Below are 125884 nucleotides of genomic sequence, written 5' to 3'. Positions count from 1 at the left end.
TTTTTATAACTAAGTATTGAAAAAAAAAGGAAAGGCAAAAAGAAGCAGGGTTAATTTGATAAATGCAATTAGGAATAATTTGAAATGCATGGCATTCCAATATATGAGAGCTATCAACATGCAATCTAATGGTTTAGATTTTTTCTAGCTATAATTAGAGAAAAGCATGTACATAATCCCATAGTCAGTAGACAGCTCTTGATCCAAAAGGGGCAGGAGGCAAGTAAGCATCCCCACATCTGCCACCAGGCCCGGATTTGTGATGAGGCCACAAAGGCCCGGGCCTAGGGCGGCACAAACTTAGGGGTGGCATGCCGTCCCCCGCCGCAGTGAAATTTAGAAATTTTGCTCCCATGTGGAGCAATGGGGACCTTTCCCCACTACTCCATATGGGAGTTTAAAAGTTTGCGCATGCGCACTCGCTGGGGGGTGGGTGGTTGTGTTCAGGGGGCGCAGAAAGGGGGCGGCCTTGGGACGCCCCAATTTGAAATCCGGCGCTGTCTGCCACCTATATGCTTCATAACTTGCATGTCATTCTTAGTTGGGATCAAGTACAAGGTACTGTTTTATAATTACAGAGAAAAGGGAAATCATTTTTAAAAATTAGAATTATTTTTTTATAATAGAGTCTATGGGAGATGGGCTTTCCGTAATTCGGAACTTTCTGGGTAACGGGTAAGGGATCCCATACCTGTACAATGTTTTCTGGTGTTGTTTTTTTCTGCCTTTATTTACAGTAGCCAAATCATGTTTCCATTATTTCATCAACATACCAATTTCTTTCATAATCAAGAGTAATTATTTATTAGGTTCTTTATTCTCATTTCTTGTATTTCCCAATTTGCAGTAATCTGCATGATGCAAATATTTAAACATTCATCTTCATAATTTACTATCTGTATAACTATACTATATGGTATGTTACAACCAAACAAGTTCAGCCAGCTCTGTATTGATTTTCTTAGTAAAACTTTAATATACTCATCCCATGGTGTCCAAAGGTTATTGTGTGTTCAGATTAACAAGTATTTTACAAAGGGTAATTTATAAGCACACGTGCATTGTGCAAAGGGCAATTTTGGACACAGTTTGAGAAGGTTTTTCCCCCCACAATGCATTGTCTACTTGTTCACTGTAGTAACCATCAATTAATAATTTCCAAGGTCTTGCATCAGATATTGCATGATAGAAAACAATAAACTATCTTTTTGTGCCTATAACTTGCATTGCTTAGACTAAAAAATATTGAGATTAATAACCATTTTTTTTGCTCCATCTATTGCTCAATAAAGGGAGTAAAGTGTAAACTAGGCACCAGTGACTTGCAAGAAGTTACATGAGATTTCTGTAGATGAAATCATTTTAATAGATGTTGCAATTCACATTGCAGCACAAGCAGTGCCTGTATTAATGCTTCAGCTTAAAGGAGAAGGAAAGGTAAAAACTAAGTAAGCTCTATGTAAAAAGGTCTATGTAAATACAGCCATAAGCACTCACAGAAATGCTGCACTGACTTCCCTATAAAAAGATTAGTTGTGTCTGTAATTCCTGTGCCAGAGACACGCAGCTTTCTGTTCTCTGCTCTCTCCTGCTCCCCCCTCCTTCAAGAATGCTAAGAACTCACTCCCCCTCCCCCAGGAATGTGGATCTGAGCCAATCAGCAGGAAGCTGACTCATAGTCACAGCTCAGCATTTTTCTTCTTCCTGTTTGGTTTCTGATCATCTGAGCAGGTGAAATATGGGGAGACTTAACTCTTTTACTGCCAACGACGTATGGGATACGTTGTGGCAGTAAAAGGGCTTAAACGCCAACAACGTGTCCCATACGTCGTTGGCATTTAAGTGCTGCTCTCTGCAGCGGCGGCATGTGCCGCCGCTGCAGAGAGCTTCTATCCATGACAGCCCCCCTGGGCAATGTGCCAGGGTGGCTGTCATGAGGGTCCTGCGAGACGATCGCTCGCAGGACCCTCCAGGAAGCAGCAGACGCGATCGCATCGCGTCTGCTGCTTCCTACTACCCCCCTGCAGGCCGGCCCATTGAGGAGGAGGCGATCAGGTCTTCAGGACAGGTAAGGAGTCTTTTTATTTTTTTCATTTACACACTTACACACACACTTACATACATTTATACACACTTACATACATTTACACACACTTACAGCACACATTTATTTATTTTTTTCACACTTTTATACACTTATTTACACTCATATACACACTTACACACTATCACACAACTTTTACACATGTACACACATGTATACACAAACACTTTGGGGTTTTTTTTGTTTTGTTTTGTTTTTCATTTTACCACTTTGTTTTTAGTTTATTTTACCTAAAAACTGTTTATTTTGACAGCGTGACTATTGGATCAGATATTCTGACCACTAATTACACTGTCATGTGACTTATTTTGTTGTTTCACTGATTTGCACAATTTTTGTGGTTTTATCGCATTTTATCCCTGTATAAGTGTTCCTGATCTGTTTTTAGCGTAGCTTTGCCAGGTGTAACTTTGGTGTACAAAAATAACTTTACCTATTTTGAATTCATCAGAATGTGTACTTTCCAAAAATATATGGTTTTCTGGGGGTCTCGGTATAGTTAGGGGGGTTACTGTGCATAATATACTGACAGGGGTCTCTGTGTGCAAAAGCTGAGTTGGCAGGCGAGAAATCCATATGCGCTATTTTTGTTTTGGGGTCAGTACATACCGCAGACTTTGGTATTCATCAGAATGTGTACTTTCCAAAAATATATGGTTTTCTGGGGGTCACTGTATAGTTAGGGGAAGTTTTGGCACATAATACACTGACAGGGGGCTCTGTGTGCAAAAGCTGAGCTGGCAGGCGAGAAATCCTTATGCGCTATTTTCATTTTGGGTTCATTACATACCGCAGACTTTGGTATATCTATGCATATTGGGCATCAAACTGTTCAGTAGACCTCTGGTGTTCCTATTTGGGGTGACTTGCCTTTGTACGCAAGAAATTGTGTGAGATAAATGCGGCAAATTGCAACATTTTTAGGCGATTTTCTGAAATGTCATAAAAACCAATAACTTTAGGAAACCTCTGCAGATTGGTACTTTGGTGTAGAAAGGACTCTTTACCCTTGTTGGATTTGTCAGAATGTGTACTTTCCAAAAATATATGGTTTTGTGGGGGTCACTGTATAGTTAGGGGAAGTTTCGGCACATAATACACTGACAGGGGGCTCTGTGTGCAAAAGCTGAGCTGGCAGGCGAGAAATCCTTATGCGCTATTTTCATTTTGGGTTCAGTACACACCACAGACTTTGGTATATCTATGCATATTGGGCATCAAACTGTTCAGTAGACTATAGGTGTTCCTATTTGGGATGACTTGCCTTTGTACGTGTAGGGATCTCCAAGATTGGGCCCCTAGGATGGGTTCTCCTTTGACAGGCACTAGAGGGTGGCCTTAGGGAATTGGACACCTAAAGGTGGTCCTAGTTGTTTTTGTGTTAAGAAAGGGAGTATCCCTGCAGTTCAGGGTTATGGCCACAGGGTGGTGCACACAGTATATAAGGCTGTGCAGCCTTGTGCAGCCAGGTCTTCCTGCCTGGGACCCTCTGGCAAGAGGCCAGCTACAGGCCAGGAGTAGTTAGTAAGCTAAAGGTTATAGACCGCTCTAGGAGTGGTAGATAGGCTATTTAGCTGGGCAGCTTGGCCCCTACAGGAGATTTAATGAGATTAAGATCTCCCAGCACTGATTGCTGGAGTCAGGGAACTAAGTGGTAGTAATAGGTGATTTGCCTAATCCGGGGGATAGCCGGGTGATATTTCCGGGGTGAGGTCTCAAGGGGGTGTCCGCTTGGCGGGAGTACCGGGAAGTGCCCTAGAGAGGGGCTTCTGGCGTGAAGTACCGGAGGGAATCCCAAAAGAGGGTCATCTGGCTGGAGTATTGATGGTATCCCAGGAGAGAGGGTCTCCTAAGGAAAAGTGTGTTCCCTGACGTGTTCTGTAACTCCTGCAAAGCATATCTGTCATTCATTCTGCAAATAAAGAAATCACCAGAATGCATTGTCTTACTATCTGGAGGATCCACACTGCCGGGTAAGCAACTACCCCAGGGAGGGGGCAAGGTGCCAGGAGTGCTGGGAGTCCCCAAAGCAGAAGTACAATATCAAGTCTCAGGAGGGGAGTTATAGTTCAGTCTATCCCTATCCTGGGTGGAGGCACGCCAAAGTACAAAGTAATAGCTGTTCCCCCAAAGTAAGCGGGGCTCAGGACTCCTGGAAGCGCCAAGTATAGTGACATATCAGCAGGTAGTGCCACATCTATTTATAAAGTGGGCTACATACGCAAGAAATTGTGTGAGATAAATGCGGCAAATTGCAACATTTTTAGGCAATTTTCGAAATGTCATATAAATCTGCAAACTTAGGAAAGCTTTACAGCTTGGTACTTTGAAGCAAGAAGAAATGTTTACCCATTATAGATTCGGGGGGATGTGTACTTTCCAAAAATATATGGCTTTCTGGGGTGAGCATACTTTTTTTGTACCATTATCCCACATAAAGTTGATTTTGCAGGAGCTGAAATGATAGATCATATGGGGGTATGTTCCCATTGGGGCCCCTACATGCCACATACTTAGGTAAAGCTATACATGTTGGGCATCAAGCTGTTCAATGGGCCCCTGGCGTTCATATTTAGGGTGTTTTATCTTGGTACCTAATGCTATGTGGGAGATAAGATGCTGCAAACTGGAAGCTTTGAGGGGATTTTTGGAAATGTCATCAAAATTGCTAACTTTACAAAAATGGTGCGGCTTGGTACTTTGGAGTAGAAAGACACGGGTACCCATTTTAGATTCGGGGGAATGTGTACTTTCCAAAAATATATGACTTTCTGGGGTGAGTGTACTTTTTACTAGCTTTATCCCACATATAATGATGTAAATGTGTTGATTTTGCAGGAGCTGAAATGACAGAAATTACAGTACATATGGGGTATGTTCACATTGGGGCCACTAGATGCCAAATACTTAGGTAAACCTATACATATTGGGCATCAAACTGTTCAGTGGACCACTGGTGTTCAAATTCAGGGTGTTTTATCTTGGTACCTAATGCTATGTGGGATATAAGATGCTGCAAAGTGGAAGCTTTGAGGAGATTTTTGGAAATGTCATCAAAATTGCTAACTTTAGAAAAGCTGTGCGGCTTGGTACTTTGGAGTAGAAAGTCATGGGTACCCATTTTAGATTCGGGGGAATGTGTACTTTCCAAAAATATATGACTTTCTGAGGTGAGTGTACTTTTTACTAGCTTCATCCCACATATAATGATGTAAATGTGTTGATTTTGCAGGAGCTGAAATGACAGAAATGACAGTACATATGGGGGTATGTTCACATTGGGGCCCCTACATGCCACATACTTAGGTAAACCTATACATATTGGGCATCAAACTATTCAGTGGACCCCTGGTGTTCAAATTCAGGGTGTTTTATCTTGGTACCTAATGCTATGTGGGAGATAAAATGCTGCAAAGTGGAAGCTTTGAGGGGATTTTTGGAAATGTCATCAAAATTGCTAACTTTAGAAAAGCTGTGCGGCTTGGTACTTTGGAGTAGAAAGACATGGGTACCCATTTTAGATTCGGGGGAATGTGTACTTTCCAAAAATATATGACTTTCTGGGGTGAGTGTACTTTTTACTAGCTTTATCCCCCATATAATGATGTAAATGTGTTGATTTTGTAGGAGCTGAAATGACAGAAATGACAGTACATATGGGGGTATGTTCACATTGGGGCCCCTACATGCCACATACTTAAGTAAACTTATACATATTGAGCATCAAACTGTTCAGTGGACCCCTGGCATTCATATTTAGGGTGTTTTATTTGGTTACTTTATGACCTGTAGGAGATAAGATACTATAGACTGGAAGCTTTGAAGTGATTTTTAAAAAAAATCACAAATTTTGTTAAAAACCAATAACTTTAGGAAAGCATTGCGACTTGATAGTTTGGAGTAGACAGACAGTTGTGCCTATTCCAAAAATGTACAATTTTCTGGGATAAACCTTCTGTTAGTGGAATTTTTGGCCTTAAAAGCTTAGGTTGTTCTGAAAAAAACGATATATTGTTTTCCTGGGTAAACTAAAAGTCCCCCCGAGGAAAAGCCCCTAAAGTGAAACAGTGCAAAATGTTCAAAAACTGTCTGGCAATACAAGTTCCGCTTTGACCAAAACAGCTGGCAGTAAAAGGGTTAAGGGCACTATTGAGACAACTGAAGGTATGCCTGCAGCTTGAGATTAACTCTTTATTAGCCTTTCCTTCTCCTTTAACTTAAAGCTAATGCTGCATGCGGATAAACACAGGCCAAGAATCAGCCCCTACTCTGGCATCGCTTTTCCCTGTTCCTGCACCCAGAGCTATTGCCTCGGCCCAGGTTCACTGTAGAATACTTGAGCATTTCAGCAAAAATCCACTACTTGTGCCTGAAATCCACTACTTGTGCTGTACTCACACAGGCACGCTCAAGTGGCAAACGCAGGTAGAAAACAGCACGTTGTGATCCACCTGCATTTGGTGCTTAATAAATAGTACTGTATATAATATATAATAAAGAGTCTTCATTTTCCATTATAGGTAACTATGTTTTTCCTGTGCCAAAATTATTGGCATGAAAACATTGGCTAAGGCAAGACTAACTACAACTCTGCAACCAAATGGATACTCCAATTTTGCTTATTGGCGCCATCAATTAAAGTTAATTTAGTACAGCTGCACAAAGAGCCATTGCGTACCACTAAGCTGCTCTGATGAAGTATTAGTAAGTGTGCCTACTGACACTGGTAAACACTAGAGCTACTGCCACCTGCACATGGCAATTATTCCAGGGTTCCCACACCTTTTGTGTCAATAGCTAAAACAGACTTGCGGCAAAAGAATTACACACTAACGACATTTTAATGCTGCACTGGAAATTACACAATCCCCACTGCAAATTTTAGATGTAACTTACATCCAATTCAAAAAATGTGGGCAAATTTACTTTGAGGCACTGGGTAGCACATTGTGGATAAGGCTGATGCCACACATGGAGTACGCCTGCTACTTGTGCCTGCACCCGAATGAATGGAATACGCTCGGGTGCAGGCACATGTAGCCGATATACGCATGAAAACGCGAGACTTTGCATTCTCTTCACTATTGTCTACATGTGCCTGCACTAGAGCGCATTCCATTCATTCGGGTGCAGGCACAGGTAGGTGGCGTAGGGCAGTATTTTCGGCAAGTGTTTTTCAACTTGTGAGCTTTATGCTCACTGCTTCCATGCAGCCATGCATCATGCCCTTTAATTAATTAGCAGTTCACAATGCAAATTTGTTAAGGTGAGGTGTCAGTTCCACATAGAAGTGTATTTGTTGGGTAAATATTTAAAAACATTTTTAAGCATGTATTTTCTGATGGAAGACATAGCATTCAAGTCTTTCAATTGACATGGCAGTTTCTCACAGAAGGAATTCAATTGTATCTGAATTTCCTGCTGTATAGTTACTGTGAGTCCAAAGGCAAAGTATTCAGGCTGGGACATCACGGGGCCGGGGGGTTGGAGGCAGGGAAAGATTAGACAAGATTCACAGGATCATTGTGGGCAGTTTGTAAGTTTGTCTAAGGGCTCTGGCACACGGGGAGATTAGTCGCCCGCGTCAAATCTCCCTGTTCGGGGGCAACTAATCTCCCCGAAATGCCATCCCACCGGTGAAAATGTATTATTGCCGGTGGGATATGCCGCCACGTATGCCATCCCACCCGTGATTTACATTTTCGCCGGCGGGATGGCATTTCGGGGAGATTAGTCACCCGCAAACAGGGAGATTTATCGCGGGCGACTAATCTCCCTGTGTGCCAGAGCCCTAAATGCTACAGATTGGATCTAAGCACAGATATGTGAGAGAGCCCACACATGCCAGGTCCCAAGTTCATTTAACCAGCAGTTTTAGGGTGAAGACACACGGAGCTACTGTACTTAGTAGCAACTACTTGTCACGGCTACTAAATTGACAGAAAATCCCCTGCCATAGACAGTACTGAGAATAGCCTCTGCTAATACACATGTGGAGACAGTTAATCAGCATTGTCTATTCATTTTTGTTGTGTATGCCAGCCATCAATAAGCTGAAGAAATCTGTTGAGTAAATCCGTCTGTTGAGTAACAATCAGTGCCAGAGGGAGGCTGAATCACAAGTTTCTTCCCTATTCCCCACCCATTTTTCTTTAAATAACGTGAGAGTGTGAAAAGGAAAGAAGCACAGAGAGGACAAGCAGAATTGCTGCTAATTTTCTTGCCGAAAATGTCAGCCAAGGAGCAGCTCACGAAAGAGGTGAAGAAATTGTTGGATGATTCTGATATGGTACCACAGGACAAGAAGCTGATACAATTAAATGGAGTGTTATATCCAGCTGCTTTATGCAGTGAGGAGAACTTTAAGGCTTTGGAATCCTTTGAGGCAAGGGAGGATGATCTGATGCTGGTTTCTTACCCTAAATGCGGTAAGTGTTTCAAATACATTTATTTTTATTTACTTAGCTGCTGGTAATGCACTCTGCAATGTTCCCCTTCAAATAAGAATACTTGTGATATTTACTGGTGCTAAGATCTCTACAGCTCTGTGGCAAATATCTAAAGCAACAATGTAGAATGATAAAAAAAATGGAGCGAAGGTGGTATAGATTCTATGGTGCCACATGCAAAGCAATAAAGGAAATAGGTGGGATAAAAACAAAGAAATACCATTGTATTGGTGGGGGGGGGAAGCAGAAGAGGTACCCCCCTTGGAGCACAACAACGGGGGGGGGGGGGGGGGGTAACCAGGCAGGTACCTCTCTCTCTATTCCTAGTCCATGCTCCCTTGCCCCTGCAGCTTGTCATTGTGCGGCATCCTGTGCCTTGTACCTTGCCCAACCCTGCAGAAAAAATCTTCAGGGGCAATGTTGCACACACAGTCCCACCTGACAGCCTGCTCACAGCTGCTGAGTTTGCTAGTTTGCAGCTAGCAGCAAAGTTCAATATAGGAGAGGAGCTGGGAAGGGGGATCTAATCTGATGGGCCCCTCCCCACATCACCAACTCTGCCCCCCTTTTTTAAAATAACAAACTAAACCACATGTGATATCTTGGGTGAAGAGGCCACAGCTTGTTTATTAAACATGTAAATAACGACCAACATAACCAACAACAGTTAAGAGTAGGGCAATGTACAATCCCATTTATATAACTTTAACTGTTAACTCTCGTAACATCTAATAGCCTGCACTGAAGGCTGCACACAATTGTCACCAAAAGCGAGGGGCCCTCCTGCTGTCCTTCCTGGGCACAGCTTTCCTCCATAACTCACGCCCCTTCCATCATTTGGGTCCCAGGCCTAACCCGTTATGCCCTACACTTGATACAATTATCACAGGCTCCCCCCCTCAGGGGAGCCCCATCTGCTGTGATGCCACTCTAATACCCCCCTTACACCAGTACCCCACTTGTTCTAGGGATGGCAGGCATGAGCTGTTCATGGTAAAGGAGAACACTCCTGTTTACTTCCTTTCCATTTTAACACCTCATGTGTACTCCTATACCCACAGCAACCCAGGAAACTACAACTCCCATAATCCCTAATACCCTCTTCTGGTTCCTCCACTGTAAGCCCTGTCATGGCCCTGTCATTCCCAGTTCCTGGCTTACTCTCCACAGGCATTCTTTATGTGCAGGGCATAAATAGAGAATACTAAAAGTTAGGGAGATTTAGGTCTCTTATACATGGGCATTTGGACATTCAAGGGTGGAGCAGGGGGAACCCAGGTCCAAACACCTGTCTATACGGACCCTTATTCTTTCTTCTCAACTCAACTCTAATATATTAATATTTCTTGAGCTAAAAAAAGGGCAAGCAGGGAGAACTACACTATGTTTGGTCCTTGTGAGTTAGATTTTATGTTCCTACCTCTCAAGGACCAAACATAGAGTAGATTTAACAACCCCGTTTTCCCTGTTTAACAAATATCATAGATCTTTAATGATAAAAGCAATAGGCAAAAAGTATGTTCAGATCAAGCCCTATTCATTAAACTCATTCTGAACACGGGGAAATATTGTCCGGTTGAAAGCCCTCATACTACCCCTTCACTTGGATCTTCCAGCAGGTGCCGTAACCAAGGCCCAACTGTAAGGGCTGCTTCTACTGACCCAACTGGAAACTACACTTAGCTATTTACCCTGCATACATTTCACATGATTACATGTTGATACAATACAGTTATATCTATTAAGCTGAATTTATTTCCTCCACTTTTTTAGGAACTACTTGGTCTTTAAATTTACTAAATGACATGGTGCAAACAGTATACAATAAAGATCCTCCAAACATGATTCAAATCTTGGAATTTGGAGCACCTAACAAATATGAGGTTTGTATCTTGCTGTTGCCTTATACAGGTATGGGATTCAGAATCTCAGATTTACTAGAAAACCATCTTGCATAGTGCCAATCTTTAGCAAATAGTGTTTTACATTTTTGAAATTGATTTCCTTTGTACTTGATGCAAACAGGCCCGGATTTGTGGAGAGGCCACAAAGGCCCGGGCCTAGGGTGGCAGAAGTTTAGGGGCGGCATGAAGCCCCACCGCAAGAAAATTTTTACATTTGGCTCCCATACGGAGAAGTCAGGACCTCTTCCCACTGCTCCGTATGGGAGTTTAAAGGAGCACATGCGCACTCGCGGCTGCGGGGGGAGGGGGCCGTCCGCACGCGCTCCTTTAAACTGTTGTGATGTCATTTCTAGCTCGTTTCAATGAGGATAGCTGCTTCCTTTCCCTGTTTATGTCCTTATATTGCCTGTGTTGCCATGGTTACTATTCATATACTATTCCATTCTTTTATTATTAACATTTATTTGGAGGAAGCACTAGAGCTCTTTGAAAAAAATCACTACGACACTTTAGAAAATTGTATATAGACTTTCTATAGAGCTGGACTCACATTGAATGGTGCTGTGACACCCTGGTGTTTGCACCGAATGTTAACAATATTGCGCTAGGTTCTGTTATAATTTTTTTCCCCATAGCCTGTTGCACTGATTTATCTTGATTTGGTAAACTGTAAAACGGTATTGTTCAAGGAAAACTTCTGAAGGTTTACTTTCCCTTTAATCTGAAAAAATGTTCTTTTGTTTTGCAATTTCAACTTTCAAATTTGTTTAAATTTTAAGGGGGCAGTTGTTTTACCTAAGTTCAGTAAGTACTGCTTGTGCTGAACATGCTGTTAGTTTATTGTTTTAATTATGAACAATCTATGGTTTTGTTATTTCTTGCTAAAGAGAGCACATTAGGAAGAATAGGATGCATTTGTTTCTGCACTTTCCTGCCGTGGAATGCAGAGGAACACAAAGCCAGGAAGTGCAGAAGCAAACACTCCTGAGTATGAGCACTAACTGCTTCTGAGGATTCAGCTCACACTTCAATGTATTTTATTGGCAGGAGCAAGTTAAAGGAGCAGTAAAACTAAAAAATGAATGTGTATCAACGTAAGTAATATATAATGTACTGTTGCCCTGCACTGGTAAAAGTGTGTTTGCTTTGAAAAGCCTGCTATAGTTTATATCAGGGGCGGGCCAAGCCGCACGGGCGCCCTAGGCAACCCGGTCGGCCACCTGGCCCGCCCCTCCGTTGGCGCACATGCGCAGTTCGGGGGTGGGTGCGATGCCGTGGGTCATTGCCCCCGCCGCTTGTCATTAGCGGCGGGGGCAATGGCAAAGTAGGGGAACTAGTGGTAGGCAGCAGAGGCTTCTGCCTGGCGCCCCCAAATCATTGCGCCCTAGGCAGCTGCCTCTTCTGCCTACCCCTAGTTCCGGCCCTGGTTTATATAAATAAGCTGCTGTGTAGCCATGGGGGCAGCCATTTAAGCTGAAAAAGGGAGAAAAGGCACGGGTTACATAAGCAGATACAGATAAGCTCTGTAGAATACAATGGGGATCTATGCAACTAATGTTTTGTAACTTTTTGCCTTTTCCCCTTTTGCAATTTCAATGGCTACCCACACAGCTATACAGCTTTTTTATATAAACCATAGTAGTGTTTCTGAAGCAAACACACAACTTTTACCAGTGAGGGCAATAGTACATAACATATTAATTACTGATACACTTTAATTTTTTGGTGTTACTGTTCCTTTAAGATCCCTGTTTAATGGTCATAATCATCTTTGGAGGGGCAATGGGCAGCGCTTAGAGAACTACAACAGATCATATACAGGTCCTTTTCAAAAAATTAGCATATTGAGATAAAGTTCATTATTTTCTGTAATGTACTGATAAACATTAGACTTTCATATATTTTAGATTCATTACACACAACTGAAGTAGTTCAAGCCTTTTCTTGTTTTAATATTGATGATTGTGGCATACAGCTCATGAAAACCCAAAATTCCTATCTCAAAAAATTAGCATATCATGAAAAGGTTCTCTAAATGAGCTATTAACCTAATCATCTGAATCAACAAATTAACTCTAAAAACCTGCAAAAGATTCCTGAGGCTTTTAAAAACTCCCAGCCTGGTTCATTACTCAAAACCGCAATCATGGGTAAGACTGCCGACCTGACTGCTGTCCAGAAGGCCATCATTGACACCCTCAAGCAAGAGGGTAAGACACAGAAAGAAATTTCTGAACGAATAGGCTGTTCCCAGAGTGCTGTATCAAGGCACCTCAGTGGGAAGTCTGTGGGAAGGAAAAAGTGTGGCAGAAAATGCTGCACAACGAGAAGAGGTGACTGGGCCCTGAGGAAGATTGTGGAGAAGGACCGATTCCTGACCTTGGGGGACCTGCGGAAGCAGTGGACTGAGTCTGGAGTAGAAACATCCAGAGCCACCGTGTAAAGGCGTGTGCAGGAAATGGGCTACAGGTGCTGCATTCCCCAGGTCAAGCCACTTTTGAACCAGAAACAGCGGCAGAAGCGCCTGACCTGGGCTACAGAGAAGCAGCACTGGACTGTTGCTCAGTGGTCCAAAGTATGTCATTCGGAAATCAAGGTGCCAGAGTCTGGAGGAAGACTGGGGAGAGGGAAATACCAAAATGCCTGAAGTCCAGTGTCAAGTACCCACAGTCAGTGATGGTCTGGGGTGCCATGTCAGCTGCTGGTGTTGGTCCACTGTGTTTTATCAAGGGCAGGGTCAATGCAGCTAGCTATCAGGAGATTTTGGAGCACTTCATGCTTCCATCTGCTGAAAAGCTTTATGGAGATGAAGATTTCATTTTTCAGCACGACCTGGCACCTGCTCACAGTGCCAAAACCACTGGTAAATGGTTTACTGACCATGGTATTACTGTGCTCAATTGGCCTGCCAACTCTCCTGACCTGGACCCCATAGAGAATCTGTGGGATATTGTGAAGAGAAAGTTGAGAGACACAAGACCCAACACTCTGGATGAGCTTAAGGCCGCTATTGAAGCATCCTGGGCCTCCATAACACCTGAGCAGTGCCACAGGCTGATTGCCTCCATGCCACGCCACATTGAAGCAGTCATTTCTGCAAAAGGATTCCCGACCAAGTATTGAGTGCATAACTGAACATAATTATTTGAAGGTTGACTTTTTTTTGTATTAAAAACACTTTTTTTTATTGGGCGGATGAAATATGCTAATTTTTTGAGATAGGAATTTTGGGTTTTCATGAGCTGTATGCCACAATCATCAATATTAAAACAAGAAAAGGCTTGAACTACTTCAGTTGTGTGTAATGAATCTAAAATATATGAAAGTCTAATGTTTATCAGTACATTACAGAAAATAATGAACTTTATCACAATATGCTAATTTTTTGAAAAGGACCTGTATGTATAAACTCATTGACTATTGATGTTAATAGGAAAATAAAATCGATTTTAAAGTGGTTGTTCACATTAAAGGTAACTTTTAGTATGTTATAGAGTGTCCTATTCCTAGCAACTTTGCCATTGATCTTCATTATTTATTATGTACTGTTTTGAGTCATTTGCCTTCCTCTTCTACCTCTGTGAGGCAACAATTTTATTGTTATTGTTACTTTTTATTACTTATCTCCCTGTTCAGTCTCCCCATATACGTATTCAAGTTCCTGATTCAAACCACTGCCTGGTTGCTAGGGTAAATAAGTCCCTGGTAACAGCTACTGAAATTCCAAACTGAAGAGCTGTTGAACAAAAAGCCAAATAACTAAAAAACCCTAAAGAGTAAATAATGAAGACCAAGTGAAAAATGCCTCATAATATCACTGCCGGCATCATATTAAAAATGAAATTAAAGGTGCTGTAAAAATTCCAGTTCAAATGTTCATACATTTTGCAAATTTTCTTTTTATGGTTTCAGAAACTAAATGAAGAACCGTCTCCAAGAGTTTTAGGAACACACTTGCATTATGATAACATTCCCCAGTCATTTTTTAATAAGAAAATAAAGGTGAGCCATGTTTCTTTCATGTGTGGGCAATACAGAGCGGGGTGATCTCCATCCATAGACTGTCAGTCAGGTTATACTGCTTATTAGTTTGGATACAATTCATAGTTATTGTTTCACTGTTGCTGCAGATTAACACTTTACATACCTGCTTCAAAAAGTGGCCAGCAAGCCAAGTTTCAAGTTTCAAGTTTCAAGTTTATTGTCATATACAAATAACAATGAAGCATCATTACTGTAATGAAATTTTTTTGACCCGTGTTCCTCCCAACTTTACATAGACAAACAAAACAAAAAACAAAAAACAAAAAAATACAAATATTAAATATAATAAAAGTGCAATAAAGGTACAAGTATTTACAATAATAAAATGCAATGCAATATTTGAAATTGTGCAGTGAGGATTTAAAGTGGCTTTGCTTAAAGTGACACTGTGAAGAGTCCAGTAGTTATGGGGAGTGTGTGTTGGTTTGGGTAGAATGTCAGCAGTTCAGAAGCCTGATGGCTTGTGGGTAGAAACTGTCTCTGTATCTGCTGGTGCAGGTCTGGATGCTCCTGTACCGCCTACCTGATGGTAGGAGCGTGAAAAGTCTGTGGCTGGGGTGGCTGGGGTCAGAGAGGATCCGCTGCATCTTCCTCCTACAGCGCTGTCTGTACAGGTCCTGCATGGCCGGCAGTTCAATCCTGGTGATGCGCTGTGCTGATCTCACCACCCTCTGCAGAGCTTTGCGGTCCAAAGCATTACAACTGCCATACCAGGTGGTGATACAGCCGGACAGAATACTCTCAATGGTGCATCGATAGAAGTTTGTGAGTATTCTGGAGTCCATGCCGAACCTTCGCAGGCGCCGCAGAAAGAAGAGCCGCTGTCTTGCAGCTTTTGTGATCACACCAACATGGTGAGACCAACTCAGATCCTCACTGATATTGATGCCAAGGAATCTGAAGCAGCTGACTCTCTCCCCCTCTGCTCCCTCAATGTGAATGGGGGTATGGCCTCCTCCCTGCAGTCTCCTGTAATCCACAATGAGCTCCTTAGTTTTGCTGACGTTGAGCAGCAGGTTGTTGTCCCGGCACCATGATGTCAGGGCTCTCACCTCTGCCCTGTAAGCCGACTCATCTCCATCAGAAATGCAGCCGATGATGGTGGTGTCGTCTGCAAATTTGATGAAGCCTGTGTTACTCTTGTGTTACTCTTGTGTTACCCTCATGTGGACCATTCCAGTAGGGCCAGATTAAGCTGTAGGGAGCATACTTACATTTATTTTTATATTGTTTTTGAATCATTTGCCTTTCTCTCGACAAATTGGAAGCGACAAATTGGAGAGCTGCTAAACATTTTTATGTGTTTTTTTAGCTTTTTTTTATTAGCTTAATAATTCAAAAAACACAAAAAAATCCATATAATCCTCACAATAACACGGTCTACATAACACTAAAAGTTAATTCAATATCTTTAATATCTCAGGGTTAAGGAGGATTTGGCCTACCGTCTGTTTCAAATGGGATGGTCCATTTCCTTTCTCTAGAGTCAAGTGGTACAGTCCATCTCTTTGCCCACCTCCCCGGTATCAAGTGATACGGTCCACCTTACCACTTTACACCTTGGGGGTGGACCATACCATTTGACACCAGGTGTCAAATGTGTACCACTTGACACTGAGTGGGCACGGGAAGTGTACCACTTCACTAAGTGGGGGGATGGACTGTACCATTTAACACTGGGGGTGGAGGTGGACTGTACTACTCGACACCATGTAGGGCATGGCCTATACCATTTGACAAAGGATGTGGGGTGTGGACCATACCACTTTAAACTGAGTGTAGGGCGGACTGTGCCATTTAACAGCAGGTGTGAGGGTGGACTGTACCACTTGACACCAAGTAGGGGGGAATAGGGATCATACCAGCTGCCACAGATAGGGTATGGTGGACCATACATCTTGAAAACAAATGGGGAGATGGACTATACCACTTAAAACTGATTGGGGAAGAATTTTACCACTAATTAGGGGAGATAAACCATATCACTTGACACCAGGTGGGGAGTGGACTGTACTACAAGACACCGAACCACTTAAAAAAGGATAGGGGGAAATGGACCATACCACTTAACACTGATTGGGAAGAATTTTACCACTGACACCAAGAGGGGGTGGTCCACTGGGTGGGGTGGTGGATGATACCACTTGACGCTAAGCAGGGGGATGGACTGTACCAACTGACACCAAATGGGGGGAGATGGACTGTACCAATTGACAATGGGTGTGGGGAGTGGACTGTACTACTAGACACCGAACCACTTAAAAAAGGATAGGGGAGATGGACCATAACACTTTAAATGGATGGGCTGTACTATTTGAAAACAGATGGGGAAGATGGACTGTACCCCTTCACATCTAGTGGGTGGGATGTACAACTTCACACAGAGTGATGGAGAAATGGATTGACATTTGGGGTGTGGACTGTACCACTGACACTGGTTAAGGGAAGATGGACCATATCACTTGACACTGCTGGGTGGGAGTTGGACTCTATCACTTGACACTGAAAGGGTAGTATGGACCATACTATTTGACACTGGGAGGGGGGAATGAACCTTACTACTTGACACTGAGTGGGAGCAGATGGACTGTACCATTTGAAAATGGATGGGGGGAGATTGACCATACCACTTGACCAGGGGCATTTCTGGACCCTAGGCTGCCCTGAGGTGGCCTTCCAGAAGTCGCTTCCCCTCAGTGGGAAGTTCAGCATTGGAGTGGGTTAAGGTGGGGCTGCAACACTTGACACTGTGGGTAAAATGGACTTTAAAACTTTACATGGGATACACTGTGTCATTCAACTGGGGGAGGAGATAGACTGTGCAGCTTAATGTTGTGGGTATGAACTGTTCTATGTGATACTGTGAGTGACATACATTGTGCATCTTAACAATAGGGGGATAGGTTGTGCCACTTGATGCTGGGGATGTTAGACTGTAGGACAGTGAAGAGGTAGTTAAAATATACCACTTGTACAGAAATACACAAAAAAGCTCCAAACTGTGCTAGTCAATATAAAAACAATTAAATGTTTAACCAAGAAGGAGTTGATATTGCAAGGGAAATTACATTTGCTATATTTGTCTGTTACACCAGATAGCAAAAGATCCACTCCAACCACAGACGCAGAATGGGTACTAGAAATGCACATGGACTGTCCCCTCACTTTAGAGTGGGATGGAGGGGGATGGAACATACCACTGGGGTAGCACTGGGGTCCAAGGTTCTATTCCAGCCAGGACATTATCTGCAAGCAGATTGTATGTTCTTTTATACACAGCACTAGAACAGGCTACAACAAATAGGCACAACCACATTATGTATGGCATTTTAACAGCCGTAGTTCTGTTCCCTAGTGTACTGGTGATATGAAGAAAATCAAACTCCAAACGTAACTGTTTAAATAGATCTATTCTGTTGCTTTCTTATTTTCTAACAGTTGCTGGTTGTATTTCGTAATCCAAAAGACACGGCAGTATCGTTTTTTCATTTTTATAACAAAAATCCAATGCTTCCCAACTACAGCTCCTGGGATACATTTTTTGAAGACTTCATTGGTGGAAAAGGTAATATAATCTGATCTTTAAGGATTCCTTCTGTATCGCTTCCTCCTATGCAGAATTAATTTTTTGTTTTGTTGCCCGCACTTAATCTCCTTTCTATTGGTGTGAATCACCACTAGTAAAACATTTGAACAAAGTAATCATGGGAATATTCAGGACAAGGCAATTTGTGGCAGTTATGCTGTTTAAATGTTTTACTGGCGGGGATTCACCAACAGAAAGGTATTTTCCAAAGTGTTTTTGTCCACATTGGAGTAAATTTAGTTCAGGCGACAAAATATATGGTGTGCTATTGCTTTAACACACTCACACACACACATATATATATACAGTGCTGTAATTATTAGTACTAGATCTCTATTACTATAGAGACCAAAGTCCATCAAGTTCAACCCTTCCAAGTAAACCCAGCACACAACCTATACTGACCTATCTATACACTCACATTCATAAACTATATATACCAACATCAATACTAACTGTAGATATTAGTATCACAATAGCCTTGGATACTATGCTTGTTCAAGAACTCATCCAAGCCCCTCTTAAAGGCATAAACAGAATCTGCCATTACACCATCACTAGGAAGGGCATTCCACAGCCTCACTGCCCTCACTGTAAAAACCACCTATGCTTCTATAAACGAAAGTTCCATTCCTCTAATCTAAAGTGGTGGTCTCTGGTGCGCAGGTCGTTTTATGGGAAAAAAGAACACCCCCTATCTGCTTATAATCCCCTCTAATGTACTTGTACAGAGTAATCATGTCCCCTCGCAAGCGCCTCTTTTCCAGAGAAAACAATCCCAACCTCGACAGTCTCACCTCATAGCTTAAATCTTCCATCCCCTTTACCAGTTGCACGTCTCTGCACTCTCTCCAGCTCATTAATATCCTTCTTAAGGACTGCAGCCCAAAACTGCACTGCATACTCAAGGTGAGGCCTTACCAGGGACCTATAAAGAGGCAAAATTATGTTTTCCTCCCTTGAGTCAATGGCCTTTTTTATACAAGACAGCACTTTATTTGCTGTAGTAGCCACAGAATGACACTGCCTGGAATTAGACAACTTGTTATCTACAAAACCCCCCAGATCCTTCTCCATTAAGGATACCCCCAACACACTACAATTTAGTGTACAACTTGTAAATTATTTATACCAAAGTGCATAACTTTGCACTTTTCAACATTGAACCTTATTTTCCTTTTTGCTGCCCAGTTTCCAATTTTGTAAAATTGCTCTGCAAAATAGCAGCATCCTGCACAATTTAGACCATCAGCAAAAATAGAAACCGGCCCAACTCCAGGTCATTAAAAAACAATTACATTGCTAATCATCTGCTTTATCCCCAGTTCACATAACTGCAACATACAGGTGACTAGAAAACCAAAGCACATCGCTCTTCAGCACTAAAACCTGTGGCCTTGTATGTTCTTAGTTGTAAAAAAGTAATTCAACCCAGTGGTATAACTAGGGCATGGGCCCAGGTGCATGTTTAGTTGCAGGTTGGAAAGAAGTAGAATGAAAACAATAATATGTAAAATCAAATGTACAAAATAAAAGATCAAAATACACTACAGTTCCTATAATGCTATCAAAATGGGCACACAACCACCAACGTATGTAACTATTAGTCAACAAATGAAAAATTATTATATGAAGTGAATCTGATAATGTAACAACTACTTTTTCAGTTTGCTGGGGGTCATATTTTGATCATGCACTTGCGTGGAACAAACACATTGACGATGAAGATGTTTTGCTAATGACTTTTGAGGAAATGAAAGAGGTAGGTTTTATGTATATGAACTAAATGTTTGTAAAGAGCGGTGTAAGTAGAGATGTAGGTTATTGCTTAACTACAGGACTGTATTCAAATACAAATGTTCGCAATAAATTAGAATAGTGGCAAACTGCAGATTGGAGGCTTCCTGAGTCTCTGTGTTGAGCACAAAAACCACAAAAGGGGTAATGTATTAATGACAGCGCAGGGTGCAAAGTCCAAAAACAGGAGCATGTCGCTGTATTTTTCACACTTTGCGCCCTCCCTGTGTTATGCAGCACAGTATTCATGAGGGGCAGGCTGCAGGAGACATTGGCATAGTATTCATGAGGGGCAGGCTGCAGGAGACATGTAGGTATTGGCATAGTATTCATGAGGGGCAGGCTGCAGGAGACATGTAGGTATGGGAGTAGTATTCATGAGGGGCAGGCTGCAGGAGACATGTAGGTATTGGCATAGTATTCATGAGGGGCAGGCTGCAGGAGACATGTAGGTATTGGCATAGTATTCATGAGGGGCAGGCTGCAGGAGACATGTAGGTATGGGAGTAGTATTCATGAGGGGCAGGCTGCAGGAGACATGTAGGTATGGGAGTAGTATTCATGAGGGGCAGGCTGCAGGAGACATGTAGGTATTGGCATAGTATTCATGAGGGGCAGGCTGCAGGAGACATGTAGGTATGGGCATAGTATTCATGAGGGGCAGGCTGCAGGAGACATGTAGGTATTGGCATAAGTATTCATGAGGGGCAGGCTGCAGGAGACATGTAGGTATGGGCATAGTATTCATGAGGGGCAGGCTGCAGGAGACATGTAGGTATGGGCATAGTATTCATGAGGGGCAGGCTGCAGGAGACATGTAGGTATGGGCATAGTATTCATGAGGGGCAGGCTGCAGGAGACATGTAGGTATGGGCATAGTATTCATGAGGGGCAGGCTGCAGGAGACATGTAGGTATGGGAGTAGTATTCATGAGGGGCAGGCTGCAGGAGACATGTAGGTATGGGCATAGTATTCATGAGGGGTAGGCTGCAGGAGACATGTAGGTATGGGCATAGTATTCATGAGGGGCAGGCTGCAGGAGACATGTAGGTATGGGAGTAGTATTCATGAGGGGCAGGCTGCAGGAGACATGTAGGTATGGGAGTAGTATTCATGAGGGGCAGGCTGCAGGAGACATGTAGGTATGGGAGTAGTATTCATGAGGGGCAGGCTGCAGGAGACATGTAGGTATGGGCATAGTATTCATGAGGGGCAGGCTGCAGGAGACATGTAGGTATGGGAGTAGTATTCATGAGGGGCAGGCTGCAGGAGACATGTAGGTATTGGCATAGTATTCATGAGGAGCAGGCTGCAGGAGACATGTAGGTATTGTCATAGTATTCATGAGGGGCAGGCTGCAGGAGACATGTAGGTATGGGAGTAGTATTCATGAGGGGCAGGCTGCAGGAGACATGTACTTATCCCCTCCTCTTGCAGATCAGTCAGGCATGCAAGTTAACAACTGCCAATGGGCACATAGTGTTGCACTCTGCATCTTGTACTGTACTTTTAATCAGACTTGAGATTCAGAGCACAGCAATGCTCCAGACATTGGGGTAAATGAGCACCTAGGAGCACAATCTTGTTTTATAGCTTTTGCATGTTGGACATCTGTAAATGAGCCCTAATGATTTTGCCTGCAGGCCTTCATCAAGTGCAAAATACACAAAGAAAGTGTATTTTTAAGCTTAAGGTTGCAGTGTGTTTTATGTATAATTCAGGGCTGTGGAGTCGGTAGATAAATTCTCCGACTCCTCAGTTTCTGATACTTCCGACTCCGACTCCTCTGTTTTTAATATGCTAATGTATATACATTCATACAGTCAATGAAAAGCATGCTTCATGGTCACTCAACGTGTTCGTTTATGCACTGCGTGCATTGGGCTTTATTCTTATAGCAGAGAAGTAATTAATTATGACTGTTTGTGAATTGGGACATTTAAACTTGCATTATTTTTTTTTTTTATTCCCATTTAAATTTAGTAGGAGTCAGAGTCGGTTCATTTTTTGCCGACTCCGACTCCAGGTACCCAAAATTGCCTCCGACTCCGACTCCTAGACTCCGACTCCACAGCCCTGGTATAATTTGTAATTCACTTTATCACTGATCTGTTTACCTATTGGGCAATGGCATACTGTAGGTATACTTGATTGCCAAACTGAACTGTAAACTGGAATTGGCTAAGTTCACAAAGCGTTCATACTAAAACAAAGTGTCCATTTGTTAATTTTGGAGAGGGGAATCTGTCTTCCTGTATACTTGTATTGTATTTATTTTCTAGAACCACAAATTAGACATTGAGCATATACACATAAGTGCTAGGAGTTTTAATACACAGTTGTGATAAGGTCCCTGTGTCATATATTGTAACCAGTAAATGAACATTCTGTAATGCCAGGAAAAATTTTGCCTTGATATTTTTTGCACATTTAGAATTGGCACCATACATAAAAACAAATGTTCATTATCATGCTGCGTTTGCTTTATACAGCAATATCCCAATATCTGCCAATTCTAAGGGCAATGACACTCAGTACTCTTTGTAGCTCACATTTTGTTGCGGCAATAAAATGCCAGAAAAAGCCCTGCTATAGACAATACTGAGAATTGTCTCTACTAAAACACTTAAAATGTGTAGTCACTCAAAATTCCTTTATGTGCATTTTGAGCGATGGGGAGATTAGTGGCCTGTGATAAATCTTCACTTCCATGGTCAACTAATCTTCCCGAAATGACTCCCTAGTGGCAAAAATGTGAATAGCCAGTGAGATGGTATATGCTTTGCTTCAGTGTGTTGTGGTGCAAATGCCATCGCACCAGTAAATCCCGTTCAAACAGACATTGGCCTCCAATGATAAACTGTAGGCATATCAAACCACACTGGTGGCTGTGGGTTATGTACTTATGCAATTTACAAGCTACCTGTATGTTAACAAGTTCCAGTTTTAAAAACATTATCCACAAGCAGGTAACCCCCTGCCCATTTATTAGCAGGAACTCATGTCAATGGATAATCTTATTCCCCGGAGGCACAATTTATGTTTCCTCTCTCCAAGACAGTGACATACTCTCCAGTAGTCAGAACTCTCTAGTGCCATAAATCCTTGGTGTCCACCCTATGATTGGATGGTGCCCTAATGCTATGTAACAATAGAGATTAGATCAACCATGAAATTTAAAGTACAGATGATTGGAGCTGCAGTGGATAGCCATTATCAACTGATGAGAGATAAATATTATGGCATCATAAAATATTCCTCCAAAAATGTATAGTGGGGCTCATTTAGAACACTAAGCAGTAATCTATAGCAACCAGTGATTAGTTTTTTTCAGCCAGCTGAAGGTAGAACAGTGAAGGCAAACAAGCAAATTTGCCCAATGTTGTATGAAGCCAAAAATGAATTTATAAAAAAAAGCAGAAATAATAATGGTGACTACTGTGTTGAATACTGTTTCCCATTACCGTTTGTGTAGGACCTGGAGGCAGCAGTAAAGAAATTATCGAAGTTCTGTGGGTTTTCTATGACTGATGAGCAAGTTCAGGAAGTGGCTAAGAAAGGCACATTCACAGCCATGAAAGAGAAAATATCTAATATTCAAAAGGAATTTGCAGATATTTTTTTAAGAAAAGGTAAATGTTGTTATCCAAGTTGAAAATGACCAGCATTGCAATCTATACTGGTATATTAAACATATAAATTTACTGTACAAGGCTGTTATATAATAATGCAAATTATTAAAATGCATAAAATGCACACATATATATATATACCTATACAGACATAACAACCTGTATTATGTCTGTATAGGTATACTAAACTGTCATATCTTATTTTCACTGCTATAACTGTCAACTTACATTAACTATGCATATAAATCATTCAGAATGTATATGATTTTGTTTATGTTTCAGGTGAAGTTGGAGACTGGAAAAACCATTTCTCAGAAGCTCAGAGCCAAGAAATAGATGCCAAGTTTGAAGCGTGTTTAGCAGGAACCAAACTAGGAGAAATGCTGAAGTATAATGTGTATTGCAAATAGTCCATTCTTGTGTGTGTATGGGGGGTAGAATGCATTAATCTAAATTGTAATAAACTTTTTTTTGAAAATACTTTTCAGTTGGCATTTATATATTTTTAAAATCCTAACTGTGTTTTTATGGTTATTGATACATGTGACTTTGTACATTGCCTAGTCCATCCCAACCAGAAACAAAAAGTTAGTCTTATTTAGATATTTCCGGACAGGCACCGATGCTTGATCTCACCCTAGAAACTGCCTTCTGCTGCACATGCTCCATGTCAGTGATCACTTAGAAGAGAAGAGTAAGAGTCACTAAATGGTTCCTGCCAACCCCAGTTCACTACTTTGCTTTTTTGGAACAGGTAAGGCAAATGAGGCAGTACTGGGGGGCACAGAGGTACGATTCAGAGGAAGGCCTTTCCTGGGGTATTAACTAATAACAAATCCTTTAGTTCTTTGTTAGTGCTGCTTGAATCTGTACTGCAGCTTTAGACCAGGATGGCAGCACAGACTTCTCCAGCTCTGTCGCACTTCCCAAGCCCTGGGCATGTGGTGTACCCATTCCTCTATGCTACAGGACTGTGCATGATCTTTATAGCATTTCATTTTCCACCCACCCCTTTGACTATTTTTCCTAAAACTACTTTTTATATAACTTTAAATTATTTAACCCCCCAAAATTCAAAAACATACAACTTTCTTCCATTTTACAGACTGTGGCCATTACCATTTGGGCTTGACTTATAAACAGCCAGAATAAAACCAAATTATATTTCAACTAAATTCAATAATTTTTGGAAAATAGCATTGTACTTTGATTAATATTTTGACATAGGTCATGTTGATCATTTTTTGTTGATAGGGCTGCTTTTGTAAGTAATTGTTACTTGAAGTTCCTAAACCTGACTGTTTTGCCAACCTGACTTTCCCTTCTCAGCCTGTCAGTTATAGCCTCTAATGCTAATAGACTACTGCTGCACAAATATGGCCGCCCCCTCAGAGGAACATGGGGGATCAGATAAGTAATGTAAAAGCACCGGGCAAATACTTTTAAGGCAAAATTATAAATAGCAAAGACAGTGTTATGATAGATGTAAAAACAGAGTTAAATTTCTGGTGTAAGTATCTGTGTCAGAACACTGTTTCCCATGCTTTATAATACAATAGTTCAATCCTACTAAAACATCTTAAAATTGTGTTGAAATAACAAATTGATGGTCTACCTTTAAGATGGAGCTTTTTGGAAATTAGGTTTCCATTTTACAATAGGTCTTGGACATTATGGGCATCTTGAATGTATACTGACTTCAATAGCAAGTGACATTTCTTATTTAATTCAAGAGACAAGCACAAGAAAAATACCACAACATATAATGTAAAAATATGTATTTATTATTTAAAAGAGCAAATTATTATTATACAGGTTATTTTTCAATTAGAGTCTTAGTATATGTTATAGTATATACATTAATATAACAGTGGGGAAACATTTTAAGTATTATAAACAACTTACTATTATTATGCTTATGTTGTAACTCTTGCTACACAGGGATGATAGGGTACAAATGGAACTCTGTAGCACAAGTAACAGGAGCTGAAACACTCACTGAATAATTCTCAGTTTAGATCCAGACTGAAATCATTACACATTATAATTATTTAGAATGATAAACATTTTGAATGCTGGTTGCTGTGCGCTGAAGCAATTAAGCAGTTCACCATAAAGTTAATTTTACTTTCACAGAATCACAGAGTTTCTCATTTCTTTTAACACCATTGGTCTGTAAATTTGTTCTAAGCTTTCCATGTATTCCAGGTAATTGCCAACTTGAAATCCATTAATAGCTTCTTCCTAGATTAAACATGGACAATACAAAGAAAATTAAGATGGAAATTACCAATAAATATACAATTACCAACAGGAAGACTGGCCACAGTCCCTTTAGATGGCCACTGTTTTCCTCTCATAATCCTCCTTATTTCCCCTGGAATTCCTAGATAATAAGAAATTCCTGATTTGATTGTTTTAAACAATCAAAATTTAATTCAGAGTAAATAAGACATTTCCCAGAGATAAAGTATCAGGTAGGTTTGTATAACAGTTATTGTTTAATTTCTTGTTAGACAAACAATAAAAATCAGATGTGATTTCCAGATATCAGAAAACTGATTTAACATAATAAGATACTTATTACATCCATTTAGACATTTAAAGCAATGCAATTCTACTGGAAATCTTTGAATTGGCAAAAATAATTTTCTATGCTACTATAAATTGTCAGTTATATGGAAAATGATTTGTACATGTAAAACTCATGTTCTTGTATGAGGTTAATGATCAGTGCATTTTTGCCATAATACCATGTGCACTTTTTTGTTGATTTGCATTTTTTTTTTATTTAGCATTATCATTGGATACAATACAAAAATGACATATTAGTAAAGAAGTTCAATAAAATACTCCAAAGTGCCCTCTTCTGCTTTAGACTTAGCAATAAGGTCTTATGAGGAAAAGAAAAGAAAAAACAAGTTTGACCTGGGACACGAGGTATCTGAAGTGAGGAGCATACACTGAAAATTGCACATATTTATATGACATTTTTTAAGAAGATTTACCTTCAGAAAAACTTGCAGGTCTTGGGTTTGTGTGTGTTGCAGGATTTCTTGCTGTAAGTGCTTAAATATAGCAATGCACATGTACACTTGGTAATCTGGTCCGAGGATGATGCATATAGAAAGGTAATGGCAGATCTGGAGCCAGTCTAGGTAATTCCAAAAACACTGACTTAACCAGTGCTGGCAAATCTGAGAATAGAAAACAGAGACAAATAAAACAATAGCACAATGGGTGAATCCTGCATGAATAACTACATTTCAAACTATAAAAAGGAAAAATGAAAAATCTGATTAGTTTCTTACCAAGCCAAAGCAGAAGCAAAATAAAGGCACCAGCAATAAAAGATACCACCCTAAAGGTACCCATACACGGGCCGATAGTAGCTGCTGATATCGGTCCCTTGGACCGATTCGGCAGCTAATCGGCCCGTGTATGGGTATTCCCAACGCACCTGCCTGACAGATATCTGGCTTGAAATCGGCCAGATCTTGATCGGGCAGGTTAGAAAATCTAGTCGGATATTATAATAACGGGCACAGACAAAGTCGGTCCAAGGACAGCATCAACGAGCCGATGCGGTCCCCGGACCAACTTTGTCTATTCCCGTCATTATAATTCGATCGTTTGGCCCCAGGGCGAGCGGATCTGCCAGTGTATGGGGACCTTAAGCTAAAGTGTTTCTGCTTAATTACTGCACAGATCATTGCAAATAGGTGCACTCCTGCTCATTCTTTTGGCACTGGCTATTTATTAGCATGTGACCTACCCTTAAATAGCATACAATTGTCTAGCACTGTTAACAACCTTTGGAGTTTATAGGTGATCATTTATTTTACTTCAGCATAACTAAAACTCGAGAAATCTAAATCTGTAGATACATAGGATCCATTCACAATAGAGAAGCAGGGCCAAGGTGCAAAGTGTGAAAAAAAGCAGAATGTTTTGGTGCTCTGTGCCTTCACTTCCTCTGACTCTCTTCACTGGAAAGCGTTGGAGGAAAATGGAAAGAAAAGATTTTTGCTTGTTCATGTATATAGTATTGCATATTACAGAGGTAGGACATGGGCAGATTAAGCAAAGAGCAGGCATTTCATGAAGGACCCCCTTGTTTCTCTGTGAAAAGGATATGGGTTGCTTTGGATTAAAACAATAGGAATTTATTTATTATACACAGTTAGACACTGGCTTCATTTTTAAAATGAACTCTTTTCATGTTGGCAGGGAGGGGTTGCAGGCATGCTTTCAGTGCTTAGAAGGGAGGCAGGAAGACCTCTACTTGCAGGAATGATCCTATCAAGTTATTTTATTTTACACTTACAATGTATTGGTTACATTTCTCTAGGGGTACCTTACACTTTACACCTTTATAGAATCCTGACAGTAATCATGCCTTAAACTAAGCTGCTGAGCACTGACAATGCTCATTGCTTTAACAGAGTTAAGGTGGCCATACACGCACCGATATTATCGTACGAAACCTCGTTTCGTACGATAATCGGTGCGTGTATGGTATGTCAGCGAGCCGACCGATGTCGCAGGAAGCTGCTGAAATCGGTCGGCTCGTCGATCGGCCAGGTTAGAAAATTTTGATCGGGCGCCATAGAAGGCGCCTGACCAAAATTCTCCCTTCAGAGCTGAATCGGCAGAAGGAGGTAGAAATCCTATTGTTTCTACCTCCTTACCTGCCGATTCAGCCCTGAATGGTGTGTGGCGGATCTGACGATGTTTCGTGCGACCGATGGTCGTACGAAACATCGTCGGATCGCCACGTGTATGGCCAGCTTTACTGTGGACTAATGTGCTGAGACTTATTGTCTGGTTTACTATAGAGTATCAAGTATTATTGTGCCACGTTGTACACCCATGTGAACAATGGAACAAAGTGGCTCCAAAATGCTGATCTATGCTGATTGCTGATTTACAAAGTAGATTTTCTGTCAAATATATACATATACATATACATATAGCTAACAACGTTAACAACAAACATTACCTGGGAAGGAGTAAAACCAGACATACGGAAGGCTGAAAAGACAAGTGGCACCTCTGATTTCAACAACATTTCAATGTAATGCGCAGTACAGTAATATATGGGATGAACTCCAGATTGTGCAATATCATCCGGCAAGTGCTTCTGGGATGAAAAAAAAAATACTTTTAGGGGGGCATTTACTATGTTTACATGTTCTTTTTTTTGTTTTTTGTTTTGTTCTAAAACTAATTTTTTTTTGTGTAAACAAAACAAAATTTTCGGAAAAACCACAAAAATCACTAATACAAAACTTTGCCATCCAAAAGCTGTTAAGGTCATGTAGAAGTCAATAGGAATTGTCCTAGGCACATAACAATCTTTATTTAATTTGTGGCTTTAGAGGTTTTCAGGTTCATTTTTTTATTTGTAAGTGCATGAAGATTCACGGAAAAACAAAAACAAATTAAAAAAAAACATGAAAATGTAGTGGTTTTCGCTTCTTATCATTCCACATTTTTCAATTCAAAAGCTGCCACATCATATCATATAAATACAGTAATCTTGTTAAACTTTTTTGGTTTTGCATTAGTGCAATGTATCTACAGCATCACAGGGATTTTTAGGTTTCACAAAAACTGCACATATTTTGAGAAAGACATACAGCAGTACATTAAACATATTTGTAATACAGGTATAAAAGCTATTATGCGGAATGCTTGGTCACTGGGGTTTTCTGGGCAATGGATCTTTCTGTAATCTGGATCTCCATACCTTTAGTCTGCTAAAAATCTGTACAAGGTGCAGTACAGTTCTATTATTACAGAGAAAAGGAAAATCAATAAAAAAATTGAATTATTTGCTTAAAATGGAGTCTGGGAGATGGCCTTCCTGTAATCTGAAGCTTTCTGGATAATAAGTTTCCACGTAAGGGATCCTTTACCTGTAGACACTCTTGTAATGTTTGGCAAACCGAATGGTGATATATAAGAAAAACATTTGATTCTGTACTGTTCACAACTCAGATCTGTTACTTGGTGTAGTCATGATGGGTTTTACGGTCTCCTTCCCTACTCTACCCTGCCTGTGTTTGCCCTACTCATCCTGCTCTATGCTGCTTGTGTGTGCCATACTCTGTCTTCTCTATGCTGCCAGTGTGAACCATATTCTGCCTGCCCTACCCTGCCTGTGTGTGCCATACTCTGCCTGCCCTACCCTGCCTGTAGGAGGTGAACCTGGTGGGGGTTTGTTCTGGGAGCATTTGGAAATAGTTGTTAGTGAGTCCCTAAGGTGTGTAATTATGTGCTGGGGGTTGCTGTGCAATCCACAGGGGAGGAGGAGCACATGGATATAAAGATATGGCTGAATAAGACTTTTCGACATATGGAGTGATGGATGATATTCCTGCAGTGAGCACTAACTGTTTGTCTTTTTGGTGTGCTACCACCATTAATGTGGACATTAATGCGGGTTTTAAAAATCTTTGCTTTAACTTTGGTGTGGTTTAAACAGGGAGCAGTCAAAACTGACTTCGATTATCAGCCCTTCACCATGTAGGCCAGAAAAATTCCAGCCCTCGGTACCACAGTTGGACAGCACTGCTGTAGACTATAAGCGGTTGCAGGCCTCAAAATGTTGGCTATCTCTGGGGTTTACTACATCCGTAATAGTGTGTCTGAAGGTTGATTCATAATCTTGAAGGTGTTTATACACTGAAATGATCACACTGATGTGTTATAAAAGTTATTTTTGGATATTTTGTTACTAGAAAGCGTTCAAATATATTTTTAAGCAAACTTAAGAGTTTGCTGGAGTAGACCTAGCATTTAAACATATTTATATATCCAGTGCTGAAAGGCTTACTTACAGAAATGTGAAGTCGTGGCAGCCAGAGATAAGCAGAGGCAAGAAGTCTAGAGAAGGTCAGAAGAAATTCAGAAGTTTTTTTCCCATTTCCCGACATTATCAGGAAAACAGAAGATGCAAACCAGTCGTGACCTGGATAACTTCCCTGCAAATAACCTGGTTGTGATTGCAACAGTCAAGGATATGTGGTTTAATAGTTGGTATAAAAGGGAACAATCAAACTATTTTGTCAAAAACCTAAAGCATATACCTGTAAGATCTGCTTTTGTAAAATACAAAACAAGATTGAAAACTGTACACAAATGCTAAACTTATGACTAAAATGTAAAATAAATGGATACGTAATGGAGAGTTTGGGACATTTTGTTGCAGTTTCAGAGATTTTTCACACTGTTTCATAACTTGGATGAATTCTTGCTCGCTGCTGCTTGCATCTGTCAGGATGTTCAGATGCCTGCCATACCTTTAAAATAAATGAACAAAAGTGTGTTGTTTATTTAACAAACACACACCCAAAAAAAATCCAGTATCAAGTAGACTCCCAAGGCTTACGCTTATTGTATTGTATGTGTGGAGCCCCCCCTTGACAGTGGATTGTGTGTATGAAATTGGACTGCACCTAGCCTGAGATGACTTTACTAAACAAGAATGCCTGCATATGCAGATGTTTGTTTATACATGTACACTGGCACTCCTGTGTAGCAGAACAAACAGAGCCAGGGTGCAGTCCATAAGCATACATATTCCCCTGGCGCAAAGGAGGTCTGCACTACCAGGGGTTATCAACATTTACAGTAAATGTTCATTTATCTGGCAGACTTTTTGACTGTCCCTCTGGCCCGACCCACTGTTACTTCAATTGTGAAAGAATGCTTATGGTATTTTACCTGATAACCATTTTCACACCAAGCTGTTGGACCACAGAGAGAGTCTGGTTTTGAGTATCCATATCTAAACAAAAGAGAACATATCTTTCATTAATTTTGCAATGTAAATATATGAAATGTAAATGTGCATAATATCTGCACAACTGCACCTAAAATAGAAAGCAAAATATATTATAATAAAATCAAGGCAACTTGAAAAATAACTATTCAGAAAAATTGATGTAAGTCATTTACAGCTACAAAAACTAAATTTTGCACATTTCTGGTTAAAAAAAAAAAGTAAAAAATGTTATGAAATAATTCATTTTATGTGAATACATTAATAATAACATTACATGAAAATAAAATCCCTAAGTAAAATTGCTATGGGTTCCTAGTGATGCACTTGAGTTTATGGCCCTTTGCACTGCTTTATTGCGGCTAGAAAACATTCTTTGTTAAAACTGGAGAATACTGAAAATTTTAGAAGCCCAGCAACATCACCGTCCATCTCATCATCTGGCTATATCCCCTCTGTTTATGGCCTGGTGTCTGATAAGAATGTACAGCAGTGGAAGTCCCACTGTCCATACACAGGTGCCAAAATGGGGTCAAAGTGGTTGATGATAGGCACTGAACTTCTAGTTAAGTTAGGGTGATCTCAGTCAGGTGATCCCAGTGGAGTCAATAAAAGGGCTTTAAACTCAGTCTCTTTGTAAAATGCATAATTAAGCAGTAGAATTCTTAATGAGATATAAGTGGGTGGCTTTGACATAGTTGGCCAGCTTGAAGTATACTGCAATATATGGACAAACAATCCAATGTTTTGCTTAAACGGGAGGGCATTTCTTGGTAGCTTAATGCACAGAATGTCTTAATGGCCTATATATATTGATAATGGGTGAGTGCAGAGGATCTCGTCTTGTTGTCTGTATGAATTTTGTGGTCACAGCCTCATTGCACCCCCGCCTAATGGCTTAAAATTTAGTGGTTGAGCACAACTTTTCCTTTTTTATACTGAACTGAACTAGCGCACTGGGCTATTGTTACTAAGTAAGCATAATTTGCAGTGAATTGCAAGCTCACTTGCAACACAAGGCTTGAGGTAGATAGGCTGATGGAGTGGACTAGTAGGAACCATACAACAAACCCCAAAACCTGCTCCAGGCCCTTTTATATAAACATGCAGTTTTAATTAACATTTGACATTGTATTACCCGGTTGAATACAAGATATATAAATTATACTTACCTTTGTATTCCAAGTGGCTGAAACAACAGTTGGAAGGACTCTCACAGAGATACAGTACATATTTTTCGAGCAATTCTCCACAAACTGTAAAAAAAAAAAAAAAAAACACAAAATCATGCCTTTTATTCAACCCTATAAAAATTCAGCTGATGAAATGACCTAGGCATCAGGTATGATAAATATGTCACTGCTTTAAATACTTTCCTCACAGAGCTTCTTATGTCAGATTAAGAATAGATATCAGCAGTGGTTGCCCATTTTAGGAGACATGCTGTCCAGAAACTCAATAACCCTAATCACTAAGTGCTAAACGAATATACATTTAAGGCACATAGTCAAGGGGTAGTCCACCTTAAAGTTAACTTTTAGTATCGTATTTTCTTTTCAAATGGTTATATTTTATAGTTTCTGAATTATTTCACTTATACTTCTTCCTTTTTCCACCTTGCAAATGGGGGTCACTGACCCTGCTCTGTGATGTTACTGTGATTTAACTCTTTGATGCTACAATTTTACTGTTATTGTAACTTTGTAATACTTATCTTTCTTCTAATCATAATCCAATCTCTCAGTCAAACCATTGCCTGGTTAAATTGGACTCTAGCAACTAGATGCAACAAACCCTATTTTTTGGGAGTTGGCCAAATCCTGAATCCTTGGTTTCTAGATTCGGCTGAATCTTGAACTGAATCTGAACCCTTGCGGCAAGCATAATTTTGCCACTGAATGGGTGAAAATTGACGAGACGCATGTGAAGAGTGCAGACTAGTTTTTTGGGTTTTGTAGGTTTTGGATTCGGTTCAGTCAGGCTCTTGGATTTGCCCGAATCCTGCTGAAAAAGGCTCGTATTCAACCGAAACCTGGATCCAGTACATCCCTACTAGCAACAAAATAGCTGCTGAAGATCAAAAACACAAAAAATAAAAGCGAAGGCCAATTGCAAATTGTCTCGGAATATCATACCAACACTGAATTTAAAGATCAACTACCACCGTTAACAAGTATAGAAGGTTGCAGGGATAATGATAAAACCTGTATTAATGATCAAAACATATTGTACTAAATTATGTAGAGATGCTTTGACGTAGATGTAATACTTACACATTCCACTTAGCACATCAGGTTTTGTTTTGATAGTTTTGCAAAACAGTTTTCTGCAATTCTCCAACCAGTTTGGTTTTGTATCAACATTTTTACAAAACAGGTTCTTGTAGATTTCACTATCTGAACACAATTAAAACAAAAGGAGCTAATTGAGAAATCAATATATCCGTGTAATACTTGTGACATAAACAATAGAGAATCTTTGCAGAAATATTCTGCTAATTATAAGCTAAGTTGCTTCAGTAAAAGAATGCTTGGGCCCTGGGATATTTACTTTGTGCACTGCCCTTGCTCAGCACAAGAATATGTATATATATATATATATTTAATTTATATAGTGCTACTACACAGCACTGTACATCAGTCTATGAGGGCAGCGCAGATGATTAAATAATAGTAGTATATCACCCAAAGGGAAGCTTGGGCTTGCACCAAAAGAGGTACAAGTACTCCAGTTCCTTAATCACAGTGGTTTAATTTTACATTTTAAGTGCCTCCTAGATTTCCAGCTTGGCAGGTAAGAAAATGCTCACAGATTTTTATGATAATTGCCTGGTCCCTGCCGGTAACTATTCAGATCAGGAAATTAACCTGATCCAACTGCACCAGCAGTGTTCTGGCAATTACCATGGAAGGAAACTGTGAGGGTTTCGCCATCCACTAGAAATGCAAAAATGCTTGGAACATTCCCTTGAGCAATTACCATGACAAGTTAGCCACTTAACTTTCCAGGTTAATAGTGACTATATGGAGTCTCTCCTATCCAAACGACCTTTGGTTTTCTGTCAGAATAAAATAATGGGACTGCTAAGGATGAGTTTTGGGATAAGGGATTTTTATGGAAATCAGTAGTTTGGGCCACTGAACCAGTAACCACAAAGGTTGTTCCAGAAGCTATCCTAGAAAACTACAGCAGTAATGAATTAAAAGGTAATTGGAAAATAACATCTGCTTAGCTTTTTCGCACCGTTAAACATTGATGGGAAGCTATACTATCTTTCTAAAAACAAGAACAATCAATTATTTACCTTTTACAGGATCATGTATGACTAATGCAGTGTTCTAAGATAATTGATAAGCCATGAACTGCTTGTTAAAATATCAAACATACAAATATAAAATCATACCAAAAACTTGGCAGATTTTTGAAGTATATACAGTACATTTATTTGCAGTGAAAGTTTCTTACCTTGTTTGAGGTCATTCTTCAGATGAATTTCTGTCATATAACACTTTGGCAAAGGATGAGATGGAGATGAAAACATAGGCCATGGATATGGATCAGAATTCTAGGCAAGGAAATACCAATTATTAGCATTGTTCCTAGGATGTTTAGAAGACCATAAAATTTTAAGCTAAAATGCCGGTTCCTAACTAATTTGTCTCAGCTGGCTGAGAGTGGGAGGACTAAAGCTACCACCCAGCCAGCTGCTCCACTGATATTTTTTTTCATCCTCTATTTTCCAGATAAATGCTCTCAGAAGCAATTACCAGATAAATGGTTAACTTAACAGATAGTTTTGTGTGCACTGTTAAATGCTGCATAGTTATTTCAGGTGTCAGAATAATTTTAACACAGTCTAATGAAGAGAAGAACATAAGAATACAAAGGCTCATTACAGAAAGAGGTGCAATATGGAAAGTGCAATTTTTGGATGCAAAGTGCTAAGCAGGCTTTTCCTCCTGCATTTGTGCTGAAAGGGCATCACTTGTGCTGTGCAGCAGTATTAGGGTCCCATTCACATGTGGCAGGTCATTTCCTGTTGATGCAACCTGCAAAGTTCCCCTTGTGCAAATGTGCACACTTGCACATAATTCATCAGTGCAGTCCAAAGGGGGCATATTGGCACTTGCCAGAATTTACAAAGAAGCATATATGGAAACAAGTGCCTCGCTAATCAGATCAACAAACGCTCAGTATGGGGTCAAAACTAGCACAAATTTATTCTTGCATTAGCAAAAAAAAAAAAAGCCTTACAAAGTATATGTTCAGGTAACAAATTATAAAATAGATTAAACAAAACCTTTTTCTGAATAGTAAAATGAATTTGATGATATTACAGGGCTTCCAGGGATACTGGAAGCGTAATACAGGTATAGGACCCGTTATCCAGAATGCTCGGGACCAAGGGTATTCCGGATAAGGGGTCTTTCCGTAATTTTGATCTCCATACCTTAAGTCTACTAAAAATCAATAAAACGTTAATTAAACCCAAAGAATTGTTTTGCATCCAATAAGGATTATTTATATCTTAGTTGGGATCGATTACAAGGTACTGTTTTATTACTACAGAGATAAAGGAAATCGGTTTTAAAATTCTGAATTATTTGATTAAAATGGAGTCTATGGGAGATGGGCATTCCGTAGTTTGGAGCTTTCTGGATAACAGGTTTCCGGATAAGGGATCCCATACCTGTATAGGCAAAATCTACAGACCATCTGCAATAATCAAACTACAAAATAATGCTTTTTCTTTTTTCATGCTGCTTGAATATTCTGCTATCCGAATGAAAGTGTCACACTGGGCAACACAATGTGCCATATGACTAAAACAAGAGACATAACTTCAGTTGAAAAGCAATAGGTGTATATTTTGGAAAGCATGGAAACAATAAAAAAAAACAAAAAAAAAACGATTGCCAGTGAACAGAAAACCATGTTCATTTACCCTTTACTCAAACTTTACTAAGCTCACACATTAGTGCATATTGTTGAAAGGGGATTTACTGCAATTATGGATCTCTGAAGGATGGGTCATAGATAAGTAAGCACCGATAGAAAGGTAAGGCATCAGAAACATTATAATACCATTTTGTATATTCTCAAGATGAATCCCTAAATGCAATGTCTTTATAGCTGTCACCTACCAAAGGAATAGAGAACCAGAGTGATATTTGCATAAAGATTAATATATTGTAACATTCTTATTCTTATATAAAATACTGTTTTCTGTGTTTATGTCTGTGTAATAAATGTTGTTCATTTTAACAAATTCAAATATGTCACCTCAATCAAGGATCTTGGGGGTAAAACACGTTCACTTGATCCACCAATGACATTCACGCGAATCAGTATGTGGTTTCTTTCCACAGACAAGGCATCAATTATAATGTTTCTGTAAATATATTAATACAAGCATGATAAGCATTTTTTTCACATTATGGATTAACCCCTCAGTTAGTGATATTTTTCCCAATTTAATGCTAAAAAATAAGAAATAAATAGTTGTTTTGTTCATTGTAAAGCAGCAAGCATACATGATTTGTTCAGCTACATCTATGATTCTCTTGGCAGTAAGAAACTATGGAAATATATTTTAAAAAATGCTGTAACGCACACTAAGAGCAGATGTACCAAAATGTGAATTTAAAGTTCCAGAAAAATTCACCTCACCTATAAGATAGTGAACTCTAACTTTCACCAATTGATAAATACGCGTCTTAAAATCTGTGGTTAGCTCTAATTTCACACTTTAATAAACTTAGTTTGACTTAAGGTCAGCTGATATACTCATCTGACACTTAACAGGAGCTGCTACTTAATAAACAGTTATCTGTTTAAAAGCAATTAATATAATAAGGATAAAAAAATACACAACTATTGTTTGCATCTAGTGCAGAAAACTCATGCAGCCCTGTCTTGTCCTGGCAAACAGCAAAACTGAATGAATGAACTCGATGATCCCCCTCTCCTCAGGTGGGATAACTGAAGGCCCGATCTGGTCAAGTTCAAAACAAGGCTATAATGACTGATCAGACTGCTGAGAATATCAGAAAACTTTTAGTTTGTGTTTTGGTCCATAGCTGTGCGTATATACATAAACACAGCAAACTGAGCTGTTTTAAAATTTTGCAGGAGGAGGGTGCATATAGAATAAACCAAGGCGGAAAAGGGAAAAATTTTAAAGTGTGAACAGGGAGAGCAAACTGGTGAAAAAAAATCAGAAGAGGGAGCAGAGCGTAAAGAAGAAAAGCAAAAAAGAAGAAAAGGAATCAGAGATGAGTGGAGAATCTATGAAGTGAGTGAAACAAATAATGAGAAGAGAAAAGCACAAAAGAGAAGATAATATCCAACAACAACAACAAACATTTGTAAAGCGCTTTTCTCCCGTGGGACCCAAAGCGCAGGAGGAAGGGGGACCAAAAGGAAGAGAGAAGAGGTAAAAATAATATAATTTTGCTTAAAGCAAATGGACCTCCACAGTAAATTAGGAACGGAGAAATACAAATATCAGAATAAAGACAATACTGTTTGAAAGAAGGAAATGATTTAAATAAGGAGTTAGAAGAGGGAAACGTAAAAGAATAGAGCTGAAGGGGAAGGTAAAATACATAGGAAAGAAAAAAGCACAAGGAAAATGTCAGCAGCAAGAAGAACAAAATGAGGAAAATAGAAGGTGAGAAAAGAGAGAGAAAATAACAGAATGGTGTAGGAAGAAGAGAACAGGGTAAAGGATGGATGGGAGGTAATTCAAGAGGTGCAAGAATTTGCACACACATCTGGTAATTAAGCAAGTTAGTTACATACCTCCCAACATTTGTAAAATGGAAAGAGGGGCAAAAAGATTTTTTAACCACACCCATTTTTGTAACCACGCCCCCTAAATACCACTCCCATTTTACAAAATTTGACAGGTTATTTAAGTTTGAACACATTTCTGGGGGTATGGGATCTTGTTTTATGTGTTATTACAGTTTTTTTGCTAATGCAGGTAAAATCGAACTCGTGTTTTCATGAATGTGCCCCTTAGTGTAGTTACAGCTTATTAAGATTTCTGGGCTCTCTGCCAAAAGCTATTTTGTAATTAAATTTGTATCTTTTTTAGCATTCAGCATAGGAGATCAAAGGGAAATAAGGGCCTTTTCAGTAAGAATCCGGGACAGCGGGATGCGCTGTTAAAAGAGGGACTGTCCTGCGAAAATTAGGACAGTTGGGAGATATGTTAAAACATTGTGCACCGAACAGCCACGTGGCTTTCATTTGCACAGTGACTTACCCCAGTCCTGTAGAGCTCTCAATAACATTCTCTCTCTGAGCATTCAATAGCACCTCAGATACTTTATACTGAGATTCTAAAAGCAGCAATGTGTCAAGATTACAGCACAAAACATTCAGTAACCTGCGAGAGAAATATTACACGTCACACAAATATTTCAATCAAATACAAGAAAAAAAACAGCAAGGTTATTTCTGGTATGCTTTTCTTTGGAAAACATATATTTAATTTAGAACAATATATACGATATACCTGTATTTACTAATGTTCATATTTTATTCTGTTTCAAGAATCGTAATTTGTAGAGCTACAAATAATGAATTATACTAATTACACACAAAAAAGGACAAAACTAGGTCATCTAAAAGCTGTTGAGGTCATGTGGAAGTTAATGGGAGTCCTAGGCAAATGAACAATCTTTATTTAATTCATGATTTTAGAGGTTTTCAAGATTTTGTCATTTGAAAGTGCTTGAACATTTTTAAAAAGTTTGAGATTTTTGTTCTGCATTTTGATTTGTTAGTGACTTTTATATTCTGATCTTTTAATTAATGACTAGCGATGTTATGTAGTTATGTATTTGTATAACACAATAAGATGAGTGCATTATTCAAGATTGACATCTGAAAAACAGATTTTACAATTTGAAAGGAATGTAAATATGGTACAATCAGGGCAGTTATAACAGTGTATATACTTTTATTGAGCATCAAGAGCCTTACCGCAATCCAAACATATGTGACTGTTCGTAATTAAACAATGAGCTCATTTTAGCATCAGAATTCATAACAACAATGCGGTCAAAAACATCCTGTAATAAGAAACATATACAAATCAAAAAATGCAAACTAAGGGGCTGATTTACTAACCCACGAATCCGACCCGAATTGGAAAAGTTCCGACTTGAAAACGAACATTTTGCGACTTTTTAGTATGTTTTGCGATTTTTTCGGATTCTGTACGAATTTTTCGTTACCAATACGATTTTTGCGTAAAAACGCGAGTTTTTCGTATCCATTACGAAAGTTGCGTAAAAAGTTGCGCATTTTGCGTAGCGTTAAAACTTACGCGAAAAATGCGCAACTTTTCGCGTAAGTTTTAACGCTACGCAAAATGCGCAACTTTTTACGCAACTTTCGTAATGGATAGGAAAGCTCGCGTTTTTACGCAAAAATCGTATTGGATCCGAAAAATTCGTAAAGAATCCGAAAAAATCGCAAAACATACGAAAAAATCGCAAAGTACCGATCATTACGAAAAAAACGCAATCGGACTCCATTCGACCCGTTCGTGGGTAAGTAAATCAGCCCCTTAGTGTAATATGAAATATAAAAAACGTAATCATTAGGATAATTAATAAAAATACCCATATTAGAATACACTGGGTCAGCTTTACTTAGATTACAAAAACGTCTCTCCTTACATTACAGATTTCCCCACAAACATCATTGAAGTTTTTAGACTAAAAAAAACACTATAAGAGTTTTTCAAATTGAATCACATTGAATTACTGTACTTTGGACCTAAGCAACAAGATAGCTGTTGTAATTCCAAATAAAGAACTTCTGCACAAAGCTAAATAATTAAAAAAAACTTGTTAGACACCCCAAGTGATTAATTGCTTTCCTCAGAACCTGGGATGTTGCTTCTCTTTATTAAAAAAAAAATAAATGTGCTGGTTAGTTTTTTAGTGTACAGTTAGAAAAAAATGAAATATTTTATGCATCAAATATAAACAAGCATGTCAGGATTACGCCACTTGCTGACACACGTGACCTTAAGGTGCACTATACCATCACAATGCATAACAATGAACTCTAGTCAGACCCACTTTAACTTTTAAGCCAGCGCTGTCCAACTTCTGTGGTACCGAGGGCCAGAATTTTCTGGCCAACGCGGTGGAGGGCCAATAATGGAAGCCAGTTTGACCACTCCCCTTTTTTAAACCACACCCACTTAAAACCACACCCACGTTATCAACCAGAGCTTTTAAGACTATACCTACATTAATGGTGGTAGCGCAGCAAAACCCCAAATGGTTGGTGCTCACTGTGAGGATATCACTCTTCATTCATATGTAAAAGAATTATATTATGTCATATTAAGACACAACCTTAAATCCCTATGCCTCCTCCTCCCCTGTGGATAGCACAGCAACCCCCAGCACATAATTACACATCTTAGGGACCATATAAAGACTATTTTCAAATGCTAACAAACTCCCAGAACAAACCCCTGCCAGGTTCACCTCCCATAAACAGCATGGGGCAGGCAGAGTATGGCACACACACAGGCAGCATAGAGAAGGCAAAGTATGGCACACACAGGCAGCATAGGGCAGGTAGAGTATGGCACACATAGGCAGGGTAGGGCAGACAAAGTATGGCACACACAGGCAGCATAGGGCAAGTAGAGTATGGCACACATAGGCAGGGTAGGGCAGACAAAGTATGGCACACACAGTCAGCATAGGGCAGGCAGAGTATGGCACACACAGGCAGCATAGGGCAGGCAGAGTATGGCACACACAGGCAGCATAGGGCAGTGAGAGTATGGCACACATACTCCCTGAGGTGTGAACAGGGGAACAATGTGGGTGATTAGGGCCTGAGTCTGAGGTGTGAACAATGCAGGGGGTGAACAATGCAGGGATTAAAAGGTGTGAACAGTACAGGAGATTACATATTTAAACAATACAGGGGGATTACAGTCTGAATATGAGGTGAGAACCATGCAGGGGGGCATTTAATCTCAGTACTGACACCATTTAAAGCTTCCACAAAGGTAAACCATCAAAACAGCCAGACAGGTGGGGGGCTGCCAGTTGGACAGCCCTGTTTTAAGCTATTATATCTCTGACTTAAACTATAAATTTTCATAAAAAGCAATTAATATAATAATAAATAAGTATTTTTTGTTTGTGTGCACATTTTCTAGTGGGACTACTACACCAGGACCAGATATTTTATATTTATACTGAGACCCTTCATCTCACCAAGAAAATGTGTAAATATCTGAATTAACAGATTGTTTAAAGATGAATTAATTATATGGAAAGTACTTACAGCAAAACAGGTAGGCATTTCACGTAGGGAGTATTCATCTTTTGAAGGCAAATCTTGCTTTCCTAGCAGTTCATACACAGGTGGGTAGGAGGAAAGCAAGTTCACTATTGCTATAAAAGACTGATTTAAAGAAAAAGAACAGTAAATAAAAACAGAAAATGTCTCCAAGACAACACCAACTTAACATACCTCTTGTAAGGGAACCCTCTAAACAAACTATATCCACAGGAGATAAGGATGAGCCAAATCCAAGCAGTTCCTAAGATCACCAGCTCAGGGGTGTTTCTGGACCCAATGTTGTCTTAAAGGAACAGTAACACCAAAAGAATAAAGTGTTTTAAAGTAATTAAATATAATGTACTGTAGCCCTGCACTGGTAAATACCATTTGTTAGCTTCAGAAACATTGCTATAGTTTATTTAAATCAGCTGCTGTGTAGTCAAGGGGGCAGCCATTCAAGCTGGAAAAAAAAGGAGAGAAAGTATAGATTACATAGTAGATAACAAATAAACTCTACAGAATATAATGGGGCTTTATCTGTTATATGCTAAGTAACCTGTGCCTTTTCTCCTGTTTTCCAGCTTGAATTGCTGTCCCATGGCTACACAGCAGGATATTTATATTAACTATTGTAGGGTTCCTGAAGCAAACACAACTTTTACCAGTGAAGTGCAACAGTGCATTATATTTTAATTACTTTATGACACTTTCATTTTTTGGTGTAACTGTCCCTGAGGCTGACCTGATGTTGCAACACCCCACTAGTGCAAAAATTGCCTGGGGCCGCATCACTAGTAATGCCAGATGCATTATGGTTGTGGGTCCCATATAGGATTTTACTTTAATTATTTACCTTTTGACAGCTTCTGTCAATGGGATCCATTGGAGTAGTCTTAGGATGTATAAGTCTGACATCATCTCTTCCACATTCCAGAGCAGACCATAAATCAGTAACAAGGGCCTGAACATATCCTAGAAATATAATGCAAAACAATATGGTACAAGGCGTATTCGCACACCCAGCACACTGAGCTCCATTCCTTAAACTCAATGAACCTAAACTTTGCTAACATTTGACAAAACACTTGATTTGGTCACGCTTATTCGGCTTTGTCACCAAGGAGTTCTATCACGAGATAAAAGCATCAGGCAGAAGAACAGGTTACAAAAAAAATGTTAACTAAAATGAAGACTTACCTGATTTTTGAAGGGCTAAAGCTCCAGAAGCTGTTGCTGCGACCTGTGTAACCATAACACCATAACCAAATTTCTCACATCTGTTTACCTGCATGACAAACAGTATAGGTATAAACTATAAAGTCACCTCAAAACACACAGATAAAGCGAACTTTGAAACTATGGTGTACAGTGGGAACAGATTGTATTGCAAAGCAGTATAATAAAGGTCTATTTAAAATGTAGCCACATGGGAGATATGGTGACCCTATTCAGATAAAACAAACTCTATCTAAAATGTTACATTCTGCCTTCTTCTGATAAAAATCATTAGTAGAAAAAGATGAATGATTTTCACTCTCATATTTGATATAATGTATTTCGGATTTTGCACAATGACAAAGCATTTCTTTTTTTTTATTTTAACTTTTTACTGGTATTTTGATCCTGTATATACAGTACATAAAAAATACAGATACCAAGTATTCAATTAGTAAACAAAAAAGTTATGGTAAGCATACAGTACATAGGATATTGTGATGATGTATAAAAGAATTTCCATATTTAAAAAAGCTAACTATGTGGCTCTTTTTGCCACAAAAAAAGTAAGGAGTATTTGTATGTAAGGCCACGGTAATACCCCCATTGATCAAGAATGAAGAAAACAGCAGCACTCCAGTTGTTTTGAAAAATGTGAATCTTTACTAAGTGCCAAAGGCAACGTTTCGGGCTTCACTCCAGCCCTTTATCAAGCCCCCATTGATCAAAAGATCTTGGGAAAAAAAAAAAGATGGCAACTAATTATAGAAATCCTCAGCTTACATATTGCAGTGCATACCAAAGCTGTACTGAAGGAAGGGACATTTATATATCCAATGTAGTAACTAGTGGAGATTATTTTAAACGGTGCTGACTTGGTAACATGGTTGTACATTACCTATTATGTTACACAAATCAATGTGGCCACAGCCTCATTGTACCCCTACCTAATGGTTTAAAATACAGTGGTGAGCGCAACTTCCCCTTTTTTGCTATATTGTTTTTATTTCAGTTTTCGTAGGATTCTGGGACCCATCTTATTTTTATATTGTCACTGCAGGGTCTATTTTAAAGATCATCTAATTTTAGCTGGAGGTCCAGAACCTGTTGTTGAAGCTGAAATAAGTACGTTTCCTGGGCTTACAATACAGTTGTCATATCATCCATCTGTGATTCAAGCAATTCAGTGTGCCTTGCCAATTCTTTCGGAAGGTAACGCAGTAATTTTATTGTCTAATTGATAACAGCACATAGTGAAACCGTGAATGCCACAGTTGAATGCTGGAGTAGTTAATTTGCACATTTTCAAATTATAATGGTAGGTAAAATGAAGTTACTTAAGCACAGGAAAAATAACTGAGTAGCTAGATATCCAAAGTGAAAGATGTAATAAATTATAAGGCACTTCCCAGCTTAGGCACAATTTTTCAGGAGCTCTAAAATGAAAGTGTCACAGAGCAGTCCGTTAAGATCATAAACAGGTGAAATTTACACTAAAAGGTCTTAACTGCATCACACTAAAAAGTTCATTATAGGACTGGTCAAAGAGTGGCTACAAGAATGTCTGCTTCTAGTTCTAGGTACCAAATAGAAGGCAGGTAGGCGTGATACATTCCAGGCTACTGGAGCACTGCCGAACAGGCCCCAGATTGAGTGGACCATGGTGGCAGTGCCTCATCCGATTCCAGTCCAAATACAGTAATGCCGAAATCAGATGCAAATGGTGGTGGGGTAAATTACCCTCCTCTTTCGGCATCCGTCTCATTGGTGGCTGGCCATGTCCACAATAAAGCTTATTTTTGTGATTACCAGGTTGATAAAAGGAGAGAAAAAAACACCACTTCTAAATTAGGTATTTTTATTTTTATATAACTTACAAGAGTATATGTGACCAAAAGCATGGAAAATTTGGGGCCCCATTTATGGGCCCACCCAGAACCACCCAGAAGTGTGCAGTACTAAAATTGTCCACATTGTGTGTGCAATATAAACAGCTGATGTTACTCTATAATAAGGTGTTCATATAAAGAGTTCTATTAATATTCTAATTAAGTCAGTTTATTTGGGGGTTAGAGGAATTTGCCCTAAGTTTAAACCCTACACTCCTTCCTGCCCCTGCTTTTGCTTTATATGGAAGCATGAGTTATGCGAGTTTTGCACAAGTTACGTAAACTATGTAAATTTAGGAGCCCAATAACTAGTCAGTATTAGTTCACAAAAATGCAAGAAGATCTGTTCTCAGACAGGAATTAGGAGAAATAGAAATAGAATCTTATGATTATCCCTAGCTTTGGCATCATATAAAGAAAGGAAAAAATAAACTCAGAACTACATATTGCAAATTAATAAATAATAATAAATTTGTAAAATATGGCTCATACAGCATGTTATATATAACCACCTACCTGAAGCTTTTTGGCAAATCTACTGAACATGTAATTCACACATTCATTGATAGTGCCAGTTTGTTGAAGAAGCAGAAGTCCCTTTGGAGTAGCAGCAAAATTTAATAGGTTGTCTAACAGAGATTCTTCCCATGCCTCACTGTATAAAACATATGATTGAATGAATTTCATTTGAATTAATTTTCATTCATTTGTACATTGTACAAAAACAAATAAAATAAATATTTTTAGTTATTTTAAACTAATACTAAATATCATATCAACTGCTGTAAAATGTCTCCTGCATTCATGTCAAATAAATAAAGATACATAAAATAGGGAAACGGTTATATATTTAGTCATTGAGCTACAGTGACCATCATGTTTTGTGTGGAGAACAGGCCCTTGCCAAGGATTCTGGCATTTCTAAACGATAAAGTTACATTATAATTTCAGGCTCCTACAATGTCTACAATCTATGTCTACTTAGTTGGTAAGTTCTAGGACCCAGGGACCTCCTTCTTACTCTGTCTCTAACCACATAGTACGTAATTTCTCTATATTTATATTTACTTTTAAAGCGTTTGACCTTACTACTTGTACTTTTCTGTATTGTAAAATTATACAGCACTGCATATTCTTGTAGCAATACAGGAATAAAGTTATATACACACATAGTACATTACAGTACAATTAAGTACTTACGTCCCCAGGGATTCCTGGCTTTCAGATGAAACAGAAGTAGCTCCAGCCACAGGTGTTGGGGTTCTCTCTGACAAAAAAGCAGTCTGTAAAGAAAATGAATATATATGTAGAATGAATCTATTTAAAGTAAGTCAGTTTAAGAACCAATTTGACTTTATTTATATGAACAGACATACACATTTATAGGAATGTCTAAACACCAACGAGTGAGGGCCTTCACCACCCAAGCCAATTACAACCAAAGGGTTGTTTAGTGCATAAAATGATACATGTGTAGGTCTTTGCACTTCAGAATAAATGGCAAGGACCTGCATGTCCCCAATAAATATAACACTACCTATGTTTGGGCACATAGGCACTTAGGAACCACATACTTCCTGAGCTCCAAAATTGGAAGTACTATAAAATAAATGTCATGAAAATATGGTCACCTTTCTCCATGCATTAGCAATGCATTCATGCAGTCGATAAGGAATGAACACATGAAGTCCTTCACATGTGTGATACATCTGGCGGCATACAAATATGAAAGTACTTTTCAAAAGAGGCAGCATCTCTGATTGAGCTAATGCAGGAATGTCTTCATCCAGAAGCTTCTTAGAGAAATGGGCTATGGTATGGGCACCTACAAAGCTTAAAACACACAGCAGGTGTAATACATTAAAAAATATATATTCAAAATTCTGCAGCATAAATAATATATGTGATTGTGGTATACCCCCATAAAAATATATTGCATAAACAAACTCATATGTAAAACCCTGCTTCATCTAAATAAACCATTTTCACAAAAATATACTTTTTTAGTAGTATGTGCTATTGGGTAACCCTAAATAGAAAATTGCCATTTTAAAGGGCATGTCAACCCCAAAAAAATTTTTTTGCATAAAGAAAGAAAACATAATTCTAAGCAACTAGAGCTTTAAAAGTTATTTGTAAATGTAATTGCTATTGAAAGCAGCAATTGAATGTTGCAAAGGTCTTGCTGCAATGTAGCCCCGGGGGCAGCCATTCAAGCTGGAAAAAAGGAGAAAAGGCACAGGTTACATAGCAGATAACGGATAAGCTCTGTAGAATACAATAGTGTTTTATCTGTTATCTGCTAAGTGCCTGTGCCTTTTCTCCTTTGAATGGCTGCCCCCATGACTACACAGCTGCATTTTTATATAAACCATATTAGTGTTTCTGAGGCAAACTCACCAGTTGTACCAGTGCAGGGCAGCAGTACATTATATTGGAATTTCTTTTATACACTTGAATTTTTTGGTGTTACTGTTCCTTTAAGGTGGCCATACAAGGGCTGACAAAAGCTGCTGCCGGACCAAGCTGGCAGCTTATAGGCCCATGGATATTGATCCAGCAGGTTTGATTTTCCCAATGGCTTGAGGACTGGATCTGAGTGGCCCTTGATCTGACTGACCAAAATGCAAATGAACACTTGTATTATTGGGGGATTTATGGTTATTATGGTATTTTGCACTCAAATGCTGACATGGTAAAATAAAAGTTAAACTTTTATTTTAGAACCTTTCTTATTCCTTCTTTCACAGTAATCCATTTAAATGCCCTATAATATAGGCTTAGACTAAGGGGCACATTTACTAATCCACGAACGTCCGAAAAGCGCCCGAATGCGTTTTTTTCGTAATGATCGGTATTTTGCGATTTTTTCGTAGCCATTACAACTTGCTCGTAAATTGTCGCAACTTTTTTGTAGCCATTACTACTTGCTCGTAAATTGTAGCGACTTTTTCGTAGCCGTTGTGTCGAGTACGAAAGTTTCGGATTCATTCAAGCTTCAGTATCGTGACTTTCCTTGGGCCAGGTTGGAGCTGCAGAGTGCCATTGAGCCCTATGGGAGACTTTCCTTGGACCGGGTTGGAGCTGCAGAGTGCCATTGAGCCCTATGGGAGACTTTCCTTGGGCCAGGTTGGAGCTGCAGAGTGCCATTGAGCCCTATGGGAGACTTTCCTTGGGCCGGGTTGGAGCTGCAGAGTGCCATTGAGCCCTATGGGAGGCTTTCCTTGGGCCAGGTTGGAGCTGCAGAGTGCCATTGAGCCCTATGGGAGACTTTCCTTGGGCCGGGTTGGAGCTGCAGAGTGCCATTGAGCCCTATGGGAGACTTTCCTTGGACCGGGTTGGAGCTGCAGAGTGCCATTGAGCCCTATGGGAGACTTTCCTTGGGCCAGGTTGGAGCTGCAGAGTGCCATTGAGCCCTATGGGAGACTTTCCTTGGGCCGGGTTGGAGCTGCAGAGTGCCATTGAGCCCTATGGGAGGCTTTCCTTGGGCCAGGTTGGAGCTGCAGAGTGCCATTGAGCCCTATGGGAGACTTTCCTTGGGCCGGGTTGGAGCTGCAGAGTGCCATTGAGCCCTATGGGAGACTTTCCTTGGGCCAGGTTAGAGCTGCAGAGTGCCATTGAGCCCTATGGGAGACTTTCCTTGGGCCGGGTTGGAGCTGCAGAGTGCCATTGAGCCCTATGGGAGACTTTCCTTGGGCCGGGTTGGAGCTGCAGAGTGCCATTGAGTCCTATGGGAGGCTTCCAAAATCATGCAAAGTTGCAAAGGTTTGCCCGCCGTTTACGAGCGCTCAATACGAAAAAGACAATTTACGAGCAAGTCGTAATGGCTACGAAAAAGTCGTGACAATTTACGAGCAAGTTGTAATGGCTACGAAAAAGTCGCGACAATTTACGAGCAAGTCGTAATGGCTAAGAAAAAGTCGCGACAATTTACGAGCAAGTCGTACTGGCTACGAAAAAGTCGTGACAATTTACAAAATGTTCATTTCCAATCTGATTTTTTCCCATTCGGGATTCGGATTCGTGGATTAGTAAATCAGCCCCTAAAAGTTATATGATAACAATACCTGTCTTTTGCACAATCCACTTTTTCACCATAAAGAAGAAGAGAACGGCCTCCTTCAGTTGAGGCAATCCTTGCTAAAATATCAGCAATATAGGTCAGGGTGTTTTCATTACAATTGACATGAACCTAATATTCAAAGGAATCGTGCGTTAGAAATACAAAAAGTACTATGAAATCTCTAAACATGTTTATTATGTCCATGTGTATTATCTTATACCCTTAAACTATTAAAGTATGCTGTATTTGGTAGCATTCTAAGTTAATCTGAAATTGTTTTTCATTGTTTATGGTTTTTGAGTATAGTCATTTACATTTATGTTGTGCAGGTAAGAATGCTGTACCAATGACAAAGGGTTAGAATAGAAAGAAGTAAATATAAGAATTAACCTAGACTTTACCTCTCAGTAAATGTTTTTTGGTTGCCAGGGTCAGTGTTCCTGACTACTAAACAGTAGTGATGAGCGAATCGCGAAACACGGTTGTCATCTGCATCTTTTTATACGTGACTGAACCCACTTCTATGCGACATGCCCAATTTGATGCATGACAAATTTTTCACTGCAAATTTTCAGGAAAGTCTCGCAAAACAAATTACCAATGTGGAAATTTGGTGCAAATCTATGCATGGCAAAAAAATTCGCTCATCACTACTAAATATTATTTTCAGCTGCAAGTTAAAATGAAGCAGGAAAGCAAGTCTAAGAATTTAAAACTAGAATGTTAATATTCATTAGACTATTAATTATTATTGTCCTTAAATTATATAGCTCTGGCATGTTATGCAGCACCTTTTTTCAAAATTGTTTCTCAACCCCAGTGGAACCTACAATGTAATGTTCAAACAACACAAATGCCCAGGGGTCAATTTATCAGAAACTGGTTAACCTACTTGTATGTTTTTAGAGTGCTAGAGGACCCCCCCCCCACCAGATACAATAAACACATTTCTTTAAAACAGAGCTCAGTGTTTACTGAGCCACCATACAGCATATAACTAAATATTAAATACTATCTCTATTATCTCCCACCTAGAAAAAACATATATGGATAGTTCCACTTACAAGAAAACACAGATTAAGGAATATCATAACATGAACAATGGTGAAAGAACTATTGAGGGGTTTAGGACCCCCCCCCCCCCCCCCCTTTTTAGTCAACTGATTGGAAACCTTGATCTTGCTTATACCAAGGTTATAGATATTAAAATAAGGATGTAGCTTGCATTTATTTTCCAAGAATTATAATAATTTTTAAAACATATCTGTGTCCTGTGCTAAAAAGTCTATACTATGTTTAGTTGCTCATTAAAGACTATTCAGTGTATTCAAATCTAAATTTCTTACTTTCTAGATAATAAACTTATTTTCTTATTTATTTCTTATCAAAACAAAATATCATAAATACAAATTAGAAATGGTACCATATTACTTACCCTTTTTCCTTTTAGGAGCTTTTGAATTGGGTCCAGGAGTGTATCTATGACTACAGCAGTATACAGGCATTCACCAGCACATTCTTTGCAGTCACAAAGCATCCTGAGAACCTCCATTGCCAAAGTTGATGGTGCGTAACACCCTATACAAATAAGACACAATATTGCATCATTTAAATGTCACAAGCAAAGAGTGGGATATCTAATCAGCAATATTTATTGCTTCCTGTAATTGTAATTGAGCCAATGACTGGAAAACAGCATTTGGCAGATTTTGAAGTTCTAAGGCCATGGGCACACAGTGTTTTTGTTCTGTTTCCCAGCCTGTGTTATTACTGCAGGCTGAGAGAGCTGGATCCGCTCCCTTCCAAATCCCTGTGTGCACTGAATGTACAGCTTCCACTTGGATGCAAGTACATGGGGCGGAGCAGAGGTCAGATTAAACACGTGGAAGAAGGCATTTTTGAGCTGACCTCCCCTCCATGTACCTACACTTAAGTGGAAGCTGTTCTATTCAGTGCAGATGCATAGGGTGCAGAAGGAAGTGGATCCAAATGACGCAGCTTTGCTAAAAATATTTTTTCAATAAATTTATAAAAATTGACACCACATATCTGTAGGTGATAAAACATGACAAATAAAATGCCTGCAGTCTTCTGAACAGTTCTAAGTATACATAGGATTACCAAAAGAAGTGTCATGTAGATACCCCACAATTTTACTGGTGCACATGAACTTTTTATGTGCAAAAAGAAGTAATCAAGAACAACACGGAAAAAGGAAAATAAAGTCACTAGAAATCCAAAGAAATTATTTAAAGCAATAAAAACACATACAAAGTGAGATTCAACTAATCTCACTGTGCAGTAAAAAAAAAACTATTAGGCAGACCATTTCCAATAACAATTAAGTTCAATATGATTGCATATACACAGTCCACCCTGAATGCAAAAAAAACAAAGCATAATAATTATTTAAAAACAAGAAAACTTCTTTTACAGTACAATGAAACTTTCCCTCTTAGTAAGGAACCATACTATCCATTGAAGCTGAAAAACAATATAAAGCGCCAGATTTTAAAAAAATCATATGAATATATTTATATTAGCCCCCATGCTCCCATAAACCGTAAAAAAATACAGATACAGCATGTTATCGGTGTAGATCTTAGACTTTAATCTGAAAAGGATTAACGTAACACAGCCATATGGAAAGCGTGGAGATGGGCCCAACTACTTGAACTCAGTCGTACAGAGCTAAAAATGCCTGGAACATCTACTGACTGACTACTAGAGCAAAATAATCTCTCATGCCTACAGTGATCTTCTCTGTTGCCGAGGTGCTACCCCCTCCACACCCTTATCTTCTCCAGTACAAACATATCCCAACATCCCTCCAACCACCCCCAATGGAGAACCCACTGATAATGATACAATGTGCATATATGTGTGATGATATGGTTCCGTTTAATTTGGAAAACTCAATTAAAGTCTATTAAAAAAACAAACAAACACAAAAAATACAAATATATATATATATATATCATATGTAAAAATGTATTACATTTACCTGTATAGGTTCCAAGAGTGCTCTTTTGACCATTAGGACAATATATCATGATATTGACAAATAGCACCACCATGTCAGACAGAGAAATTACCTCTGAAGAATAAAAAACATATCTATATAGTTAAACAAGATTATCGTATATGGTGCAGAGCTCTGTTAGGGACCTTTAGTTATATCTGGAAAAAAGAAGTGGCTTTTATTAAAAGCACACAAAACTGCCCAAATTTTAAACCTGCAGGTCCCCAATATGGGTGAACTGACTGCTTTGAATGGGATGGAGATACAACGGCTCAAGCATTTATATGTAAAAGGATATACATTTTTTGCAGTACAAAACTATGAACATTAATTCAGTTAGTATGGGTAAATGTTTTTTGAAGAGTAAATCCCTTTATAAATCATAATGTGATTTAAGAGCAAATCATTTTAAACGTACTCATAAAGAAATGCCATTTAAATAAATATATATATAATTTATAACAATACCAATATCTTAAAGAAATGAAAGCCAGTTATGCTTTTAGAATGCTAACTTAAACACATAAGGCACTGGTGTGAGAAGTCATGTTACCTTTCCTGTTTTTCAGCTTAAGAGGGAATAATTTTCTGCCATGTTTATAGATCAACAATTTTCCTAAAAGACTGAGGGAATGGACAAAGTATAAATAATGTAATTCTCTTTTGGTGTAAAATGTCTTCTGTTTAGTGCCTAGAAAGAAACAGAAGATAAAAAACAAATTCAAATTCTGTAAATGGAATACTGTGGCAATGTTGCATTTTTCTTGACTGACAGCAACAGCACAAACATTAATAGAATTCACTCGCCAGCAAATAAGGTGCAAGTCTAGGACCATTAATTGTAAATTAAAGCATGGGAACACTGTGAACTAATAAGTATACAATGTTTACTGATGTATACTCTCTGTAAATGGGCAATGTCACAATCATCCACAGATCCTCTTATCGTCTTTGCTGTAGATACTGGGCCTGCCCACGACTCCAAAAGTTCTACTTCTACATATATCAAATATTACATCTCAGTAGGCACTCCCACTATATTGCACATTGCATCATCTGTCTCTGTCCCAGCAGAACATAGTCATATCACATAGTGCCCTGGCAGTACAAATGTAAGGCTCATCAGGGCCCCCATCAATTCAACAGGGGAGAACAAGAATATTCTTGTGCAGATATAAATAAGCATACTTAATATATTAAAAAAACAGCAAAAGAAATATACTATTTATACATCTATAAGTAACCCTGTACATAAACACTATATATACCATACTAAGGGCATGTCTATGCCAGTATTAATAAATATGATTCCTGTGCAAGGACTTAAAGGACATAATTCCAAGCAACTTTCTAATGTGTTTTTATTAAAATTTTTTAGTGCTTTAAAAGTTATGTGTAAATGTAATTGCTATAGAAAGCAGCATTTGCTGAACTCCTGGTTGTTATTTTTCAAACAATGATGCAAAGGTCAATCTCCTCCAGCAAGGCGGGTCTGTGAGTCTGCTGGTTTGTGTTACATTGTTTCAAATGCCAGAGGCACCAGGGCAGAGAATAGAAAAAGACAGACACTGCTTCTAATAGCAGTTATATATACAAATAAGTCAAAAACCATTGCAAATTTGTAAGGAATGTATATTGCAAAGTTGCTTAAAATTAGGTTTTCTTTTATTAGACAGAAAATTTTATTTTGGGTTGACTATCACGTAATACCATTCAATAAATACTGCTAATATACATGGCATTGATAAATACGTACCAGTATGATGTGGGGCCACTGTGGTTTTGGAATTTTCCTGATATCCTGCTTTTGATGATTCAAAGTAATAAAAGCACTGCTCGATAGCTGCGACAATCTATGAGACAACAAATTACCTTAAAGCATTGTAATATTTAAATTTTAGGTAGAATAATCTACACCAGGTTCGCCTTTTTTTTTTTTTAATAAAAGTTTGGGATTTGTGACATGACACTCAGTAGCCTAAAACCAAAAGGTCACTATAACGTATAGGATGTACATGCTTTAAAAGACCCAACAGTGTAAAAAGGATGTTGGGACTGCTTAACAATAAGTGCAGTAGTTATCCTTTAATATATCAACCAAAAACAATGAAAAATGTAGTGTAGAACATGCATAATAGGAGATAGATAAATTTATAGCAAGAGGAAGGCATTAGTGGGTGTATTGTAGTGTCCTACCTTTCCATCTTTGTTTAGAAGGGTTTAAGGATGAGCCCTGGTTATTATCAAACATTTTTCAAAACCATAAATGTCAAACTATCTATTCATAAAATACATACAGATATGAACGGAGAGCCTCTCATGTGAAAATATAAGGCAAACCTTTTAAAGTCTGTCTTAAACATTAAGTTTCCCTAAGGATAAAGATACATGAAGCTACCTGTCACAGCTACAAAAACAGACAATGCTGATCATTTACTAATAACAGTCTCTACAAGAGTTTTAGCAGAGGCAATTGTCAGTAGTCAGTAAATGATCAGCATTGTCTATTTTTGTAGCCGTTACAAGTATCTGCTACTAGTAGCTTCCATGTGTCTTAACCCTTAAGCCACATACAATATACAGACATTTACTCACCAAAGATTTATATTTTTTTTCCAGCAGCCGTAACACTACCGTTCTGCTATAGTAGGCATGCTTCAATATAAAAAGAGGAGAAAATATAATGAGTGAAAAGGTCACATGTTGAAAAGTAATTCAATCAATACACAAAATATTTCCTCCTTTGAAAGGAACAAATAACATATTCTGAGAGCATGAAGTATATATAAAGTTTATTAATTTATTTCTTTGAGTACAGGTGGAATAATCAAAGGAATAATAATCACTAAAATGTTCTCAGGTCGCTGATGAAAATTTGCCCCAGGGACTGCAGTTACGCCACTGTATATAAAAAATGCTTTAACTATATACAATTAAATTACACGTACTGTACCTATTGATGTAAATGATCCTTGGTATGTTAGAAGCTATAAAAAAGAATCTAGAGCTCATGCCAATCATGCTTTTGGACCAGCATTTCTCTGATGAATTAAATATTTCCTGTGACTACACTAAAACCATGAAACATGTTCATGCATACTGTAGTGAAAAGGAGCTTAAAACGCCGCAGTAAAGGAACCTGAGTTTTATTTAACCTATGGATCTTTCTAATGGAAATATTAAGGATTGTATATTCATTTACATTTGTTTTTATCCCCAGGCTCCTGTAAAGGAATAACTTGCTCACAGCTAGTAATAATAGAGCTTTGGATAAGCAGCCACTTGATTGCTATATATTATATGTTATACTGGCTTACTCTATATCTACTACTCTATTTCCAAGCACCCAGTAGTGTGGAATGCTGATGAGTGTCAAAGGAAAAACCCATAAATAAACTACTTATAAAGACGATATCCAACTAACACAAACTAACAAACGTCACCATTCCCACCACAAAAATATAATACTCCCCTCAGCAGTCTTTATCGATGCCCACCTATCCCATGCTTATAGCTTAAGAAATGATTGCAGGCAATTATTAGCATAGATGAATTAAAATGTTACTTCTCTCTATTCTACAGTTTTATTTGGAGTTTTATTTATTACCATCCATTTTTTAAACCACAATGCTTTGGGATCAATCAGGGCCATGAAGAAGGCTGGATCCAGAAAGATTTGCGAAGAATGTGAACTTGAGTCGTGAACAACTGATAAAAGAGACAGTGTGCTTTCCACAATTTCTTCCATATACCTTATAGAACAGAAAAGTAAAACATTTAGTTTTTGTGGCAATCCTTTTTGACACCCAAGACACCTTCTTAGTAACCTAAATAATTATTAACAAACATTAACAACATATACATCAAAAGTTAGATCTGAAAGATATTTCTACTTGGAAAGAGAACAGGCTGAGGGATAGATTACAAACAGTGGTGGTAAATGGAACATTTTCTAATTGGATCAGTGTTGTTAGTGGAGTACTGCAGGGGTCTGTGATTAATCCTTTGCTTTTTAACTTGTTTATTAATGACCTTAAGGTTGGCATTGTAAGTGCTGTCTCTTTTAATGTAAAATTGTAAAAAACAAGTTCCACAGAGGTTGTTGATGCTTTGCAGAGAGATTTTAGTGAATTGGAAACCTGGGCAGCTAACTGGCAAATGAGGCTCAATGGTGATAAATGAAAGGTTATGTATTTGATTAAAAAATTACATACATTTTATTCTGCAGGCAAAGAATCCACCATGTGTGGCACTAGCCTCAGCACAACACGCTAAATCAAAAGGCAAGGGGCTAAAATGCCTATCTGCCACATCCCATCTGTTAAAATACACAGGGCTGCAGCGGCCACATACAATACTTGACTGAACCTTCAGACCACACGGATATTCCCAGTACCTCTGTTCTGGCCTAAGTGGGAGATAATAAGGATCAAGTGCAATTTTTCCAATAAGGATTAATTATATCTTAGTTGGGATCAAGTACAAGGTCCTGTTTTATTATTAGAGAGAAATCATTTTTAAAAATGTGAATTATTTGATTAAAATGGCATCTATGGGAGATGGCCTTTCTGTAATTCCGAACTTTCTGTATAATGGGTTCCAGATAAGGGGTCCGATATCTGTATATGAAGGTAAAATTTGCTTAAATAATTAAAATTATATATCTTACTTTTCTGGATGTCTTATCCAGAATGATGGGGCTTCCTTCTGATAGTCATTCAAAAGCCGAATCTTATATGCAAAAAAAAAAAAATGAATATGAAAGTTAGACAGGCCATCTGAGTAGGACGGTAAAGTTAAGTTTTACTGTACCTTTTTCAAAAGACGAACAATTTCTGGGTTGGTGATCTCTATACCATTTGATAATGAAAATTTGGAATTTTCTCTTGAAATAAATGACACTTCTAGATGTTTGGCTAAAAAATAATAGTATACATTAGTTTATATAAAACCAGTTGATTATAGGTATAACATAATTGCGAAAAGGTAAAAGCATTGATTATACAGCAGTCTGTTTAAGTACAACATACCTAAACTAGTATAAACTTCTCTTGCCATGCTGAGTGGCGAAGAAGAAAATGTCTTTGCATAAAACCGCAAAATCCGCTCCTAAGAGGAAACAAACAACTCATTTAAGAATACAATTAGTAATGGAGTTACTATCTCATTTCTGCCTCCATGTGGATCTACCTGAAGAGGCCAAAAAGCCTTGACCTGAAGTTAGAGTAGATCTGGTACATGGCTGTGAGGATTAAACAAGATGGAAGCACTACTTCCGATACAGGTCACTTCCACCCCGTCCTTTTTAACTGGTGATTACCAATAAATTTGAACAGCTGTGCTGTCTTTTCATTTTATGTGAACAGAGCCCCTGTTATTCTATACATCTGCTCTCACAGATCGATAGAGCACAAACATTTATATATATACAGGTATGGGATCCCTTATCCAGAATGTTCCGAATTACGGAATAGCCATCTCCCATTAAAAGCAAATAATTCAAATTTTTTAAAATTATTTCCTTTTTCTCTGTAATAATAAAACAGTACCTTTTACTTGATCCCAACTAAGATATAATTAATCCTTATTGGAGGCAAAACAAGCCTATTGGGTTTATTCAATATGTAAGTAATTTTTAGCAGACTTAAGTTATGGAGATCCAAATTCCAGAAAGATCCCTTATCTGGAAAACACCAGGTCCTGAGCATAAGAGGTCCCATACATATAATTTTTTTTTATTTATTTATACGTGTATATAATACGAGTCTAATGCGTTTCTTACTGTAAATGTGGAGTCTGGGTCTGCAAGGGAGAGCATGAGGTTTTTTTGAAGAATATTCCAGCTTTCACATTTGAGAACATCAGATGGCGGTGCAGAGCAGAGTGTTTGCATTGCTTCCCTTCTTACCTTTACAGCCAAAATAAAGAAAAAAAGCTAGTCATGTAACCAGTACATCCAAGAAGTATGCCATCTAGCTATACCATATAATTTAATTGTATACTGTGGGAACAGTCAAACATGGTTAATTCTGTTAATGATACATGAATCCTACTTTTAACATTATTAAAGTGCTATTCATCTGAAAAACTGGTATTATAACAGTAGAATATACAATAAAAAAAAGCAATTTTGCATTTCCTACATTCAGCATGACTGTTTAGGGCATTAATGCTTGTAGACTAAATTATTAATGTAGTTCAAAATATCACTACCATACTGTACTTCCGTCCAAATTATTATTTTTATTCCTTAAAGCTAAAGGTAAGTAATAGGCAATCATAGTGATCATTGTAAAAATGAATTAGATTTTAATTATTAGCTTTTATTATTCTACCTGCAGCAGATTGAGTTTATTGCTAAATGTTTGCCATTGGTTATGGCACTGGTCAGGAATGTTTTGGGCCCTAGCACCGCCCTGAGGTGGCCTAGGGAATGCTGTCCCTTCTTGCCCCTCTGCACGTTTTGTGCGTTGGGAGGGAGCAAAGGGGGGCCATACTGCTATTTCAGAGAACACAACAGTGCTCCAAAATTTCAATTTAAAAATCGGACTTTTGACTACTGAATTTACCAGGAGCGGCTTTTTGCCATATCTGGTAACATCAGGGGTGCTGCCGTCTGAGGCAAGTTCTCAACTCGCCTCATGGCAGCAGCGCCCCTGGCACAAATGTATTCTAAATGTCAAAGCTTAATGTAGCATGCTTAATTATTATTATATATTGAAGTATGATTTAATGCAGTTAACCAAATCTTGGGAACAAAGGATTTGACACTGGCATCCGGTTACATCAAGCCAAGAAATGCTTGCACTCTAGTGCTTCCATGTCAATGATGATTCTAAAAGTTACAACACTTAAAGGATTAATTAAGCGGTAATGAGAAACCTGTCCTGTGTTACAAATACTTTATTGGCACTTCTTTTTTCCAAATACAGCAATAGTGCAGTAATTTGGAAGTGCTGGAAATAGATGTCCCAGAAAAATGTCAAGAGTGTGCATACATGCAAAGTCAAAAATGGCATCAGCTTGAATGATTGCCTCTATTCCTGAGCCTTATAATTGTCCTTGCCAGTTACACATCACTTTGGTCCCCTGGCTCTGTTACCTAGAGCTGTTGCTCACAATCACAACATGGTAGGTGCCTGCAGATCCTTCTGTCAAGGCACTGACAGAGCCAGCAAGCTATCTTAAGCACTCTATGCCTGCTGTGGCCATTCCTGTGCAGGGTTCCAACAAGACCTTAGTAATTAGGTTCTCACCAATAGACAAAAGACTGAGAACACCTTTCTATCTACCTTGCTGCTATTTCAACCTCCTAAAATATACAAGCAGTGCACAAAAGGATTGTGCACTATTTGCTGCTTTTTACAAAGGTACTTGTGTCTATACATGCTCCTCTGCATCTTGTGGCAAGCACAAATATTCCCATGAAGCATACTGTGATCCATTTTTTATGCAAGTACACAGTGGAATTAATAACAGCCTTGAGCAGCTAAAAATTCCAGGGTTCCTTAGCAGGTTGCATCTACACAAACAACTGATTTGTATCCAGTGAATCTCTAATGTCATAAATGATGCTGTGCAACACAAGCTACACCATTCTAACAAAAATACAGGTAATTTATGTCCGCAGTGGTGAATAATTTGCAAGTTGAAGATTTAGTTATAACCTGCCAAAAGTTACAGAATACGCATATCTTGAAAGTTTACCACTGGAAACTCATGGTTGTTAGTTTTATATACTGTGTACCTCCACAGGCTGGCTAGGATCCAGTTGTTCTGCGATAAGTTGCAATTGCTCTGTGTTCATAAAAGTGTAACTCTGTAACAAAAAATAAATAAAAATACAGATAAAACAAAATAATGGGGATAATTACAATTCCAATAACTTTATGGTACATTAAAATAAAAAAAAAAGATAATTTATATTGTATAAACATATAATAAATGAAATAGAGAATGCAGAAGAATAGTTGTCAAATAGTTTTTACAATGTTTTTTCGAAAGATTTATTACTTTTACTTTTACTTTATTACTGTTTGAGCAGTCCAATCCAGCACTTTTTTGCCAAGACCTATTCATTTTTTGATGAGTAGTAATTTGCTGACAAAAGAGCCTTATATTTTTTTTAGTAATACTGAGGCACATGTTTGGAGGGATCTTAAACCATTGCTCAATGCAGAAATGTTTCAAAACCCTTCTTATACTTTGATGCACACTTGTTGATCTCCGTTTACTATTTGAACTTGTGGATCTCTATTTTCTATTTCTTTGATCATTTTGCCAATGTATGTCCCAGTCTATTTAAATACAATTTTTTTCTACCTGCTAATAAACCATAACTATTTAGCCAGACATTCTACTCTCATATATATAGAACTAGCAATCAAACATTCTACCACAATATCATTATTTTTTTTTAGTGTTCATGATGACATAGAACTAGAGACCCTGGGTCAGAAAAATCCTTGCACAATAAACACCTAACATATTTAAAAGTAAAATATGCCATACATTTACGTACTGATGTCAAATGAACTAAAGATTTGAGTTTAGAGAGTGACAGAGTTTATATAACTGGACTCATGCGGGAATAAAGCATAATTCTAATATCAGAAAGGAATCTTATAGTAACTCACATGTTAGTATGCTAGAAACATGATGGAAATGTGAAGTTTAGTTTGCCTCCTTTATAACTGTCTTTTTTAGCTTCTTGTACTACTGTGCGTATGTCAGCACTGGGCAATATATCCTTTTTCTTTTTTTTTTTTTTACATATTTCATACTTCGCTCTCTGTCTAAAAGTACATGTATTTTCATGTAGCAATGCTCATCTCTCTACTTCTTATATCACTTATCATATCTGTTGCCTTTTGTCATCCGCACTAACTAACGCCCTCCTGTGAAAACGTTTAATAATTGTTTTTTCTGCATATTACCCCTGTTCTATATGCTGTGCACCATAACTGTGGCCACCAGTAGCCCTCACTTGCTGCATATGCTTTCTTCCTGTACTCTGTGGCCTCTGTATCTGAGTTTTCACTGGGCTTTCCACAACTCTAGAAGGAAAAGATACTTAAAGGAGAAGGAAAGGTAAAAACTAAGAAAGCTTTATCAGAAAGGTCTATGAAAATACAGCCATAAGCACTCACAGAAAAACTGTCCTCTATGAAAAGAAACACAGAATTTTTTGTCTCCTTTTTTGTAAACATGTTCTTGGGTATCTGACTTCCTCTCTCAATAAAACTCCTTTATTCCAGGGACCAGAGTCTGTGCATCTCTCTCCAGCTCCCCCTCTCATAAGAATTCATAAAACTCTACTGTACAGCGCTGCGTACATAAGTAGCGCTTTAAAAATAAAGTTATACATACAAAACTCACTCCCCCACCCTTAGGAATGTGTAATCTGAGCTACCACAGATAGAGCTGCAAGCAGGAAGCTACTTAAAATGGCAGCTGCTGTCTTAAACAAACAGAGAAAGCTTCTAGGGCTCTTTACTCAGGTATGGTAAAGCTTTCTGCAGAATAAATATAGTGTTCTAGGCGGCACTAATGTGTAATGTGCGAATCTATTGGCAGTAAAATGCCAAAATGACTTTCCTTCTCCTTTAATTGTCCCTCCCTGCTGTAGAGTAGCTTGCTTTATCTTCATATGAGTCTGATTTTCACTGTGCTTAAAATCAAAACACTGCATTACAAAAGGCCGCTAGCTGTAAAAGTGATTATATACACACTTTATTATTCTTGGTAAACTCAGAGTCGATCCCTGCTAGCGCTCCCCTAATTACACTGAAGATAAGTATAATGTACACATGCTCGGGGGGAAGTGGTAGGGCGGGTGGTAGGCGCCCCTAAGAGGGGATGTGGGGGCCCCTGGGGTGGCAGCCTTGGTGCGCTGTGCACACCCCAGTACAGCCCTGCCTGAAAACCACCAAAGGATGGCAGTATTGTTGGCTATGGATAACTTCCCTAATGCTGTACTCTATATATAAAGTTCTAATGTTTTGAGCAAACAGTAACACATGGTTTCATATTTAACATACATCTAGATCAGTGTTTTTCAACCTTTTTTGGGCAAAGGCACACTTGTTTCATGAAAAAAATCACGAGGAACACCACCATTAGAAAATGTTAAAAAATTTAACTCTGTGCCTATATTGACTATATATAAAGTAATTATCTTGAATAGGAATCAAATAAACACAAAGAAAGTATTTTATAATTACTTTATTATGAAATATTAAGTAAACAAAATAGTGAAAAATTATAAAATTCAGTGCGCAACCTGGGCGTGTTTGGCTGAACACAAAGCTGATATTCTGGCTGGAATCGAAGAAAGACACACACGTAGCTCTTCGTCAACAGATCTCAGTCTCTCTCTGTATTTGGTTTTTATAGCAATCATGCTTGAAAAGCTAATCTCACACAGATATGTAGTGGAAAATGGGAGCAATGTCAAAATAGCTTTATTAGCCAGAAGGGGGAACTCCTTGGCGGCATCCAACCAAAAACTGTCCAAAGGTAGATCAGCAAATCTTAGCTTGAAACCACGATTTTGTCTCAGTTCAGTTAGCATTAACAACCATTTAATGTTAAAAAAAAAAAAAAGGCTTTTCCAAATCTTACCACTAGATGGCGATGTGGCAGCGTTAACACTGGATGCTGCCTCTCCTGGCTCCCCGATGCCGGATGACGTCACAGGCAGTGACGATTTCCGGGCATCGGGGAGCCAGGAAGTGAAGGTGTCCCAGAGGGGACCGGGGGAGTCTAGGGCTAGGCGGCACACCAGGCAACATCCCGCGGCACACTAGTGTGCCGCGGAACAGGGGTTGAAAAACGCTGATCTAGATAAACATTACTTGTAAACAGGATGAATACTATAAATTCTCATACTTGATTAAAGGAAGAGTCGCTGTCTGAACAGTTATCTGCGTAGCGGCCAGTGTGTTGTTCAAATGTGCTTTTTTTCTGTAGTTCTCTATTTTTGGCCTGATCTTCTTCAAATTTATTAAGAAGTGTTTCCACAACAGCCATCATAACATTTTTTAGTGAATGCATCATTTCTGCATACCTTTAAAGACAAAATGAGAGAAACAAATATCCATTAATACAACTGTATTTAAAACATACAGACCCACAATAATAGTTAAAATGAAAACATAACTAAAGTCACATTAAAAATCTGCACACCAACAGAGCAATGCATGATGTTTAAGTATGGCCTAAACCCAAAAATTTACAAGCAAATTTTGTTTGCTCACCCAGGTTTACCATGTCCTGGGATTGTATTTCATATAGTCTATCGTTCTGGAATGGCTCTGATGCTGGCCACTGTCCTAAAGCCATTTTCAAGAGAGTATAAGAGGCACAAGGGAATGCAGAGCCACAGCACTGATTCTTTTTAATGCTAACTGAGCAGGTATCGGACTGGATCAAGCATTAGTGGATATAGTGTTTCCTACAGCCATCTAATACACTGATCAGGTTTAAGCAGCAGCAGACTGGTTCTAGGGGGGTGGTTGATATTTTAACATTAAAATTAAATAGGTCCTCTTCTGCAATATTGTTTCAGGAGTCAGTAGCGGAGAATACAAACAGACAGACAAAGCCTCTACCAGCAATTACATTTACAAAAAAATGAACATCAAAAATGTATAGTGGGGAAAAAAAAGTTTTTTGCATGGAGAAACCCTTTATTTCTTAAAAAACAAACAAAAAAAAAAAAGGAAAACCTTAGTTTGCCAATATTCTATATAGCATAGTAACCCCTTACCTTTAAATCAATTATAAAGGTGCAAGACCACTTGACTTATTTTAACCAAACACCAAAGCGTTAAAACCAGTTGCTGGGAATCAGCAACAAATGCTTTATTCTGCAAAAAGCCAAATTACAATAAAAAAAGGTCCACTCTTTATTGTTTTCTTTATTGTCTTCATTTATTACAATTCTAAATCTAAAAATGGCTGACCACTTGACTTAAATTAACCAAACACCAAAAAATTAAAACTAGTTTTGGGGACTTCACAATAAGAAGGAGCTAAATTACAACAAAAACATTTCACTCGTTATTGTTTTATTTATTTGTCTTAATTTATTACAGTTCTAAATCTAAAAAGGGCTGACCAGGCTACACTCACATACATAAACCATATATACCTACATAAACCATATATGCCAACATTAATACTAACTGTATACTACTACTTTAGTATCACAATAGCCTTGGATACTATGCTTGTCCAAGAACTCATCCAGGCCCCTCTTAAAGGCATTAACAGAATCCGCAATCACAACATCACTAGGAAGGGCATTCCCCAACCTCACTGCCTTCACCGTGATAAAGCACCTACGCTGCTTCAAATGAAAGTTCCGTTCCTCTAATCTAAAGGGGTGGCCTCTGCTGCTCTGGTGTTGCCATGCTCCTCATAGTGTGAGCATTAATAATATCCTTCATCTTTCAACATATATGTTGTTTTTATATTTTCTTTTAGCCATCTTGCAATTAATACTTTAGAAGCTTTATTACTTTAGTAATCACACAGCACTCCATACACATACCCACACATCTCTTTAAATCAATACTAGGGATACACTGAATCCAGGATTCGGTTCGGTATTCGACCAGGATTCTGCCTTTTTTCTGCAGGGTTCAGGTTTGGCCAAATGCACGGTCCTTGGAGAACCGAATCATAATTAGCATAAATTAGAATATGCTAATTAGGATTTGGAAGGGTTACATGTCCGTGTGAACAGTTCTGCCCCTTCTGGATCCTAATTAGCATATGCTAAGTTCGGATCCAGAAGGGGCGGTGTTCGGCTGAATCCCTTGGAATGGATTTTGGGGTTTGGCTGAACCCAAAAATATGGGTTTGGTGCATCCTCAATCAAGACTGTGAAGTGGTCTTTTAGAGTCATCATTTGGATCTTGGAATAAAGTCAGAAGATTGATAACAGCATCTGCACACCATAATGTTTGTACTTTTGGTACAAAGAAAGGCAAAGTTCTTAAATATGATTTATCTGGGAAGAAAACAATATAAGTTTGAGAAGCTCCCAAGGCCTGAATTTCTCCTATTCTTCTTACCGACTTCACTGCCCAGATTTAAGAGTCAGCATCCTCAATGATACCTCTTGCAGAGGCTATAAGAAGCCATGCACAATCTATTAAGGAAAAAGTTGAGATCCCAATGACTTTACATGTGTTCTCGATTTTGTAGCGGCTCTCAGACATCTTTTAGCCATAGAATCCAAGGATAATCTCATATTACGATGAGCTGAATAGGCAGACACTTGTACCTTTAAAGTGTTTGCTTGTAAACCTTTATCAAAACCTTCTTCTAGAACTGTAAGATTTGAGCAATATCTTTATGAAGTGGTGACAATCTTTCTGAGAACACTACTTGCCATATATTCTCCATATTCTTTTATATGATAAAGATGTCTATTTTTTCCTCGCAAGTATTAAGGTTTCTACAACTTAATTTCACAGTCTTTGTTATAATAGTGCAGCACGCTCAACATCCAAGCCTTCAAATGGAGTCTCTCTAAGGTCTGGAAACTCCATTTCCTTTCCTTCCTCCAGTAATTGCCTCAGGATTGATGTAATACCTCCAGGTACCACAACCTCCTGGGCCAACTCTGTATGATGGCTATCATTCTTTGCCTGATCCTGCTTCACCTTCTTGATTACTTTCTAAATCATAGTCAATGGGGGAAACACATATGCTAGTTAAAAGTCCCCAAAAATGGAGAAAGCATTCAGAAATGTTGTCCTGTCCTTCCGGAAAAGTCAGCAGAATTTCTTGAATTTGTGATTCCTCTTGTAGTCATTAGATTGATTTGGGGAAGACTTTGCCTCCAGCCTTGGGCACAAAGAACATTGTGAAATATATACCCAGCTCTTGCTCCAGAAAGGTAACTTCTTCCAACTCTCCCATGCAAATACATTTTTCCCCAACCATGTCTTGTTGAGGTATGACATCAGAAATCCAGTTTGCTTTTATTTAAATCTTTGGCTAAGGTTCTTTGATTGCTGTCTCTATTAGACCCTGCAGCTCTTGTCTGCCTGGACCCTCGGAAAACCTCTCTGTTTCAGAAAGATAATGTGGAATACTTAGATCTTGGAGAATTACTTCTTCAAAAAAAATTATCTTTGATGATCTCAGCCTGTCTTGTGGCAGTGTCTTGGATATTCTTCCCTGTAGACTCTCAATTAAAGCATCTAACTTTGATTCAAAAAGCTTACTTAGTTCAAAATTCACTAATAGAGGTTGTTTTTAAAAAACAAATCTGACTTCTATGCCTTCATCCACAGAGCTCTTCTGCCTACTGATGATAATGCCAATAATTTTGCTAACAACTTTATAGACTCCACAGCTGTATCACATAAAAAAATCTGTCGCCAATGTGATGTATCAAAAGGCATTTAATAATCATCCCTTGACAGTGCCAAGTCAATGTCTTCTGCCAGATTATTCAACCAGCAAGTTCTAGACACTGAAACTGCTGCTATGAAGGGTTTATTAGCTCTGCTGCTGCCACATAAGATCTTTTTAGTGCCGTATCTGCCCTTCTATCCACTGGGTCTTTCAGCTATCCTCTGCGAGTATTGTTTTTCTTTTTGACATCCTAGCAAATGGAATGTCCACAGCAGGAGGATCTTACCAAAATGCTACTTCTTGCTTATGTAGCGTGCACATCTGCTTAAATTTTTCTGAAATGTCTGGTCTTTTTGCTGGATCCTTTCACTCACACTGAATTAGTTCTCTAATAATTGGAATGACTGGAAATGTATTAACACTTTGTTACGAAAAGAATAAAAGAGTATTTGTTTTTTTTTTATTCTTCTCTTGATCCTTCATCACCTTGTTAACCACTCACCAGTTTTTAGACTTTGTCCAGAGGAAATAAGAAGATGCTTTCCTTAGAATCTGCTCTAGCAGAAGAAGAAAACAATCCTCCTGAATCAGAATTCACAGACATTTGATCAATGCCAATAGTATCTTTCTTGTTAACACCAGAAAATGGCATTGTAACCTGCCTCATCTCTTCAAATGTTTGGGTCATCATATGATGGCAGCACAACCAGTATACGAACAGAAGACCTCTTGCACACCCTTTGCTCTCCAAGATACTTTAGCGCTCGGTGCACAATGTTGGAGGGATCGGCACCCTCCCAAAATTCCAAGTAGAAACTAAAACACTGGCACTCAGGAGCTGCAGCTCGTTTGCAGCTCCTGAGTGCCAGAGTTTTAGTTTCTACTTAGCACAACCAGTATCACAGAATAAATGCTCAATAACATTCTACCTAACAATATAGGCATATCCCTAAGAAGGTATATACCCCACCAGTAGAAATGCTGGCTAACAGAGACCCTTGCCATTCTTTCTGAAGCGACTTCCAGTTCACACGCCACGCTGATCTGCGTCTCCCAAGGCCTCCTAGCCTCAGTATATCCTGCTGCCCTCAATCCCCAAAGCCTAAGAGAGCCTTGACAGGTGCATGAGATCGCCTAAACGCTTTGTGATCACTATGCCTAGGAAAACACAGCATTTCGCCCAGGACCTCACTCTAATGTAGCCCCCAGTTGGCCTTCAAACCCCTAATAATGGTTAGTAACCCGTGATTGGTAACCCACGGTTAGTAACCCACGATAGTAGAGATCTATCACGGTCGACTAACTAGCTTTGTGGGTTCTTACCCTTATACTTAATTACTATTTAATAGTAATTAAAAAGCACATTGTTGGTCAGCTACATATATATAATTAATCCTATCGGGCTTAATTCATAAGATCCCTTATCCCGAAAACCCTAGATCCCTAGCATTCTGGATAACGGGTCCCATACCTGTACTTTGTTTTGATCTGACTGATTCAGAGAAGAGTAAACAAAAACTTTCGAAAAGCACTGCCTTTGCTTTGTCCTTGCGATATAACATATTGGCATGAACAAATTCGAAGCCACTGCATGGCACACAGGACAATTTTACTAGCTTAAAAATACAAAGTCAAAACTGTTTATTATCACAGACTAAAAACATTTATTAAATCAACCTTATTTAGTAATTTTGGTACACATGATAAAGGATGCAGAAATCCCTGGTTTGCTTTGCAGTCCCTTTATTATACTGGGCCAAATGTGTTTTCCTTTCCTTGCATTTACTTTAGGAAGGCTTTTCAAACAGTTACCAACCTTTTTTTGATCTAGCTATGGCCACATGTGTATAACCTAATTATACAACTGTTCACTGGAAAAGCAATGTGCTATTCTTTTACTTGTTGTCCACTGACCCTATATAAGATGATCTGCCGAGGGAATGCATCTTACTTTGATCTCTCTAGTTTCATTTCATTTCACTCATCACTGTCTATAACTCAGCTCAGCCATAGATATCCATATCCATAGATATCTCCTAACACTCAGTCTCAATACAATATGATACAATCTGATACAATCACTGCCTCCTTTAAATCCCCCAGCACAAGCAAAACACACACATCATGTGGAAAACAGTCTTTCTCCTTTCAGTCCCAGATGAACAGATCACACGTACATGCTAATGTCAGCATGCTAATTTCTACTGAACACAGACAAGTTACTAAAGAATGAAATGCAAAAGCAAGTTAAAAAATAAAATTCTTCTCTTTAGGGAAGTGAATGGACTAATCTATGACTCTACTTACTCTTTGGATTCCCGGGTTCTTCTGGTAACATGATGTACAAGCGTATCATTTCCAGGCCCTTCCCCCTGACTTTGTGCAATGGTGCATTTTTCTGTCTCATCTTCTATTACAGACCCAAGGGTGCTTTTGATGTATTGTTGAAGGTATTTGACGAGTTCATAGCTGAAATAAAACATAAGAATTGTTAGTTTACTGGGAGTAAAGAGGCAGGTGTTATAGTTTAACCAGTCAGCTGTATGTCAGCCTTGTAGAACAGTATCTTCAGAATAAAATATACATAAAGATAAGGGGATTATTGTGACAGATTTTGGTTATTTGGAAAACTGTTATATAGGCTTTTTTTTAAATAAAAAAAACATACTCCTATACGAGATTATTCATTTGAGATATTCCTTTCTCCATGCAAGCTTCCTGACATGTTTCATTACAGTTTGCTGAGTGTGTTAAATACCCTATGCCTGTCATTTTTTTTCCTGAATATTTATCACAGTATAAAGTAAATTTAAGGGCAGTTCTTAATTCAATTGGCTGACAATGGAGAACAGAGGGACTTCAAATCCAAAATCCAACTCTTTAACAGGGAACAAGGAGCGGTAAAATGACACAGTCACCTTATAAAGGGGATGGGGAAATGACCTGTGTCTGTCACAGGCAAGCTAATATGATTTTTTTTTCTCAGTTTGTGTAAGTGTATGTCTGTGTAAAAAAATATGTTTTTTTTTTTTTTTTTTTAAGTTTCAAGTGAGCTCATGTAAGTGTGTCAACTCTGAGCATTTAAAATTAGCCATTAGCCATAAATGTAATTGCTATAAAAAAAAGACTTATTTATTGATATTTTTTAAGTATGCACTTTTGTGTCCCATAGTGTTTTGCACTTCTGTGGTATCAGTAAATAACCTGGGGAAGAATTTATCAAAATTCAAATTTGTATATTGTAGAGGTTTTTTTTATTTGAATAACGAATGAATGAATGTGTGTGCTTATTTATTGTACTGTATATCAAAAACCTGGTGAAGTAAAAACCTGAAAAAACGTAAGTGCAGTGAATCTGCATTCTACTCTTCATTTTTAATGGATCTACAAGCTCTAAAAATTTTTTTAAAAAACTTGGATTGAAAGAATTTTGTAGGACAACTCCCACTGACCTCTACATAAACTCATAAGCTTTTAGATACCAAGGTTTTACATTTGAGTTTTCTAAACTTAAATTTGGTCAAAGAAAAATTAAAATTTTGGTAAAAATTCAGATTTAAACTTGACAAATCAGCCCTCTAGTGTCTTGCGATAATCACCATGGAAAATAATTCCATCAGTCATGCTGCTAGGGTGCTTTCTCCCCCGCCAGTTTCTGTATATAACTAATAAGCCCGTCTGCAACACTGTCACTATTATAGAACTACAACAGCTACAACAGTGGCACAAAACAAAGTCTAAAGGAAAGAAAGAGTTACTTGTGGAAATGTTCATCTGTCTCCTCCAAGTGCAGTAGTATCTCTTCAGCACATTCTACAGATGGAGCACTGGCCAATCTCTCTTTTATACTGTACAGCAACTGTCTAACCATAGATTGCAGCAAAGCTTCATCCTCAGAAGAAAAATGAGACATTGTTCAAGGGGAATACCTCTTCAAAGGCAGTGCCTAAAATAATTAAAACAAAAAAGAATCAACATTCAAACATGATACCATAAATAACACACATTTCACTAATACAATTATTTTGTCTAATGAAAAAAAGGTAATGCTAAGCAACTACTATTCATTAATGACATAGGGCAACCCTGGAACTAATGCCACCTCCGAAAGCGGTAGCCCCAGGGTTACTAGCAGATGTGTCAATAAACACTAGGGATGCACCGAATCCAGGATTCGGTTCGGTATTCTGGCTTTTTCGGCAGGGTTCGGATTCGGCTGAATCCACGGTCCTGGCCAAACCAAATCCTAATTAGCATATGCTAATTACAATTTGATGGGTTAAATGTTGCCGTGTGAACACAGAAGTGGAAAAATTTTCAACATTTAACCCTTCCATATCCTAATTAGCATATGCTTATTAGGATTTGGATTTGGTTTGGTATTCGGCCAAATGCCTTACAATGGATTCGGGGGTTCGGCCAACCCCGAAAAACTGAGTTTGGTGTATGCCTAATAAACAAAGAGAACTTCTGTCTAAAGAATCAGATGCAGACATCATTTTTAAGCTGGAAGTGACAAATTCCAAACACCAAACATTTTCAGCACAACTATGTCATATGTGTTGAAGTGAAAAAATAATTAATTCTATCTTAACAAATAGAAATCTACTAGCCCCAGCTGAACAAATTTGTAAGGCTGCAACATGGTCTTATGTCCATACATTCACTAAGCACTACAGACTGGACATCGAGACTTCACAGGAGGCAGCCTTTGGGAGAGCAGTTCTTTAGTCGGTGTTTTCAAAACCTTCGTTGTTTTTTCCCTACCCGATGGGCTTGTTAAGTCCCCATAAGTGCTGCTGTATAGGGCATCAAGGAAAAACAAAATGTATACTTTCCATAATTTCCTTTTCCTTGAAGCCCATACAGCAGCACAATTAATCCCGCCCTAATAAAATATTCAGCATGACTCAGTGTACGTTTAATAACACAAGGGAATGGGGGTACGAGGGGGCTATTATAACTTTGTGCTGGTAATTGGCTCTTGCCTGTCCTATCAGTGAGGGGGCTGTAACCCCATAAGTGCGGCTGTATGGACTTCAAGAAAAAGGACATTTCTTGACTGGTAAAAACATGCCAAATCTGCACTTTGCATGCTGCACAATGTGGCTCATGAAAAAGGCCTTATATGTTTGATTGATTGATTGATTTTAGTTCACTACAGTTTGTCACACTAAAGCTTTAGCGATAGAGAGACTATTTAGTAGTTTTACATCAAATTTGCCAAACTTTACCTAGTGTATGGCACTTAATAATTTTAGATTAGAACAATGTGTTATTCATTTAAGATAAACTAACCCGTAACACAATTCAGCCACTAACATTGAGCTACAAGGTTAACACATGCAGTCCAAGTTTAATTTTTTTTTTTTTAAGGGGGATGATGCTGTATTTTACTCTGCAACATAACACATGGAAGAACTCATTATATAATATATCATATCTTATATAGCTAGGTCAGTGAAGAGAAGCAATAGAATTACTTTAATTGTTAGTTGATTAAACCGAATTCCTACATTATACGACAATAGGACCAATAAGAGTAACCCTGCTTAGCCTCATAGCCCGGGAAATTATGGGCACTTTTTAATACGCATCCCTGTATTCCCTGACGCTGAAATACAACAAAAACAATATTCTCAAGCTTAGCTACGCCCACTTTCTGACGCCCACAAGGCATGGAACGAAGAGTTCGCTGTCATGGCAACAGTCTGAGCGTCTTCGAGTCCGCTAATGTATACTATGTTTCATAATCCTTTGTGAACATTATTAATCATACCGCCCGATAGGCCCGCCTTTTAGGGCACAATCCAGATCTTCTTAACATAACCCGAAGCCCCGGATCGCTGCTTAAACGTCGCCCCACACTGATACCATCAGACCCCAGTGCTCCTGCCTCACAGCGACTTTACGTCAGAAGTCTCATCTCGCGAGATTGTTCCACCTACACTTTAATTAGGCGCAGGGACGAGCAAGGGAACACGCTGTACTCGGTTATAGGCTTCTAGCAAACGCGGTAGCCTATGCTTGGCACTGCACACTGAAAGTGACTCTCACATTTCCCCCCTGTTTGCAGTTCCTGCTTTTGTCAGAGAAAAAGGTTTTTAATTTTTTTTTGTTTTTCGTGGAGTGTGACTGCCCTGCCCTCTGCAGCTAAGCCCCGCCCCCAGTGTTCCTCACAACTATCTATTCCTTTAGGGCTCTGGCACACAGGGAGATTAGTCACCCGCAACAAATCTCTCGTGTTTCAGGCGACTAATCTCCCTGAGTTGCCATCACCTGCCATCCCACCGGCCAAAGAGTAAGTCGCCGGTGGGATGGCACACGCGGGCGGCGTGATTTCAGTGAGATCGCGCAAGTTGCCTCGAGAGGTAACTTGCGCGATCTCACTGAAATTGCGCCGCCACGTATGCCATCCCACCGGCGATTTACATTTTCACCAGTGGGATGGCAATCCGGGGTGATTAGTTGCCCGAGACACGGGAGATTTGTCGGGGGCGACTAATCTCCCCGTGTTCCAGAGCTCTTAGGGCTTAGTCGCCCGCGACAAATCTCCCTGTTCGCGATCGACTAATCTCCCCGAGTTGCCATCCCATGCCATCCCACTGGCGAAAATGTAAGCCGCCGGTGGGATGGCACACGCGGCGGCGTGATTTTGGCAAATCGCCAAAAATGCCTCACGAGGCAACTTCGGCAATTTGCCAAAATCGCCTGCGCAGCATGTGCCATCCCGCAACTTACATTGTCGCCGGTGGGATGGCAATTCGGGGAGATTAGTCGCCCTCGAACAGGGAGATTTGTCGCGGGCGACTAATCTCCCCGTGTGCCAGAGCCCTTAGATGTTATGCTTAAAAATAATGGAAGTTTTCATGTGTACAAGTAAGACCAATAGCTGCCACTTTAATCTTTGTTTCTTGTAGGTAATCAGAAGTTATTTACACAGTTTTCTTTTGTTAGCACAACACTTGCCACAGCTAGAGCCTCTGCTCTCAAAAAAATAAATTGAGCATTTTATTAATTATCTTTACCAGACTAGCCGGTATCATTACTCTGCCCCTCTTGCATCATAACCCCACCCATTTTACATCATAACCCTGCTACTACTTTCCTGTATCCGCTAGCCGGTATTAGTTAAGAAAGGTGGCAGCCCTACTAACACCATGAGAGCTGCCTCTGGGTGGGGGTGTGTGAGACAATGGACAATATAGGAAAATGCAATGACTGAGATTGACCAAAAGTTATCTTGAGTTTTTAGGCTTTTTTCCCCCCACAGTGACATTAGAGGGTCTCAATGTTTTATGTGAAATCTAGGGCCAGTTTTTTTTTTTTCCACAGTTTAGGGACAATTGCGCAACCTAGGAATCAAACTTAATGTATTTAACATTTTTGTTCAGTGTTTATTTCAGGTGAAATGTAATTGAAGCTAAGAAATAAAAAAATACAGTAAAGAGTCTGCATTTAATGAAAAACAACATTTTACAATTTTAAAACATATTAAATCCAACAGAATGGAGGGTGAAAAAGAAGAGATGCCAGGTTTCTCATCCCCTTGAGATGTGTTCGGTGTAGGGTAGAAGGGTTCTTGCCTTCGGTGCTTAATTGGTGGGGCATGCATCAGCATAAGGAAATGGCTGCAAGCCAGGTAACCTGTAAAACAAAAGTACGACTAGCATTAGCAGTATTGACTTTACCCCAAACTATGCTGTTCCATCTGGTCATCTGTACTACAATCTCATGCAGAAACTGCAAAAAGATATAAGATTTTACATCCACCAATGTCTGCACTAAAATAAAGTCTCAGGACTTACTTGCAATTTGTTTCTAGTGCAACTGCTGAGGGACTCGCACAAATGATGAAGAAACATTTACTTCATGAACTCATCTCATGTGCAGCTTAGCAGCATTCCTGCTGACTTTCAGGCAGAAATCAATATAAAATTTTGTATGCCACTAGAGTAGTAAAGCACCCACAACCGGTACCCACAAAGTACCAGAACCTCCACTCACCTGCCAGGGAGAAAAATATTTATGCCCAGAGTACTTGAATACAAGTTCCCAACTTCTACAACTAATGAACTCCTGGGCTGCACAGCATAACCAGCGCTGCAAATGCATGCCATCTCTTCACCTTCATGTGTACCACTAAAACAAGCATGCTTATTAATCTGCTAAGGATGAAGCTACTCTACAAAGGGGCATTTCCTACAGACACCAGCCTGCAGCAGCAACTGCTCATTCAAAAGTGCCTTTGTTTCCTTTGGATAAATGCATTTCTATGGCCTTAGGAATGGACTATAACTAGGATTCCTGACCTTTAAACATGGAACTGCAATTATGACAATGATCCAGCCTGTAAAATAATGAAGTGCCCAGGTTGAAGCAACACACTGCATGACCACACCAAAATCAATCTATTCCATCATCCCAAAAACCTTTAATACAAAAAACACAACCACCTGCCAAAAAACTTTCACAGTGGATGTGTCAAAACTAGGGCCAAACCAGTAAAATAAAGAAAGTTAGGTACACAGGCTGATGGGCACTACATTCAAGAACAAAATGAAGGCACTATGAAAAAGTAACTCCACACAAACCTTGATCACAAGCACAATCCACTCTCATGCTGAAATTAAGGAGCCACAGTAGCAGAACTATTTCCAAACCAGGGTTCAACCTATAAAAGCAGCAACACTATCACATGCACATTAAAAATATTCTCTGCAGCCAAAATCTATACTACATCTACCATTCAACTGCAAATACCCACCTGATTTTTCTAAACCAGGCCCAACCTGAGAAGAAGCCTAGGTTAAAGCACATGCAATCATTCCCTCCAATTACACACCTACAAAAACCAGCAAATTACTTACTTGCCTGAAAAGATGTACTAGCATGTTAACCAATGCACCGTCACAAAATGATAAAATAAAAAAACTCCACATTTAGTACTATTAAATGAGTGAGCAAAGCACTAGACCTGCCAAGGTCCAGGCCCAATCCAGTGAGCAGAACACTCAAAATAACCAATCAATCTTGCAAACTGAACAGGTATTCCTCAACAATAAAAAAATCTTCTTAGAAGGATAATTCCTAAACCACAATCCAGACTAAAAAAACAGCATAAGCCTTTGGCCTTGAGACCATCACAAAGTCAAAACCCATTCACCAGCCACAGCTGAGGCTCCTCTATGGCAATCCCTAGATAAAATCTGTAAAACAAGGAACCCAGGTTACCATATCCCCTCTCACAAAACATTAGAAGTAGCATCCTAAATAATTTGTCCATCAACTCACAGCTACCAAAAGGAATAAGATTTTCCATAACCTACCAAGATTGGAATACCACAGGAAAATCTGTAAAAACAAATAAATGCCAAGGCTGAAGAATCTCTCTTCTTATGCATGCACATGAGTTAGTCTACTCACCAAAAAGAGGATCCCAATGTAATCTGCTAAACCTGAAATCCACAGGGGCCAGATGTTTGAAAACCAGCAAAATCTGTAAAAATAAATATGACTTGCTGAAGAATTTCTCATTTATGCACTGGTATTCCACAGGGTTGGACAGGACCTCTGACCTGCTGCCGCTGCAGAAAATTTTACTTTACGCTTGCTTGAGGTGGGAGTTAGACGGGTGGTGGGGGCCCCCTGAGGCAGAAGCCCCAGTGGGCCTTGCACCCCCACATTGAGACCCTGTCTTACCTTTTACACTCTGTCCAACCTGCAAAACAAAGACATTATCCATGTACGTCTATTCCTTTACTCACACACTGATCACAAACTCCAACAGTCCAAGATTATTTGTAATTTCCAGCACCAGGGCCCAATCTGTAAAAAAAAAAAAGATACAGCTGAAAAATTACACTATAATTAATTTCTCCATCTACTCATACCTACCCAAAAGAAATAGGAGCACACGTAATTTTGTAATTTTCAAAGACTAAAACGCCAGTGGCCAGACCTTTGCCAAACCAGGAAAACCTGTATAAAAAAAAAAAAAGCCAAGGCTGAAGAATCTCTCTTATGCATGCACATCAATGAATCTACTCACAAGCTCAATCAGTCCAAGCCTCTGCTACTAGACCTTTTATACTGGATCCAACCTGTAAAACAAAGATACCTGTGCTGAAGACTAGCAACATAATTTTTCCGTCAACTCATACCTACCAAAATAAAGAGGCAATCTGCTAATACTGAAATCAACAAGGGCCAGATGTTTTGCAAACCAGGAAAATCTGTAAAAACAAAGATGGCCTGCTGAAGAATTTGTCATTATTTATGCACAGCTAATCCTTTACTCACGTTCTAATGGCATGCTTCAACAATCCTAGGTTATTTGCATGTGACCTTCTACACTTAGTCCGACCTGTAAAACAAAGATGCCCATGCTAAAATATGTCAACACCATAATTTATCTATTTATTCTTACCTTCCAAAAGAAATAGGATCCCAATGTGACCTGCCATGGCTGAAGTATCACAGCAACCAGGTGATCACCAAACCAAGAAAACCTGTAAAAACAATTAAATGACCGGACTTAAGAATTACATAATTAATTAGTCCATCCATATATACCTACCAAAAGAAAGGATTCCATGTAATCTGCCAAGATTGAAAACTCCACAACAGTTAGATGTTTGCCAAACCAGAAAAATCTGTAAAAATAAATAACTGGCCAGGCTTAAGAATAGCATCATAATTCATTTGTCTATCAAGTTATTCCTACCAAAGAAAGAGGATGCCACATTAACTGCAAAGGTTGAAATTATACAGCAGCCAGACCAAACCATGAATATCTGTATAAACAAAGATATGCCAGGGTTGAAGAATTTCTTTACTTATGCATGCACATGAATTCATCTACTCACATACCAACCACAAGCTCCAGAAGTCTATGATTATCTGCATCTGGTACTACACCTATACTGGATCCAACCTGTAAGACAAAGATGCCTGTGCTGAATTGTAACATCATAAAACATTTCTCCATCCTCTCATACCTACCAAAATAAAGAGGATCCCACATAATCTGCTAAGGTTGAAATCCACAGGGGCCAGATGTTGGTCAAACTAGGAAAATGTGTAAAAACAAAGATGGCCTGCTGAATAATTTATCATTATTTATGCACAAATATTCATTTACTCACATTCTGATGGCATGCTTCAGTAATCCTAGGTTATCTGCATGTGACACTTAGTCCAACCTGTAAAACAAAGATGTCTGTAATAAACTCTTTATCCATGTCCATCTATTCCTTTACTCACACATTGATCGCAAACTATAGCAGTCCAAGGTTACTTCTGTTACACTTTCTAATATGAGGGCTCAATCTGTAAAACAAAAAGATGCACAGCTGAAAAATTCTCCATAATTAATTTCTCAGTCTACTCATACCTATTCAAAAGAAATAGAAGCACATGTAATCTGCCAAGGTTAAAACTCCAGAGCAGTCAGACATTTCCCTAACCAGGAAAACCTATAAAAATATGCCAAGGCTGAAGAATACTTCTTCTTATGCATGCACATGAATGACTCCATCAGTCCAAGTGTCGAACTAGCTCACAGGGATACCAGGAAAACTCCCAGTGGGCCCCTCCCGATCCTAACAATTTGGCCTAATTTATGGTCATTCCCTATTTCTCTATGGGAACAAAGACTAAATATAAAGAATAGATTATAGAATGTAAAGAAAAAAAAAACTATAAAAAAAGTTAGAGGTTGAGTGAGAAGTGAATGAAAAATAGTTTGGAGAGTGGGCACATGGTCTAGGATTTTCTGGTGGGGCCCTGGCATCCCAGTCTGACACGGAATACAATGTTATCTGCATCTGCTACTACACCTTCTATAAGGGATCCAACCAGTAAAACAAAGATGCCTGTGTTAAAACCTTAAATCAAAGTTAATTTGTCCATCCATTCATACCTAATAGGATCCCATATATTCTGCCAAGGTTGAAACTCAACAGCAGTCCGATGTTTACAAAAGCAGGAAATCCTGTAAAAATAAATACCCAGGATTAAAAAATTCTATTATAATTTTCTCCATCCACTCATACCTACCCAAGAAAGAGAATCCCATGTAATCTTCTAAGGCTGAAATTGAACTGCAGCCAGATGTTTCACAAACTAGAAAAATCTCTAAAAACAAAATATGCCAGGGCTGACAATTCTCTACTTATCCATGTACATCTATACCTTTACTCACATACATATCAGGGTGCAGCAGTCCAAAGGTATCTACATTTGCTGCTAGGCTTTCTATGTTAGATCCAACCTGTAAAGCAAAGATGCCCACACTGAAGTATGTCAACACCATAATTACTCTATTCATTCTTACCTTCCAAAAGAAATAGGATCCCAATGTGACCTGCCAAGGCTGAAGTATCACAGCAACCAGGGGATCGCCATACCTGTAAAAACAAATAAATGACATAATTAGTCCATCCATTTATATCTACCTAAGAAAGAGGATGACACGTTACCTGCAAAGGTTCAAATTACACAGCAGCCAGATGTTTGCCAAACCATGAACATCTGTATAAACAAAGATATGCCAGGGTTGAAGAATGTATCTCCTAATACATGCACATGAATTCATCTACTCACATACCAACCACAATCTCCAGAAGTCTATGATTATCTGCATCTGGTACTGCACCTATACTGGATCCAACCTGTAAGACAAAGATGCCTGTGCTGAATTGTAACATCATAAAACATTTCTCCATCCTCTCATACCTACCAAAATAAAGAGGATCTCACAATCTGCTAAACCTGATATCCACAGGGGCCAGATGTTTGGAAACCAGGAAAATCTGTAAAAACAAAGATGGCCTGCTGAATAATTTCTCATTATTTAGGCACAAATATTCCTTTACTCACATTATAATGATGTGCTTCAACAATCCTAGGTTATCTGCATCTGACCTTCTACACTTGGTCCAACCTGCAACACACAGACATCTTGAATAAACTCTTTATCCATGTCCATCTATTGCTTTACTCACACATTGATCAAAAACTCCAGCAGTCCAAGATTGCTTCTGTTACACTTTCCAACATGAGGGCCCAATCTGTAAAACAAAGATGCTCATCTGAAAAATAACACCATAATTAATTTCTCCATATGCTCATACCTACCCAAAAGAACGTAATCTGCCAATGCTAAAACTCCAAAGCACACACACAAAACCTGGAAAACCTGGAATCTCTTGTGTATGCACATGAATGAATCTACTCACAAGCTCCATCAGTCCAAGGGCATCTGCTACTGGACCTTCTATACTGGATTCAACCTGTAAAACAAAGATGTCAATTCATACCTAATAGGATCCCACATATTCTGCCAAGGCTTAAATTTAACAGCAGTCAGAAGTTTACAAAAGCAGGAAATCCTGTAAAAATAAATGCCCAGGATTAAAAAATTCTATTATAATATATCATACTTTTGTCCATCCACTCATACCTACTGAAGAAAGAGAATCCCATGTAATTTTCTAAGGCTGAAAATTGAACAGCAACCAGATGTTTGACAAACTAGAAAGATCTGTAAAAACAAATATCTGCCAGGGCTGAAAATTCCTGACTTATCCATGTACATCTATACCTATACTCACATACATATCAGGGTCCAGCGGTCCAAATGTCCAGCGGTCCAACCTGTAAAACAAAGGTGCCCAGGCTGAAGTATATTAACACCATAATTACTCTATTCATTCTTACCTTCCAAAAGACATAGGATCCCAATGTAACCTGCCAAGGCTGAAGTATCACAACAAGCAGGCGATCGCCAAACCAGGAAAACCTGTAAAAACAAATACATTATATAATTAGTCCATCCATTTATACCTACCAAAATGAAAGATTCCAAGTAATCTAACAAGGTTGAAACTCCACAGCAGCTCGACATTTGCCAAACTATGAACATCTGTATAATCTGTACGTCTGTTGAAGAATTTCTCTCCTAATGCATACACATGAATTAATCTACTCACATACCAATCACAAGCTCCAGAAGTCCATGATTATCTGCATCTGCTACTAGACCTATAATGGATCCAACCTGTAAGACTAAGGTTTCTGTGCTGAAGATTATTATAAAACATTTCTCCATCCTCTCAAAACCTACCAAAATAAGGAGGATGCAACATATTCTGCTAAGCCTGAAATCCACAGGGGCCAGATGTTTTGCAAACCAGGAAAATCTGTAAAAACAAAAAATTCATGCACAGCTATTCCATTACTCACATTCTGATGGCATGCTTCAGTAATCCTAGGTTATCTACATCTGACCTTCTAAACTTGGTCCAACCTGCAAAACAAAGATGTCTGGAATAAACTCTATCCATGTACACCTATTCCTTTACTCACACATTGATCACAAACTCCAGTAGTTTAAGATTATTTTTGTTGTTTCACTTTTTCAACTCCAGGGTCCAATCTGTAAAACAAAGATGCCAGGGTTAAAGATTGCCAGAATCATAATTTGTCCTTTCCTCTCATACTTTCAAAAAGAAATAAGATACTGCACCTAGGAAAACAAAGGCAAAAGATCCACAGCCTGAAAAATCTTTCTTATGCATGCACATCTATACCTTTACTCAAATACAAATCACAAGGTCCAGCAGACAATGGTTATCTGCATTTGTTGCACAACTTTGTGTACTGGATCCAAATTGTGAAAAAAAGATGTACTAAATACAATCATAATTAACTTTTCCATCCACTCATACTTACCAAATGAAATAGAAGCACATGTAATTTGCCAACGTTTAAATTCCACAGCAGCTAGAAGAAACTAAATACAAAAAGATTTTTTAAGCTAAGGCATAACTCTTGCTTATCCATAGAAACATATTCCTTTACTAAAAGGATGATCATAAACTTCAGGAGTCCAAGATCTGCTGCTGGACTTTGTTGCACCAGGGCCCAAACTATAAAACAAAGGTGCTGAAGAATAATGCCATAATTTCTCCATACTGTTACACCTCCCAAAAGACATAGGATTCTGCATAAAATGCAAAGGCAGAAGTATTGAAATGTTCCCTGAATCCTAAATGCATCCTTATCCATGCACATTTATTCTTCAACTCACATACAGTACAAGTCATAGGCTTAGTCAGTCCAAGGTTATCTGCATCCCCTACTAGGCCTTTTATGCTAGATATAAAACCAATTTGCCCATGCTGAAGTGTAACATCATCATAATTAATTTGTCCGTCAACTTTTACCTACATAAAGAAGCACATCCCATATAATTTGCCAAATGTTGAAATGCCACAGCAGCCAGAAATTAGCCAAAACAAGAATATCTGTAAAAACAAGTAAATCCCCAGGATTAAGAATATACATAATTACCTTTTGAACGCTTGGCGGTCCGTGGCCTCCCTCAAAGAGGCCTGTTCTCCGCTATTTACAAAATGTTGGTCAATCCTTCCACAGAGGAGAACTACAAACACCACTATATGCACAAATGGGAGACTTGCATAGGCAGAGAACTTGAGGAAACTGAATGGGAATCCATATGGGACAATATGAAACGAGGCATTACATGTGTAAAGCAACAAGAAAACATTTATAAAATAGTCATGTTTTGGTACCATACGCCAGTCAAACTCCATGCACTATTCCCTATTGCTGGAGGGAATGCGGGCAACCCGGAGACTTACCTCACATCTTCTGGCATTGTCCCAGTATGGTTGTATCAAGGGACAAAGTCCTGGCACTACTACGCCAGATCACGCTTGCACCTCTAGAAAAAGACATTACCACCCTACTCCTAGGTAAGCCATACAAACAACTATCAAAACATACACAGAAACGGGTCAACCAGATACTCTCGGTGGCCCACATTTCCATTGCAGCCAAATGGAAGACAATCGCTATCCCCTCACTCTCAGAAGTAAAACAAAAAATCAATTACATCAAACAATTTGAATACAATCTAGCCCGGCTACAAAATAGAACTCCACTGTGTGTAAAAATATGGTCACCCTGGGACCTACTCACACAGCCAACACAAACTTAAACTTGAGTACCTCCCCCCTTTTTCACCCATATATTTCCCATTCAGTGTCCTCTTCCTCTTTTTCTCCTTTTCCTTTCACTCCAATACATGACTGTAACAGACGGCAAATGTATAATCAAGGATACAACATGTTTTACTATGCTCTGTCCACCTGTGGAAGTGAAATTGCTAACCCCCTCCCCTCTTCCTTTCTGTACCCCCCAAATTTCTTAATAAAAATTGTAAGTTACAAAAAGAAAATACATAATTTGTCCATACACTTAGCCAAAGAAAGAGGATGCCTCGTAACCTGCCAAGGTTAAATATATGCCAGGGTTGAAGAATTTCTCTCCTAATGCATGCACATGAATTGATCTACTCACATACCAATCAAAAGCTCTAGTTGTCCATGATTATCTTCATCTGGTACTAGACCTATACTGGATCCAGCCTGTAAGACAAAGATGCCTGTGCTGAATTGTAACATCATAAAACATTTCTCCATCCTCTCATACCTACCAAAAGAAAGGATCCCATATAATCTGCTGAACCTGAAATCCACAGGGGTCAGATGTTTGGCAAACCAGAAAAATCTGTAAAAACAAAAGATGGCCTGCTGAATAATTTCTCATTATTTATGCACAGCTATTTCTTTACTCACATTCTGATGGTATGCTTCCGCAGTCCAATGTTATATGCATCTGATACTAGACCTTCTACACTCTGTTCAACCTGCAAAACAAAGACCTTTGGAATAAATAAAGCTCTTTATCCATGTACCTCTATTCCTTTACTCACACACTGATCACAAATGCCAGCAGTGCAGGATTATTTCTGCTGCTGCACTTTCCAGCACCAGGGTGCAATCTGTAAAACAAAGCACCATCATCGATCCACTCATACATACCATAAGATATAGGATCACACTTTTCTGATCTCTGGCAAACATGGCAAGGCTGAAGTAAAACAAACTAGGAAAACCTGTAAAAACAAAGATTTAATGCTGATCTTTCCATATCCATGCATATCTATTCCTCTACTTACACACAAATCACAAGCTCCAGCAGTCCAAAAAATATTTTCAAAGCAAATGCCATCCTATGAAACAAAGAAAAGGCTGAAAGATACTTGGAAGTATTTAAATCAGTCTGGTTTTGCTGGTACCTGTAACAGGGTAGAACACTCACCTGCAAGCACAGGCAGAAAAGCCTCCTAATAAGAATGATTATTGTGGAATATGTAAAAGAATAATCACCTTCCAATGGTAAAGATCTTCTGTGGCACAGCAATTCTGACCTGTAACACAAAAAGATGCCCAAGCAGAAAAAGCACTATGGTGTGCAAGTTGAGGAATCCATCTTAAAAGGTTGATTTGCCTCTGGAACAGGTTTATTGCCTCATTAGGGTGCAGCCTGCAAAAGAAAGATGCCCCATAAACCAAATGCCTGCTCACTGCCTCAAGCACCTTCATTCCTAACCAACAATCAAAACTGAAGCGCCTCTGGAGATAAATATTTCCCTAAGCAAAGGCCATCCTATAATACAAAGGTGAACAGAATACCCACTGCCAAGGCTGAAGTGCCTTTAGACCATAGACCCTCATCACTTCTAAATGAAGGCCCAATCTGTACAACAAAAATGCTCAGGCAGAAGAAAGCACTCTATACCCAGCCCAATTCTTATATGCCACTACTAGCACCAAAATCCTTTACATTTTTGGCTACATCTGAAGCACCTGAAGGGCAGGGCTTTATCTAAACCAGGGTCCAGTCTATTAAAGGAATATACATGTTAAAACAATGCAGGTCTTTTTCTGAAACCCTACTAAAAGGAATAGTTCCTTTGCAGGACAGCGTCAAGGATAGGGACCAAGCCTAAAAAAAACAAACCTAAGCTTTAAAAAAAACAAAAAAAACAGGTTAATGATCGACACTTCACTACACATCTATACAAATCTACAGCTACAGTGGTATATCCAATACAAGCATCAACATTCACCTGAATAAGCTTCAATCACCAGTGCAGCCATTGTTTTCTTAAACGTCCCAACCTGTAGCATAAAGGATATGCCGATGGGAGAAGCACACTCACATATTCTTATAAACCAATCAATTGCTTCCTATACACAATAATAAGCATTAGTATCCTCGCTCACCTGCTAAGGATGATTCACACTTTAGAATGGGGATCATTGTTTTACATGTGACAAATCTATATAAAGAAGCATACTTTCAAGCAGATCTAAATCAGTCTAAGCATCCATCTTAACCACAAGCCCCCTTACCTGTTAGTGAGAGCCAGCTCATATATTTCAGCATTGCATGTAGTAGTTCTGTTTGGTACAACTGCATCAATACAGTATTCAAAAACTTTATATAGTATATGTTAGAATATAACAATGCCCTATAGATTAAAGTTTCCTCCGATACATTACACTTACCAGCCTTTTGAGTTCCTTTTCTGCAGCTCCATTTCTTTTATACATTGAATTGCATGGCTGCTAGGAGATTTGCACTGATTTAGTTGCCTAGAAGAGTGAAACAAAGAAAAAAGGTGTCTAGTAAAACACTGACTGAAAATAGTTACTGTACATGTGATTGTTTCTATATGGAAGTGTGTCTGTGTATATGTATGCATTTGGGCTCATTGAATCCTATTACAAGTTGTACTATTGGAACTGAAGGGGACTAAAATCATATGTACTTTTGAAAGGCAATACAGGTATAGGGTACTATGTTTTTCTGGATAAGGGATGTTTCCATAATTGGAAAAAACTAATTTTAATTAAACTAGAATGATTTCATTCTAAAATAATTCCAGTAGGATTTTTTTGCCATCTGTAGGATTTATGCAAGCTGAGTAAATTACACTAAACAGTACCTTGTATTTAATCTTACAACAAAGAAGGGAATCATTTTTAAACATTACAGTTTACATAAAATAAACCTTATAGAAGATGGCCTTCCTTAAATTTCAGAGATTTCAAGATATCAAGTTTCCAGACACTATATACTTACATGGGCATTACATTACACAGGATTCATTGTGCAATTTTTGATTAGCAGAAACCTGTTCATAAATTACAGTTATACAGTATGGCACTGATGTTATGATTGTGATATTACAAGATAAAAAAACTATATAATACAACAGCAGCTTTATCAGCATTGATATTAGAGTATAGACTTGTACTATAAATTTACAAATATACATACACATATCTAAATACCAGATAGGAGAGCCACAGGATCTATACCAGTGGACAGCCATGTTCACAGTCTTTTGACTTCACTGACAAAATTACGAAAGCAAACAGCTCAATCCCTTATAAACCCAAAATGGAGGGAAAACCCACACTGATGACATAATCATTGTCCCTTGCTGATGACATCATATCCTTCTCATCCATGTCAACATCCTCTCCCCATGGAAAAAAAAAACACTTTCTGAATAAATGACTGCATAGCAGACTGAACAAAGCCCAGATTATAATGTATACCTGCAAATGCTACTTCTATTGGGGTGGTTACCAATAAATAAACACATTTAATGTTAAGAAATAGGACAAAAGAAAAAATGAAATTGGAAGCAAATCGAAACAAATCTAATTTAGTAAACTCATTAGCAAGCAGTGTATTTCCCTCTGAATTCTCTGATCATAGCATACAGTATTTATGATAAGTTAATGTAGCTTTGAAGGAAATAAAGAATTTAATAAAGAATGCAAATTGCCTTTTTTCCCCACAATGCATTTTTAATAACATTCCAGCATAATGTGCAGTGTGGTAATGTGTGTACTAATTTGATTGTTTTAACTTGTGTGCAATTGATGAAACGCACAAACATCGGAGATGGCGTCACTTCCTCCGTAAGGTGCAAGGTGTTATGTATGGCATTAGCATCCCATGAGCTTCTTTTATTCTGTTGCTGAAATTCATTGACATTGACTAAAGATAATTTGTTTGCAAAAATAATTGCAGTGCATACTTGGTAAGTGATATTGGCTGATATTCAGCAACATCGGAAGTGACATCACACTGACTATAAGTCTACTTGATATACAAAATTGCAGTATGTCATCTAGTACAGGTATTGGACCTGTTATCCAGAATGCTAAGGACCAGGGGCTTTCCAGATAATCTGGATATCCAGATCTCAAGTCTACTAAAAATAACTGTTTTATTATTACAGAGAAAAAGTCTATGGGAACTGGCCATTCTGTAATTCGGAGCATTCTGAGTAAAGGGACTCTGAATATCACACCTGTATTGCAAAACAAAAATACTGCTATTACAATGCCTATTCTTCTGTTTAATATTTCCAAGATATTGATAACATGGGGACCTAAGAGGTGCGGATTTGAAAAAAATTGGTTACAATATAAAACCATATTTTCAAATTAAACACCTAAAAAAAATCTGTGCTCAGTAGGTAGTTGAAATTGCAGTCTTATTTGTAAATAAGAAAGATGTTTATTTTGTAAATTTGTTTTGTCAGGATATACGTATTAGTTTATCACATTATTGTTAGTAATTGGATCTGTTGGCACAACTAAATTGTAGAAACAATGTGTTTGGGGATTGGCAAGTTGAATAATCACTGTGAGGTCTTTATTATTGTTTTGTCTGAGAATATGTATCATATTTATATTAATTCTAATGTAATGCCTTTAGGCACTACAAAATTCAGCTGTGGCATATAAACACTATAAGAGATTGATACTAATTAAGTTCTGACAATATGTATTGTTATTTATTCAAGCATGAAATATAAAACATGGAAGATGCCATTACAACGTCAGCATGAGCACTTGGAGCTTCACTTGCTGTGATGTCACTGGATTTCCCCTTAAGAGCACATCAGGTCCAGTCTTGAGGCCTCGAGAGAAATCTATTCTTGTAGCGGAACAGTCTTCTGCTTGGTGGTTCATTCCAGGATCCTGTACTAACTGATCGTCTGATGTTGCCAGTAAAGAAACATAGCATTGTCTATCAGTTTGCAGATGCTATCTGCATACTAGCAACAGACAACAACAGTTTGTGCATGCTCTATCAAGAAGCTGGCCATAGAAGAAGGGGTTGTCTGCCACATACATTGAGAACAAGTCTGTTGGTCACTACTAATTATTTATATAAACTTCAATAACAGCAGGGTTCAAACATAATGGTCATTGTTCAATCATATATCGTTTTGGACATCAGATATACCCAAATGCAAATCGGAAGCCACATCTGATATTTTAAGCCTTTTATATTTGAGTTTAAAAGTGTGTACAAAAATTATATATTTGGAAGTGTTTTTATGGGTTAGGGTTAACTGTGCTGGCAGAATTATTTTGGGAATAAATAATGCCATTTCATTAAAGTTTACTTGAGTTTATTGCCATCAAGGAGTTAAGTCCCTAATTGTGTTGGTTATTGGTTCGAGTATATATGGGACAACCTTGAGGACAATTTATCACATTATCACAACAGGTGAACCTTTTCTATGAGATTTGAAACAGGTTCTCTGTATATTTTCTGCCATTATATTGTTCTCCTAGAGTCTTATTAGTTCTCATTAGAGCTGTCAGTGAATGCTTTTCATAGACCAGTGAATAAATTACCTCCATGGGTAATACTGTCTTGAAGATGGTAGAATAAAATTCCCTTCTAGGAGTATGGGCTAATGCCAAAGTGAAATTTAGTTTCAACCCACCAAAAAGCACATGTTCAACTGCTCAGTCAGATTTCAGCAAACTGTACATTCTGATATGATTGCCTACAGTGAAATGGCCATTTTGGCACCAAATGCATATTGCTATTACATTTTCTGGGATGTTTCACCAAAACATTATTTTAGCCTGTACATCTATATAGTGTCCCAGCTATTGTACTACACTTTTGATGGTTTGAAGGTTACTGATTTGAAAATAAAAAAAGAGATACCATTTTCTTGGAAGGAATATAAGGATACAAGAAGGCCTTTCAGTTAATTGATCAGTAAATGCTAATTGCACTATTAGTTAACAAACATTGCAATTTTTATTATACAGCCCCAGAATTTGGCATCTTGAGATGCAATAAAAAAAAATCCCCTATGCTATGAGGAAATATAGAATAACTGGAATGCTTAGCATTTATTTCAGCCGCTCGGAAAAACCTTGTGACCCACCCTACTGTAGCATTTAAGGATTATTTTTATACTTCATAAAATATTTCTCTGAAATATAATTAAAATGAATAAAAATACAATGAACTGGAAATTAAAGGAATCTACATTTAAGGAAAAAACAAACATTTTACAATTTTAATACAAGTAGAAAATCCAAGTGGATGCTTCATGACATGGTGATGCCAGGTTTTTCATCCCCTTGAGATGTGTTCAATGCAGGGTAGAAGGGTTCTTGCCTTCGGTTCTTAGTTGGTGGGGCATGCATCAGCATAAGGAAATGGCTGCAAGGCTGAGACCTTTCCCATATCAGGTTACAACCTGTAAAACATAAATATGACTAGTCTGAGCTTTATTCCAAACTGTGCCGTTCTATCCTGGGCATCTGTTCTACAATCTCCTACAAAACTGTGCAGAAAGATTTTACATCTACTAATATCTGTGCATTAGAATATGTCTCAGAACTTACTTGCAATTTGTTTCTAGTACACAGCTAATGCAGAGGGACTCCATGCCTGCAACGGAGGTAGGAACATTTACTTTATGAACTGGTCTCATGCGCAGTTTAGCAGCATTTAGCACCTACAGGAAGGGAAGAGAGATTTCAGTGATGTCACTGTAGTCTTCACACTGCTGTAGGCTGCCAGCACCATATCTCAGAGAAGCAAGCAGGGATCTGGGAATTTAGATATGCAGTAAGTACTTAAAAAGAATGCCTTTAGACTTACTTTTAATTTATATTAACCTTTCATTGTCCTTTAAATTAAGTTTCAAAAATTAAGATAAACTGTTTGTATGTCACTATAGAGTAGCATAAAGAGGCAGTAACCAAACAAAAGTAATTGTGCTTATAGAAAGGAAACACTAAAATGTATTGCTCTAGGGGCCAGTAGGCAGTTCTAAAATCAAAATGGAAGATGAATATTAGAGAACATGAAGAGTAACGCAATAAAATGAGAATAATCAAAATTCCTGCTTTTGTTACACTGATCAGCAAACCCAACAGTCAGATAGTACTTAAATGAATCTGATGACAAAGAAATGACAATTCAAAATCCAGGGCATAACCTGTAAAATAATGTCCATCCACAGTTAGAATTATGCCTCTAAAACAAAAGCATTAAGGTGCACACTTATGCTCAGCAAAACAAATGTAACCACCTAGCACTACCAGTGTCCCTAGTTACTCACCATGGATAAAGTAATGACAATAGGAGTTACCCCTACAATTCCTGGCCCCCAGATTGTAAGTTTTACTTCACCCTTGTCCCTACCCACAAACATTGTCAAGCTAAAAGCTTCTAATCAGCCTGCTTTTCCAGAACCAGAGCCTTGCAAGAAATCCCCACTCTGCAGCATTCCAATTTAACATGCCAAGATGGGAGGACAGCCATAGCATACTTTGCCTAAACCAAATGACAACCTATAATATACAAAGCGCCAAACTATTTTATATTAAAGTTGCACACAAAATTACCATAACAGCAACCCAATAAATATTTGAGGTGGAAATTTAAACCTTACACCTTACCTATATCCTGACAATTCCAACCCAAATATTACCCCAAAATCAGTTAAGAAGGGGAAACAATTTCAAGACGCCCCCAGTAAGAAATTTAGTAGATACATGGAGAGAATTGAATTGTGCCACTAGAAGCTACACATTTTGCTACAATTGAATTGTGCCACAGAAGCTACAATATTGACATCAATCTAACCCCAAGAAATTTTAGAAATACTACCTGCCATTATTCATGGAGATCAGGCAGGGTTCAAACCAATATTACCATCTACCAAAAGATTATGACCATAATCCATCATGCAATTGAACCTTATTATAGCCATATGAAACCACCAAGATATTTATGGTCTTACTATAGGACAAGACCAAAATAAAGTATGATTTGCAGACTGCCCCTTAAACTAAGACAATCCTTAACATCCCTACCAAAACAGATTAAGGGCTCAGCACAAATATCATAACTAAGGCTGAAACAGGACCCAAATGAATTCAAACGCATACAACTAAATTTTGCTTTTCAAATTATTATAAAATAATATTGTTCATATGGAATCATAAGAGACCACATATTAGCAGAAAATGTTGCTAAATAAAAGGGATGGAGGCCTCTCAGTTCCATGTCTTTGGCACTTTCTATACAGCAGCTAGATGTGCCCAAATACCACAAACTTATGTAGATAAGATGCCATCACTTTGGGGGCAAATAGATACTACATTATAACTGCCGCAAAAATTTTCCATAGGAAAAAATGTTACGTGCGTCAAAAAAAAGTCAATTGTCACAAATTCTCGAATTTTTCAGCGAAACAGGACAGATTCGCTCATCACTAGTTTGGGACTGACTTCTGAACTTTGAACATGGAACTGGCATAATGAAAATGACCCAACCTGTAAGATAAAGAGGTGCCCAGGCTGAAGCAGCACACACTGCATAAAAACACCAAAATCAATCTATTCTTTCTCCCCAAAACCTTTACTACAAAAGGCAGCACAATAAAAAACACCTGCCAAAGCACTCTCATAATGGACTTCCTGAAACCAGGGTCAAACCAGCAAAATAAAGGAAATTAAGTATGTAGGTTGAAGGGCACTATACTAAACAAAAACTCTAACCCTTTACTAAAAACCTTTTTCACCATCTGAAAAGCTGAAGTGCCAGCATTGCCATACTTTCCCATTTCTAACCTTTACAATAAAAGCCTTTAGAAAAATGAATAAATAAAAGTACCTCCACATGAACCCCAATCACAAGCACAATCACTCTACTTTCCCGCTAAAAATTGAAGAACCGCAGTGGCAGAAAAATTACCCTCTAAGGGTAGTGACACAGTTACATAGTGACACGCGGTGACTAATCTCCTGGTGTGTCGCTGCCCTAAAACAAAGCAGTGACATTATCACATGCACATCAAAAGTAACATTTCTCTGCATGCAAAATTTATCCTACATCTACCACTCGATTCCCAATGAGCACCTGGTTTTTTTTAAACCAGGACTAATCTACAAGACCCATAAACAATCATTCCACTTACACACCTACAGTAGAATCCGTGCTCACGTGAAAACGTATACTAACAAAAAAAAAAATCTCCACATTAACTGCTATTAAAAAAGCCAGCAAGCCACTAACCTTGACAAAGAAAAGGCCCAATCTTGAAAAGCAAAGGAAAGGCTGAGCTGAAGCTGAACCAATCAACCTTGCAACCTGTACAAGTGTTCCTCAACAGTAAAAATCTTTTTGGCAGGATTATGTTCAAACCACAGTCCAAACTGAAAAGCAGCATAAGCCTTTAATCTCAAGACTACCACAAGGACCAGAATTCATTCATCAGCCACTGCTGAGGCTCCTCTATGGCAATCCCCAAACAAAATCCATAAAACAAGGATCCCATTTTATATCTTTAAATTAAATAAATATAGAATAACTAATATCCCAACTTAATAGCCCAGGTTAAAGCTCTGGACATCTGGACTTTTACCACACAATGTCCCAACCTGTAAAACAAAGATGTCCAGGCTGAAAAAGGACACCACCATGATAATTAATTTGTCCATTGACTCATGCCTACCAAAAGAAATAAGAAGATTTTGCATTGCCAGCCAAGAGTGAAATACCACAGGGAGAGCAGAAAAACCTGTAAAAACAAATTCTAGGGCTGAAAATGCTCTCCCTAATGCATGCACATGAATTAATCCACTCACAAACCAATCATAAGCTCCAGAAGCCCAAGGTTATCTGCTACTAGACCTTCTATACTGAATCCAATTTGTAATACAAAGATACCTGTGCTGAAGACTAAAACCATAATTAATTTGTCCATCCATTCTGCCAAAGCTTAAATTCTATAATAACCTGAAAAAAACCAAATAAATGATTGGGCTTAAGAATGACAATTCATTTTCCATCCATTTATACCTACCAAAATGAGGATTACCATGTAATCTGGTGAGGATGAAATTACACAACAGCTAATCATTTTCTAAACCAGGAAAATCTGTAAAAATAAAGTGACCGGACTTGAGAATGACATAAGTAATTTGTCCATTCATTTATACCGACCAAAAGAACGCAGATCCCATTTAATCTGCCTAATGCATGAACATGAATTAATCTACTCACATACCAATCACAAACTCCAGAAGTCCATCATTATCTGTATCTGCACCTATACTGGATACAATCTGTAAAAACAAAGATACCTGTGCTGAAGAGTAACATCATAAAACATTTCTCCATCCTCATACCTACCAAAATAAAGTGGATCCAGGTGATCTGCTAAGCCTGAAATCCACAGGGGCCAGATGTTTGGAAAACCAGGAAAATCTGTAAAAACAAAGATGGCCTGCTGAGGAATTTTTCATTATTCATGCACAGCTATTTCTTTACTCACATTCTGATGGCATGCTTCAACAATTCATTCTATACATGGCCCAACCTGCAAAATAAAGACATCTGGAATAAACACTTTATCAATGTACATCTATTCCTTTAATCACACACTGATCATAAACTCCAACAATCTAAGGGCCCAATCTGTAAAACAAGATGCCAGGGTTTAAGAATGACAGCACCATATTTTTTGATGCCCATGATAAATGCAATCAATTATTTTGTCCATACACTCATACCTATCAAATTAGAAGCACAAGTAATTTGACAAGCCTGAAATTCCACAGCAGCTAGATGTTTGCCAAACATGAAGAATCTGTAAAGACAAAAAGATTTTTTAGCCAAGACATAACTCCCTATCTTTCCATACATGTATTCCTTTTACTCACACATCGATCATAAACTCCAGCAATCGAAGATCATCTACTGCTGAACTTTATTGCACCAGGGCCCAATCTGTAAAACAAAAATGTCAGGGCTAAATTATGACACCATTAATTGTCCATGGTCCCAAAAAAAGTATTACAATGTTTCATAAAATCAGGAAAAGTTGCAGAAGCAATGCATGGACTGGGCTATGCTAATCCATGCACATTTATTTCTTTACTCACATACAGTACAAATCACAAGCTCCAGTAGGGCAAGGTTCTCTGCTGCTGCTAGTAGACTCTCTGCACTGGGGCATAATTTGCAAAAATAAATTTGTAAAGATGCACAGCTTAAAAATGACACCACCATAATTAATTTCTCCATCTGCTCAAACCTACCAAAAATAAATAATTTGCCAAAACTGAAGCTAAACAGCAACCAGGCATTTGCAAAACCTGTAAAACTGTGAAAACAATTTAATGCCAAGGCTGAAGAATTTCTTTACTTGATCATCAATTAATCCACTCACATACCAATCAAAAGCTCCAGCAGTCCAAAGCTATCTCCATCTGCTACTAGACCTTCTACACTAGATCCAACCTGTAAAACAAAGATGCACACACTGAAGTATGTCAACACCATAATTAACTTATCTATTCATTCTTACGTTCCAGAAGAAATAGGATCCCAATGTGACCTGCCAAGGCTGAAGTATCATAGAAACCAGGTGATCGCCAAAACAGGAAAACCTGTAAAAACAAATAAATTAGTCCATCCATTTATACCTACCAAAGAAAGCGGATGACACGTTTGCATGTTTGCCAAACCATGAACATCTGTATAAACAAAGATATGCTAGGGTTGAAGAATGTCTCTCCTAATGCATGCACATGAATTAATTTACTCACATACCAACCACAAGCTCCAGAAGTCTATGATTATCTACATCTGGTACTAGACCTATACTGGATCCAACCTGTAAGACAAAGATACCTGTGCTGAAGAGTAACATTATAAAACATTTATCCATCCTCTCATACCTACCAAAAGAGGATCCCACATAATCTGCTAAACCTGAAATCCACAGGGGCCAGATGTTTTGCAAACCAGGAAAATCTATAAAAACAAAGATGGCCTACTGAATAATTTCTCGTTATTTATGCACAAATATTCCTTTACTCACATTATAATGATGTGCATCAACAATCCTAGGTTATCTGCATCTCACCTTCTACACTTGGTACAACCTGCAACACAGACATCTTGAATAAACTCTTTATCCATGTCCATCTATCGCTTTACTCACACATTGATCACAAACTCTAGCAGTCCAAGATTGCTTCTGTTGTTACACTTTTCAACATGAGGGCGCAATCTGTAAAACAAAGATGCACAGCTGAAAAATTACACCATAATTAATTTCTCCATCTGCTCATACCTACCCAAAAGAATGTAATCTGCTAAAACTCCACAGCAGCCAGACATTTGCAAAACCTGGAAAACTGAAAACAAATAAATGCCAGGACTGAAGAATCTCTTGTGTATGCACATGATGGAATCTACTCACAATCACAAGCTCCATCAGTACATGCGCATCTGCTACTAGACCTTCTATACTGGATCCAACCTGTGAAACAAAGATGTCCAGGCTGAAAAATGATACCACCTCCATAATTCTATCAATTCATACCTAATAGGATCCCACATATTCTGCCAAGGCTTATATTTAATTGCAACAATATAAATTAGGAAAGGAAATCACATTTTATATTTCACTGATAGGCCCTGAACCAATATACAAATAACAGCAAAAAATTCAGTGAAAATAAAACCACATTTTAATGGCTCAGAGATTTTTTCAAGACATAATACAAAACAAATTCAAATGTATACTATACCACACAGTGACAGGGTACATCCTAGTGCCTCTCCTAACGCGTTTCGCACAAAGTGCTTCATTAGAGGAGGCTTAAATTTAACAGCAGTCAGAAGTTTGCAAAAGCAGGAAATCCTGTTAAAATAAATGCCCAGGATTATAATGATATCATACTTTTGTCCATCCACTCATACCTACTGAAGAAAGAGAATCCCATGTAATCTTCTAAAATGAAATTGAACAGCGACCAGATGTTTGACAAACTAGAAAGATCTGTAAAAACAAATATCTGCCAGGGCTGAAAATCTTGACTTATCCATGTACATCTATAACTTTACTCACATACATATCAGGGTCCAGAGGTCCAAATGTATTCTACATCTGCTGCTAGGCTTTCTATTCTAGATCCAACCTGTGTATACAAAGATGCCCACACTGAATTATATCAACACCATAATTTATTTATCTATTCATTCTTACCTTCCAAAAGAAATAGGATCCCAATGTAAATTGCCAAGGCTGAAGTATCAAAGCAACCAGGGGATCGCCAAACCAGGAAAACCTGTAAAAACAAATACATTATATAATTAGTCCATCTATTTATACCTACCAAAAGGAAAGATTCCATGTAATCTACCAAGGTTGAAACTAGACGTTTGCCAAACCACGAACATCTGTATAAACAAAGATATGCCAGGGTTGAAGAATTTCTCTCCTAATGCATGCATATGAATTCATCATACCAACCACAAGCTCCAGAAGTCCATGATCATCTGCATCTGCTACTAGACCTATACTGGATCCAACCTGTAAGACAAAGATGCCTGTGCTGAAAAGTAACATCATAAAACAATTCTCCATCCTCTCAAAACCTACCAAAAGAAAGAGGATCCCACATAATCTGCTAAAGCTGAAATCCACAGGGGCCAGATGTTTTGCAAACCAGGAAAATCTGTAAAAACAAAGATGGCCTGCTGAATAATTTCTCATTCATGTGCAGCTATTCCATTACTCACATTCTGATGGCATGCTTCAGCAGTCCTAGGTTATATGATTCTGACCTTCGACACTTGGTCCAAGCTGCAAAACTCTTTATCCATGTACACCTATTCCTTAAACTACTGGAGTTTGTGATCAATGTGTAAGTTAAGATTATTTTTGTTGTTTCACTTTCCAACTCCAGGGTCCAATCTGTAAAACAAAGATGCCAGGGTTAAAGATTGCCAGAATCATAATTTGTCCTTTCTTCTTATTTCAAAGAAATAAGATACGGCACCTAGGAAAACAAAGACAAAAGATCCACAGCCTGAAAAATCTTTCTTATGCATGCACATCTATACCTTTACTCAAATACAAATGACATGGTCCAGCAGCCCATGGTTATCTGCATTTGTTGCAAGACTTCGTGTACTGGATCCAGCCTGTGAAACAAAGATGCCCATGCTAAATACAATCATAATTAACTTTTTCATCCACTCATACTTACCAAATGAAATAGAAGCACGTGTAATTTGGCAAGGTTTAAAATCAATAGCAGCTAGAAGAAAGAAACTCTGAAAACAAAGATTTTAGCCAAGGCATAACTCTAACTTATCCATATAAATGTATTCCTTTACTCACAGGCTGCTCAAACTGCAGGAGTCCAAGATCATCTGCTGCTGGACTTTGTTGCACAAGGGCCCAAACTGTAAAACAAAGGTGCCAGGGCTGAAGAATAATGCCATAAGTTGTCGATCTTCTTACACCTCCCAAAATAAATAATATTCTGCATAAAATGCCAAGGTAGAAGTATTGAAATATTTCCTAAATCCTAAATGCATCCTTATCCATGCACATTTATTCTCCAACTCACATACAGTACAAATCACAGGCTCAGTCAGTCCAAGATTATCTGCATCCACTACAAGGCCTTTTATACTGGATCCAACCTATAAAACCAATTTGCCCATGCTGAAGTATAACATCATCATAATTAATTTGTCCATCAACTTTTACCTACATAAAGAAAGTACATCCCATATAATTTGACAATGTTGAAATGTCACAGCAGTCAGAAATTAGACAAAACAGGAAAATCTGTAAAAACAAGTAAATGCACAGGATTAAGAATTTACATAATTTGTCCATCCACTTATACCTACCAAAGAAAGAGGATACCACGTAACCTGCCAAGGTTGAAATTACACAGCATCCAGATGTTTGCCAAACCATGAACATCTGTATAAACAAATATATGCCAGGGTTGAAGAATGTCTCTCCTAATACATGCATATGAATTTATCTACTCACATACCAATGACAAGCTCCAGAAGTCTATGATTATCTGCATCTGCTACTAGACCTTCTAAACTGGATCCAACCTGAAAAACAAAGATACCTGTGCTGACTAAAACCATAATTAATTTGTCCGTCCATTCGAACCTACTAGGATCCCACATATTCTGCCAAATCTTAAATTCTATAATAACCTGAAAAAAAGAAATAAATGATTGGGCTTAAGAATGACAATTCATTTTCCATCCATTTAACCTACCAAAATGAGGATTACCATGTAATCTGGTGAGTATAAAATTCCACAGCAGCTAATCGTTTGCTAAACCAGGAAAATCTGTAAAAATAAAGAAGTGACCAGACTTGAGAATGACATAAGTAATTTGTCCATTCATTTATACCGACCAAAAGAACGCAGATCCCATTTATTCTGCCTAATGAATGAACATGAATTCATCTACTCACATACCAATCACAAGCTCCACAAGTCCATCATTATCTGTATGTGTACCTATACTGGATACAATCTGTAAAAACAAAGATACCTGTGCTGAAGAGTAACATCATAAAAAATTCTCATTCCTCTCATACCTACCAAAAGAAAGAGGATCCCACGTAATCTGCTAAACCTGAAATCCAGATGTTTGGCAAACCAGGAATTCTTTAAAAATAAAGATGGTGTGCTGAATAATTTCTTGTTATTTATGCACAACTATTCCTTTAAATCACATTATAATAATAATAATTCAGCAATCCTAGGTTATCTGCATCTGATACTAGACCTTCTATACTCTGTCCAACCTGCAAAACAAAAGGTGTCTGGCATAAACTCTTTATCCAATCAGTCCAAGATTACTTCTGTTGTTTCCAACATGAGGGCCCAATCTGTAAAACAAAGATGCACAGCTGAAAAATGACACCATAATTCATTTCTCCATCTGCTCATACCTACCCAAAAGAACGTAATCTGAAGCTAATGCTCCAAAGCAGCCACACATTTGCAAAACCTGAAAAACTGAAAACAAATAAATGACAGGGCTGAAGAATCTCTTGTGTATGCACATGAATGAATCTACTCAATCACAAGCTCCATCAGTGCAAGGGCATCTGCTACTAGACCTTCTATACTGGATACAACCTGTGAAACAAAGATGTCCAGGCTGAAAAATGATACCACCTCCATAATTCTATCAATTCATACCTAATAGGATCCCACATATTCTGCCAAGGCTTAAATTTAACAGCAGTCAGAAGTTTGCAAAAGCAGGAAATCCTGTAAAAAAAAAAACAAAAAACGCCCATGATTAAAAAATATTATACATTTGTCCATCCACTCATACCTACCGAAGAAAGAGAATCCCATGTAATCTTTTAAGATGAAATTGAACAGCGACCATCTGTTTGACAAACTAGAAAGATCTGTAAAAACAAATATCTGCCAGGGCTGAAAATTCCTGACTTATCCATGTACATCTATACCTTTACTCACATACATATCAGGGTCCAGCATTCCAAATGTATCTACATCTGCTGCTAGGCTTTCTATTCTAGATCCAACCTGTGTAAACAAAGATGCCCACGCTGAATTATGTCAACACCATAATTAATCTATTCATTCTTACCTTCCAAAAGAAATAGGACCCCAATGTAAATTGCCATGGCTGAAGTATCACAGCAACCAGGTGATCGCCAAACCAGGAAAACCTGTAAAAACAAATAAACGACCAGACTTTTTCATAATTAGTCAATCCATTTACACCTACCAAAAGTAAAGATTCCATGTAATCTACCAAGGTTTGAAACTCCACAGCAGATAGATGTTTGCCACACCATGAACATCTGTATAAACAAAGATATGCCACGGTTGAAGAATGTCTCTCCTAATGCATGCATATGAATTTATCTACTCACATATTAATCACAAGGTCCAGAAGTCTATGATTATCTGCATCTGCTCCTAGACCTTCTATACTGGATCCAACCTGAAAAACAAAGATACCTGTGCTGAAGAGTAACATTATAAAACATTTCTCCATCCTTTCATACTTACCAAAAGAAAGAGGATCCCACATTATCTGCTAAACCTGAAATCCACAGGGGCCAGATGTTTGGCAAACCAGGATAATCTATAAAAACAAAAGATGGCCTACTGAATAAGTTCTCATTATTTATGCACAGCTATTTCTGTACTCACATTCTGATGGTATGCTTCCGCAGTCCAATGTTATATGCATCTGCTACTAGACCTCCTACACTCTGTTCAACCTGCAAAACAAAGACCTTTGGAATAAATAAAGCTCTTTATCCATGTACCTCTATTCCTATACTCACACACTGATCACAAATGCCAGCAGTGCAGGATTATTTATGCAAGCACCAGGATGCAATCTGTAAAACAAAGATGCCAGGGTTAAAGAATGACAACACCAAAGATGCCAGGGTTTAAAAGTGAATATGCCATAATTTGTCCATCCTGTCTTACCTTCCAAATCGAATCCTGCATAAAATGCCAAAATTGTTGTGGAAAAATGCCTGGGCTGGGCTATCCGTATCCATGCATATTTATTCTTCAACTCACATCTGCATCTGCTTTCTCTTCACTGGGGTAGAATCTGTAAATCAAAGATGCATGGCTTAAATATACCACCATAACTACTCTATCTACTCATACCTACCAAAAGAAGGAGCACATGTAATGTGCCAAGGCTGAAATACCACAGCGGTCAGACTTTTGCCAAACCATAAAAATCTGTAACAACCAATAAATTCCCGAGCTTTAGTATCATTAAGCACCATCATTAATTTGTCCATCCACTCATACATACCAAAAGATATAGGATCACTCTTCACTGATCTGAACATGGCAAGGCTGAAGTAAAACAAACTAGGAAAGCCTGTAAAAACAAAGATTTAATGCTGAAACAAATCCCTCCATATCCATGCAAATCTATTCCTCTACTTACACACAAATCTCAAGCTCCAGCAGTCCAACAAATTGTTTCATAGGATGGTCTTCGCTTTGAAACAAAGAAGGCTGAAAGATACTTGGAAGTATTTAAATCAGTCTGGTTTTGCTGGTACATGTAACAGGGTAGAACACTCACCTGCAAGCACAGGCAGAAAAGAAAGAAAATAAGCCTCCAAATAAGAATGATTATTGTGGAATATTTAAAAGAATAATCACCTTCCAATGATAAAGATCTTCTGCGGCACAGCAAGTTGAGGGATCCATCTAAAAAGGTTGATTTGCCTCTGGAACAGGTTTATTGCCTCATCAGGGTGCAGCCTGCATAAAAAAGATACCCCATAAACCAATTACCTGCACCTGCATTCCTAACCACCTATCCTCGGCATTTGCTTAGGGAAATATTTATCTCCAGAGGCAATCCTATAAAACAAAGGTGAACAGCATACTCACTGCCATCGCTGAAGTGCCACAAGAGGAGTATAAAAAAAACCAGGACCCAAACTGTAAAAATAGAGATGACTAGGTGAAGTATCATACACTGAAACCAATCAATGCCTATACCCCAACCACAGACCTTCACTTCTAAATGAAGACCCAATCTGTACAACAAAAATGCTCAGGCAGAAGAAAGTACTCCATACCCTGCCCCATTCCTATATGTCACCACTAGCACCAGAATCCCTTACTTATTTGGCTACGGCTGAAGCACCTGAAGGGCAGAGCTTTATCAGGGTCCAATCTATTAAAGGAATATACATATGTTAAAACAATGCATGTCTTTTCCCACCCTACTAAAATGAACAGTTCCTTTGCAGGACAACTTCAAGGATAGGGACCAAGCTTGAAAAAAAGCACTAAAACTCTCCCTCCATCAAAAGCCTTTCACCCAACAGAGTTTGTGTTAATGTCTGGGTATGGAAGAAAAAAGCTAACATGAAAAAAAAAAAAAACAAAAAAAAAACAGGTTAATGATAGACACTACACTGCACATCTATATCAATCTACAGCTACAGTAGTATATCCAATACAAGCACCAATATTCACCTGAATAAGCTGAATCACCAGTGCAGCCATTGTTTTCTTAAACGTCTCAACCTGTAGCATAAAGGACATGCCGACGGGAGAAGCACACACACATATTCTTATAAACCAATCAATTGCTTCCTATACACAATAATAAGCATTAATATCCTCGCTCACCTGCTATGGATGATACACACTTTATATAGATTTGTTCCATGTAAAACAATGATCCCCATTCTAAAGAAGCATACTTTAAAGCAGATCTAAATCAGTCTAAGCATCCATCTTAACCAAAAGCCCCCTTACCTGTTAGTGAGAGCCAGCTCATATTTCAGCATTGCATGTAGTAGTTCTGTTTGGTACAACTGCATCAATACAGTATTCAAAAACTTCTTATAGTACATGTTAGAATAAAACAATGCTCCATAGATTAAAGTTTCCTCCGATACATTACACTTACCAGCCTTTCGAGTTCCTTTTCTGCAGCTCCATTTCTTCTATACATTGACATGCAAAGGCTCAGCATGGCTGGTGGGAGATTTACACTGATTTAGTTGCCTAGAAGAGTGAAGCAAAGAAAAAAGGTGTCTAGTAAACCACTGACTGAAACATGTGACTGTACATGTGATTGTCTCTATATGAAAGTGTGTCTGTGTATATGTATGCATTTGGGCTCATTGAGTCCCATTACAAGTAGTACTATTGGAACTGAAGGGGACTAAAATCAAATGTACTTTTGAAAGACAATAAATGTACAGGGTACTGGGTTTTTCTGGATAAGGGATCTTTCCATAATTGGAAATCCCAAATTTTAATTAAACTAGAATGATTTAATTCTAAAATAATTCCAGTAGGATTTTTTTGCCTTCTATAGGATTCATGCAAGATGAGTAAATAAAACAGTACCTTGTATTTAATCTTACAACAAAGAAAAAGGGAATCATTTTTAAACATTACAGTTTACATAAAATGAACCCTATAGCAGATGGCCTTCCTGAAATTTCCAGACACTATATACTTACATGGGCATTACTTTACACAGAATTGTTCATTGTGCAATTTTCGATTAGCATAAACCTGTTCATATATTACAGTTATACAATATGGTACTAATGTTATGATTGTGATATTACAAGATAAATTAAAACTATATAATACAACACCAGCTTTATCAGCATGGATATTAGAATATAGACTTGTTCTATAAATTTACAAGTATACATACCCATATCTAAATACCAGATAGGAGGGCCACAGGATCTATACCAGTGCACAGCCATGTTCACATTCTTCTGACTTCACTAACAAAATTACAAAAGCAAACAGCCAAATCCCTTATAAACCCAAAATGGAGGGAAAACCCACACTGATGACATAATCATTGTCCCTTGCTGATGACATCATATCCTTCTCATCCATGTCAACATCCTCTCCCCATGGAAAAAAAAACTAAATAAATGACTGCATAGCAGACTGAACAAAGCCCAGATTATAATGAATCCCTGCAAATGCTATTTCTATTGGGGTGGCTACCAGTAAATAAATACATTTAATGTTAAGAAATGACAAAAAGAAAAAATGAAATTGGAAGTAAATGGAAACAATTTTGTAAACTCAGTAGCAAGCAGTGTATTTCCCTCTGAAATCACTGATCATAGCATACAGTATTTCTAATAAGTTAATGTAGCTTTGAAGTAAATAAGAATTTAATAAAGAATGCAAATTGCCTTTTTTTCCCCATAATGCAACATTTTTTAATAATGTAAGCTTGATAAAAGGTCTTATGTGACCTGAAATGTTGCTGCTGTTGTTGTTTCCCCCAAAAAAACTTTGCAATAAAGGCATTTTAATCTACAAAGACAAGAGGTGCTGTTCCTGTTCTTCTGTACCAGGATATGCCGATTGAAAGTGGCCATTGGGGAACCTGCACTACTTTTAACTAATCACAAGGCTTGGTGCTGACTACTACTCTCCAAATTTTTTTCCTTGGCAGCCTTGTTCTTTAACACGCCCTCCCCAACCCCCCCATGTGTTGTGCAACTCGTGCTGTACCGGAATCTGAGAGCGCTCTTCCACCTCTCTCTTTGCCGGCGTGTACCTTATTATACTGACACGCTCTCCTCAAATCACACTGGCGCTATGACGCATGCTAGGGGTTGGTGTGTGCATACGCCATCATTCAAACGGTAGAGACAGAGAGAGCTGGTGCGTTGCGAAGTGTGGAGAGAAAATATAAGCAGGAGAAACCAGGGAGTTCTGGCGCTTGCTGCTGTCACAGGTAGAGATAATTTGGGGGCAATATTTGATTTTTTGGCTGCTGCTGCCTGCTGGCATAAGTACAGACTGGGGCAAACTGGGTAATATATAGTGTTGGCTGCTGCTGGCACAGGTACATGGGGCAATATGATGGCTGCTGGCACAGGGACAGATGGGGGCAATATGATGGCTGCTGGCACAGGTACATGGGGCAATATGATGGCTGCTGGCACAGGTACATGGGGCAATATGATGGCTGCTGGCACAGGTACATGGGGCAATATGATGGCTGCTGGCACAGGTACATGGGGCAATATGATGGCTGCTGGCACAGGTACATGGGGCAATATGATGGCTGCTGGCACAGGTACATGGGCAATATGATGGCTGCTGGCACAGGTACATGGGGCAATATAATGGCTGCTGGCACAGGTACATGGGGCAATATGATGGCTGCTGGCACAGGTACATGGGGCAATATGATGGCTGCTGGCACAGGTACATGGGGCAATATGATGGCTGCTGGCACAGGTACATGGGGCAATATGATGGCAATAAAATGGATGCTGGCAGCCTGGCACAGGTACATGGGGGCAATCAGGAAGGGGGGGCAAATGATGGCAAAAAGGCACATTTATTAGTGCTATCTGACTATCTGGGCCTTGGTTGGGGCAATATGTGTGCTGTGACTGGGGACTGCTGTGCTGGAACTGATAAGGGTTATGTGGACTACTGTTTCATGTGTGCTGTGATTATTTGGTTGAAAGTTTGGGCTAATGTGTTGCCTGTGACTGTGTGTGATTGATTATAAAAATATAATTCTTCAAAATCACATTTCTATGCCTGCCTTGATCTATGTGTTATAATGTGTCTACTATTAATGGTGTGTGCGATTGAAGTCCTTGCCTATGGTGCCAAAATACCTGGGCCCACCGCCCCCTCTTCCACTGCTCCACTACGCTCTAACTCCCCCTTGTCAATCTTACTGAACTCCTGGGAAGAACTGCCATATGTTCCACAGTGGAACACAGGAGAATCTTGATTTTTTATCTCAAAATTGCAGCCTGGTTGACAATTGTTTGCATCTTTCCATAGACAGCCGGCTTGTGGGCAGAAGAAAGGGCCCAACAGGATTGGGGCTTTCCAGGTATCCCAGTGGGTTGTTTTGACCCTGATTATTTGCGGGGTCATGTACTATGTGCTAAGGGCAAGAGTATGCCTATTAGCACACATACAGAGAGCATTTCTGACCAGGGACTGGCTACATTCTACTCTTTGTGCCTGGTTAGAATTCTTGTGTGAGTTACAGAGTGAAGCATTTGCAGACCCAGTCTAGTCCTATACTTTGCCTGCTGCAAGGCACCATTATATAATTTTTGCCATGACACCCTCTCAGGTCTAAATGATATGTTACTTAAAGTGATACTGACACGAAAAAACAACTTTTTAAAATATGAATCTACATAAAAAGTTGCCTATAGGTCGTGTTGATCATTTTTTACGGATAGGGCTGCTTTTGTAAGTAATTGTTACTTGAAATCCCAAAACCTGACTGTTTTGCCAGCCTGACTGTCCCTTCTCAGCCTGCCAGTTACAGCTTCTAATGCTAACGGCCCCCTGCTGGACAAATATGGCAGCCCCCTCATAGAGAAACATGGGGGACAGATAGGGAATGTAAAAGCTTGGACAAATACTTTTATGGCAAAATTATAAATAGCATGCAAAGGCAATGTTATGACAATGTTATAAAAAAGGTTTGATTTCTGGTGTCAGTATCACTTTAAGAGAGGGGTGCCTACATGCTTTCCCCTCTCCCACATAGTGCTAAACCAGAGCACAGATATCTGCAGCAATTCATTGTAGTTTGAAGTGGAAAAAAAACCAAAAATAACAGATTGCACCTGATTGCAAATTGCAAAAATGACCCCCATCAGTCAGCTAATGCTACATAATCCTTTTCTATCTTTTACCTGACAGAATTCTTTACAATCCCGCTGGCTATATCAAAAGATTGAATTTTTAAACAGCAGTTAATTGCAGAAATCCCAATTTCCCACTAATCCCACCAGAGTAAATCAAGTGGAACTTGTGCTTAATATAAGGTCTTGTGGCCACCTTGAAATAAAGCCTCTCTCCCTTATAGGAGAATTGGACAAGAATTTTTAGTGACTATTACAAAATTGCAGTATGCATCTAGTACAGGTATTGAACTTTTTATCCAGAATTCTCAGGACCAGGGGCTTTCCAGATAAGATCTGGATATCCAGATTGTGGAAAGGTCCCTTAAGTCTACTTAAAAATAATTTAAACATGTATCAAACCCAAATAGGATTGTTTGTCCTCCAATAAAGATCAATTATATCTTAGTTAGGATCAAATACCAGATCCTTTTTTATTATTGCAGAGAAAAAGTCTATGGCAGTGATCCACAACCAGTGGCTCATGATCAACATGTTGCTCCCCAACCCCTTGGATATTGCTCTCAGTGCCCCCTAAACCAGGTAGTTATTTTCTAATTCCTGACTTGGTGGCAAGTTTTGGTTAAATAAAAACAAGATTTATTAGCAAATAAAGTCTCCTGTAAGCTGATAGTGTGCATAGAGGCTACCTAAATAGCCAATCTTAGCCTTTATTTGGCACCTCTGTGAACTTTTATGATGCTTGTGTTGCTCGCTGAGTTTTTTTACATTTGACTGTGTCTCAAGAGTAAGAAAGGTTGGGGACCCCTGGTCTATGGGAACTGGTAATTCTGTCATTTGGTGCTTTCCGAGTAAAGGGATTCCATGGCTAAATGGGCAGTTGAAATTGCAGTCTTATTTGTCTTGAGACCTCTTGACAAATCTATGCTTGTAGCAGAACAGTTGTTGATGCACCATAAAAGTTTGGAGGTTAGCCCCCTCTCTCTCAGTCTCCTGCTTGCTGGTTCATTTGTGGAACCTGTACTAACTGATCGTGTGATGTTGCCGGTAAGGAATTGTAGCATTGATTGGGTACCTGCACAAATATACTTATCTTCTGGATTGAGATGTCTAAATGATTATAAGTGCACTTTTACACATCTTATAAATATAGGGTGCATATTGAACATTGTATACAGCACATATCGGTTATGCAAGATTAGTAATGGACAACAACAATTTGCGCATGCTATATCAAGAAACTGGCCATACAAGAAAGGGTTGTCCGCTATGCACATTGACAACAAAAGTCTGTTGGTCACTACTAATTATTTATATAACTTCAATAACAGCAGGGTTCAAACATAATGGTCATTGTTCAGCTATATATCTTTTTGGACATCAGTTATACCCCAAATGCAAATTGGCAGCCACATCTATACATCCTATAATGACTTTGTCTATGTTTTTATGGGTTAGCGTTTTTAACACTGCTGGCAGAATTATTTTGGGAATAAATAATGCAATTTGATTAAAGTGTACTTGAGTTTTTTTTATTGTCATTGAGGGGTTAAGTCCCTAATTGTTTTGGTTATTGGTATATATATGGGACAGACTCAATGAAAATATATCAATTAATATCACAACAGGTGAACCTTTTCTATGAGATTTGAACCAGGTTATCTCTGGATCAGAGCTGGAAGCCCTCATGCAAGGGTGATTTACTTATTTACTTATTATTTAGCAGATTTGCTGCCATGATATTGTTTCCCTGGAACCTTATTAGTTCTCATTAGAGCTATCAGTGAATGCTTTTCATAGACACCAGTAAATGAATTACCTCCATGGGCAATATTGTCATGAAGACTCCTTCTAGGAGTAAGGGCTAACCCCATAGTGAGATTTAGTTTCAGGCCACTGAAAACACATGTTCGACTGCTCAGTCACATTTGATCAAACTGTACATTCATCTGATAAGATGGCCATTTGACTGTAGGCTATTTTGGCACCAAACACATAAGGCTATTTCGTTTTCTGGGATGTTTCCCCAATAGATTATTTTAGCCTGTACATCTACACAGTGTTCCAGCTATTGTACTATGCTTTTGATGTTTACTACAAGTAAAGGTTACTGATTTGAGAACAAGAAAAGATACCATCTTCTAGGAAGGAATATAAGGATACAAGAAGAATCACTTTAGGCCTTTCAGTTAAGTGATCAGTAAATGCTAATTGCTCACTATTAGTTAGCAAACATTGCAATTTTCATTATACACCCCCAGTTTATGGTGAGTGAGTGTGATAGGAACATTTCCCTATTCTATGAGGCAATATAGAAATCAAACCTAGCAAAATTTTGCTTTTCAAATAACTGGAGTGCTTAGCATTAATTTCAGCTGCTCTGGAAAACCCTGTGACCCACTCTACTGTAGCAATCAATACATTACATCCAAGGATTATTTTTTAAGCATTATACTTCATAAAATATTTCTTTGTAATGTAATTGAAATGAAGAAATAAAAATACGCCAAACTGAAAATTAAAGGAATCTACATTTAATGAAAAAACAAACTTTTTACAATTTTAATACAAGTAGAAAATCCAAGTGGATGCTTCATGACATGGTGACACCAGTTTTTTCATCCCCTTGAGATGTGTTCAGTGTAGGGTAGAAGGGTTCTTGCCTTCGGTTCTTAGTTGGTGGGGCATGCATCAGCATAAGGAAATGGCTGCAAGCCTGAGACCTTTCCCATATCAGGTTACAACCTGTAAAACATAAATATGACTAGTCTCAGCTTTATTCCAAACTGTGCCGTTCTATCCTGGGCATCTGTTCTACAATCTCCTACAAAACTGTGCAAAAAGATTTTACATCTACTAATATCTGTGCATTACAATATGTCTCGGAACTTACTTGCAATTTGTTTCTAGTACACGGCTAATGCAGAGGGACTCTGCCGTGGACTGAGTTAGAAACATTTACTTTATGAATTGGTCTCATGCGCAGTTTAGCAGCATTCCTGTTGACTTTCAGGCAGAAACCATTAAATAAAGTTTCAAAATTTAAGATAAACTGTTTGTATGTCACTATAGAGTAACATAATGAGGCAGTAACCAATCAAAAGTAATTGTGCCTATAGAAATGAAACACAAATATGTATCGCTCTAGGAGCCAGGGAGCAGCTCTAAAATCAAATAATATTAGAATATTAGAGAACCTGAAGAGTAACATAAGCAATAAAGAAAGGAGAATTACCACATTTCCTATGTTTTTGTTATACCAGCAAATCTAACAGGTAGATAGATTAACAAAAACACTAACATAAAAAAAGTTAAACAAAATTCATAGCCTGTAAAATAATGTCCATCCACAGTTAGAATTATGCCTCTAAAACAAAAGCACGAAGGCGCACACATATGCACACCAAGCGCCAAAGTAATGACAATAGGAGTTTACCCCCCAATTCCTCACCCCCAGATTGTGGTAGGGGGGAGTGTGAAGGAAAATTTACAAACATTGGAAACTCTCTTGTCAAGCTAAAAGCTTCTAACCAGCCTGCCTTCTCCAAAACCAGAACCTCACAAGAGATGCCCACTCTGCAGCATTCCAACATCATAATTAGTCTATTCACTCCTACCTGTCGATAAATTATGGATGCCAATGTGACCTGCCGAGGATGAAGTAGCAGAGCAGCTGGGTGATCGCAAAATCAGGAAAACCTGTTAAAACAAATGATCAGGCTTAAAAATGGCATCATTAATTTGTCCATCCATTTAAACCTACCAAAAGAAAGATCCCTCGTAATCTGCCCAGATTGATTTTTCACAGCAGCCAGACATTTGCTAAACTAGGCAACTCTGAAAAAAAAAAAATTCCCGGGATTATGAAAAACAATATACTTAATTTCTCCATCATTTTTATACCTACCGAAGAAAGAGGATGCCATGTAACCTGCCAAGGTTGGAATTACACAGCAGCCAGATGTTTGCCAAATCATGAAAATCTGTATAAACCAATATACCAGGTTTGAAGAATTTATTTCCTAATGCATGCATATGAATTTACTCGCATACCAAATCACAAGCTCCAGAAGTCCATGATTATCTACATCTGCTACTAGACCTTCTATTCTGGATCCAAATCTGTAAAACAAAGATACCTGTGCCGAAGAGCAACACCATACAAAATGTCTCCATTCTCTCATACCTAGTAAAAGAAAGAGGATCCCATATGATCTACTGAGGCTAAAATGCCACAGCGGCCAGATGTTTGGAAAACCAGGAAAATCTGTAAAAATAAAGATGGCCTATATTATTTTAGCACTGCTATTCCTTTACTCACATTCTGAAAGCATGTTTCAGCAGTCCTAGGTTATCTGCATCGGATATTAGACCTTCTACAACTCGGTCCAACCTGCAAAACAAAGACATCTGGAATATACTCTCTGTATCCATATACATCTATTCCTTTACTCACACAATGATCACAAACTCCAGCATTCTAATATTATTTCTGCTGCTGCAATTTCCAGTACCAGCAAGAAAGATGCCACGGTTGAAGAATGACAGCACCATCATTTGTCCTATCCTCTCATACTTTCCAAAAGAAACTGGATCCTGCACCCAGGAAGCCTATAGAAAACAAAAGATGCCCAGACTGAAAAATCTCTCTCCTTATGCATTCACATCTATACCTGTACAAGGTCCAGCAGTCCATGGTTACCTGAATCTATTGCTAGACCTCATATCCTGGGTCCAACCTATAAAAGAAAAATGCCATGCTAAATTATACAATTATAGTTAATTTTTTTAATTCTTTCATAGATACCAAAAGAAATAGCAGCACATGTAATCTGTAAAGGATGAAATTTCACTGCAGCTTAATGTTTGCCAAACATGGAGAATCTGTAAAAACAAAAAGATTCATTAGCCATGGCATTATTCTCCTTATCCATATACATGTATTCCTTTACTCACATATCAATCACAAACTCCAGCAGTCCAAGACCATCTGCATCGGTTGCTGGACTTTGTTGCACCAGGGGCCAATCTGTAAAAGAGGATCTGTGAAGAATGATGATGCCATCATTTGTGTATTCACGCATACCCAACAAAGAAAGAGGATCCCCACAATCTTTTAGGGCTGAAATTCCACGGTGGCCAGATGTTCAAGTTTCTCTACTTGTCCATGTACATCTATACCTTTACTCATGTATAATTCATACATCCATCCAGCAGTTCAAACATATCTACATCCGCTGCTAGGCTTTTTATGCTAGATCTAACCTGTAAAACAAAGATGCTCACTCTGAAGTATGTTAACGTCATAATTAATTTGTCTATTCACTCCTACCATCCCAATGTGGCCTGCCAAGGCTGAAATAACACAACAGCCGGATGATCGGAAAACCAGTAAGAACAAATCACCGGGCTTAAGAATGACATAATTAATTTGTCCATCCATGTATACGTACCAAAAGAAAAGATCCCACGTAATCTGACCAGGCTGAAATTCCACAGTAGCCAGACAAACCAGGAAAATTTGTTGAAAAAAAAAAAAAAAAGATGGCCGGGATTAAGAATATTATACTTAATTTGTTCATCAATATATACCTACCAAAGAAAGAGTATGTTACATAACCCACCAAAGATTGGAATTACACAGCAGCCAGATGTTTGCCAAACCATGTAAATCTGTATAAGCAAAGATATGCCAGGGTTGAAGAATTTCTCTCCTAATGCATGCACATGAATTCATCTACTCACATACCAATCACAAGCTCCAGAAGTCCATGATTATCTGCATCTGCTACTAGACCTGTACTGGATCCAACCTGTAAAACAAAGATACTGTGCTGAAGAGTGACATCATAAAAAATACCTCTATTTTCTCATACCTACTAAAAGAAAGAATCCCATGTAATCTGCTAAAGCTCAAATTCCATAGCAGCCAGATCTGTAAAAACAAAAGATCTCTCCTTATTTATGTACACCTATTCCTTTACTCACATTCCGAAGGCATGCTTCAGCAATTCTACATTATCTGCATCTGATATTAGACCTTCTAAGACAGTGCTGTCCAACTGGCGGCCCGCGGGCCGCATGCGGCCCGCGACCCCCCTCTGTGTGGCCCCCCACCTGTCTGGCTGCTTTGATGGCTTACTCTTGTGTAAGATTTAAATGGTATCAGTACTGTGATTAACTGCCCCCCCTGCATGGTTCTCACCTCAGATTCAGGCTGTAATCCCTCTGTATTGTTTAAATATGTAATCCCCTGTACTGTTCACACCTTTTAATCTCTGCATTGTTCACCCCCTGCAGTGTTCACACCTCAGGCTCAGGCTGTAATCACCCCCATTGTTCTCCTGTTCACACCTCAGGAGCAGTAGAAACCCACAAATAATCCCTGCATACTACAAAAAGAACATATACTGAGGTGGTACTGCAATTAAAAAGTTTTTTAATATATAGTTATTGTGCAGACTGTAGGAGCAGTGCCAGCATTGTGTCACTGTAGGCTGCCTGTGTGTGCCATACACACAGGCAGCATAGGGCAAGCAGAGTATGGCACACACAGGCAGGGTAGGGAAGGCAGAGTATGGCACACACAGGCAGGGTAGGGCAGGCAGAGTATGGCACACACAGGCAGGGTAGGGCAGGCAGAGTATGGCACACACAGGCCAAGTTTGCACAAACCAGCCAAGAATGGCACACAAAGTGAAAGTATGGCACGCAGGCAGGGTAGGGCAGGCAGAGTATGGCACACGCAGGCAGGGTAGGGAAGGCAGAGTATGGCACACACAGGCAGGGTAGGGAATGCAGAGTATGGCACACACAGGCATGGTAGAGCAGGCAGAGTATGGCACACACAGGCCAAGTATGGCACAAACCAGCCAAGAATGGCACACAAAGTGAAAGTATGGCACGCAGGCAGGGTAGGGCAGGCAGAGTATGGCACACACAGGCAGGGTAGGGAAGGCAGAGTATGGCACACACAGGCAGGGTAGGGAAGGCAGAGTATGGCACACACAGGCAGGGTAGGGAAGGCAGAGTATGGCACACACAGGCAGGGTAGGGAAGGCAGAGTATGGCACACACAAAGGTAGTGTAGGGCAGGCAGAGTATGGCACACACAAAGGCAGGGTAGGGCAGGCAGAGTATGGCACACAGGCAGGGTAGGGCAGGCAGAGTATGGCAGGTTTTTGCTGTACTACAACCATTAATATGGGTATGGTCATGTGATAACATGGGTGTGATTTCAAGTGGGTGCGGTTTCAAAAAGGGGAGTGGTCAAAACTGGCTTCCATTATCGGCCCTCCACCGCGTAGGTCGGAAAAATTCCGGCCCTCGGTACAACAGAAGTTGGACAGCACTGTTCTAAGACATCTGGAATAAACACCTTATCCATGTACATCTATTGTTTTACTTACACATTGATCACAAACTCCAACTGTCCAAGATTATTTTTGTTGTTGCACTTTCCAGCACCAGGGCCCAATCTGTAAAACCAATATGCCAGGGTTAAAGCATGACATCACCATAATTTGTACTTTCCTCTGCCAATGAAATAGGATCCTGAAACTAGGCTGAAAAATCTCTCCTTATGCATGCATATCTATACCGTTACAAGGTCCAGCAGTCCATGGTTACCTGCATATGTTGTAGGGCTTATATCCTGGGTCCAACCTATAAAAGAAAGATACCATGCTAAATAATACAACCATAATTAATTTTTCTATCCGCTCATACCTAGCTAAAGAAATAGGAGCATGTGTAATTTGCCAAGGCTGAAATCCCACAGCAGCGAGATGTTTGCCAAATGTGGACAATCTGTAAAAACACAAAAGATTCTTTAACCCAGGCATAACTCTCATTATCTATATACATGCATTCCTTTACTCACAAATGGATCACAAACTCCAGCAGGCCAAGATCATCTGCATCTGTTGCTGGAAATTTTTGTACCAGGGCCAATCTGTAAAACAAAGATGCCAAGGCTGAAGAATAATGACACCATCATTTGTCCATATTCCCATACCTCCCAAATTGTAATACTTTTACCTTGGCATTTTTTGCAGTATCCTATGTTTCCCAAATCAGGAAAAGTTGTAGGAAAAAAGGCCTGGGCTATCTTTATCTATGAAAATGTATTCTTTTATTTGCATACAGTACAAATCACAAGCTCCAGCAGTCCAAGGTTATCTGCATCTGCTAGTAGACTTTCTGCACTGGGGCACAATCTTTAAGTCGAAGATGCATGGCTGAAAAAGGACACCACCATAATTAATTATCTGTATCTACTTTTACCTGGCCAAAAAAATAGGAGCACATGTAAATTTGCCAAGGCATAAACTCTATAGGAGTTTAAGAGGAGTTCCAATACAATCCAATAACCGCCTAAGTATCATTAAGCACCATCATTAATTTGTCCATCCAGTCATACCTACCAAAAGATATAGGATCAGACTTTGGATCTGGTCTTTGGCAAACATCGTACTAAGACTGAAGTACCACAACCTTAAAAAACCTGTAAATAATAAATGCAATGCTGAAAAATTTCTCTATATCTCTATATCTATTCCTCTGCTTACACACAAATCACAAGCTCCAGCAGACCTTTTCTATGCTAGGAACCAACCTGTAAAACAAAGATGGACAGTTTGATCTGAAACACTTTCAGAAATGTATGCAAATCCATTGCAAGGTAGGTAAGACAAACAAGTGTTTGATTCTATTGGATTCAGTCTTCCTACAAACAAATATTTCCAAGGCGAAGGCCATCCTATGAAACAAATATAAGGCGGCCAGAGGATACTTGGATGTCTGTTTAAATTAGTCTATTCTTCCATTCTGTTACGTTACGTTCTGTTCTGTCCACTTACCTGCAAGCAAAGGCAGAGAAAATAAGCCTTCCAATAAGAATGATTATTGTGGAATATATAGAAGATTACTCACCTGCCAAGAATTGTTTTGCCACAGAGGATCTTAAGTGTCTGACCTGTTAAACAAAAAGATGCCTAAGCAAAAAAAAGCTCACAAGTGTGCAAGTGGGAGATATTGGACTCTTTTGCTTCATAGTCAGACTTTCCCCCATAAAAACCTGACCTGAAAACAAAACAAACAGGTTAATGATAGACAGACACTCCACCGCTCCATTGGTACACCAAATATCACCTGAATAACCAGTGCATCAATTGTGTCAAGAACCTCTAAGCCTGTTCCTGTATTTAATTTAGGCTCCAGAAGCACATGGTCATTATTTGGATACATTTTGTAATTTCTGGTTGCAACTGAATTATGACTCCAGACATTATTAGCCGCGATTTAACCTTTACAGTGGGAGCTAGTGTTTCACATTTGATAGTAGAACTTGGTTGCGAGGTAGAATTGTATTTAAACAGCATTCAGACTGTGTTTATAGTACGTCAGAATAAAACAATGCTGTATAGAGTAACGTATTATCCCATATATTATATTACACTTCCCAACTTTTGAGTTCCTTGGCTGCAGTTCCATTTATTCTATACATTGAGTTGCAAAGGCTCAGCATGGCTGCTGGTAGATTTTCATTGATTTAGCTGACTTGAGGGGTGAAGCAAAGAATAAAGGTGTCTAGTAAAGAACTGACTAAAAATTAGTTAGTCTGTCTGCTTGTTTCAAATTCTATTCCAAGATGTACTGCTGGAACCAGAGGTGACTGAGACCAAATGTATTTTGGGGCATTACTGTACTCAGGATTGTGTAATGTGCAAACTTGGCTAGCGCAAGCCTGTATATATATCACAATTATCACAGTGCAATGCTGTATATTACAATATAAATCATTAACCATTACTTTATTAGCATGCATATTAGAGAACAAACTTGTACTATACATTAACAAGTTGCATTCACATATTTACTTACCAGATAGGAGAGCCACAGGATCTATACCAGTACACAGCCATGTTCATAGTCTTTGGACTTGACAAAATTACAAGGCAAACAGTCCTCTCCCATATAAACCTAAAATGGAGGGAACTACATTTACTTATGAAATATTGTGTGCGGAGACCATTGATTTCATATGAAACTATACTGCTTGTTAATGATTTTATAAAACTGGATTTGTTTCCCTTTACTTCCATTTTTATTTTTTATTTTTTGTTGGGTTTGTTAACAATTAAATTAACATTTTTTGTAGCCATTCCCAATATAAATAGCATTTGCAGGAATACATGAGATATGAAAAAAGGATAGAATGAGGGCCTTGCAGCTTCCCTTGAAACTGGGGGAAAAAAATCAATGAGGGAAAATTTCCGAAAAATTTAAATTTTGTGACCTTGTGGCCCACCTTATAGTAGCATTCAGTAAATACATCACTTCAAAGGATTATTTTTTTAAGCATTATACTTAATAAAATATATATTTTATATGAAAGGTAATTAAAATTAATAAAAATACAGTTAACCGCAAGTTAAATTAGTTGGTATTTAATGAAAAACAAACATTTTACAATTAAATCCAATTAGAAAATCCAAATGGATGCTTCATGACATGGTGAAAAAGAAGAGATGCCAGGTTACTCATCCCCTTGAGAGGTTTGGTGTAGGTTTGACTGGGTGCTTAGTTGGTGGGGCATGCATCAGCATAAGGAAATGGCTGCAAGGCGGAGACCTTTCCAAGCCAGGTTCCAACCTGTAAAACATAAATATGACTAGTCTGAGTTATTGGCTTTACCCCAAACTGTACTGTTCCATCCTGTCATCTGTTTGTGCTACAATCTCCTGCAGATCAAAACTGTGCAAAAAAGATTTGACATCCACCATTGTCTGTGCACTATAATACGTATCAGGACTTACTTGTAATTTGATTCTAGTACACTGCTACTGCAGATGGACTCTGCACAAATGAGGTAGAAAACATTTGCTTTATGAACTGGTCTCATGTGGAGCTTAGCAGCATTCCTGTTGACTTTCAGGCAGAAATCATTAAATTAAGTTTCACAAATTAAGATAAACTTTTGTTTAAAGGTCACTATAGAATAGATAAAACCATAAAAAAATATTAGTACCAAAAGTAAGGAAACGCTAAGGTTGATTGCTCGAGTAGTCAGGGAGCAGCCCTAAAATAAAAATGCAAGATGAATATTAGAGAACCTGAAGAGTAACATAAGCAATAAAGGAAGGAGAGTAACCAAATTCCCAATGTTTTGTTACTCTAGTCATCAAACCTGACAGTCAGATAGCATTTCTGCTTAAACTAATCTGATGACAAAGATGACACAAAATTCATAATCCAGGGCATTACCTGTAAAATAAAGTACTGTACATTGACAATCACCTTTAATAGGAGAAGGAAAGGCTAGTAAAGAGTTAATCTCAAGCTAGAGGCATACCTTCATTTCTCAATAGTGCCCTTAAAGGAACAGTAACACTAAAAAATGAAAGAGCTTTAAAGTAATAAAAATATAATGCACTGTTGCCCTGCACTGGTAAAACTGGGGTGTTTGCTTCAGTAACACTACTATAATTTATATAATAAGCTGCTGTGTAGCCATGGGGGCAGCCATTCAAGCTGGAATTAAGGAGAAAAGGCACAGGTTACATAGCAGATAACAGATAAACTCTGTAGAATACAATAGTGTTTTATCTGTTATCTGCTATGTGCCTGTGCCTTTTCTCCTTTAAATGGCTGCCTCCATGGCTACATAGCAGCTTATTTATATAAATTATAGTAGACTTTCTGAAGTAAACACACAACTTTTACCAGTGCAGGGCAGCAGCACATTATATTTTAGTTACTTTTATACACTTTCATTTTTTGGTGTTACTGTTCCTTTAAGTCCCCCCATATTTCGCCTGTTTAAAAGATTCGAGGCCACATAGGGAAAGAAAAATAACCGCTGAGCTGTGTATTCCAAATTCCCATAATTCCACGCTCCTGCACCAAGACCAGTTACATGTGCAGCTATGTAATTTCTGTTTCCCCCTGGTCACCCATGGTCCATATTCACCAAATGGGACCTCCAAAAGCCAACAGAGGGAGGGAATACTCTTGCCAGAAAAAAAAATTTGAATCTTTAATCATTAGATTACAGTACAGAATGTAATTTTCTCCCAAATTTTGCTTCTTGGGTTGCAAAAACATCTAACTTACAATATTTTACAAATGTATTGATAGAGGACAATCTTGCTGATCTACAGATGCTCTCTGGCAATGCCCTGGCTTCTGTTGCCCAGGAATTCACCAATGCCCTGGGCAATTCGCCTGCCACATTGTAGGCCTTGAAAATAGCTGCCACAATCCAAAAAGTTCATTTATTGTCCTTATACAGGGCTTGCCCTTTCCTATGGCCAGTGGGTAGGATGAATAAGTGCTCTAATGTCAATATATGTGTGACGTCAATCCCACAGAGCATCCCAACCCCCTACCCCCACAGCACTGTGGCCGGATTTCCTATGGAAATCACTTTATCCTCAAAAAAAACAATATAATGCTCAGAGGCTGCTAAGGCTAATCTCTCCTACCCTTCAGACAGAAGGCACTGCCACAAGAAGAATCACCTTCAAAGTCAAATTCCACAGTGAAGCCTCTAAGGGTTCAAACGGAGATCCAGTAAAAGGGACTTCTAGTTATAGGTCTCATTCTCAAGGCACTAAATCTCTGTAACAAAGGTTCCATTGCCCAAGGTCTTCCAATGCAGACGAGGGAGCTAAAGAGTCCTTACTCTTTTCTGAAACAAAGCTTGCAAACTTCTTCCAAACTTTATAATATTGCAGAGAAGGTTCACTTTTCCTTGACTTCAAAAGAAGATCTACTGCCAAACTAACCCTGTCCTTTCAACCGCCAAGTCATCAAAGATTAATGGTTCTGGTTTTTAAACTGGATCAACCCCCTGAGACAAGCATCCTGGAAAGATCTGAATTGCAAATGGTCTTTTCTTGGCTAGTCTGTGAAGCACATACCAAGGTCTTCAGGGCCAAAACGGAATTTTTGCTATGACATCCACTCTTTACCATCTAATCTTCAAAACTTTGCACACTAGAGGAAGTGGTGGAAAAATGTAGATTGAGCCCCTCGACCAACACTGCCTTAGATCATCCACTGTTAGAGCCTCCGTGCAAGGGTCTCCCAAAAAGAACAGATTACATTTTCTATTAAGGGTATGCCATAACATCTATTACTGGCTGCCTCCTTTCCTTGAAAATGTCCAGGTGTAGACTCCATTCCCCCGGGTCTATTAGCACTCGACTGAGGAAATCTGCCTTCTGATTTTCTTACTGCAGTGTACCTTCCAGAAAGAGGACTTCACTTGAATAGTAGCTTTACTTACTCCAGCAAGGCTTAACTTCTGGTCCCTCCTTGTTTCACTAAGTAAGCAACTGCTGTGTATTGTCTGACATAACCTTCACATTTTTCCAATGTCAAAGAAAACAGATAGTCTTACCACTCTTAACTCTAGAATGTTTGAGGACACATTTACTTCTCTTCAAGTGCCCTGCACAAACTCTTTGTCCAGGTGGGCTTCCCCAGCCAAAACTTGAAGCTTTGGTAGTCACTAATACCCACTCTAGTCCTCTATCGGTAATCCTCTTTCCAGATTCTCTTGGGTGCACCACCAATCTGGAATTTAGACTTAGTCGCAGTTGCAGAGAAAGAAGTCTGTAAAGGACTTAAATGCCATTTTGCCCATTTCATTGAAGATTTTAGGAATGATGTCTTCAACAATTCTTTGACAATTAAGAACCTATTGGAGGACTTAAAAAGGCAGAAGCTTGTATCAGTCCATCAGTGTTTGAATTGTTGAAGACATCATTCCTAAAATCTTCAAACACTGATGGACTGATAAAAAGGCAGAAGCTTGTAAGTCCTCCAATAGGTTCATAATTGTCAATGGTTACTCTGCTGGAAGACGGATTGAATTCTGATCTGTCTGTAAAATGGCCCCAAATATTTGATGGATGGGAAAAGAAGCAGATTTCTTTTTGTTTATTATGACACATGAAAATAAGTATCTTTTTTTATATAAAGAAAAGCTTTGAATAAAAACCTTCTACACAGTTTCTATTGCCATTGAACTTTACAGTTGATTTAAGTTCTCTTGTACAATCCTTCATTTGGATTCTGTCTCCTTGAAAGTAGAATTCATTGTTTGTGAATTCATTGTTTGTATTATTGTTTCATACTTGCCATAAATTTGCTTTGCTGGTCATCCCCATGGCAGCATGTAATGAGAAAATTGGTAGACTTACCATTAAAATTCTTTTCCATTAGTCCATAAGGTAGCACACCAAGGCTTAACTCCCGCTCCCCCTGATAGGACAGGTAGCACAAAAAAATATTAGCCAGCCTTTAAAACAGCCTCTTAACCCCTCCCCCAGCATGTTATTTTCCTAGCAAACCAACACTAATGACAAAAGCATTGTTTGCTGGCACACAATTTTAATTTACAGGGAAAGGAAATTGTTGTGCTGCCTTACAGACTAATGGAAAAGAAAATTTTAATGGTAAGTCTACCAATTTTCTCATTCCATTACGTCCTACAGGAAGCACACCAAAGGAAATTGCTAGCTTTCCTAAACGGGAGGGTCATGTCTTTCTTGGAGAACTGCTTGCAGTACTTTAGCGACAAAGGCTGTGTCACATGCTGACAAGATGTCTAGTCTGTAATGCTTTGCAAATATATGCAGACTGGTCCAAGTCGCCGCACTGCAAATATCCTGAGGTGATGCGAAAGCCCTTTCTGCCCAGGATGTTGCCATGCCTGTTGTAGAATGAGCATTTCTGGAGGTTCTCTATCCTCCAACATATAGATTTAATAGTTTCCTTAAGCCACCTAGCAATGATTTTGAAATTTCCTGTTTCTTCCATTAAACAAGACAAAAATTATCTGATTTTCTGAGCTGTCTGGTCCTCTCCAGATATACTCAAAAATACTCTTCAAATCAAAACTGTGTAACAACCTTTCAGCATCATACTTTAGGTCCGGGATAACTGCATCTGCACACGATGATGTTGCTACTTTCAGTATGAAGAAAGGCAGAGTTCTTAAACATACTTCATCTAGAAGAAAAAATGATATGTGGCTCAGAAACTCCCAAAGCCTGAATTTCACCTATCCTCCTTGCTGATGTAATTGCTGTCAAAAACACCACTTTGAGAGTAAACATCTTTAAAGACACCTCTTGCAAAGGTAAAAAGGGAGACATACACAATCTATTAAGGACAAAATTGAGGTCCCATGGAGGCATAAATGATTGTGGTCTCAACTTCACTTCAACATCTGGTAGCTGTCAGAAGTCTTTTTACCAAAGGATCTAGGAATATCCTCATATTTAGGTGAGCTGATAAGGCAGACCCTTGCACTTTCAAAGTGTTTGGTTGTAACTTGGTTGTAAAATCTGTGCGATTCCTTTGTCAAGTGGCAATACACCCTTCTGAGAGCACCACCTACCATATACATTCCAGACTCTTTTGTATGACAAGAATGCCGATTCCTCCCTTACTAGTAGTAAGGTTTCCACCACTTCTTTAGACAGACCCTGTTCCACTGTGTCAGGTTCAACATCCAGGCTGTCCACTGTCTCTCCAGATCTGGAAATTCCACTTCTTCTGAGATATCAGGTCTCTCCTTAGTGGAAATCTCCAGAAACTGCTCCTGGATAGGTGCAAAAGCTCTGGGTACCATGACCTCCTGGGCCAACTTGGTCTAATAGCTATCACCCTTGCTTGATCCTGCTTCACTTTCTTGATTACCTTCTGAACTATGACACTGGAGGAAACACATATGCTAGTTGAAAATCCCAGGGTATAGAGAAAGCATCCAGAAAGGTTGGTCTGTCCTTCTGGTAAAGCGAGCAGAATCTCTTTCATTTGCAATCCTTTCTGGTCGCCATCAGATCTATCTGAGGAGGGCCCCATAACTTTGAATCAGGAAATCTTCCAGCAGATAATAGAGAACAATCCCCTGGAACTAACGTCAATCTGCCCACCAGTTGTTCATATCTCTTATGTGAATTGCTGCAATGTGCGACAATCTTTCCTGCGACCAGACCATGATCTTGGCACATAATTTAGCCAGCTTTTTTGATCTCGTTCCACCCTGTAGATGTTGTCTGACTGAATCAGAACCTCTTTGAAACAAATCTTGTGCTGAAAGGCTTTCAGCGCTTTCCATACTGACTTCAGTTTTCTGTAATTTGCAGATCCAAGACCACAGCCCTTGCGCAGTAGGTTTCATCAGATGTGCCCCCCAACCCTGAAGGGATGCATCTGTTATCACCACTGGGTATGTTGGGAGAAAAGAGAAAACTATTTCATACTTAGAGATTTTCTTTTCCTGGCCATCCTCCTGGTCAACATAGAAATCTTTACTGATGGGTTTCCCCTGCTGGTTCCCAGCCTGGACAGAAGGGGTTAATTTTCCAACCCTATAAATCCCTCCTCCTATTGAGCCAACACAGTCTAATTATAAAGTCCCAAATTTGGGGGGGTATGTTGACCAGGAGGATGGCCAGGAAAAGAAAATCTCTGTAAGTATGAAATAATTTTCTCTTTTCCTGGCCATCCTCCATCAACATAGAAATCTTTACTGATGGGTTATACCCAAGCAATCAACAATAAGGGAGGGAGCCAAGTCATGCTTAATTATTTTAATTCACAGCCATTGCTGAAGAAATGATAGATTGCCCAAAGTGAGCTTGGGCTCTGGACAAAATGTCCAACTTATAATGGATGATGAAAGTACTAATGAAAGTATTAGGCTTAGCCCAGGTTGCTGCCTTGCAGATCATTTCCGAAGACACTCCCGCCTCTGCTGCCCATGAGGCTGCCATACCTCTGGTAGAGTGAGACCTTACTCCTTCAGGTGGTGTCTTGCCCTGTTGTTCGTATGCCTTGGAGATTATCTTGACTATCCAAGCACTCAAAGTTGATTTGGACGCTGCTTCCCCTTTTCTTTTCCCTGCTGGGATGACAAAAATTTTCTAGATTTTCTGATTTTTTCAGTTCTATTAATATAGGTTTTAAGACATCTCTTCACATCTAGTGTAAATGATTGGTCTTGAGTTGTAGAAGCATCTAAGGAGGGTAGACAGATTGGTTCATTAACATGGAATTTAGAGACAACCTTGGGTAGAAAACCGAGAACAGGTCTTAATACCACCTTTCCTTCATGAAAAATGGTGTATGGAGGATCAACTGACAGAGCTTGAAGCGCACAAACTCTCCGAGCTGAAGTAAGTGCTACTAGGAAGAATGTTTTTAGAGTCATGAACCAACAGGATACTTGATCCAGAGGCTTAAACGGTGGCAAGGACAGTGTCTTTAGAACAAGTGGAAGGTCCCAAGCTGGAAATGTATTCTTCCTCGGAGGCCGAATTCTATTCACCGCTTGAAAAAATCTTATCAATGGATCTTTAGCCCACTTTTTCTCTAGAATTGCTGATAAAGCGGAAATCTGACCCTTCAGTGTACTTAAGCTCAATCCTTTATCAAGACTGGCTTTGAGAAAGTCCAAAATGTTTCCCACTGAAGGGCTCATAGGATCCAAAGATCTCTCCACTGCCCAGGAACGGAAGGTGTCCCAAATTTTATGGTACTTATACATGGTATTGTGTTTTCTGGCTTTGACCAGTGTATTAATTACTGCCTCCGAGCATCCTAACTTTTAGGATCCTCCTCTCAACTTCCAGGCCTTTAGATTGAGACTTGCTGGATTTGGATGCTCCCATCTGCCCTGAGTCAACAGATCCCCGTTCCGTGGGAGAGACAATGGGTGAGATACTGACAGGCTTCTCAGCAAGGGATACCAGGGCCTCCTCGGCCAATCTGGGAGAATTGCTATAACCGTCATTTTGGATCGACTGATCTTCAACAGAATTTTCAGAATGATAGGAATCGGAGGGAAAATGTATGCAAATAGGCCTTCCCAACTCTCCGATAAAGCGTCCACAAGTGTCCATATTGGGCTGTCAGGTCCAAGAGATGGTGTTGAGCCCATTCCATAATCGGAAGGACTTCTCTGAGGAGTGACTTGCTTCTTGTCCCACCTTGTTCCCTGATGTAAGCTGCTGCAGCAGCATTGTCTGTCCTCACTTTGACAGCAGAACCCTGGAGAATATCCCTGAAAGAGACAAGTGCTTGAAAAATTGCTCTGAGCTCCACGATGTTGGACGGAACTCTCGAAAGGTCTTCCCTCCATCTCCCCTGAGATGAAAGATTGAGGAGATGTGCTCCCCAATCTAGGCCTGAGGCATCTGTGTATATCTCTATCCAATTGGGACTCTCCAGGGGGAGACCGCCTCGTAGATTGCTGGGGATCATCCACCACGATAACCGTCTCTTGCACTTTGCGGTGATCTGAATTGTTTGAGACCAATTCTGGTTCACTGAATTCCATTGACTCAGAAAGGATAATTGAATAGGCCTCATTTTCCATTTGGCCCATCTGACAAGGCCAATAGTTGAAGTCAGGAGACCAAACAGACTCATGAATTTCTTTGCTGACGTGGTTGACTTCTTTCTGAATTGTGAAACTTGAAGCACGATGTGGTCTATCTTCTCCCTGGGCAGAGACACTAACCCTAGAAAGGTGTCTATTTGGGCTCCCAAATAAATCACTCTGAGAAGGCACCACTTGGCTTTTGGCTAGATTCACAATCCATCCGAATCTCCCCAACACTTCTTTGGTCTTCTGAAGGTTGGATTCCTTGCTACTAGGAGAAGGTCGTCTAGGTAATGATAAACTTCTATCCCATATCCTCTTAGCTTGGCTATGATTACAACCAGTACCTTCGTGAAGGTTCTGGGCGAGGTTGCCAGACCGAACGGAAGACAGCGAAATTGATAATGCTGATCTTTGAGACAGAATCAAAGAAATCTCTGATGCTCCAAGCAATCGGGATATGCAAGTATGCATCCTTTAGGTCCAAGGAGGCTAGCCAGTCCCCCGGACAAATCATGGGTTTTATAGTTATTAAGGTCTCCATTTTGAAAGTTTGTCTTTTCAAGTATCTGTTTAGCATCCTCAGATCCAAGATGGGCCCGTAGGTCTCCAGCAGCTTTTGTGACTAAGAAGAGAGGAGAATAAAACCCGCTTCCTTGTTCTAGAGGTGAGACCAGGGCGACCGCCTGCATTAGAATGAGCTGCTGGACATAATGGAAAAGAAAATCTCTTTGAGAATCGCGAGGTAGGATGGTAGACACGCAATGATTTAACAAAGGCTTTTGACGAAATTCTAGGCGGTAACCTCTTTGAATTATGGAGACCACCCAAGCATCCTGAATTTCTGTTGTCCAAACCTCCTGAAAGGCAGATAATGTTGCTCCCACTAGAGGCTGGACCTCTGAACCGTCATTGTGTCTTTACTGTAGATGTAGGAGATCTGGATTGCTTAACCCTAGGGGATTTGAAGAATGTGTTTTGTCCTGCACGCCATGTAGAGGATCTATACTCTCTTCCTGGTCTGTCTGGTCTGGCATCATCTCTTCGTCTGAAGAACGTATCTGAAACGCTGAGTCTGAGGAAGAAAGGTACTTTTTCCTCCAGTTGATTTGGATATGATATCATCCAAAGCTTTGCCAAACAAACACTTGCCTTCATAGGGCATCTTACACAGTGAATTTTTAGAAGCTGTGTCTGCAAACCAGGATCTAACCCACAGGGCTCTGCGTGCCGCAACTCCAAAAGACATAGCCCGAGCTGAAAGCTGAACCAAATGAAGTGCAGATTCTAAGCAGAAATTAGATGCAAGTCTGAAATCCTCCAGGGCTTCCAGGATCTTTTCTCTAGGAGTTCTCTTTCACAGCTTGCTCTAAGCTTTCTGTCCAAAGGGAGAGGGGGCCTTAGTTACTGAAACAAGGGCCACTGCTGGTTTGCATGCTGCACCGGCGGACATATAGCACTTTTTAAGCTCTGTTTCCATTCTCCTATCCATCAGATGCTTTAGGGCAGAAATGTCATCGATTGGTAATGCTGTTTTCCTAGAGAGTCTTGCCACAGGGGCATCAACTGAAGGAGGAGTAGTCCAAATTTCTTGAATTTCATCTGCAAAAGGAAAAAGCTTTTCAATCTTTCTTTCAACCGGAATCCTTCTAGATATCTTAGACCAATCTAATTTCATCAACTCTTGAACCTCATTATGCACAGGAAAAACAGGTTTGTTTTTTTTAGAAAACAAAAAGGGAGGTAGAGGGTTGCTCTGCATCCTCCAAATTAAGGGTTCTCCTAACTGCTTTAATTAAGGAATTTAAATGTCTTTGGTCAAAGACTGAAATCTCCTCTCTAGTCTCTTCATCCTCAGACGAAGAAGAATTATCCGAAGAAATCTCTTGAACAACAACATCTGAACTCTCTTGTGAAGGTTCTGAACTTAATTGTATAGTCTCTTTAATGGTCTGAGCAACTGCCTCTTTAATCCATACCATGAGAGATTGCTGGTTAGGAAAGGAAACAGAAGTTGGA

The 125884-nt window shown here is 38.8% G+C and overlaps 2 protein-coding genes and 2 long non-coding RNA genes across 29 annotated transcripts; 1 reads left to right on the top strand and 3 right to left on the bottom strand.

Moving 5' to 3' along the window:
- Positions 1-8285: 8285 nt before the first annotated feature.
- On the top strand, positions 8286-23997 carry sult6b1.3 (sulfotransferase family 6B member 1 gene 3). Its single transcript, NM_001171519.1, is given in 7 exon segments — positions 8286-8532; positions 10327-10436; positions 14370-14459; positions 17940-18066; positions 19755-19849; positions 23361-23517; positions 23800-23997. Coding segments are annotated over 7 exon segments (906 nt in total). The 5' UTR covers positions 8286-8333; the 3' UTR covers positions 23928-23997.
- Positions 23998-25280: 1283 nt separating this feature from the next.
- Positions 25281-72282, bottom strand: tbc1d32 (TBC1 domain family member 32). Of its 3 annotated transcripts, none has more exons than XM_031901477.1 (34): positions 72158-72282; positions 69968-70155; positions 68517-68678; positions 62724-62901; positions 59581-59652; positions 57616-57741; positions 56864-56942; positions 56646-56749; positions 56503-56564; positions 55441-55585; positions 54429-54488; positions 53590-53686; positions 52387-52524; positions 51816-51908; positions 50247-50389; positions 48816-48940; positions 46380-46581; positions 45949-46031; positions 45265-45403; positions 42842-42929; positions 42498-42616; positions 41645-41764; positions 39302-39390; positions 38580-38702; positions 36590-36698; positions 34772-34871; positions 33580-33702; positions 32479-32562; positions 31249-31312; positions 30703-30824; positions 30363-30517; positions 28520-28660; positions 26526-26714; positions 25281-25761 (listed from the first exon to the last, which is right to left on the bottom strand). In XM_031901477.1, the coding sequence occupies exons 2-34, from the start codon at positions 70120-70122 to the stop codon at positions 25648-25650; spliced, it is 3903 nt and encodes a 1300-aa protein (XP_031757337.1). In that variant the 5' UTR covers positions 70123-70155; positions 72158-72282; the 3' UTR covers positions 25281-25647.
- Positions 72283-73658: 1376 nt separating this feature from the next.
- Positions 73659-85560, bottom strand: LOC116410908. Of its 20 annotated transcripts, none has more exons than XR_004222745.1 (10): positions 85431-85560; positions 84656-84742; positions 84214-84265; positions 83928-84089; positions 79826-83627; positions 78133-79504; positions 76261-77540; positions 75977-76037; positions 75636-75708; positions 73659-73856 (listed from the first exon to the last, which is right to left on the bottom strand). It is a non-coding gene; the product is annotated as an uncharacterized LOC116410908 (long non-coding RNA). The 20 variants fall into 20 exon arrangements; XR_004222747.1 differs by having other exon boundaries at positions 75636-76037; positions 76261-76312; positions 76512-77540; XR_004222744.1 differs by having other exon boundaries at positions 75636-77540; positions 78133-78619; positions 78692-78743; positions 78820-79504.
- A 22411-nt stretch (positions 85561-107971) lies between these two features.
- LOC101732544 lies at positions 107972-114380 on the bottom strand. Of its 5 annotated transcripts, none has more exons than XR_004222823.1 (12): positions 113500-114380; positions 113342-113413; positions 113089-113124; positions 112869-112937; positions 111209-111394; positions 110913-110944; positions 110416-110488; positions 110162-110198; positions 109974-110070; positions 109513-109852; positions 109077-109158; positions 107972-108204 (listed from the first exon to the last, which is right to left on the bottom strand). It is a non-coding gene; the product is annotated as an uncharacterized LOC101732544 (long non-coding RNA). The 5 variants fall into 5 exon arrangements; XR_004222822.1 differs by having other exon boundaries at positions 109077-109581; positions 109781-109852; XR_004222821.1 differs by having other exon boundaries at positions 109077-109852; positions 113500-113699; positions 113886-114380.
- Positions 114381-125884: the final 11504 nt, after the last annotated feature.

The sequence above is a fragment of the Xenopus tropicalis genome, chromosome 5 (assembly GCF_000004195.4).
Source record: "Xenopus tropicalis strain Nigerian chromosome 5, UCB_Xtro_10.0, whole genome shotgun sequence".
In the NCBI taxonomy this organism is placed as follows: domain Eukaryota; kingdom Metazoa; phylum Chordata; class Amphibia; order Anura; family Pipidae; genus Xenopus; species Xenopus tropicalis.
Note: the sequence above shows the minus strand (reverse complement) of the source record. Positions and strands in the feature narration are given on the sequence as shown.

What these genes read in the sequence shown, in the direction of transcription:
- tbc1d32 (XM_031901477.1), bottom strand. Translation starts at nt 70,122, where the DNA reads ATGTCTCATTTTTCTTCTGAGGATGAAGCTTTGCTGCAATCTATGGTT. An exon ending in TTTAGCCCTTCAAAAATCAG is followed by an intron (nt 42,617 to 42,841) that starts GTAAGTCTTCAT and finishes TTATATTTCTAG; the next exon opens with GATATGTTCAGGCCCTTGTT. An exon ending in CTGGTTTTACTCCTTCCCAG is followed by an intron (nt 26,715 to 28,519) that starts GTAATGTTTGTT and finishes TTCTATTCTCAG; the next exon opens with ATTTGCCAGCACTGGTTAAG.